The sequence below is a fragment of the Schistocerca cancellata genome, chromosome 4 (assembly GCF_023864275.1).
Source record: "Schistocerca cancellata isolate TAMUIC-IGC-003103 chromosome 4, iqSchCanc2.1, whole genome shotgun sequence".
NCBI classification, from domain to species: domain Eukaryota; kingdom Metazoa; phylum Arthropoda; class Insecta; order Orthoptera; family Acrididae; genus Schistocerca; species Schistocerca cancellata.
Window position 1 is genome coordinate 934,963,064 of NC_064629.1, and position 144,179 is coordinate 935,107,242.

A 144,179-nucleotide genomic window follows, 5' to 3' on the forward strand; every position below is an offset into this window, starting at 1 on the left:
GGTTTTAACACGTTAATGCCAAGGAGGATAATTTGTAAATTGTTCATTGTCTTTTATTCAGCATTGATCTGAAGATTATAATAAAATTATTGTGATTCAGTAGAGCCTTTCCTTTCAGTAGTTGATCTTGAATTCACCCTTTTGCTTTATATTATTTTTGTGTATGTGTTTGATGTCATTGAACACCCTAAGTGTTCGTGGTCGTTCATGTTTGGAAGTAAAAATAGATGTGATTTATCGTCAACACTACCACCGCAGATTAATTAGGGGTGACAGGGCCACATTGCGTACAGTTCCATTCCCATTTTCTCTGTAAGTTGTTTGTCAGGAGCGAACACACCCATAAATTGGACGAGCAACGGGTGGGGTGTTACAACACAAAACGGGTCAGATCGTTGTTGCCGATGCAACGAAAAAAGCATACCAAATTTAAAAGAAGGCAAAATCCCCAAGATTGGCAAAGACTTACAGAAGTTCGAAATATAGTGCGTACTTCAATGCGAGATACTTTTAATAATTTCCACAACGAAATTCTGTCTCGATATCTGGCAGAACCCCCAAAGAAATTCTGGTCACACATAAAGCGCACCAGTGGCAAGACGCAATCAATACCTTCATTGCGCGATAACAACGGCGAAGTCACTGATGTTAGTGCCACTAAAGCAGAGTTATTAAACACAGTTTTCCGAAACTCCTTAACCAAAGAAGACGAAGTAAATAGTATTGAATTCCAATCAAGAACAACTGCCAAGACGAGAAACATAAAAGTAGATATCCCCGGTATAACAAAGCAGCTTAAATGACTTAATAAAGGCAAGGCCTCCGCTCCAGACTGTACACCAGTCAGGTTCCTCTCAGAGTATGCTCATAAAATAGCTCCATATTTAACAATTATATACAACCACTCGCTCACTGAAAGATACGTACCTAAAGACTGGAAAATTGTTCAAGTCACACCAATACCCAAAAAGGGAAGTAGGAGTAATCCGCTGAGTTACAGGCCTATATCACTGACGTCAGTTTGCAGAAGGGTTTTGGAACATATACTGTATTCGAACTTTATGATGTACCTCGAAGAAAACGATTTATTGACACGTAGTCAGCACGGATTCAGAAAATATCGTTCTTGTGATACACAACTAGCTCTTTATACTCATGAAAAATGGTTCAAATGGCTCTGAGCACTATGGGACTTAACAGCTGAGGTCATCAGGCCCCTTGAACTTAGAACTACTTAAATCTAAATAATGCGCCAGGCAGGATTCGAACCTGCGACTGTAGCGGTCGCGCGATTCCAGTCTGAAGCGCCTAGAACGGCTCGGCCACACCGGCCGGCTATACTCATGAAGTAATAAGTGCTATCGACAGGGGATATCAAATTGATTCCATATTTTTAGATTTCCAGTAGGCTTTCCTCATCGTTCCTCACACGCATCTTATAACCAAACTGCGTGCCTATCGAGTATCGCCTCAGTTGTGCGACTGGATTCGTGATTTCCTGTCAGAAAGGTCACAGTTCGTAGTAACTGACCCAAAGTCGTCGAGTAAAACAGAAGTAATATCCAGCGTTCCCCAAGGAAGTGTTATAGGTCCTCTACTGTTTTTGATCTACATTAACGACATAGCAGACAGTCTGAGTAGCCATCTCAGGTTCTTTGCAGCTGATGCCGTCATTTACCGTTTTGTAAAGTCATCAGATGATCAAAACGACTTGCAACATGATTTAGATAAGATATCTGGATGGTACGAAAAGTGGTAGCTGACCCTGCATAAAGAAAAGTGTGAAGTTATTCACATGTGTACTAAAAGAAATCAGCTAAATTTCGATTATGCGATAAGTCACACAAATCTGAAGGCTGTAAATTCAGCTAAATACACTCCTGGAAATGGAAAAAGGAACACATTGACACCGGTGTGTCAGACCCACCATACTTGCTCCGGACACTGCGAGAGGGCTGTACAAGCAATGATCACACGCACGGCACAGCGGACACACCAGGACCCGCGGTGTTGGCCGTCGAATGGCGCTAGCTGCGCAGCATTTGTGCACCGCCGCCGTCAGTGACAGCCAGTTTGCCGTGGCATACGGAGCTCCATCGCAGTCTTTAACACTGGTAGCATGCCGCGACAGCGTGGACGTGAACCGTATGTGCAGTTGACGGACTTTGAGCGAGGGCGTCTAGTGGGCATGCGGAAGGCCGGGTGGACGTACCGCCGAATTGCTCAACACGTGGGGCGTGAGGTCTCCACAGTACATCGATGTTGTCGCCATTGGTCGGCGGAAGGTGCACGTGCCCGTCGACCTGGGACCGGACCGCAGCGACGCACGGATGCACGCCAAGACCGTAGGATCCTACGCAGTGCCGTAGGGGACCGCACCGCCACTTCCCAGCAAATTAGGGACACTGTTGCTCCTGGGGTATCGGCGAGGACCATTCGCAACCGTCTCCATGAAGCTGGGCTACGGTCCCGCACACCGTTAGGCCGTCTTCCGCTCACATCGTGCAGCCCGCCTCCAGTGGTGTCGCGACAGGCGTGAATGGAGGGACGAATGGAGACGTGTCGTCTTCAGCGATGAGAGTCGCTTCTGCCTTGGTGCCAATGATGGTCGTATGCGTGTTTGGCGCCGTGCAGGTGAGCGCCACAATCAGGACTGCATACGACCGAGGCACACAGGGCCAACACCCGGCATCATGGTGTGGGGAGCGATCTCCTACACTGGCCGTACACCACTGGTGATCGTCGAGGGGACACTGAATAGTGCACGGTACATCCAAACCGTCATCGAACCCATCGTTCTACCATTCCTAGACCGGCAAGGGAACTTGCTGTTCCAACAGGACAATGCACGTCCGCATGTATCCCGTGCCACCCAACGTGCTCTAGAAGGTGTAAGTCAACTACCCTGGCAAGCAAGATCTCCGGATCTGTCCCCCATTGAGCATGTTTGGGACTGGATGAAGCGTCGTCTCACGCGGTCTGCACGTCCAGCACGACCGCTGGTCCAACTGAGGCGCCAGGTGGAAATGGCATGGCAAGCCGTTCCACAGGACTACATCCAGCATCTCTACGATCGTCTCCATGGGAGAATAGCAGCCTGCATTGCTGCGAAAGGTGGTTATACACTGTACTAGTGCCGACATTGTGCATGCTCTGTTGCCTGTGTCTATGTGCCTGTGGTTCTGTCAGTGTGATCATGTGATGTATCTGACCCCAGGAATGTGTCAATAAAGTTTCCCCTTCCTGGGACAATGAATTCACGGTGTTCTTGTTTCAATTTCCAGGAGTGTACTTGGGGATTACAATTACAAATAGCCTAAACAGGAACGATCTCAGCCGGCTGTTGTGGCCGAGAAGTTCTAGGTACTTCAGTCCGGAACCGCGTTGCTGCTACAGTCGCTGGTTCGAATCCTGCCTTGGGCATGGATGTACGTGATGTCCTTAGGCTAGGTAGGTTTAAGTAGTTCTAAGTATTGGGAACTGAAGACCTCAGCAGTTAAGTCCCACAGTGCTCAGAGCCATTTGGACCATTTTTGATTACCGGCAGCTAGGATTACGCTTCATTTATTTCAAGAGTTAACTTCACTTTGCAACTTCTCGGGATGTAATTGGCATTTTGCGATGCAACCAACGCCATTATTTTTGTGATTTTTCATGCTATTAGTTGCTTACGACATAACAGGGGGTGTCAATTTAAAAATACTCAAGTTTGTGTTGAAAATAGTATTTGTTTACGTTTTAAAATTTCGCGTAGTATTTGGTTTCCTAAGCCCTTGCCGTACGTTCTTGCTGGTGGAAACCGTTTTTGAATATCTATTGTTATTCCAGTGATATTTAAGTTGGCAGAGTTAGGTGAGACACACTATATACACTCATGATCCTAAATTAACGATAATTGCATAATGTGGTACCACACTACGTGGCACTACATAAAACTGGCGCTAATAGCATAGGCACATAGGGAACACTCACGTTACAGATCTGTAAGTCCACGGTATTGGTGATAAGTTGAGAAAACCGTCCCGAAACACATGTGCTACAAAACGCCACTGTTTCCTGCGCATTGATCCCGTCATTAATATAGGATATGATCACCATTCACGCGTACACAGGCCGCAGAACGGGTTGGCATACTCTGGATCAGGTGGTCGAGCAGCTGCTGGGGTATAGCCTCCGATTCTTGCACCAGTGCCTGTCGGAGCTCCTGAAATATACTAGGGGTTTGAAGACGTGCAGTGATACGTCGACCGAGAACATACCAGACGGGCTCGGTGGGGTTTAGGTCTGGAGAACAAGCAGGCCACTCCATTCGCCTGATATGTTCTGTTTCAAGGTACTCCTCCACGATGGCAGCTCGGTTGGGCCGTGCGTTATCATCCATCAGGAGGAAGGTGGGACCCACTGAACCCCTGGAAAGGCGGAAATACTGGTGCAAAATGACGTCCCGACACACCTTACCTGTTACAGTTCTTCTGTCAAAGACATGCACGGATGTACATGCATCAACCATAATCTCACCCCACACCATCAAACCACGACCTCCATACAGGTCCCTTTCAAGGACATTAAGGGGTTGGTATCTGGTTCCTGGTTCACGCCAGATGAAAACCCGGTGAGAATCACTGTTCAGACTGTACCTGGACTCATCTGTGAACATAACCAGGGACCACTGTTCCAATGACCATGTACTGTGTTCTTGACACCAGGCTTTACGGCCTCTCCTGTGACCAGGGTTCAGTGGAATGCACCTTGCAGGTCTCTGGGTGAATAAATCTGTCTGTTCAGTTATCTGTAGACTGTGTGTCTGGCGACAAGTGTTCCAGTGGCTGCGGTAATGTCCCGAGCAAGGCTACCTGCAGTACTCTGTGGCCGTCTTCAGGCACTGATGGTGAGATACCGGTCTTCTTGTGGTGTTGTACACTGTGGACGTCCCGTACTGTAGCGCCTGGACACGTTTCCTGTCTGCTGCAATCGTTTCCATAATCTTGAGATCACACTTTGTGGCACACGGAGGGCTCGTGCTACGACCTGCTGTGTTTGACCAGCGACCAGTCGCCCTAGTACTATACCCCTCATAACATCCTCAATATATGTTCTTTAAGCCATTTTCAACACACAGTCTCCATTATCACGTCTGAAAACGTTTGCACACTTACTCGCTGCATCGTACTCTGACATGCATCAACACACCTCTGCGTTCGTGGACTACTGCCAGCGCCACCGTGCGACGACCGCAGGTCAAATGCACCGCATGGTCATACCCGAGGTGATTTAAATCCGCAAACCGCCCACCAGAACATTGTTTCACCATGTGTCAGCATTATCCTTACTTTGAGCTCGAATAAACATTAAAACTAGTAAAGAATCTATATACATTATGTTTACGACAGATCATTGCATTTTTACACAATCCCATGTTTTTGCTTTGTAAACGGCTTACACTCTTATATACAATACATATTCCACCTCCGTATGTGAGTGGTCAGCGTAGGTGGCTGCGATGTGAAGCACCCGAGCTCCATTCCTCGTACTGTCAAGAAAGTTTTCCTTGGTTTGAGGACTCGTTCGGGGTGCACTCAGCCTCGTGATGCCAACTTAGGAGCTACTTGTCCAAGTAGTCTGGGAAGTCTGCAAATACGGCTGGGAGAGTGGTGCGTGGACCACATGTCCCTCCATAGCGCATCCGTATGACTCTGCAAGGCAGAGGATGACACTGCGGCCTGTACACTCCTATGGGACTTCACAGCCAATGCAATATGTACAGTACGTGAAAAATGGGCGGACTAGCAGAAGGAGTTGAGGAAAACCTCAAACAAATATTAATATACAGGATATCCCCAAAAAATCGACAAACTTCAAGGGCAGGTTCCTTATACAGAAATAAGTAAAAAAGTCTAGTAATCATTGGATCTAAAATGAATACTTTAAGAGTGCAAGTAGGCTGTTTAGGTTTTTATGTTGGTAAGGCCACGTAGCGCTCTGCATGAAAATCACTGACTGCACTGTGTGAAGTCTGTGGCTGGTTGGCATTGTTGCAATATTCGCTATTGTAGTGTTGGGCAGTTGGATGTGAACACCGCTTTGCGTTGAGCAGTTGGAGATGAGCCGCCAGCAGTGGTGGATGTGGGTAGGGAGATGGCAGAATTTTAAGAGCGAACGATCGGGACGTGTGTCCACCAGAAACAGTAAATTTGTAAGACTGGATGTCATGAACTGATACATATATTATGACTTTTGAACACTATTAAGGTAAATACATTGTTTGTTCTCTATCAAAATCTTTCATTTGCTAACTATGCCTATCAATAGTTAGTGACTGCAGTAGTTAGAATTTTTTACTTAGCTGGCAGTAGTGGCACTCGCTTTATTGCAGTTGTTCGATTAACGAAGATTTTTGTGAGGTATGTGATTCATGAAAGGTATAGGTTATTGTTAGTCAGGGCAATTCTTTTGTAGGGATTTTTGGAAGTCAGATTGCGTTACGCTAAAAATATTGTGTGTCAGTTTAATGTTGATCAGAATAAATAAAGAGAGTAACGTCTGAGTAGGTTCAGTTTTGCTCAGCTGTTTGAAAATCAAATAATGTAAGCGTTTTATCAGCACAGTAATTCATTAATTTTTCTAAGGGGTATGTTTCAAGAGGTAGCAGCACTTGTTCATCTCCGATATTATGAAACAGATCTCTTATACGGCAAGGTCTTTGATTTCCATTTTTTGAGAGAAGAAAGTATTGAATGCACAAGAAAAAGTGTGTTAAACATGGGGTCTAAAACGCATACTTTAAGACTATGTGCGCTTATTCATCTTCGCTGGTGTGAAACCTTCTGAACAAGTGCTCATAGCACCTACGGTATGCACACTGGTCCTTCTTACCTCCTTCCAAGATATGAGAAGCAAAGAGCCTGCAGTAGGAGAAATGTATTTCATAGCATCGAAGATGACTAAGTGCTCATATCTCTTAAACTATGTGCTCGGCAGCCCTTGTCTGCTAGACTTCTTTTCTTGTTCTGATGTAAGCCGCTTGTTCCTAAAGTTTGTGAAATCAGTCATGCTTTCACACACACACACACACACACACACACATACACACACACACACACACCTATGACTAACAGTTCATCGCATACACATATTCCGCATACACATAATAGCAATCCACACACTCAGTGACTGAAGTGGATAATGTGAGAACAGGAGGGTGTCAAAATGGTTCAAATGGCTCTAAGCGCTATGGGACTTAACATCTGTGGTCATCAGTCCCCTACACTTAGAACTACTTAAACCTAACTAACATAAGGTCACCACACACATCCATGCCCAAGGCAGGATTCGAACATGCGACCGTAGCAGCAGCTCGGTTCCGGACTGAAGCGCCTAGAACCGCTCGGCCACAAAGGCCGGCGGAAGGGTGTCAATCCCATCCTCACATATGAACTCTTTTCATACATAACGTGGCAAGTTTTCAGCTAGCGATCGAAAGACAAAATGGCATACACACGTACATACATACATAGATCTGAGTTCTGTATACTCCACAATCTGTAGGTGGTACCCTTAGCCTTAGGGATGGTATACATTTCATTTTGAGGTTTATGTTCGTACTTATAGGAGGCCTCCGATATTTTTTTGATATACAGAGATTGAGAATCTTCTTTGTATTTATGACTATGTGTGGCAGCTACTGTCGTTACATTAATCCACTCAGCACAGTGCAGGTTGGTCTTACATAGGGGTTCTAATGAAGCGCCAAAGGTGACCAGGTGTTTGACGATTTTCATGGTCAATGCATTGGTTTAGTTGGTGAATGCAATTGGGTTTTAAGACAATCTCTTTTATGCTTTATATCGTTAATAAGACTGTAGCTATTTGTCGTACCACACTTAATACGACCTAGGTTACACATATGTAACTTTTGTATTCTGACACGGTTATGTCACATTTTCTTGTATTTTAATTTATTTTATTGTTTATTTATTTTAGTTAATTATTTTAAAAAATCATTCCACTGGACATATGATTGTATGCAGTACATTTGATGATTGTGTTGCATGGCCTATTACAACTGTGTGGTACGGATTTATGAATAATAACGTATACATATGTTCACCTATCGTGTTATATTCGAGTAAAACAGTGAAAGCTATTTACAACAGGATGACATAGGCACAAGCATATTTGCGCTAATGTTAAATGTAGTTTTAATGATAAACAATATGTCTTTTTCAGCCATTTACATAGTTAAGATGAAACCTGTCAATTGTTAATGTATGTTCTATAATTTTTATAATAGTACATTGTTCTACTCATTGTACAGGGGCCTGAAGAGGGCGTAAATGTAATGCCGAAACTGGTAGCACATAAGAAGTTCATAGAATTAATTTCTACAATACATACAGCTGTTGATAAACTATTGCATCAAGAAATACCATTTAGGTTCCATATGGTCAATATTAATTACGATCATTTGAAAAACATTCAGTAAAATTTTTTAAAGCGAGGAACAGACGCTCGTACTCGACTGGGTAGGTCGAAGTGTTACCGGTGCTGGAGACTCTGTATGTCACGAATGGCGTGTCTTGTGATAGGACAAGTGCAAACGAGATACCGACTGTCCCGGCACTGAAACTGACGAACGAGCGGCCGATTCTGATAGCAGCCGCCAGTAAGCTGGACTGTGGTTTCCAGACGTTAACAGTTTCATTCTGTACAATATTTAAACACTGCTGCAAGAAGAAGCAAGCAACTCAAATCAGCTCAAACTCGTCCTTTTCGTAATTAGGAAGTTCAGTCCGCATTAAGAAAAATTTGTAGGTTCGAATCCACACGACCAATATTGTAAGATTTTAGCAGTATTTTCCGTTATACATTTTTTTAAGAAACAAACAAAAATCTCTTTAAAACATCAACGTTTATATGCGAGTTTAGATTATGTTCGCATGTTCTTAATTTCGAAAGTAATACTTACCAATTTCCTGGTTTATGATCATGTAATTGTGTAAGGTGTCAGGCAAATCCAACACCTTCCATGAAAACCCTGACATGATAAGCAAATCCAGTAGTATGTCACATAGCTCCGAATAAATAGTGACATTACACTAACCAAAGTAATACGAGTAACGAGTGAGCAAATGGAATACCACAGACTAACACAAGAATGTCTAAATTCATGTCATACCTTCCCACCGTGAGACAGAGGCAGCTCCGAGGGGAGAAACGAGAACAGAACCCGAGAGCAGAACCGTGTTAAGTTAGAAGGCCCTACGATAAGGGACGGACACCCACGTCGCCAGCTAACCGCTAGGACCACCCCCCAGCCCATGTTAAAAGCTAGAGCCCTCCAGAAGAACAGTATAGATCTTATGATAACACTAAAAGGACCACCCCAGCCGCAAGTTTTAGCGTGAGACTTTTTCGCGTCTCTGTTATGTCAGGACCACCCCCCAGCTCATTTTAAAAGATAGAGCCCTCCAGAAGAACGGTATAGATCTTACGATAACACTAAAAGGACCACACCAGCTGCAAGTTTTAGCGTGAGACTTTTTCGCGTCTCTGTTACGTTGCAAACTTTAAAAACATTGCCCCACCACGAAAAGTATAACGTTTCTCATTGAATAGACAGAATTTTTGTAGGCAGAGCTTAAGGTTAACATTGAGACCCTGATTGGTCAGATGAAAACACAGCCAGATAGTTTTTTTAAACCAACTTCGGTAAATTGTAGTAAGGAGAAGTTAGGAGAGAGTTGCTTCCGAGACGGCGAGGTGAGCAGAGCTTTGCTGACGCCGCCCCCTGACGAACACCGACAAGGTAATGAACACACGCGATGCCGCATAACAGCGCATAAAGCTTCACTCACAACTGCAGAAGTGTCATCTGTTACACACCCTTTTTGCGTAATACTAGTGTCGATCGTCAATTAAACCTCATGGTGTTCACATTTGCCACTTGAAGTAAACATCTGAAACGCGATGATTTTTCTGTTATGTAGTTATTGAGAAGCCACATCAGCCACTGTAATTTACGACAAGTTAGATAAGTAATTAAAGATAATTGAAGGTCACTGTAGACCATTTTGATAGTTTTCCCTTTTGTGAAACTTAATTTAAACCTAGATTATAGATGTGATATGGCATAGGTCATCCTTCGATCCATTGTAGAACTTGGAAACCCATTCAGGGAATATTCGTTCACATTTTTGTTGAACGCAGTTGGTTTTTACCATCCTGTATTATAACATTTCCTTTTATCATCACCGAGCGAGGTGGCGCAGTGGTTAGCACACTGGACTCGCATTCGGGAGGACGACGGTTCAATCCCGTCTCCGGCCATCCTGATTTAGGTTTTCCGTGATTTCCCTAAATCACTTCAGGCACATGCCGGGATGGTTCCTTTGAAAGGGCACGGCCGCTTTCCTTCCCAATCCTTCCCTCACCCGAGCTTGCGCTCCGTCTCTAATGACCTCGTTGTCGACGGGACGTTAAACACTAATCTCCTCCTCCTCCTTTTATCAATAGCGCAATTTATAAACGATGTTTTGTGAGTAGAATAAAATTTCCAATGGTAAACTTAACTGCTTTTTCGACGTTATTTTACCAGCTAACTAAAAATAGGAAAGCCTTGAACCCCTTCCACTAAATTTATTTAGTATTAAGATTCTTTTACAGGGAGTGCAGTGGAGCTGACGCTGAAATCATTAAGTATTTGGTTATATCATCGCTAGTGTCACTGAACTCTTCTGAACTCTACATGTCATGTGTGGTCTGATGTCTCCTTACCATCAACCGGTCCCAGGTTGAAACTAGTCAATTCCCTAAAAAACACGCTCAGAGCGTCATTGCGCGAAAGTGGTAGGGAGACACTATATAGAACAAACAGACACCACGCAGAATGTTAGAGAATGGCGACCCTGCCAGGATGGTAAAATACCATGATTGAAGGTCGACCACATCCACAACTAGGTCAGAAAAATATCCTGTCAAAAATTTTTCCTAATAAAAAAATTTTTTTTGAAAGGCATAAATAGTTGAAAACAGTAGCTGCAACGATAGATAGTGAGACATTCTAGCAGAGACAATAGCATAATTAGGTTATGAATTTTAAAAAATTGTTAGAATTAAGTTTTCTCTCCAATGCAAGCGCACAGGTGGCGGATACATCGTTGACAAGTTGGTTCTGACCCAACAAGTAAGTGAATTAATTGTCAACTCGTGTGTGCAAGAAGTTTATGAAACGCGTGAGATCGTATGAGTGCATGTTGACGCGAAGTAGGGCGCGTGAATTGCTTTTAAAACAGGAAATATGGGATTCGGTAAGATTAGCAATGGCAAATCGAGACATTGACCGAATTGAGGTAGAGACCCAGCATGAAAATGGACAGAGAATAGAGGACAGTACAACAGACGATGCAGTATCGCGAGAAATAGGACATATAACGCACCGTAACGAGGATAATGTACGTCAAGGCATAGAAAACGTAAGTCAGCATACGACAGAGGAGCAGGAAAGTAGAGAGAGAGTCGATGAGGATTCTAACTTGCGTCTTGAATACGTAGAACCCATAGTACAAGTAATCAGAGCTCCCTCACCACAGAGTACAAGGAATGCGACCAGAAACGTGTCACAGCACAGTTCAACGCAATCGGTTGCGAACCAACACATGGGCGAAAACACAGAGCATGGGACGTCGGTAGAAAACGCAATACGACCCACCAATCTGGCAGAATTATGACAACAAATTACGGAAACCATGACAAGGCAAAATAAAGACATAGCGAACCAAATTCAAATTCAAAATGCAGAAACCACGAGACAAATGCGTGAGATTAAAGAACAAAACAAAAAAAAATCAGTTACACCTAAGTCATATTGAAGACGAGGTAAAAGAATCTCGAGAAGTGATAGGAAACTTAATAACAGGTCACAATCAATTGAGAACAGACATTGACAAGGTACAAGTGGACGTACAAACATTACGTAATGACATTCAGGACGAGATGAAAACATAACGTAACAACACCCAGGGAGAAGTCAAGAAACTAGAGAAACAGATAAACGAAATTACTAGACAAGTAGCAGGTACAGCGCGTGAAATTGTTGAAAACAGTGTGTTACACAAACGTATCACAAAAGCAGCGCTGAAAAGATATGATAACCGCATAGTCAAAATAGAAGCGCAAACGAAGCGACAATTTCAGAATTTGCGAACAGAGTTATTGCAAACCATTGAAGAGCGTAGTGAACTAGATCGAACAAGCACTGAGTCTGCAACCACATCCATATCTGTAACAGCACCGGAAAAACAAGCAATTAGCGAAGATATTACGCATTTGCGATTCCAATCACAGGCGGAAAGTAACATACGTGAAATCAGACAGCCTGCACAGCAACAAACACGTTTCGAAATTCTTGATGAACAAACGTCATCACAAACACATGCGGAACCACAAATGTATGTTTCAAGAGAGTTTAGATCGTGCCATGAAGCAGCAATGTTAGACAGACAAGATACCGAACCAGTACCTGACAATGGAAAGCCAGGTAGCGAAGAGTACAGTGCAATGCATTCAGCTACACATTCACAACCGATGGAAGAAAATTATTGCGTACGACTCCAACGATACTACGCAAGGGTAGGCGAAAGTTACAGTGGACAATATCCAATGGATCTACCACAACCGGAAAGAACGACGGGAGAAATGATCAGAAACAAAAGTGGCAAAGAATCGCGAATTTCATATGGAACTATGACGAAGTACGACAACGATCATTTCCTCACAGTCAGAAAATTTCAACACTTTAGAGAAGGAAACTCATTACATCCACGAACTTTTATTGATCAATTCCGAGTAGGTTTACCAGAACACTGGACGCTAGCATGCAGAATGTTGCAGCGACATGCCGATCGTACGAAGATTTAAGAGAGAAGTTTCTCTCACGATACTGGTCCAGCGAAGCACAGAACAGAGTGAAGTACGAATTATTACAAAACCCATATTTTGAAAATTCAGGAGAGAAGATTCCCGCGAAATTTTTCGAATTAATGGCAAAGAAAAATCAATGCTTAGATGTACCATACAGTGACGGAGAGTTGATTAAATTATGCGCGATGAAGCTACCATTGAAATACCAGCAATCATTAGTAGGTCGCGGAGGCAACGACGTCGAAGCATTTAAGGTATTCTCAGGGAACTATAGTTCATATTTTCGGAAGATGACGCAAGAGAAAGACGAAGCGCACGTGAAAACGAAAGCAAAAAGCAGTGGAATCCACAAGACACAGTACGAAGAAACAATAATTACGAACTACGTGGTAACTTCGCACCAAGAAACGACAATAGATTTCAACAAAGAACCGGTTATGGATTTAGAAGAGAATATGGCAATAACTATAATTCACCCAGGAGCGGCAACAACTATTACAGAGGGAATAACGAAAACCGGAATTGGTATTGGAGAACCAATAGACCGATAAATTATCAACAAAGAAACCAATATCAACAAGCTGAACAAGAAAAGAGAATACAGATAGAAGAGGTGGAGGTAAGACCACCAAACCCCGATAAACGTTCTAATTGACAGCTAACTGCCCATGCCAAAGAGAATGACGCACCGACCCAGGATAATTGCAGCACCTTGAACAGAGAAGTAAAAACCTTATCACGAAAATAGAAGAAGGAAGGAACAAATCCGCAGGGACCAGATGAAAACGAAGACAGGAAAATAACAATATCGTGTTGGGACGAAATTAATTGGGCGAATACTGATGAGGAAGATGAATTACCAGAGGCATGCACAACGAATGTAGGAGGAAAGGACGAAGTAATGAGTATTGCAGAAGTATTTGAGATGGAAACCAGGGAAAGTGAATTCAATGAGGATAATGCGCAGTCGACAGAAGTTGAAAATAAGTTACTAGTGGGCACACAACCCAACGTATAAAATGAAAGAACTTATGAAGCGATAATTAGAGCATTTAGATGCGATTATGTGGAAGTAGCGACGGAGAAGGAGAAGATAGACGAGGATGAGGAAAAAGTAGAGGATGTTGAAGAAAGCGTAAATGAAGGAAGAAATAGATAATAGGAAATAAAAGAGAGAGAAGTAGCAGTCGAAGCTTATCCTACACAAAGTTCGAATTCACAAGGGAAATTCCTAAAAAGACTTATGTATGATTCAGTGGAGGATTCGTTGATGCAAGAAGAAGAAGAACAGAACCAACCCTTTCAAATTCAACCAGTTGTGAAGGCCATGGTAAAGCATATCCCAGTCAATATTGTAATTGATAGCGGAAGTGAACTGACTGCGATCTCAGAAAATTTATTCATGCAGTGTAATGCCAATGAGGAATTGCTAGTTCTGAAAACACGTAAGATTAAAGTAAGAGGTCCTATTAACAGCAATGCTGCGGAAGCTACGAGACAAACAAGGTTAACTCTTTCGTGTCAGAGTCAAAAGATCGAAGCCAACTTCGTGATTATACCTAAACTAACTGTAGATTTGGTTATAGGCGCAGATTTTTTAAATGAGGGACGAGCGATAATAGATATGGGGAAAGGTAGCGTAACATTCGGGAATGTCACACTTCTCTTTGAGCAAAAGCTAAAATTAGAAGAAATACCTGTTATAAACAAACAATTAAGAATGACGCGAGATAAAGAGGATGAAGAATTAGAATGGTATGCACAAAAGGGGTATTCGCCTCAACTCATATTAGAAGTTCATAAAGAAATCGACGAAAAACTGCAAGAAGTTCAAGGTATTTCGGAACACACTAAAAGAGAATAAGTGGGTATTTTACGAGATAAAGCAGAGGTATTTTTACCTAAGACTGGCAGTATTAAACACTTTCAGTACAAGTTTGAAGTAAAACAGCACAAACCATTTAGAGTGCCACCCTATACAATCACATTAAGCTACAGGAATAAAGTATTACAGGAGATATCTAAAAGGTTAGATGACGATATTATTGAACCTGCTACCTCCACATATAACAGCCCGCTCCATATTGTACAAAAACGAGATGGGAGCATCAGGTTAGTGCTTGATTCCAGACAGATCAACACAATCATAATCACAGAGACAGATCGCCCAGAAAAAATACACTCCTGGAAATTGAAATAAGAACACCGTGAATTCATTGTCCCAGGAAGGGGAAACTTTATTGACACATTCCTGGGGTCAGATACATCACATGATCACACTGACAGAACCACAGGCACATAGACACAGGCAACAGAGCATGCACAATGTCGGCACTAGTACAGTGTATATCCACCTTTCGCAGCAATGCAGGCTGCTATTCTCCCATGGAGACGATCGTAGAGATGCTGGATGTAGTCCTGTGGAACGGCTTGCCATGCCATTTCCACCTGGCGCCTCAGTTGGACCAGCGTTCGTGCTGGACGTGCAGACCGCGTGAGACGACGCTTCATCCAGTCCCAAACATGCTCAATGGGGGACAGATCCGGAGATCTTGCTGGCCAGGGTAGTTGACTTACACCTTCTAGAGCACGTTGGGTGGCACGGGATACATGCGGACGTGCATTGTCCTGTTGGAACAGAAAGTTCCCTTGCCGGTCTAGGAATGGTAGAACGATGGGTTCGATGACGGTTTGGATGTACCGTGCACTATTCAGTGTCCCCTCGACGATCACCAGTGGTGTACGGCCAGTGTAGGAGATCGCTCCCCACACCATGATGCCGGGTGTTGGCCCTGTGTGCCTCGGTCGTATGCAGTCCTGATTGTGGCGCTCACCTGCACGGCGCCAAACACGCATACGACCATCATTGGCACCAAGGCAGAAGCGACTCTCATCGCTGAAGACGACACGTCTCCATTCGTCCCTCCATTCACGCCTGTCGCGACACCACTGGAGGCGGGCTGCACGATGTGAGCGGAAGACGGCCTAACGGTGTGCGGGACCGTAGCCCAGCTTCATGGAGACGGTTGCGAATGGTCCTCGCCGATACCCCAGGAGCAACAGTGTCCCTAATTTGCTGGGAAGTGGCGGTGCGGTCCCCTACGGCAATGCGTAGGATCCTACGGTCTTGGCGTGCATCCGTGCGTCGCTGCGGTCCGGTCCCAGGTCGACGGGCACGTGCACCTTCCGCCGACCAATGGCGACAACATCGATGTACTGTGGAGACCTCACGCCCCACGTGTTGAGCAATTCGGCGGTACGTCCACCCGGCCTCCCGCATGCCCACTATACGCCCTCGCTCAAAGTCCGTCAACTGCACATACGGTTCACGTCCACGCTGTCGCGGCATGCTACCAGTGTTAAAGACTGCGATGGAGCTCCGTATGCCACGGCAAACTGGCTTACACTGACGGCGGCGGTGCACAAATGCTGCGCAGCTAGCGCCATTCGACGGTCAACACCGCGGTTCCTGGTGTGTCCGCTGTGCCGTGCGTGTGATCATTGCTTGTACAGCCCTCTCGCAGTGTCCGGAGCAAGTATGGTGGGTCTGACACACCGGTGTCAATGTGTTCTTTTTTCCATTTCCAGGAGTGTAGATGAATTGATACAAAACTTCCACAGTGCTAAGATATTTTCATCAACTGATTTACGGAGTAGGTTCTGGCAAATAGAATTGTCCCCAGAATGTAGAAAATTTACAGCATTTATCGTATTCGGTAGATGTTACCAGTTTAAACGATTGCCATTTGGTTTAAACATATCATCAGCAGCGTTTATTAGAGGATTTAATACTATACTCAGTCCTGAAATTTTACAAAAAATTACTTGTTATGTTGATGACGTGATTATAGCAGAACCCTCTTGGGAACATCACAACGCCACATTAAATCAGTTTTTCCAGATCATGAAAGAGCACGGGGTCACAGTAAATATAACAAAATCCAAATTTGGAAGGCGAGAGGTCAAATTTCCAGGACACATAATTTCCGAGAGAGGGGTAATGCACGACCCAGAGAAACTAACGGCAATCAAAGAATTCTGTACTCCATATAATCAGAAAACTCTCAGAGGAGTTCTAGGTCTCACCGGCTTCTATAAAAAATTTATTTGGATCGACTCTCTCGCAACACCACGCCTATGTGCATCGACTGGGAAAAACACGCGATGGGTATGGGATCAACAAGCCAATGAGGAATTTTTAAAAGTGAAAAACGCACTAACAACAGCAACGATTTTAGCACATCCTGATCTAACACAAAATTTTTGTATGGCCACTAATAGCGCGAAAACTGGATTAGGAGTTGTTTTATTCCAAGAATACGAACAGGGCTAAGATCATATAGAACAATTGCATTTGCCAGTCGGGTACTCACAAAAAGCGAAAAAAACTATTCAGTCACGGAGCTGGAAGCATTGGCCATTGTATGGGGCTTCCAGCGTTTTCGATAATTCCTATTCGGAAGAAAAACAAAAGTATACACTGACCACAAGGCATTAGAATTTCTGTTATCCGCCAAACCAACTCATGGGAGGTTAGCCAGATGGATGTTAATACTACAAGAAATTGACTTCACTATTACACACATACCAGAACCAGCGAATGTATTAACATATGCTTTATCACGATGTCCACAGGGTGCATCCAATAACATAGGTTTGGAAGCAGCAGGAGACCAGTTTACAATGTGCTATATGAAACAAGTACCTTTCGAAAACTACATTACGACAGCATTGAAAAACATAGGCAAAGAACAGGACAAGGATCCCGAAATACTAGGAATCAAACACAAGTGGAGAAGTAAGGATTTTCCAGACATTCGACAGCACTATGTCGTAAAAAACAATGTTTTATTTTTTAGACGAAATGTTGCAACGAATGAATGGTTAATTTATACCCCAGATGAACTAATTAATAAGTACATATGGTATACACATTTAAGTAATGGCCACTTTGGACCAAAGAAATGCTTTTTAAAAATAAAACAAACAAGCTATTTTCCTAATATGGGAAGACGAATTAGAACAGTGTTAGTCAAATGCAAAAAATTTGTGAGGGCTAAACATGTCACTTTCCAAACCAAGCCACCTATGTTTCCAATAATCCCTAAAAGATAAAACAAATAGCTGCAACAGATTTGATGGAGGCCCTCCCACGCACAAAAAATGGATATATTTTCATATTTGTCGTTTTGGAAGTTACTTCTAAATATGTTATCTTGACACCATTAAAACGGGCAACAGGCCTTACTACAAGTAAAGCATTTAGACAAGATTTTCTCAGGCAAGTAGGTCGAGTGGAACGAATAATTTCGGATAATGGCCCACAATACAAATCAGTGCAATGGCAGAACACGTTAAAACAACACAAAATAAAACCCATCTACATATCTAAGTACAAATCTAGCGTAAATCCAGCAGAACGATCTATGAAGGACATAGGCACTTTATGCCGATTATATGCAGGCAAAAGACACAACACTTGGGATATATACCTTAAAGATTTTCAAGAAGTAATAAATGAAATGCCACATAGCACTACACTACTACCTGAACTACCTGAACTACCTGAACCCCCAAACATAACCAGAGAAAATGTTAGATTTCCTATTGTACCACGTAGACAGCACAGACAAGTCATAGCAACAGCACTCCCCAACATCAGAAAGGCAGCCATTAAAAGAAAAGAAAGAGGAGATAGAACAGCAATTAAAAGAACATTCTCAGTAGGCCAGAAAGTATTTGTGAAAACACACCATCTCTCCAGCAAACAGAAACACAAAATACATAAGTTTTACGCTGCATACAAAGGACCTGTCATAATTAGTCGAATTGCTCATGATAATGCTGTGGAACTAATAAACCCAAAAACAGGAAAAACCTTAGGACTTCACCATGTGAGCCTTATCAAAAAGTTTGAAGATTAATTTTATTACTGGTAAATAATCATCACAATATTTCCAGATTATGTTGCAGATAAGATCGTCAGAAGAAAGAAGAATGAAGAGAGCGGTAGGTGGGAAAAAGAAAGTAGTTTCAATAAAAGCAAAAACAAAAATAGGACCAATAGTACCATAGATTAAGGTGAAGGGATAAAGTGTAGATAGTCTAACAGCATGAAATACTAAAATACTATACACCACGACACTACAAAAAAATAAAAAACGAATTTGAGGATTTTTGTAGAAGTTAAGACTCAAAATATCTTAGAATTGTAACATGGAAAGGGCGCCGAAATTTGTAAAGCTTTTTAACAAGGCGTAAAACAATGTAGGTACTAGACATATGTTAGATGATTATAAGTAAAACTTTTAGTAAGAATCATTGTAAAAACTCCAACAAAGACCAGATGCAACGACCCACAAGTTGCAACACGAGAAGTATCAAGAAAGAAAAGGACGTAATTAGCAAGACACGATTCCTATAAGGCAGAAGCGTCGAGAGAAGGGAAAGGACAGCAAGACCAACAGAGTGTAGCTGAAGTGGGCAGTAAATCTGCTGAAGCACAGGGTGGCGGAAACCTGCTGGGACAGAACACGGAACCACAGAGTGGCGGAACACGGAAGGGACCGGTGCAGGGACTGATAAGCAAACACCGGACTTCCACCACTCGTAAACCCCAGGACACCCCGACTCAGTGGAGCGAGCAATAAACGACCCAACGAGAAGACGGCTTGGGCAAGCCACCACTGGCAAAAAATATGTGTAAAAGTCACACTACCGCTATTAAACAGCACGCTGATGCATGAAACTGAAGAAAACGTTCATAAAGTAGTAATGAATGCCCAAACCATTTATCAAACTGTTACTAGGAGGAGAACTTCAAAGCGACTAGTTATCAATAAATATCTCTATATCCTGCCCAGAGAAGAACCAAGAAGCAAGTAAGAAGCAGAGAAAAAGCAGGAAGAACAGAAGTTGAAGATTCGCAAGATTGAGACCAAGAAAGAAGATGGGTGAAGAATAGATGACATACCTTCCCAAATCCCTATCCTATTGTAAACTAGTCACTGCGAAGTATTACAACGAAAAAGACCGCTTTCAGCGACACATAACGATGACTTTCACACATACAAAGCCAGTAAACCACGCAATTCTGCACTCACAGCTCCATTCCATTATGGGACCTCCACAACAGCAACACACACCTGCAAAGCCAACAATGAACGACGAATGAAGCGGTACATCAAATACTTGCCCACATCCATCTCGCTCAAGTCCATCACCTTCATGCAAAAAACATTCGCCAACCTCATGCTTAAACATTCATAGGACTGTGTGAATGTGTGAAATCAAATTATGTGATGTAGTAATTGTGCAAAAGAAACGTGTGAAAAACTAAATAAGTTAAGCACACGAGACAGCTAATAAACTACAAAGCAACAGTCATTGACTATGTACTTAAGTAAAAAATTGACTATCGATAAAAATAAGTCTTTAGTTCTGAAATGGGCAGTATATAAAGAACAAAAGTAAGGCATAATAAACACTAATACTATATGCCACTTATTTTCTCCTCATAAAAATAAAAGAATAACATTTTCACAATTAAATAAAGAAAGAAAATAATAAAAAATAATAATTATAACAGAATAAAAATATTCTTCCCTGGTCAATATAAACATATCTTCGATAATAATGTCGAGGAATATAAAAATATAAATTAGTAATACAAACTACCATATAACAGAATAATGTGACTGAACAGTAGGCAACAAAATTTAGATAATGGAATAATTGTTGACTGACTTAGACAACGATTGCCTAACTTCAGTGCAAAAATTAACTTCGAAGGGTGGTGATATGTAAGGTGTCAGGCAAATCCAACACCTTCCATAAAAACCCTGACATGATAAGCAAATCCAGTAGTATGTCACATAGTTCCGAATAAATCGTGACATTAAATTAACCAAAGTAATACGGGTAACGAGTGAGCAAATGGAATACCACAGACTAACACAAGAATGTCTAAATGCATGTCATACCTTCCAACCGTGAGACTGAGGCAGTTCTGAGGGGAGAAACGAGAACAGAAGCCGAGAGCAGAACCGTGTTAAGTTAGAAGGCCCTACGATAAGGGACAGACACCCACGTCGCCAGCTAACTGCTAGGACCACCCCCCAGCCCATGTTAAAAGCTAGAGCCCTCCAGAAGAACAGTATAAATCTTACGATAACACTAAAAGGACCACCCCAGCCGCAAGTTTAAGCGTGAGACTTCTTTGCGTCTCTGTTACGTCAGGACCATCCCCCAGCCCGTGTTAAAAGATAGAACCCTCCAGAAGAACAGTATAGATCTTACGATAACACTAAAAGGACCACACCAGCTGCAAGTTTTAGCGTGAGACTTTTTCGCGTCTCTGTTACGTTGCAAACTTTAAAAACATTGCCCCACCACGAGAAGTATAACGTTTCTCATTGAATATACAGAATTTTTGTAGGCGGAGTTTAAGGTTAACATTGAGACCCTGATTGGTCAGATGAAAACACAGCCAGATAGTTTTTTTAAACCAACTTCGATAAATTGTAGTAAGGAGAAGTTAGGAGAGAGTTGCTTCCAAGACGGCAAGGTGAGCGGAGCTGTGCTGCCCGCTGCCCCCTGACGAACACCGACAAGGTAATGAACGCACGCGATGCCGCATAACAGCGCATAAAGTTTCACTCACAACTGCTGAAGTCTCATCCGTTACACCCCCTTTTTGCGTAATACTAGTGTCGATCGTCAATTAAAGCTCATGGTGTTCACATTTGCCACTTGAAGTAAAAATCTGAAACGCGATGATTTTTCTGTTATATAGTAATTGAGAAGCCACATCAGCCACTGTAATTTACGACAAGTTAGATAAGTAATTAAGATAACTGAGGATCACTGTAGACCATTTTGATAGTTTTCCCTTTTGTGAAACTTAATTTAAACCTATATTATAGATATGATATGGCATAGGTCATCCTTCGATCCATTGTAAAACTTGGAAACCCATTCAGGGAATATTCGTTCACATTTTTGTTGAACGCAGTTGGTTTTTACCATCCTGTATTAAAACATTTCCTTTTGTCAATAGTGCAATTTGTAAACAATGTTTTGTGAGTAGAATAAAATTTCCAATGGTAAACTTAACTGCTTTTTCGACGTTATTTTACCAGCTAACTAAAAATAGGAAAGCCTTGAACCCCTTCCACTAAATTTAGTTAGTATTAAGATTCTTTTACAGGGAGTGCAGTGAAGCTGACGCTGAAATCATTAAGTATTTGGTTACATCATCGCTTGTCTCACTGAACTCTTCTGAACTCTACATGTCATGTGTGGTCTGATGTCTCCTTACCAGCTACAGGTCCCAGGTTGAAACTAGTCAATTCCCTAGAAAAACACGCTCAAAGCGTCGTTGCGCGAAAGTGGTAGGGAGACACTATATAGAACAAACAGACACCACGCAGAATGTTAGAATTGAATCAATAATCAAATGTTTCATATTCATCTTCAGTCTACTGCCTTTTTTTCAGGACACACGACCGCCCGATGGTTGCTGCAAACGCATCTCATACATTTACTGCGTTGTTTACGCGTGCTGCGATCGTGAGGCCTGCTACAAAGAGACCAGCGGCCAACTCCTTCACAATTACGCATAGTAAGTGGTAGGGGTTGTAGGAGAAGCCCAAGAAAAAGTGAGCTTTTTAGTATGATAACTCTGGGCATATTATGCTGCGATATGAGACGCTCAATAGAAGGTCTTGCTAGCGCAAATACGGCTTCTAGCGGATAATGACGGCGGATGATTTTCGTTTTAGGGTTATTCATCTCATATACAGAGTTACAATTATCGAGCTATATTTAAGAAAACGTAAATTAGTTGCAATCTATGACGTGCATACACTTTATTCAACATGCAAAAACCGCTACAGATATCCGCATTTAGGTGATGATATGTTCGATATGCCTGCCTCATTGCCGAAGATATGACGCAGACGAATAGCGAAATTCTGTATGACCCGCTGAACTGTCGGAACATCGATGCTCTCGATGACCTCCTGAATGACTGTTTTCAGCTGAGCAACGCTTTTGGAGTTATTGCTGTACACCTTGTCTTTAATACAGCCCCACTAAAAGGAGTCGAATGCGTTCACATCCGGAGAGTATGGCGGCCAATTGAGGCCCATGCCAGTGACCTCTGGGTACTCCAGAGGCAGAATGTGGTCACCCAAGTGCTCCTCCAGGACATCAAACACTCTTCTGATTCGATGGGCTCAAGCCCCGTCTTGCATGAACTACACCTTATTGAAATCAGGGCTATTTTGGATAAGGGGGATGAAATCGTCTTCCAAAACCTTTACGTACCGTTCGGTAGTCACCGTGCTATCAAGGAATATCGCACATATTATTCCGTCACTGGACACTGCACACCACTCAGTAACCAGATGAGGGTGAAGAGACTTTTAGATCGCGAAATGCGATTCTCAATCCCCCAGATGCGCCAGTTTTGCTTATTGACGAACATATCCAAATGAAAGAGGGCTTGGTAGCTAAACCAGAGCATGCATACGCATACTAATTTCTAACATGCCCCGCGGTCAACCGTGCAGTTTGAACGTCCTAACGCAAGCCGTTCAGAGGCTATGACGATTTTATTTCATATAGTTCAATAGTTGTCACCTTGTATCACACGAACATCTATGCCCGCCATACTGACAAAACTGTAGAGCAGTGTGAGAGACCATCAGCGACTGTTTCGAGTAATGTCGTATTAAAACTCTGTGGGAGTTTAAAAGTGTGTGATGCACCGAGACTCGAGCTCTGGACCTTTACCTTTCGCGGGCAAATGCTCTACCAAATGAGCTACTCAAGAACAACTCACGATTCGTTTGAAAGGTAGGAAGTTTGAAAGGTATTAACTTAGGTAGTGGTGGAAGGAGGGCTGTGATGATGAATTCATGCATGGGTAGCTCAGCTGCTAGGACACTTTGCTATGAAAGGCAATGGTCCTGAGTTTGAGTCTCAGTCTGGAATACAAAATGGCTCTGAGCACTATGCGACTTAACTTATGAGGTCATCAGTCGCCTAGAACTTAGAACTAATTAAACCTAACTAACCTAAGAACATCACACACATCCATGCCCGAGGCAGGATTCGAACCTCCGACCTTAGCGGTCACGCGGTTCCAGACTGAAGCGCTTAGAACCGCACGGCCACACCGGCCGGCTCTGGAATACATCTTTAATTTGCCAGCAAGTTTCAAATCAGTGCACACTCCACTGCAGAGTGAAAACTTCGTTATGTAAATGTCTTATTGAATGCACGTTTTATGCATGATTTCGATGCCATAATTAGTGTGATTATAAAACGTGACGATTTCAGGTTTTAGCCGGCCGAAGTGGCCGTGCGGTTAAAGGCGCTGCAGTCTGGAACCGCAAGACCGCTACGGTCGCAGGTTCGAATCCTGCCTCGGGCATGGATGTTTGTGATGTCCTTAGGTTAGTTAGGTTTAACTAGTTCTAAGTTCTAGGGGACTAATGACCTCAGCAGTTGAGTCCCATAGTGCTCAGAGCCATTTGAACCATTTGATTTCAGGTTTTCCTATACCACCACTTGCTACATCGATTTTAAACGCTGGGCTACACATGTAATCCACACGTTATATCTATTGTTAACTAGGTGAAATACGTGGAAGTACAAATTGTGGTTGTGTACGCAACTGAGTGCCTCTTTCCTGCATTTTGGGAAAAATGTCCCATGGTAAAAGTTCTGAACCACTCCGCATTTGACTCACTCCGTGGTTTCATGGAATTTTTTTAATCCTCTTTTCCTAAGTATGATTGCCTTTTCAGGGGTAACAGACGGTGTGCTTGTGTGTGTGTGTGTGTGTGTGTGTGTGTGTGTGTGTGTGTGTGTGAGTGTGCCGGCCGCTGTGGTCGAGTGGTTCTAGGCGCTTCAGTCCGGAACCGCGCTGCTGCTACGGTCGCAGGTTCGAATCCTGCCTCGGGCATGGATGTGTGTGATGTCATTAGGTTAGTTAGATTTAAGTAGTTCTCAGTGTAGGGGACTGATGACCTTAGATGTTAAGTCCCATAGTGCTTAGAGCCATTTGCACCATTTGAACAGAAGCGCTCTCGTGGTTATCCCACGAACCCTGACTGCAAATTTTGTGTGTCAGTCTGGTGACTCGATTCGTTGTACTACCATTCATGAACAGCATTTCGGGTGGGGGGGAGGGGTCCCAACATGTTGCCTTGGCCTGATAGATCACCAGATCTGTCTCCAATCAAGCAAATATATGACATCATCAGACAACAACTCCATCGTCATCCACAAACAGCATTAAACGGCCCTGTACTGACCGACCAAATGCCACAGATATGGAGCAACATCCCACAAACTGACACATCGTACCTGACAACATGAGGTTTGCACGTTTACATGTTTGCATTCAACATTCTGATGGTTACACCGGTTCATTGCTCGACATTAATAACTTTTTGACTTTGCGATTTTTTCCGTCAGTATGTCTAAAGTAATTACATTACCAGTTTCGGAGTAATTGACACATTGAGATTTGCTGAATCCCCTTTAATGTTTCATACTGATATCGAAGGAAATATAGTTAAGCAGTTTAAACATCACGAAGTTATTTAACATATGTGAATGAATGTACATGTCATCACAATGGTAAAAAGACAGAACTTAAAACATAAATGACTGGGTGTTGTGTGCTGTCCTTAGGTTAGTTAGGTTTAAGTAGTTCTAAGTTCTAGGGGACTGATGACCATAGATGTTAAGTCCCATAGTGCTCAGAGCCATAAAACATAATCATGTGCTCTTATAATATTATACGGATATGGGAGACAGGGTAAAGGAAACTGAGAGAAGGGTAAGAGGGGTGGGAGTGAGAGGGGAGGGAAGAGAAACACAAGCGAAGCGGGCGGAAAACTTCTACTTATTTTTGCTGTGGTCGATTACCAGAAGTTGGTATTTCTGAAAGCAGAGGTAACAGGAAAGATAATTAAAGTTACAGAACTTTAAACGATTTTAAGTAAGATTTAAAAAAATTAAAACTTTTGAAAAGTAATATGAACATATTAAAAGCTTACACCTAAAAAATGTTCAAGTGTGTGAAATCTTATGGAACTTAACTGCTAAGGTCATCAGTCCCTAAGCTTACACACTACTTAACCTAAATTATCCTAAGGACAAACACACACACCCATGCACAAGGGAGGACTCGAACCTCCGCCGGGACCAGCCTTACAGTCCATGACTGCAGCGCCCGAGACCGCTTGGCTAATCCCGCGCGGCGCTTAGGCCTACGTCAGCGATTATCGTATCTCAAAAAAATGTTTAAGTGTATAGACTCTTTGGGCCTATTTTCTCATTCGAAGCATATATTCGAAAAAGTGTATTATTAAAATAAGTACCCACATTAAACCACTTACAAATGATTAATACACTGAAAGTGTGTGTCACACAGCTAAATAGGTAGCTAATTTATCTTAAAATTGTGTATATCTTTTTAAAAAGTTTAAAATCAACCAGGCGATGACACACCGGCGAAACTAGTAGCTTTGTGATTCCTACCATCCAAATGTCTGTTATGAAAGATATGGGGCATCTCATAAGGAAGCTTTGTTATTAATCATTTTGATATGGTACTTCCGCAGCAAACTCCACAAATTTAAAACCTAGTAACAATTGGGCTACATGTAGGCCAAGAGAAACACTAGAATAAAAACACGTCATTTCTACACGACACTAATGCAGCTTTTGTATTTAGTTAGGCCGCACCAACTCCGTCACTTTCATTAAACGCCAAATCCAGCTTGTCAATGTTTCCACGACCTGATGCGATGCCTCCCTCCATGCAGACGATAAGCCATGAACGAGAAAGGCCTCATCATGTTAACACCCGGAAACAAGCTCCCGAAAGCGAATTTTCATGTACTGGCAGGAAAGCTTCATCCATTACTGATCATCACTTACTCCCAAATTCAGAAATATGAAACGCTTTGAAACATGACCTCCACCCTACAAGAACCACAAATTCTCTGTCACTTGCAGATGGTCCATATTACGGCATCTCCCAGTATACATGGTGTAGAGGTAGTAGAGACGAACAGTTTGATATAAGACACTTGTCACTCAAGCGAAGAAAGAACGTGAGCCGGCCGCGGTGGCCGTGCGGTTCTAGGCGCTTCAGTCCAGAACGGCGTGACTGCTACGGTCACAGGTTTGAATCCTGCCTCGGGCATGGATGTGTGTGATGTACTTAGGTTAGTTAGGTTTAAGTAGTTCTAAGTTCTAGGGGACTGATGACCTAAGATGTTAAGTTCCATAGTGCTCAGAGCCATTTTGAAAAAAACGTGAAATTTGTCTGCAAAAGCCACCTAAGTTTCATCGCATGTGCGCCACTCGAATTTTTTTTCTCTGCTGCAATTTGCTTGAAAATGCTGTGGGACGAAGAGGCCATTTGGATGAACATTAATAACTTTTCTGATGTCTTGAGAACACTTTTTATTATTCCCAAAAACATCTTACGCGTTTTGACATTCCACCATTTTCAAAAGCTATGATATACAACACAAAACTGGTATCAGAAGACATTAAAATATGTTACATTACACAATTGTTTAGAGACATAGAAACTGAGTAGAATATGGCTTTCCAGCTTATCAGTGTTATGCCAATCATATAAAATTGGTCATTAGATACGTTATACCTCGTCAACTTTCTCAGCCACGAGCCTAGTGCAAAGTGCTACCAGGGGGACAAATCGGAAACCAAGTGAACCAAACCGCTAGGCGGCGCTGGATACGTGGTATACGCTGCATTTGTTTGTTTATAACTGCAGTTTCATCGTTACATCATATGAAACAGTTTTATTACCAAACAATTGTCTTGCCCACTTACGCCACCGAGCAGTAACAGACTGTAAAATCGACGTTTCTGTAAATTTTGCTCTACAATTTTGTGAACTTTCACACCATTAAATTAACAAATTAAATCGTTTTGTTTCTCTGGCCTTCATACTATGAGACAACTGTGCTTTTAGCGGTTATGATTATATCGAATTGGAAATGTAATTAATTTTTCCATGACTTTCCCCTAATTGCCCTAACAGGAAATGTTAACGAAAGCCAATGGCATAAGAGAGCGATAGGATATTAAAAATCTCGCGTGGTTTGCATATGCGGTAACTTAAGTAGAAAAGGACGATCTGTTCCTGAATCGATTCAGAGAGCCAGTTGCTTCAAAGGAGTGAGTGAGTGGTGACTTAAAGAAAAGGAACTTTAGCTCCTCTGATTCGAAATGTCTGGTGACGTTAGTGAGCAGAACGAAGATTTAGCGAAAAGCTGTTCCAACAGCGTCCCGTGTCACATCCTGAAGGCAGTCTTTCACAAGCTGCAAGAAAATGCGCTAAAGACCACGTCTATGTGTCAATTTGCATATCTTTTTATTATGTGTTGTTTTCTTCAGCCTTGAAAGGAAAATAAAATGAAGAGAGATAAGTTCTTCAGAACACAGCATTAATGCAGAAAACACTTTGCGCCTTATACTGGGTATCAACAATAACTGTTCACAACATACCACAGTGGAAGTCGAGAAGAAACGATATGTTGAGGCACGCATGTGGTTTATAAAGTTGAGAAACGACCTCAAATTCGCCTGAAAAAGTTACTTAAAGTATAGCGCATACGCGTCGTGTGGGAGTTTCAATGTGCATTCGCGCAAAATATTACTTGAAAAGGAAAACTGAATATGACATTTTTGTACGAAATTTATTGCAATTTAGTTTTGTGCTGGGATATGTTTCCGGTAGATGCTGCGTTTCTTCAAGTTATTCCGTAAAGACACACAATGTGACCTTCAAGTGCACCCCCAACTGCACACTCATGTCTCACGAGCCAGTATATCTAGTATGTTGTTGATGGCGCTCCTTCGTACCACAGTGCAAAACTGTGTGACTGTGCGAATTATTCACCATCAGAGGTGGCGCAGTGGTTAGTGGAGGACCGTGTGCCACAAAGGGCGCAGATTCACCAGGAGATGGGGAAATTAACAGGCATCTATCGTCTTTTGAGGCCTAAGCGCTGTAGGTTGCGAGTGAGACAGATGAGAACCAACGTAATAGGGAAACACAGTAAAAGGCTTTTGTGGCCAGGGATACATAGCAGTGTTAAATATGGCATACCTAAGATCGACCATAAAGGGAAACATTTACGGAAACTATTTAATTCTGACGTAATTCAGGGAATGAAGCCACAGTAACTTTAATCTGCCATCCTTCATAAATTTTCATGGTTATTCCAATAAAACTTGAATATTCGTCATATCTATAATAGTTTAGGATATACTGTTAAAGTGAAATTAACAAGTTTTGTAACAAAGACCTGAATGCTAAAATCTCAACGCTTTGGTCGATCTTACCGATCGACATTTCATATAGAAGCGCATCATTAAAATGACAAACGCTGTAAATATCAACTCTGTAACTTTATTTATTTAAAGGATATAGTAAATTTAAATTATCAGTCTTTTCAGTTAAGCATCAGATCATCATTTCCTCCACACAAAACACATTGAACGATGAGAGTATGATACCTTATTGATTAATTAAATAACTGAATATTTTGAAAGGGTCCTGTAGCCACCTTTCATTGCCAACTCTCGTAGTGGTCAAGTCGGCAAAGAGGTTTCCGCTACTTGGGAGAAATCCACCTGCGTTACGTTGATGGCGGAAATGGCATCCTGGGGTTTTCCGGTCCACGCGGAGCGTGGAAGAGGCTGGAGAAGCGGGAGGCAGTCTGCCGCCGGTAGGGGAAGCGTACACAGCTGTGCTCCAGTCGAAGAAGGGTGAGTTGGACTGACCGCGTGGCGCGTTGTCACATAGAGAGGGGAGCTTTTAGCTTTTGGTCTCGAATTTCGTCTTATAAAGATTTACTTGCTGGGTTGCAGCAGGGAATGCAAGGCTTTTGTAGACTTTCAGTTTGATTCCCAATGCAGTCTTGACTTTGATCCGTGAGAGGAACGCGGCACAAAGGAGTTGCATATGTTTAAGTGCCCTCGGTTCAGTGTGAATGTTTATGTGCCTACAACTGTGTGTGTATGCTTCTAATCTTTTCCGGATCTTGGTAATTTTTGTGTATTTGTGAATTTTCTTTGTCTCATGTGATTAAAATTTGGCCACAGTCCATAGAAATTGTCTCCGCGGACCGAGTGGGCACGCGTGTCTGTTATGAAACGTGTAGTATTTCACAAGCAATTGGACATAGTTAGCATGCAACAGCAGTCTATAGATGCACTACATCAATGTTTTAAGGAATAAATAATTTTGCCTTCAATCTTATCTTGTGTACCGATGTTACGTCGCCGTTACCTTATAGTTTTCCTTGTTGGCCCACCTATAGCGTTTCCATGTGCACAGGTGTAGTGATTAGTGTCCCTTTTTTTATCTGAAACAAATGCTCTGGAACAGATCGTGTTTTCACGAATCTTGCTGCAGGCTGCACTTACGCATGGTGTTCTTTACTTTACTCAATATTTGATTCACGGGAAGAATGCCTGGATCATATTAATAACTACATCCCATTCATTATCAATGACTTTACAATGAATGTTCTTTTGTGAGTTTTTCTTATTAATAAATTAAGTAATTTTCCGACTCAGTGCTACCTCTTCTTGTCGTGTGGCTAGAGTCGGTGGCGACCCTATCTTTTATATTGATTTCAGTGTCAAGTAGCACTTTCTTATTCAAAGTGCGCGTGGCTCTTTTAGCTATCAGGATACATTCGAAGGGCGCTTCATGCTTCTTGCACATAGCGTCCTTTTATTCACGCTACTTTTGTTCACGCCACTTACACATGGCTTACCCTGCTCACGGATTTCGGTAAACCAGAGATCTTCTGATGCGCAGTGAGGATTAGTTATTTTCGGTTGGATGTGCTAATTGGTATTTTGTCTTTCTGTGATACAGAATTTACGTGAATTTATGATATAGGTGTGCATTTTCTTACATGTTTTATCTTGTATATGTATTACTGTATAGACATTGTGATTTAGTATTCCATTGTGCTACAAGTGTGGGTTGATTCTTGTCCTGTGTCGTGTATCGCTGTAATATAGTAAATTTTGGCTGCCTTGTGGGGACTGTGAGTCCATTAGGAGACTTTGGTACTATTCTTGTATTTTGGAGCACGGAGTAACTATCCTTATGATGGAGACGCGTAGCTGTTCAGGGAGCCGCGATCGGAAAAACCAGTCAGACAACAACTCTGAACAAGGACGAGATCAGAACGTCGAGTCCGACCAGGAACGAAACGCAGAAAACGCAAGCACAAGTGTTGTCCATCCTGAGCCCGCTGTAGTGTTTTCGAATCAGTCGATAGATGCAAATTCATTACAGACTATGCTACGGCAATTACTAGACAGTAATAAAAGGGATATCGAGGAAGCAAATAAAAGATTGAGTAGTGAAAAAGTACAGGGTGTTGGGGAGAAACTGGCGATCATTTACCAACGCATCTCCGCCTTAGAAGAGGGGCAGCAAGTCATTAGCAAGCGGTTGATGGAGCAAGAAGAAAGGTTCGCTGGGAATATATGTATGGTAGCAGAACAATGCCAGAGTGAACAAGCGGCTCTTGAGTCCCGAGTAGGACAAAATTCCGCCAGGGATCTCCGCGCGTTAGCAGAACAATGCCGGAGTGACCACGCGGCTCTTGTGTCCCGAATAGAGGACACTGCGGCTAAGTGCCCGGTCCACCTTAGCGCGCAGGTAGAAACCCTCAGCCAGGCGATAATAGCTCTCGAGCGAGAGCAAGGGCTTACGCAAACAAAACAAGACACGGCCCACCGAGAGATGCGAGAAGAAATAGCCAGGATCTCAGACGCAGTGGCGCGTAAGTCTGACAATAATAGGGAAACGATTACCTCGTCATCAGCGGATGCAGACGAAATACGGTCGATAACGAAATGTCCGCGTGGACAGTGTGAAATAAAAATACAACAAAGAGGGGTTACCGAGGGAATATGTGAGCGCATTGCCCGTTTAGAACTTCACCCAAAAGGGTTAAAGGCCAATGAAGTTGAAAGAAATGAACTAAAGGGCCATTATTCCGACGATGATTCCGGGAACGATGGCGAATTTGATCATCGTCATGATCACGGATCTCGTACCAGGTGGGAACGGCGCGGATCCCCTCAGGAACGTTCGCCAACGGAAACTCACGAATTTGACTTTAAACATTTTCTGACCGTGAGGAAGTTTGAAGTCTTCCGTAACTCGGCTACGGGGATTCACCCGCGGGCCTGGTTACAGCAGTTCGAGTTCTCCCTCCCTCCTACGTGGCCCAGTGCGCACAAAATAGAGTATATGTGCGGCTACCTCGAAGGTGAGCCAGCGGCGCGGATGAGGTCAATTGCACGCAATTGCTACACTGTTGGGGAGTTTCGACAACACTTCCTGTCGATCTATTGGTCAGTGGCAGCGCAAAGTCGTGTAAAACACGGACTCATTATGCTACCAGAGTTAAACAGGTCAAAATTCTCCAGCCCTGTGCAGATGTTCGAGCACATGCTGCAGGCGAATGAACATCTTGACGATCCTTATGGACCTGCGGAAATTATTTGTATTTGCCTGGGAAAGTTTCCAATGCAGTTGCGGCACGTTATCCTTGCAGGGCGATGTAAGGATGACGTAGAGGGTTTTCGCCATCTTCTTTTAGAGCTTGAGTGCGATGCGAATGGCACCACGCAGAATTACGGTCAGAGCGCCTACGAGCAGCGGCCGCGCAAGCGAAGCCGCAGCCGTAGAGACAGGTGGCAATACGGACGTAATGGGTCGCCTGAGAGTTACAGAATGCGCGAGCGTTGGCAGCGTCGCGACTCCTCATGGAACGCGGGCAGAACGAACTATGCCAATGATCATCATTCGCCTAGAGGAAATCAAAGACACCCGCGGGAGTATAGAAGATATGGTAATGAGCAGAGATTTAGGCGCAATTACAGCGGACCTAGGAACGGTAGTCGTGACCGACCACAGAATAATTATCGAACAAGCAACAACAGGGGTGCCGTAAACAGTACGGGTGGTCCGCCAGTGGGTGTTGAAATTCGTCCCGCAAACCCGCGGCACAATGCAACAAATGCCTCTAATCAAAGGGATCAATGACTGTTGGCTGGCTCGGTTGGCGTCAAACTTAATGAGGACCGGTGCTATTGTTGATACTGATGTGCATTTGAAAAAGGAAGACGTTGTTATGGAAGATTTGTTGAGGGAGGGCCACAGTATTGGTGTGCCTGCGGTAAACCCAGTCTTGTCTGTTTAATACATTTACAGTGTATATTTTCCAATGTTTTGATTCACTCTGGTGTGATTAAAATTAAAGTGTATATTTTCTATTAGTTGTAAAGGGTCCCCAATATGTGTGTAGTTAATTGTTCTTCTCAGCAGAAAGGAGTAGTGTTGTGCAGCTTCAAAACGTCTGAATGTGAATGATTATGAGGCTCAGATGAAGCGTTTCCTATTACAGTAAGATGGCTTTTGTTTTTTGATGACTAAAACGGTATCGGGCGTATTGACGTGGCGAGTCATTGGAAGTAAGGTAAATCTTGATGATTAATTACAGTTGTCATGTTCTTATTCCCCTTAGGTGAACATGATTCAGTGAGATTTTTCAAATGTACTGCGATGTTGATGAAGTGACTTGGTGACTTGTAGGCGAAGGATTTGTATACGAATGGAGGTTAATAGTGTTTGATTTTCAGAGTTGCCATCTTATAAGATATTTGGAAAGTGTAACTTGCCGCCACATACTACTAGGTACGGTTGAGGGCACCAGAATGTGAAACCCCAGAAGACGTATATGGAAACAGCTTATTAACTCAAGCAACTTGATATTTAATAGCTAATCAGTGCGGCTACCTCCAAGCTGAAATAACATGACGGTAGGTGAGGACCCCTGGGGACATGTGGTGAGTAAGTGTGTAATCATTATGAGTATCTTATGATAGCAGTAAGTTGGGTACTCATGGCCCTGGACAATGGATTTCTTTTGACAGTATTTTTTTATGTACTTATAGGACGAAGTGTTTATGTGTTTGCTAATAGGATAGGATGATTTTTATTTTCATTTTAATGCCCACTGACATTTTGCATTAGTCTGATGAATAGACGTTGAAACATTTACCGTTCCAGATGTGACTTGAATGAACCTTCTGTGTCTCATTAATCATAACTTTTATTATGCAATGTCCATAGCAAAGAAGTCTCGGAAATTTTTCACAGATCAGCAACACGTTCTGCAAACCTTGGAGGAGCAGTCAATGAACAACGATATGGGTATTGGTTTTGAAAGGAATATTTTGTTTATATGTGGGAATTGTAGTCGGGCTATATGGTGATGGTGACTAGTACGAGCTGTGTAGATTGTGTGTGAGAGCGTAGTTAGGAGCAGGTAGAGTTTTGTGTCTGTAGCTAGCAGCGGCGCCAAATCCTATCCAAATCCTGACCAAACCTTGTACAAGATCTATCCTGAATGATTGACAGCAGATGTAATGCTGGAACTATATTTTATAAAAAGGATTTTTTGTTTGTTTGAATATTGGTTATTTAATTTTCTTCGTTGTTTTTTTATTAGTAATGTTAAGAAGGCCCTTTTTGTCAAGTTAATTTTGGGCACTATTCCATGTATTGATCAGGAGTGAGAAACTCCGAAGATTTTGTGGTAATCTGTACACATGATATTTTGTAACGATCCCTGTGAGCGCAGTTCTTAAGTGGGTGCAAGGCCGCCTAGGGAGCCTCCGCATCAGAAAGCACAGGGCTTGGTCCACCGGCAGGCGTTGCCGAACCCTGGTATCAACGGCGAAGCAGTGATGCGGCGAGCGGTCACAGCTGTTTCCCCGTCAGAGGGGAGGGGACGCTGGTCTTCCCCCAGGCGCAGGCTCACACCGGAGCCCGCAGGCGTGTCACCACGGCAGCGCCAGCTGATGGCCGGCGTTCCACCCCATGCGCTAGTCATCTGACAAGCGAAAGGGAAAGTATGACGCACACCAGGCGAGGCCGCCGATCCCTGAGCGCCGCTAGTCCAGACGGCTGCTGCGGTGAGGCAACGCCCACTGCCCGGAGGGACGCGGGTCCCACCACTAACGCATCAGCTGAGACGGTGCAAAGAGGTGATAAGCGGGTCTCAAGCCCGACACCCGCACGAGTTTACGTCGACCTCGATGCGACGCAGAAGAGCGCGTGTCTCCCCATTGACACGACAGGAGACGGGGGCGTGTGTCGGTAAAACACATTCCTCCACAACACACGGACGACGACCGCCAAGCCGCCTTCTCGATGATGAGGCAGGGCCCACAAGTGGCAATGTCCTGCAAATCTGCAACGCCGAACCATCCCACAGTATGGACGCAGAGGGTGGAAACGGGCACGAGGCAACGTCGCGGGGTGCTGTCTAGGATGAACAACCTGGGTTACAACGGACGTTACAATCAACGCCGCTGCGAACTCCCCAGTTCAGTGTTGTGGTCCCCTAGTAGCTTATCCTCCAAGTCGCCTTTAGAAGAGACGCCCACCCCAGCACCTAAAGAGAATACCCAGTGAAACAACCATGTGGCGAAACTGAAAAATGACAGCGTGTCAACGAGTTGATTTCTGGATGTGTTTTTGTACTCATGTCTTATTTTCCATAGGTGATTATTTACCAGCTGTCATACCACTGGGTTCATTAATGATTTTTTATCACTGTATTTGATGTGAATATTGTATTTTGCACTTTCACTTGCATGTTTTTATATATGTCAGCACCAGATGATACTGCTTTGGTTCGTGATAATGATTTTGCATCATTGTATTTGTTTATATATTTATATATATTATGTACCTGTTCGTCTATGTCTCTACGTTAACTTTTGATAGTTGGTTAAAGCAATTTTAAAATAATATCTCATGGTTGTGGTCGTAGTAGGTCAGATGACATGATGTTAGCGTAGTATATCACGCTTAATTTAATTTGTTCTGTTTGCTTTGCGGACCGCATGAGGTCACAATTATTGACTAAGGTCAGATAAAGCTCACTTGGATATAAGAGATTAATCAACTCCTTTGTGCTGCTGTTTACTGTTGCAATTGTTACTCGTTAGGGTATGTTTGTTTCGAAGACTGTTGGCGAATCTCCTAGCATGGCGAGAAAATTCGCGGCACAGTCTTCTCCGGGACGTTTGGGGTGATGTAAGGGTCCTGTAGCCACCTTTCATTGCCAACTCTCGTAGTGGTCAAGTCGGCAAAGAGGTTTCCGCTACTTGGGAGAAATCCACCTGCGTTACGTTGGTGGCGGAAATGGCATCCTGGGGTTTTCCGGTCCACGCGGAGCGTGGAAGAGGCTGGAGAAGCGGGAGGCAGTCTGCCGCCGGTAGGGGAAGCGTACACAGCTGTGCTCCAGTCGAAGAAGGGTGAGTTGGACTGACCGCGTGGCGCGTTGTCACATAGAGAGGGGAGCTTTTAGCTTTTGGTCTCGAATTTCGTCTTATAAAGATTTACTTGCTGGGTTGCAGCAGGGAATGCAAGGCTTTTGTAGACTTTCAGTTTGATTCCCAATGCAGTCTTGACTTTGATCCGTGAGAGGAACGCGGCACAAAGGAGTTGCATATGTTTAAGTGCCCTCGGTTCAGTGTGAATGTTTATGTGCCTACAACTGTGTGTGTATGCTTCTAATCTTTTCCGGATCTTGGTAATTTTTGTGTATTTGTGAATTTTCTTTGTCTCATGTGATTAAAATTTGGCCACAGTCCATAGAAATTGTCTCCGCGGACCGAGTGGGCACGCGTGTCTGTTATGAAACGTGTAGTATTTCACAAGCAATTGGACATAGTTAGCATGCAACAGCAGTCTATAGATGCACTACATCAATGTTTTAAGGAATAAATAATTTTGCCTTCAATCTTATCTTGTGTACCGATGTTACGTCGCCGTTACCTTATAGTTTTCCTTGTTGGCCCACCTATAGCGTTTCCATGTGCACAGGTGTAGTGATTAGTGTCCCTTTTTTTATCTGAAACAAATGCTCTGGAACAGATCGTGTTTTCACGAATCTTGCTGCAGGCTGCACTTACGCATGGTGTTCTTTACTTTACTCAATATTTGATTCACGGGAAGAATGCCTGGATCATATTAATAACTACATCCCATTCATTATCAATGACTTTACAATGAATGTTCTTTTGTGAGTTTTTCTTATTAATAAATTAAGTAATTTTCCGACTCAGTGCTACCTCTTCTTGTCGTGTGGCTAGAGTCGGTGGCGACCCTATCTTTTATATTGATTTCAGTGTCAAGTAGCATTTTCTTATTCAAAGTGCGCGTGGCTCTTTTAGCTATCAGGATACATTCGAAGGGCGCTTCATGCTTCTTGCACATAGCGTCCTTTTATTCACGCTACTTTTGTTCACGCCACTTACAATTTGTTGTAAAGTTTAGTGCATAATAGTTAGTTTTGTTCACTATTTATTTATCAGGAATGACATTGGCGCAAGGCTAGTGGCCGTGGCATTCAAAGCTAAGAAGGAAATCGTATTGATTTTATGTAAAAGAATTTAACGTTTATTGTGCAATGGATATTATTGTTACTTTATTTAGAACGTGAAAGTGATCAAGCTTTGATTATTTAAATATGCTAAAATATAAAACAATGTAGAATAAGCTGTATCCAATCAGATGGACGGCTTCAGGAAAGGGAACTGCGCTAGTCAGTTGAGCGAGGACATTCGGCGCGCGGAAACGCGGCCTCGACGGGCAGAGGGCAATGCTGGTGCAGACGTGAAAGCGGACACTTCTGGTCGCGACATCAAAGAGGACAGTTCGGATGGAGACGTGAATACGGACAGTTCGGCTGGAGACACCAAAGGGTACATACAGTTCGGATGCAGACGCGGAAGCGGACGGTCGGTCTGTAGGCAGCTAGAAAGTGAAACGACTTAGAAAATTTCGCGTTGTGTGGTACGGCGAGACTTAGTCTCCGAGCGGCGAGCAGCCGCGAGCTTAGTGTAAACGCTAACTTTTCGCATAGTTAACGAGGTGGAGTATCGAACTTGTAATTCGCAATGAGATTGTGAATGATCGAACTGTATCAAATGCATATGGGCTCGAGCGTAACAGTGATTCTAAATACGACCAATTTCGCTGTTGGTTTTCTTACTGAATAAACATTATTTTAACCAAATCGGAACTGTGTGGCCTACATCATTTATGGGTCATTAATTTAGTTCCTGATAGTTTTATTACTGTTATTATATGTTATATTAACTTTGTATTTCACAAACCTACCATCAGGTAGACAATTTAACCAAAGGGTCACAAGTGTCTAATTTAGGGCGTGTAATGCGACACGTGCGGTTCAACCCCTAGACGAGTTTGAGCCAAAACATTTCGACGAAGAGGAACCGCATGTGAGCCCGAACATCTATGGGCTGTTAGATCGCGCAGTTTACTTGTATACTTTCAAATAATAACGTGGATTTTTGCGCAAACTTTACCTCGCCTTTTTTGGGATTTTTGGCAGTATAAAATTAATAATTAAATCGTTTTGTTTGTCTGTCATCCTTACTGCAAGACTACTGTGCTTGCAACGGTTAAGTTTTTATTGAACTGTAAACGTAATTAATTTATGTATAATGTCGTCGACAAACGTCCTTTATCTTTCATTACTCTCACTGGAAATTTCAAATTAATGTTAATGCACATGACTTAATAGTCCAGCCAGTAAAGACCATAGATTTTCCAATAGTGAAATAATTCGTGTACTCACACATTTTTGTACAGTGGTAGGTGAGAGTACCATGAACTACATACTAGAAATCCTGACTGGTGGAAGACGAGTGTGGGATGGGTTTGAAGTAACTTTTCTCAACTTTTCCTAAACAATTCGAAAAACACGATATCTAGCAAAGACCTGTCCCAGCACAAAATTAAACAACATCAAATTTCCTGTGAAAAAAGTATTTTAATTTTTTCTCTATTACTAGGACTAGGAAATCTTGTGTACGCACCTTAGGTTAGGTAGTTTCTTGGTCAGTTTGTTGTAGATTGCCAACTTGATCGACCCCATGTCTGCTACATCAAATTGTCCATTTTGATTTCCTCCACACTACTGTGATATGTAGAAAACAGTTATCGTTTATATCCTGTATTTCCGCTCTTGTTTTAAAAGCTAGAAGTCCTATAAACGTTTTCATACTATTGAATGAGTTGTAACTTCTTTTGCTTTGATGTCGCATCGAAGTTGGAATATTTTGTCGGTCGTAATGTAAGTCATGCGAGCAGCTGTCTTGAGCCACCACTCAAATCACGTGGATAGCAAAGCGACCTCTCCCCGTGGTTCGCGGCTGACCCCAATCGCCATCTGAACCCACTCACCAGACCATGCTAATCGCCGGCTGATCGCAGTCGCGTGCCGCACAGCTGAAGCCTATCGCTAGCGGATGCTGATTGCCAGCTGACCCTGATCGACGGCCAATCTCGATCTTTGGCCGATCCTGATTGCTGGACAATCCTGATCTCTGGCTTGTCCCCGAGCACGGGGTCCCGGGTTCGATTCCCGGCGGGGTCAGGGATTTTCACCTGCCTCGAGATGACTGGGTGTTTGTGTTGTCCTCATCATTTCATCATCATCCAGGAAAGTGGCGAAATTGGACTGAGCAAAGGTTGGGAAATTGTACGGGCGCTGATAACCACGCAGTTGAGCGCCCCACAAACCAAACATCATCATCTGGCTTGTCACATACACAGCATTACAATACAATGCCCTTAACACTTTTGGCTCACCAACTGACTTAGCTTGCAGCTCGTTTCTTTGGCTCAATGCCTCTCCATCTGAGTTGGGATTTACTGGATATTGTTCTTTATCGTAATTACAGTATGTATTTACATAATTATTTTTACATAAATGATAGTACATGTGTATTTTGTTTTTATTTTTATTTTATCTAATCGTATTAATGTCTTCAGGACATCAGTGTCATGAATGAGATAATAGTTCCTAAAACAGTGAATGAGTTCACTCTTTCTATTTTCTGGTTATTTAATATTAATTCACTGGGAATTGACTCCTAGTACTGAAAACTGTAACTTCCATTTCTTTTGGAGATTTAAACAGACCATATCCATTATCGGTTATGGAAAAAAAATTTAGCAGCAGCCTGAAATGTGTTCTCAGGTCATGACCTGGGATGTGTGACGATTGTCGAATAAGACCAATATTTATCTGAGGCATATTTGCCTAGAAACAGCGATCCCTTAAACTAGTGGGAAGCCGGAAAATAGTTGTACCCAAATCTGTACAAACTGATGCTGAAAATTTTATGTATCTCAGCAACGTCAATGCCCTGTGAGTATCTTGTCAAAAGCGGACTGCAGTACTATTTTACTGCCGCCAACTTACATTTGGCGGAAAGACCACAAAGATAAGATAAAAGAGATTAGGGCTCGTATAGAGGCATATAGGCAGTCATTTTTCCCTCGTTCTGTTTGGGAGTGGTACAGGGAGAGAAGATGCTAGTTGTGGTACGAGGTAACCTCTGCCACGCACCGTATGGTGGATTGCGGAGTATGTATGTAGATGTAGATTTAAAAGCAGACCAAATATGCGCTAAGAAAAGAAACTGACTCACTTCGAGAAAAGTAGATCAGATTTTTATTATAAATCTTAACTTAATTTTTCCTTCTTGGGTACGTTTATTGTCATCCCAATTGTAAATGATGTCTGTATACACTTAAATTAGTTACAGTTAGGCTATATTTCTTATATTGTATTTTGTTTATAATTAAGTGTGAAAACATCATAAGATTGATCCTTAATTTTAAAATGCTCCAATTTGGAAAAAAATTTTCAGGATTATGTAGTAATATTTTTAATTTTTTCAGCAGATGAAATGTAGAACATTTCAATCTCAAAACTACAGGGACGTAATATAAACTTTTTATTTTAGCTTTCTATGATCTTTCAAAATAGAACTAAATCAAATGAAAATTCAAGTGTGATGACCTGAATTAAAATTTATTTTTGTGAGTGAATGAGAACTAGCGAGTCACGAAAAAGAGGTGGTTCATTCCAGGGAGTGAGCAGCTGTAATCCGATCTCTGAAAAACAAACTGTTTTGCCCACCTCTAAACTTAAGAGTCTCTTGTTGGCCAATATGCCGTGGCTTCTCTGCTCTATAGACAAAAAAAATCTCACATCATATGGTTCATCTCGACTTTCCAACACCACTGTTGTACTTCGCAAACATTTATCGTTTACATCCTGTATCTTTAAACACTCAGGCCTTTCAGGCAATCAGCCTCATGTGCTGAAAATGCTGCCTGTTGCCAAGATTATGCACAATATTATTGACAGTTCTGGCAGAATTTCTTAAGCCAAAGGAAATTCACAGACTATATTCCAACTTGTAGATGAATCTAGTACGCTCTGGCCACAATTTCAGCATGTACTGTGTAACTTCTGTAGCGCATTTTACACAGACAGGAATAACCGACACATCAGCTACAGGTCTCCAAGAAAGGACCTCTAGAGGACAAGGCTCCAGATAACTCCGTCGGATGCCCACTCATCGCTAACTAGAAGGATCATGTTCTCGAGGCATACCATGCCAAACAGAAGAACATGATTGCTACCCCTCACCCATAGTACAGCTCTGCAATCAATCATCTCTCGTTTCCACATATGCGGCAGTAACGAGCGCAACGTTCTACCATACCAACACCCATCAGTCACACTAAAATCACACTCCTTCATATACCAATCTGTACGTACTTCATTACACAAACTATCGCCATACAAACTATATACTTCTGCTCTCTCTAAATTTTCTCTTAGTTCTTCCACACCTCTCGCCGATTCACTACTCACAATATGCATAACTTTACTGTTTTTCCCCTCCAAAGTATCGACACTTGCAGCTTCAACAAAATTACACATCAGTTCACTGTCAAATACTATATCTTCCTGAAATAATACATCGATGCCTAAGCCATCATTACCAATAAATATTCATCTCAGAGACGTTATCTGCTTATACACGATTTAAATTACTACATAAATTCACATCAGACACCTTACTTTCCTCCGTCGACAAATTAACTTTACGTCAATCGCACACAACTTTATCCTCCGCCGCTACATTACACAAATTTCTTCTAACTTGTCGTACAGTTTTGGGACTTCCAGACTTCCTACATTCCGCCGTGATCGGACAAAAATCAGCACACACTGCCATTTCTACACACTATTCATCCAGATTAACCCCCGATCCTACTTTACATACAATCTCACATTCACACTCTGACAAACGTTTTAGATCCACACATTCGTCAGTTAGTTTCGTTTTGCTTCATTTGTGACTAGAAACGCGTAAATTCCTTCGTCCGATGGATCAATACCAGTAGCGTTTACATCATTACATAAATTACCACTACTCTGTTCCTTTAAACAGAAATCATCTACCTCCTCCCATACATTTTTAACTTCAACTGCGAGACCAACGCTAAGCCTCCCTTAGTAACATCGACGCTTTCCGCCCTCACTTGGAGCAGGCGAGACCAAATATACGCCGCCTTCACTAACATCGACGGTTTTCGCCGATTCACAAATACTTGCTACTACGACACCTTCCATACTGCAGTTGCTACTGTTTGCTAATACCTCTTCAGAACTCTCCACACAATTTGCTTTCACAAAATTCATCTCCCCCTTTAACTTCTTTTTGCATCACTGAATCTTCCCATTCGTCACCATTCACACACTCATTCACTACACATTCATAACTTACATCATTCCCCGCAAATTTATTCTTTACTTAAATCTCTCACAAATCTATGCTTCCACCATTCGGGCCTACTTTTATTTAAAGAGCCACCTATGTAGCCTTCCTGTTTAACATGCTCCATATTAAATATTTGTTGCCTTTCTCCAAACCTATCAACTTTTCTACCATTACCATTATCTCCAGTCCTTTTTATCGCCTGTTTGGATCGCCACCCCCGGACCTGAGATGTGGCGAACATCAGTTTCCCGATCGGTTGTTACGCGCTTGCACTTTGCGCGAGTTTCTCTCGTGAAATCTGCGTTCTTTACTCGGATCCCGTTCACGGAAGTGATCACTCATGTTCGTTCTTCGACCATTCTGCTCATTCTAGCTACTATCTCCCTGAGAATTCCTTTGATTTCCCTCATGACTTTGGTGGTGATTATTTGGATTCCCATTTTGATAACTACCACCCGGTTTGCTCTGAGGTTTGAACTTCAAAGCCCTCTCTAATTTTTCCACAAACTCTAGAAATTCGCCCACGGAATCACATGGATTACGGACAAGATACCACTGCAAATCTTCTAATAATCGCCTTTTCAACGTGGTGATTTCCGTTAAAACCCCCAACGGATTTTTCACATGTTTAAGTTTACCAAGTTCGCGCTTGTAAAAATCTCTCATAGTCCCATTACCGTACCTGTAACTCGACCCGTTTAAAAATTCATTTTGGATCCGCGTCTGCTTTGCCTCGCTCCAGAATTTATTCAAAGAACACTTCGAGCTCTTCGTACGATTCGCATGAACTACATTTAACATTTGCCCAAGATTGTGGGTCTCCCTCCAAATGCCGTTTAACGTATTTTATTTTCGCTTCGTCCGACATGCGGTGAACAAAAGCGTCCCTACACGCGGCCAAGAAATTTCCTGGGTGATATCTTCCATCATCTGTGTAACATTTCACAGATCCGGTATTTTCCCAAGGGATATTTATATCCGCTGTGGCCTGTTGGGAGGCTATCAAATTTAAATCACTTTTTATCTGTTGCATTTCTTTTTTAAATTCATTTTCACTAGTGATACTGGACTCTATTTTATCTTTAATTTTGCCCACTTCTTTCTCCCCCTCACCTACACGACTGGCAATGTCACTAATTGCTAAATTTACATCGCTTTTATGAGCATCTTGTGCTTTTATACAATCGCTTACCTTGTCCCCAAGTTCCGTCTGTATCTTATCCATTTTTTCTCCAACATCTATTTCCACTGATTCGATTTTAGATTTTTCTATTACAGCTTCGTCTGTAATTCTCCCCATATCCTCTCGGACACATTTTAATTTATCATCAATTGCTTTTTCAAGGTTATCCATAATTTTTTCAACTTTCTCTTTCACAGCGGATCCTATTTCAGTTCGCATTGTACCCATATCAGTTCGATTTGTATCTGTAACTGTTTGCAATGTGCCAATACCTGTTTGCAATGTACCCATATCGGTTCGAACTGCACTGATATTATTTGCCAGTCCCTGGATCATTTGCATTTGCTGAGACATCACATTTCCCCCACAATCATTCCCCTTGCCTGAATTCCTACTAGTTACACTTTCGCGCTCTTATTTCGGACTAACCGGCTCACTTCCATTTTCAGAATTACACATACTAGGCGACTGTTTTATGTTCGCGAGATATATAAGTGGAACTCGAATTTCAGAAACAGACAGTATCTCTCTGTTTGCGCAGGCACTTACCTGATCTGAGATGGTTGCGTCGGTTGTAGTGGGAGTCGACACTGAAGACTGCCCTGGAGTACTCGAAGACGCTGCCGTGGTACTGCTGTTGAACTTCGTCCGCCACTGGAGAAGACGCCTGCAGTAATTGTAGCTCCCGCCAGTTACCGGTGTGTTCCAACCGTCTGCGATTCCACTGTCCATTAGATGCGCTAACCGTTACTGTTCACTGCACTCAACTTATTTAGACTCTGAGCTCCCACGCAAATTGCCTTTAACATGATAGATTAGGACCTCCACTAATAGCATGTGTCAGTTGTGAAATTTACTGCGTAATTTCACTACTTCCAGAAACCTCCTTGCGAAAAGAAGCCGAACTCACACTATTTTGTGAGAGGTTCACTCTACACAAATCTCTACTGGTTTTGCAAAGGTTCTTACACTTCGCATAGTACGCTGACTAACAGAGAGCAAAGGAATTACCACTTTGCAGGGCACAAATCCCGGACGCGCCCCCAATTACAGGCTTTCAAATACATAAAAATGAAATGAGTGGCCCTCAACTATGCACCCTCCGGCTCAGAGTTGCAATATTAAAAGTTTTGGCTGGTTTCGTTGTCTAGTGGCTGGGATGCGTAGTTGCGGCATCACAGGCCAAATACTGCTGAGTCTGCAGTATACGATAAGAATACACACACGAATCGAATGGTCGAAGGTTCCTATCACTCGGCAATTACGAATTACGAATGTAACATATAAATTTACAAATGAAAGATCGCAATTAAGTAAAATCTGCAGGTATTACCTTAACGACTTTAAATATGAGTACGATAGTAGAAGTACTTTTGAGAATGCGGTATATTTCTGCAAAACACTTATTGGTGTCGAGGGTCCCGCAATTAAATAAAATATAGTTTGAATAACAGGGAAACAATACATACCTACAGCACATAATTAGTTATGAACAACAACACAGCTCGCAAGAAATTCACTTCTGAACGATCACTAGGTCTTCAGTGTAGAAGCCACGGAAATCTCACAACGACACAAGTCGGCACTCCGAAGTATTTCCACGTGCCACGACCACGCGCAAACTGCTCCACGCACTCCGAGTCTCTCTCGCGACCGTGCGTCCGGCGCGCCCTCCCGTCCTGTGCCGTACTGGCCCTCGCGCCGAACTGCCCGTGTCCTGTGTCGTACTCCAGAACTGCCGCCCTGCCCACAACTACCTCGTGTCCTGCTCCCATCCAGTCTCCTCATTCACGAGCGCTGTGATCGGTTAGAGCGCTCGCGCCATGTTTTCAAACCAACGCACCCACACACATATTTAAGCATATACGAAATACTGGATTTACAATTAAATACTTGAAATTAAATAAATATTCCTACGGCTGGACCATAAACACATTATTAGATACATAAACAAATAAAACAAACATATATCAAAGGAATAGAACAAAGGTAGGCCAGTAGCCTAATGTCTCTGTGCTTTCTAAACACAGTAAATATTTAACCAATTTCTTTACGAATAGTATATATCAGATATAAACAAATACATAGATGAATAAATATATTTATAAGCATTCTGCTTCCGTTTTTTCGTGTAACTGTGGAGTACTTATGGCCTGACGCGATCTATAGTAATCGGCCACTTTGACCTCCAATAACTCATGTACTATTCAAGTTACATGCCTGTATTTCATACCAATTTAGGTTTATACTAATGGCTTCCTAAAGACACGTCGATCGACAAAATCGGATGAGGCATTTAAATTTTTCAAATACGTTGCTTGGTGCTACTTGTATAATTTACCGTCAGATACTAAACCTTTAACTAATAAAGATATTGAAAATATGATTACACCATCGGAATCGTCGTGCAAATAATACTAATGTACATGTTTCTTTTTGAGGTATCGTGATTCATCTGGCTACTATTAATTTCTATACGAACTGTGAAATGTCTGCCATGATGGTTTCACAAAGTCAGCCATCTTTGGCACTCTCGGCATACAAGTCTCTTTCATTGACACAGCGTCACCAAGGGATTCCCAGGCACGCGGCTGGACCGTGCGCTGGGGCTCCCCCTCTCGTACGGCTCACGTTCGCCACCACGTTTTTGCTGCCGGGCCCCGGCTGGCCGAACAACCCGTGCAGCCACGCCAACTTAAAATATTTCCAGGGCGCCACAATTCACCCGTTACCTCACACTATATACCCTTGGTAATGTGTTTTCTCTTTTCATTTTTATGCCACTGAGACAAATTCAAAGAATTGTTGTACCTGTCCTGTAACAACGTTGAATCTTGTAAGTAATTTAGCTCTAATTTTATTACAGGTGGCACTTCATCAGGTACAACTGAAAAGGGAATCGTGAAAATATTATTTCCTTCTCTAAAAGTTCAGTTCTTTGAATAGCGAATCTAAACCTTTATATTTACTATCTGATTAATTATACGTTGCTGGGTAACAGAGATGTCCGCAGGTAAATTTAGAGAACCAGGGCGAGTGAAGAACGTCCGATTTCCGCTCCCCATTTATCTCTCAAATAAATGGAGCTCATGTCTGAACGCTCTGAGTAAGTCACGCATACAGATAGTCGTTTTTACCCCACCGTGTTTGGAGTGGAACGGGAAAAGAAATGACTGGTAGTGGTAAAACGTGCCGTCCGCCACGCACTATACACTGGCTTGTGGACTAGGTATGTAAATGTAGCTGTAATGTACCCTCAACAGATTTCCCCACCCTGCAGTGACAAATTCAGTGTATTTAGATGCGGCATTGTATCAGCCGAACAAGCAGAGACAACGGATTTCTTCCCCTTTCATGTTTAGAAGCAAAGAAATTTCCTCACAAAAGTATATCTCCATACTCAGCTTCAATACCTCGAAAAAACCCTTTCGATCAACGATGGATGACAACGTGCCTCGTACAAAATTCACATACTTCACCGCTGTGTCCATTACATGACGAAACTCCACTACTTCAGCACACAGTGCTCCTGATGAATGAAACAGTGTGTGTCGCAGATGTCCTTTCGAAACTCACTAGTAACCTTCCTACCACAAGGCGGTGTCCGATCCTACAAGTCTTGTTTGTTCCCGTTTTGACAGGAAGCAGCAGTAGTGTGCGCTAACATGTGGGATGTATGTCAACCAAATGAATCTGATTTATAACGGGGAAAACAATTGCTTAGCTAAGTGTCGTATACGACACGGGGTTGTGACATATGTCCTGACGTTCTACCTTGTAGCAGAAAGGTTAAGTTTATTTTGTAAACGAGAGGCAAAACCTTGTTGACGCCCAACCACTTGTGGCATACCGCTTGTGACCACGGAATGAAGGTTTCCCCACGACAAACTCATGTTGTCCACAATCTCACATACGTGTCCAAAAATATCCAGCTCTGTTGTGTAATCAAGTGGTACCATATCTAGCAGCTCCTTCGTAATTGGCAGTTACATGTCCACACCTCGTACAAAACCAATAAGTTGGGCAAAATCTGATAAATATGTGCTTCTATCAAGAACGAGAGAAAAAGCTGTGAAATCCTGGACTTTCTTCCTGAGTTTTGCCATCGAATCAGCCCCTATGTCGAGGCTTTAACGGGCCACTGTTTGCTTTGAGGGCGAGACACCTTCAGAAGGTGCGAATTCCCTTGGAGTCTGCTACTGCTAACAAACATCATTTAACGGGAGGTTTCCCAGTTAGTGCTGCACTATGTGATCAAAAGGATTCGGACACTTGGCTGAAAATGGCTTACAACTACGTGGCGCCCTCCATCGGTAATTCTGGAATTCAGTATGTTGTTGGCCCACCCTTAGCCATGATGACAGCTTCCACTCTCACAGGCATATGTTCAGTCAGGTGCTGGAAGGTTTCTTGGGGAATGGCAGCCCATTCTTCACGGAGTGCTACACTGAGGGGAGGTATCGATGTCGGTCGGTGAGGCCAGGAACGAAGTCGGCGTTCCCAAACATCCCAATGGTGTTCTATAGGATTCAGGTCAGGACGCTGTGCAAACCAGTCCATTACAGGGATGTTATTGTCGTATAACCACTCCGCCACAGACCGTGCATTATGAACAGGTGTTCGATCGTGTTGAAAGATGCAATCGCCATATCCGAATTGCTCTTCAACAGTGTGAACAAGAAGCTGCTTAAATCAACAGTGTAAGCCTGTGCTGTGATAGTGCCACGCAAAACAACAACAGGTGCAAGCCCTCTCCATGAAAAACATGACCACGCCATAACACCACCGCCTCTGAATTTTACTGTTGGCACTACACACGTTGGCAGATGACGTTCACCGGGTATTCGTCATACCCACACCCTGCTGTCGGATCGTCACATTGTGTACCGTGATTCGTTACACCACACAACGTTTTTCCATTGTTAAATCATCCAATGTTTACGCTCCGGGCACCAAGCTAGGCGTCGTTTGGCATTTACCGGCGTGATGTGTGTATGAGCAGCCGCTCGATCATGAAATCCAAGTTTTCTCACCTCCCGCGTAACTGACATAGTACTTGAAGTGGATCCTGATGCAATTCGGAGTTCCTGTGTGATGGTCTGGATAGATGATGTCTGCTTATTACACATTACTACCCTCTTCAACAGTCGGCAGTCTCTGTCAGACAGCAGACGAGGGAGGCCTGTACACTTTAGTGCTGTACGTGTCCTTTCACGTGTCCACTTCAGTATCACATCGGAAACAATGGACCTAGGGATGTTTAGGAGTGTGGAAAACTTACGTACAGTCGTATGACACAAGTGACACCCAGTCACCTGACCACGTTCGAAGTCCGTGAGTTCCGCGGAGCGCCCCATTCTGCTCTCTCACGATGTCTAATGACTACTGAGGTCGCTCATTTGGAGTACCTGGCAGTAGGTGGCAGTACGATGCACCTAATGTGAAAAACGTATGTTTTTCGGATTGACGGATACTTTTGATCACATAGTGGATGATGTGAATTACTTTGTGCCTTGCATGTATTACAGCTTGATTTAGGCTTCCTTGAGCAGCATCCGGCTGAAGTCAGTATAAATATTGTAGTAGTGAAAGAACTTTTTTATAGTTCTGGGTATTCCTCAGTCTAAATATTTTTTTACGTTACATCTTCCTGTACGTTTCCCTTCAAACCTGTAACCAGTACTTGCAAGCATCCTCTTCTGTTTGACTGTAATCTACTGCGTGAATGTGACCACAATGACGCTGTAAAATCGTATTTGCGATCTGAAGTTTTCCCGGCGTATTTCCTATTTGAACAGTTCTCGGGTATCCGACTGGGTAGCGTCGTAATTTCTCCACAATATTTCGGCAGACGTATACACTGACATCTTCAGGTGGTTCCTGACGAATGTTGTGCTGTTCCCCTCGGCGCCCTATGTATACTAGCCGTTACCCCCTCCACCGTTCCTCTCCTGATGCATTTGGTGCGGCCGGCGCGGCGGCTACAGGAGGTGGTGGGGGAAGCGGCGCCTGGGTCTGAACTGGGGTCTGCAGTCTCCAGGAATCGTTAGCGCTAGGATTTCACCCGGAACAAGTCCCGCCCACTAACCCCCTCTGGAACAAGTCCTGACCATTCACCCCCGGTTTTTCCGGTCTTTGTTCGTCGCTTGGGCATCGTTTCAGTTGACCCACGTGGTTTCCGCGTTCGGCTGCACGTTGCGGTTTAGCATTGTCTTTTTACCCGTACGATTTAATACATTTCAGTACCATTTGTGCGTGAACTATTTGCGTGTGAAAAGTGTTTTGTTGTGTACAATTTGTGCGTGGAACTATTCACGTGTGAAAAGGCTTCGTATGTTTTAATAGTGTTTTATAATGAGTTCTTTTAAATGTGAAGTTTGCGGAAACGAATCCAATTACCGCAAGACTCTGAAGAGGCATATGTCCACAGCCCATCCATGGAAGCTGAGCGAAATGATGCTTCCTGTTACACGTAAGGATCGTTCGTGTACATACCAATGCTACTTATGCGACAAGGATTTTACTTGTAAAGGTAGTTTATAACGCCACCAACAAAATATTCATGGTGAACTACAACAGAAAAGGCTTAAGTGTACGGTGTGTGCATTTGAAACCGATTCTAAAAAGTGATGGATGGATCATTTCGAGTCTGCACATGCATTATGTGTGAAACCAAAAGCCCTGGAAATCTCCAGTGAAGAGAATTTCTAAAATGGAAAAAAGAAATGGAATGTGCTACACATTCCAAATTCATTAAAAGCTGTGGCACTAAATGCCCCCACATGTTATTACGTTTGCCATCACTCAGGTTAGTTTACCTCCAAAGGTAATGGGAGACGATATCTAAAACTGACAGGAAGCAACAAAATGAATGGAAAGTGCCCTGCAAAGATTAAAGTCCAATACAAAGAAGGAAAATGCCACGTTACTTTTGTGTCCACTCACGTTGGTCACGGTCTGGACCTACGTCATCTCAACCTGACGGAAAAAGAACGGATGAAGATAGCTAAAGACATTGATGCAGGCATCCCATTTCCTACTGTGTTCCAAAAAATTCAAGAAACAGTGCAGAGTTCTAATTTGGAGAGAGTGTATCGTACAACGATGCAGAATTTGCATAATACGTATTTCAGTTGCGTATAACCTGTCTTCAAAGTCAGTTAGACATCCAAATGATGCGATCAGCGTTGAAGCTTGGGTGCAAGAGGTGCAGCAATGTGACGATCCATGTGTATTGTTCCATACGCCTCAAGACACAATTAATGATCTGCGCCCCGAACTGAGAAGTGAAGACTTTGTATTAATTATAATGAACAACGCACAATGCGAAATATTAACTAAATATGGACGTGATTGTATTTGTGACGATGGAACTCATGGCCTAAATGGCTATGATTTTGAAGTTACAACATGACTTGTACTGGATGATATAAGGCAAGGATTTCCATGTGCTTTCCTCATATCTAACAGGAATGACTATTGTATAATATCATTTGTCTTATATCGACTGTATATTGTATAAAATCACCATACATTTAATAAATAAATAAACAAGAATGGCTCAGATGTTCTGAGTATATTTTTCAATTGTGTTAAGTCTCAGGTTGGACAGATTTCCCCAAAAGTATTCATGACAGATCTGGCAGAATCGTATAGTATCGCTTGGAACAAAACAATGGGACCTCCTGAAATGAGACTTTTCTGTACCTGGCATGTCGATAGAGCCTGGAGGGCCAATATTAAGAGCAAAATTAGAAATTTGGACAAGAGAAACGAGGCGTACAAACTTGTTAAGTCGGTAATGGAGGTAAGAGACGTTGCAGTGTTTCAAGAATCGTTGGTAAAACTCAACAGCTATTCAGAGACTTCAGAATTTGGTCACTATTTCAAGACGTATTATGAAAAAAATGTGAAGTGTTGGGCATATTGTCATAGGATGCGATCTAGACTCAATACAAACATGCACCCGGAAAGCATGTACGAGGCATTGAAACATATAAATCTAATATCCGCTTTGATGTCGCTTGTAACAGCAAAACGGTTTTACAAGCTCATTGTCAAAGTGTGATGGAAGCTAAAAAGTAAAATGAAAGCCGGCCGGAGTGGTCGTGCGGTTCTAGGCCCTACATTCTGGAACCGAGCGACCGCTACGGTCGCAGGTTCGAATCCTGTCTCAGGCATGGATGTGTGTGATGTCCTTAGGTTAGTTAGGTTTAATTAGTTCTACGTTCTAGGCGACTGATGACCTAAGAAGTTACGTCGCATAGCGCTCAGAGCCGTAAAACGAAAAAAATTCGCCGTAAGCACAAATCCAGTATTCTGATGAATAAGTCGCATAGTGCTCAGAGCCGTAAAATGAAAAACATTCGCCGTAAGCACAAATCCAGTATTCTGATGAATAAGGACTCAGTTAGGAAGGTAGGCAGAGGTTGGGAAGTACCAGCCACAAAATCAAATGAAGTTTACCTTATACAAGAAATAATATCTTCTGTAACTGTAAATTAGTGTGCACTGACTGTAAAGCGTGCATTCATAGGTATTCCTGCACGTGTATTGATTACAGTATTAAGTTAACTATGTGCAAGCATATACATAATGTTAGCCAACTAGAGAATTCAGAACAAAATCCTTTTGAAACTTATGAATTACAAGAAGCAGTAGCTACAAATGTTGGAGATATGTCTTTCATTAATGAGAGAGTAGTGATTCTGAAGCAAGTAAGTGGAAATGCTAATTCCTTCACCCCCAGAAGCATTGGCTGGAGAGAAGAGAAAAATTATTTCTAGGTTTTCAGAAATTGTTTCTGGTATGTCAGCTACTGAAGTTCAGGTGGTTAACAAATTGGTGACTCCATTGAAGGTTAATGTAGGTGTTGTTCGCACCAGTAGTGGTATCTCTTACATTAGCCCACAAAGAAGTCTCAAGAGGAAACTTTCGCCCCAGAGGAGGCTGTTTTCAACAAAGAAGACAAGTTCCTCACACCGCATATCCATGGCAGTTCCTGATGCCGAAGATTAGATTAGATTAGATTCAATTTTCGTTCCACAGACCCAAATAATGAGATGATTCTCGTGGGTGTGGAATATGTCAGAGATTATGACATAAAAACATAAAACGTTTGAATATAATACTTACTATCCTGATCATTTGTCAGGAGATAGTCGATAATAAGCTAATACAATGCAGTAAACTGGGACAGCTAATATTTACAGAATTAACACACTGTCGGAATGAAACACTGTTATCCACTATTAATAAATTTATCATACGCAAAATACCTAATCTTGACTGTTACGACGAAGTATCATCAAAACTGAAATCTAACAGATATTTTTACTTAAGTTGACTTAACAGTCTCTGTTAAGGTATTCATCTATGGAGTAGAAGGAGTTGCCTATCAAAAAGTCTTTGAAACTCTGCTTAAACTGTGCTTTATATGAAACCAAGTTTTTAATGATTTTTTGTCCCACATGATATCTTTATCCCTTGTGTAATCCACAGTTTATTTTTTGACTTGTGTGTGAGGTAAGTTACCTTTAGGGGAAAAAAATTCTCAAAAGTTGGCGGCCACTTTATTAATGAATGCTTTGTATTTTCCATTTGAGTCAGATGTATTGTAAACAACTATCCAGTCCATTTCTTTGAACAATTTCCTGAATTTCTCGATTTTTGACTTATTTAGTACCCTCCTGTACTCAGATTTAATAGCCTTTTTATCCTGACAAATTTCAACATTTAACACAAGATGCTGCATATGATGATCAGGTAGCTCATTTACTATTGGTTTTGTGATATGACTTTTTTCCCTAGATTTGTCTACAAAGATATTGTCAATAGCAGTCTCAGAGCATTTACATATCGTAGTAGCAACGTTCACAGTAGGAACTAAATTGAATGATAGTGTTATTGACTGCAATAATTGTTCACCGACAGAGCTTTTCAATAAATCCACATTAAAATCTCCGGCAATCATTATTTTCTTGTTTTTTGCTATGAGGTGCTTCTGTTGCACAAGCTTCTAAGTGCTGCTCTGAGCAAAATTTATTAATATCAATATTCTTGAAATCAAAACAGTTTCTGACAAATATTGCAACTCCTCCCTTATCCATATTTGCTCTACAGAAATAAGAAGCTAACTTGAATCCTGTAACATTTAACAAATTTCTCACGTCCCAGCGAACCTACCATTGGTTACAGACCAGCTCAAATCTGCGACTCACATGTAACATTACTTGTCTGCTGCCTCGACGAAACTTGCTTTCGTTTCTACGAAAGATAACAGCGTTTCTACTTGTTATATTCACCAAAAACAATTCTGGTTCCGAAGATATATGGTAGCACAGAAATTAGTCGCTATGTAAGGTACTTGCTTGCGCTCTAGCAATTGGTTTGGTCACAGTGCGACATTAACCAGAACACAGTTATGTTTGCCAACACAAGGATAAATAAGTAAAGAACATTTGATAAAATACACTGCTTTCCGAAGTCTAAGCACAAAAATCACCTCCGTACGATGTGGTGCTGCCAAGCAATTTAGCTCGATGAAACATAGACCATACATAAACAAAACTGGCACAGCGAAGTACAAAAAGCAACTGAAACAAGGAATGAGACGAACAGAAATGATGCCTTTATTCAAAGACAACTATCACAGTTAAGTCACCGCGATTCATGAAGGTCGCCTGGATATCGCAAAAGGTAGGACTTCGTCCCTAACAGGATGCGCGATCAGCACTGACGCCAATGCCTGCCCTGCTACACGCACCCATAGCGGCTGGCAAGGACCTCCCGTGGCAGAGCGCTCCACTCCTCCACTGGCGCGGTTGACAATTGCTGGATGGTCATTGGTGAATACGGACGTATTGCAATACGTCACCTCGATGCATCCCACACGCGTTCGATGTGATCCAAGTCGGGGCAACGGGCAGGTCAGTCCATTCGCCGAACATCCTCTCGGTTTAAGAGGTTCACCACCTTCACCCTCCGATGCGATTGCGTATTCTCATTCACAAAAGTGAAATCAGGGCCTACTGTGCCCTTGCGAAGACGTACGTGTAGAAGTTCGGTTTCACTATAATGTTCGCCAGCTAGTGTACTGTTCTAAAAGATTCGGAGGTCAGTACACCTATGTGACGTTATGCCTCCCCATACCACAACGACCGAATCACTAAAGCGATCATGTTCGACAGTGTTCCTGGGCGTGTTACGTTTTGTCACCTCTGCCCATTCCAAGGCACATCCTGAGAACACTTCTGGATGAAGGTCTGTACCATTAATTTGCAACTATTTGCTGTTAATATTAAAATATTCTATATGTTCATGTACTCAAATCTGTTGTGATTAGTTCTACACTGTAATGTAGAATGAACATTCTGACATGAAAATCACTTCACGTTTTTATCATTACATAACATGCCTCATACAACTGAAGATAGTGTCATAAATGCCCTGTCAATTCCATCATTTTATACAAACTGATAACCATAATCTAGGTTATAATATATATGTAGTTATTTCTTCGGGTAGACAATATTTCACATCGTTATCACTGAAGACAATAATCTATTGTGGTCGTGCATATGGTGTTACTTCTTTAGACAGATAGGGCTACTACTTGACATTATTATCATTCGGTACATTTTCTATAGTATGGTACAGTATCAATAACATTCAGATAACTTCCCATGTGTGCTTCAGTATTATTATTATTATTATTATTATTATTATTATTTTGTCATACTTTCCCTTTCTGATTTTATTTATAAATTTCATGTTCATGTGATGTGGAGTTTTTTCATGTAGTTTTAGTCTGCGACTAAATCACTCTCCCTGAAAAACCTGTGGGTATCGTTTTAGCTCCCACTATAGTTCGGATAGTATTTTTTTGTAGTCTAAAAGCCTTGAGGAAGTTAGTTTTCTGAGAACCCCAAGAAATAATACATTAGCTAATGACTGAAGTAAAATATGCACAAGATGAATTTTTTTAAACTTTAATCAATGATATTATTAATGGTGTTCATGACTTTGTTTTGTTACTTAGTATCATGCACACATGATAACTTACAATATCTTTTTAATTATTGGTACACATATCTTTTTGACACAATTTTTTTGGCTCAAATAGTGTATTTCACATATACATTCCACAGACTGTTTTGTGGTGAAGTGAACAATTCCTGGTTTTGCATAGTTTAATTAATTTTTACTTGCTGTGGTGTGCCACTGTATTTCCACTCAGTCAGTATTGCTGGAACCTGCAAATAAGTTTGAACTTAGAGTACACAATGATATGTCATGCTTGGTTCAGTCTGATATCATCCCCTACACAGATGACACACAAGTAATAGGCTGCTGTAACAGTGATGAAGATTAAATATGCCGTATTGAGTAAATGCTTTCTCTGTATGGCAGATTAAGTATACCATTAGAATTACTGAGTGAAGACACAGTGCACATACAACAGTGAGACATGCAACATGCATCATCTGGTATGTGATAGTAATTCCATGAAGTGGACCACACTGCATGGGATTTATCTTCTATTTCACACATATGCAGCACCATTTTTCTGTTCTATGTGTGGAACATGATTTAAAATCCTGTACCTGTTGGTACATATGTGCAACAAACTGAGTCAACCAATGCAGCAACATCTCCAAAATAAGCCGGCCGAAGTGGCCGTGCGGTTAAAGGCGCTGCAGTCTGGAACCGCAAGACCGCTACGGTCGCAGGTTCGAATCCTGCCTCGGGCATGGATATTTGTGATGTCCTTAGGTTAGTTAGGTTTAACTAGTTCTAAGTTCTAGGGGATTAATGACCTCAGCAGTTGAGTCCCATAGCGCTCAGAGCCATTTGAACCATCTCCAAAATAACACACCAGGTATGAGATTAATTCTGTGTTATGCACAATACTGAAATGACTTATGAGTCATCCCTATATTCATATATGCCCAATGTTACTTCCCTGTTCCAATATACAATGCCTGCATTCTGATTTAATGTTTAATTGTTTACTTACAGGGCCTGACACTGAGTGTGAGCAGCAAGCTTTTGGCATGCCATGGCAGCAAGAGCTTCCTCACACCGCACCAGGTATGAGATTAATTCTATGTTATGCACAGTACTGAAATGCCTCATGGGTCATCCTGATATTCATGCATGTCCAATTATTCTTTCCTGTTCCAATACTCAATGCCTGCATTCTGATTTAATGTTTACTGAAAGGACCTATCAGTGAAAGAGAGTAGGAAGGTGCTTTTGATATACCATGACAGGAAGAGCTTCCACACAGCACAGCAGGTATGAGATTAATTCAGTGTTATGCACTATACAGAAACGCCCTGTGAGTCATCCCTATATTCATGTCTGCACTCTGATTTAATATTTACTTTCAGGGCACATTGGTTTGTCTGTGTGACACAGAAAGTGTCACTGAAATATGGCAGCAACACATCCAACATGCCACCTTAGTTAGCTATGTCTGTCCCTGTAGCTGTATGGTTAGAGAGACCGATAGCTATGCAGGGTCCCAGGTGCAATTTCTGGCCAAGTAGCAGAGTCTATCCTCTCGGGGGCTGGGTTATGTGTTGCCCTTATCACCGTTTTACCTTTTTTTGAAATGCAAGTTACCAAAGTGGTATTATTTGGTGAAGACTTGCAGTAGGCAGCCGAATGGTCCTGCATAGGATCTCCCTGCCAGAAATGCCATACGGTCATTTCGTTTCACTCTAGGTATCAGACTGATTCTATGTTGTGCACATTATTGAAATGAGTTGTGAGTTATCTCAGAATTCGTATATGCTCAGTCAATTTAATATTTATTTGCAGGGCTCTAGAGTTAGTAGTGAGTAGCTGTGTACGCTATGATGTATTGTCGTGACTGACACCCAGCATGGCAATACAGCATGCCACTGTAACGGTTTCAACAGTGCTGGGTAGTTTGTCTGCTCCACTGGATGGTGGTGCATGAGAAATAGACTTGCCAGGAAGGCCAATCTGACCTCTGTACCCCAGGTTTGCATTTTGGCCAGTGGATATTTGGAGCAAATCCAGTAATACTAAGGTACGAAAAAGTTTATTTATTTATCTTTAACATCACAGGATCATGTTTCTATATCTGCATCCATCCCTCCATCCACCATCCCTATTCCCCAGGGAGAGGGGTCATAACTATTTTGTGAGTTTGTGCATGGAGCACATGAGGCTCCTAGTAATTGAATCCTTTGAACTTTTCCAGGCTGCATTAACTCTCCCGTGCTCGTCCATCCCTGTCCTCACTCCGTCCCCTCTTCCCTTCTTTACATCTCTGTTTCCTTGCTTACACTGGCTTCGCTATTCTGGTTTTTTGCTATACCTTACAGTTTTGGTCTTCTTGCTTTTCACTTTCCTATTTGGAGTTTTTGGTTCCTCTTTGGAGTTTGAACTCCTCTAAATTTGGTCTCCACGGTGTGAGCCAAATAGGGAACACCACCATACATAAAGTCTTTTGCATGTGGCCTTACCAGCTCTTCCACTTTTTACCTGAAGCCATTGTCCTTTTCGTGCTCTACACCTAGCACAGTACCCATTTCATGTGCTTGGGATGTTATGTACTCTTTTGCTTGAGTCCTTTGACAACACAGGGATCACAGTTCTGATACTTGAGCTGCTACCTCCCGTGTATGCCTACGAGTAGTGGCTTGTCATTCTGGAGCATTGGAACTCCCAGCAACAGCCCCTATTCCAGGTCGCTCTTGGTGTGGCTAAGTAGTGTACAAGGGGAAAGCCCCTGATTGGTTTCGGTGATATCAGGGTGAACACTTTGCGTATCAAACATTTCAAACTTTAAAAAACCGGCCGTTCGATGGCTATCCTTTAGTCGGGAATGATTCTTTTTACGGTACCTCTTTTGACCCTATAACTTTCCCCTCCCTGGATATCCATTGATGGGAGGAGGGTCAAACTCACTGGTTTGGGATGAGATCTTTTCCCTTTACCTGGTCAGCATCATGACTGACAAGGACACCTTCCCACTTCCAGCCCAATATTTTTGGTGGAAACTGTCGAGGACAAGTTAGGCTACTCTATTGATCATATTTTCTGCTGATGAACAGTCTGTGGCCCTTTATGCCTGTGATCATATTCGCAACATTCTGATGACCGCTTTATTCTGGTCTTTGAAGGGGATACCCTCCCAGAAAATGTCAAGGTTATGGTTTACCAGTGTGATGTGAAACCGTATGTCCTGCCACTGCTGAAGTGCTTTTGGTGTTAATGATTTGTACACATGTATTCATGCTGTACAGCAGGCCCTGGATGCAATGAATGGGAGTGCCTTTGTTCCACTTCCCGTGTGCATTCATTGTCATGACTATTACTCTTCATATTCACTAGACTCTCTGGATTATAAGAAGGAAAGGAGATACTGGGATATAACTCCATTGCCTGTTTATCATACACTGAGGCTCATCAGAAATATGATCAACTTTGCCTTGTGTCTATGAGATCTACCATTGACTCTTTTACATCCTTTCCACCTCCTCCTCCTTATCCCAGTGATGCCTCTCTCTTCTCTTCCTTTCCCCTGAAGTTAAAACTACCTCCTCTCTGATTGTTGCTCCCTTCATCTGGCCAGAGAAGTGCCCCTTCTCTGGTGTCTGCTAGTGATAGGGCCCCTTCTTAGTCCACGAGTCTGCTGGTACACATTGGTCGTGGAATTGTCAGCTCTGGGGGCCAAAGGTCACCCAGTGTATCTGAGATCTAGAGCTCACAGAAGCATTCTCTCTCTCTCTCTCTCTCTCTCTCTCTCTCTCCCCTCTCCCTGCCTCTCTGGGCTCTGTTCTCCTCTACCTAGGAAAAAGAAGAAGGAACATAAGTCCTTGGAAGAGGCCCCTCCATTGACCAGGAGAATGGTGTTCCACATGGTTCAGTGTTAAGTATCCTTGTCGTCATCACTATTAAAGGACTTGTGACCTCTGTCAAACTGTTGGTCACCCCTGCTCTGCATAAGGATGATTTCTGTGTCTCAGTTAGTTCCCACTTGGTGGCCTCTGTGGAGAGACAGCTCCAGGGTGACATGTAGCATGCTTCTGCATGGACCTCCTCAAACAGTTTTCAGTTCTCTCCCCTTAAATTGTGGGTAGTGCATTTCTGTCACCATATTGTGTTCGATACCTACTGGAGCTCTCTGTCTCGAGACACAATCTCTGACCATCGTCCCTCAGTTCCATTTCTTGGGTCTTCTTTTTGACACCAAGTTTACTAGGTCTCCCCATATTCGCCTTCTGGAGATTGGCTATCTCCATAAGCTCAATGCATTCCACTTACTTGCCCATGCCTCTGGGGGTGCAGATAGTTTGACTCCTCTCCATCTTTGTTGGGCCTTAGTTTTGTACCCTCTGGTCCATGTGTAACCTCTCCCTCACTTATCGACCTTAATGACCGTGAAAAATGAAACCGCGTGTACCTAATGGGAATTTTGGAAAAGCAATCGTCACCGAAGTTAATCTGTCGGTAAAGAGGGAGGAAAGGGTTACATCTAAATGAAAGGAAAAATGCTAATGAAACTGGTGGAAATTAATTTTGAAAAAGGGTAAAGTTAATAAAGAAAGTAAATGTGCGGCCGTTACGTTAACAATTAACTAGCGGTAATTAGATATTTGAGATTTGGGGGAAATTACGGTCGCCAGTCCTAAGGACAATTACTATAGTAACTGAAAAAGAAAGATTATTACACATATAATTAGCACTAGAACCTTGGCAACTGAAGGTTGACAAGTGTAGTGTGAAAACTGAAAGTTTGTCAGAAGTAATAAATTTCGCTACACTCTGACTTAATTTAGCAAAAGAATTAATAAAACCGGAAAATCGAAAGTTAATTTAGTGACTGAAGTTAATAGTGAACTTTCTTTCTGAAGCACATTGAAATTCAGTAAAATACGGTTAGTCTTGGACTACCTCAACAATCATTTCAAAAGCTACTTGAATCTACGCAATTTAGAAAGAAGAGATTTAACTTTGAACTTGAATTAAATGATTCTGAACAATTAACAGCAGTAAAATTTAGTACGTACCAAGCTGAGCTGCAGTCACAGGTAAGCTAAAATATGGTAACAAAACTAGAACTCTTAATTTGTGCTTGTGTAATCTGAATATTGTAGCCAGCTATGAATACTTTAACTGAGCTTTGAAATTAAAGCAGTGAAATAGAATTAGCTATATTACTTTAATGCTGGCGTTTGAATTTCAACGACACTCGGGTTCATTTCGGAAAAGGAAGGGACCCTGCTTGGTAATGCAACTGGGGCAATGAGCAACAAAGGTTCATGCTACGTTGCTGTAATTTCGTGATTTGAACAGTTTTAAAAGCTGAGGTCTGCCATACAGTTCTAAAACTTTACGTGCGTTCAGTCTTCCTTGTCGGTTGATTGAAGGTTTGAAGCCGTCGGTCGAGGAGGTGGCGACAGTCACTCATTGTCGGCCGTCGCTGTTGCAGAAGCTGGATGTTGGCGCGCCTTCTTCTCGACACGGTCACCAGACGAAACGGGCTCTTGATGTGCGCTATTTAATGTTTCCCGTCAGCGACACCATGTCAGAAACTATCATCGCAAGTCGATCGCAATTACATGCTGCCAAACCCCGAAAGCGCGGCAACTCGCGGGAGCGTCACACAACACACTCGCTCCAGTCGCTACTCCAGCCAGACTCCCTCTTTGCTCAGCCCGCGCTCCATGCGGCAGAGTTAACACTACCAAAGATCCTACACACTTTGATTCTTCACACGACCTATCGACGTAATCGTTCGATAGCAGTCTTCCCTAGGCAAGACCCAGCGTAAAAATACAAATAATATTTACGAAACAAACCAATTATACATCGATATAAATGTATAAATATATATATACAAACAGTAAAACAATTACAATATACAACGAGGCAGAAATGTCATATCTTGAGGTAACAAAGCAAGGAAAAAAAATAACAGTACAATAGATGGAAATAGGAGGATATGCATTTCCGGCGTTACACGTGCCCCACATTGTCTGAGGATGTTCGTGTAACGTAAACAGACTCAGAAAATGTCCCAAAAAAGAAACAGCGGAAATGCATATGCTTAAAACATCAAAAAAATTTAGCATTCGTCTAATTAACCATAAACCAATTTTTAGACAATAATAATTGAGTGGAGACACTCCTAATCTTATTCTACTCTGTCTTCTTGCACAAAATAAAACAGGTTGACAACATATCAAAATTCATAGAAAACATAGAAAATGGTTTAGCTATTCCAAAATCATTAAAATTCGTAACACTATAAGAAATGGAATACTATTTGCAAAATTAATCAGAGTACATGGTCATAAGAAAACAGGTATATCAAAATACGGAAACTAATGATTAATTACACAGAATACACATTTTTATATAACCTTTTCATGATTAATTTTCTCGTCATGTCCAATTAACGCTAAACAAGAAAATAATATACAGCAGATCGACAAAAACATAAATATTAACAACAGAATTCTTTCACATCAGCTGTCCGGGAAGAAAAACAACTCCGCCTTCCGTACTCGCAAGTACAAAGAATGCCGACAGCGGCACATTGTTGCACGCGCCTGTGCGGCACGCTTGATCTCTCTCGCCCTTGTAACGGCATTTCCAGAACGTCCGTTTCACTGAATTCTTTCGGTAAAACTCACACCCGAGTAATCTCAAGGAGTCCATAAACACTATCACAGTGGATAACTCAACACTGTCCATCATCACACGCATGTACTAGCCGGAAACTTAAAACAGCGTCTAAGTACATCGGCAATGACTAATAAAAACAGACATTCATGAAATATTACAGCAAGTTACAAAATCATATTTACATTCCTTAATCTACTGTGACTCAGCTGAAAACTTGAACTAGCAGCTTGGATTTTTCAGTTGATTACTAATCAGTTACTCTTAAATCATTTAGTCAAAATTAATTACTTATTAATTACAACTTCTTTAATGACCTCTAGGTCAGGCAAAAGCATCGTAACATGGCACATCCTTAACTCTTACACTCTATATTTACATACTGTACAAATTACCCATTGTGTGGTATTAATCAATCCTAGGTTGATACAATTTCAAGTCTACAATATTCCGTATACCTAATCGTTTTCCAGAGCTTGGATACTCTAAGCAATAAGCATTTGTGTGAGGTATACCAATGACTTTATATGATCCATTATAAACAAACTTAAATTTAGAGATTTCATTGTCTATCTCGCTCGATTTCTCATGAGCTTTTACAAGTACTAAGTCTCCGATTGCAAACTTAGCAAAACGCGCTTTAGCGTCATGACGAAGTATGCGAGCATCGGCTTTTAGCTTCATTACTTCTCGCAAACGATCTTTTTTCACACCAATACTAATGTCAATCCGTGGAGGGAATTTCATTATCTCTTCCACTAAACTTTTACTTCTGTCATCCAACAGGATTTCCTCCGGAGAAAATCCCGTCGATTCATGTCTCAAGGTGTTCATAATTCTCTCAAATACTGCTACATATTTGCCCCATGCCCTATGATTGTGATGGCAATAGGTACGGCAAAGTCGGCCTAGCTCGCGCATATACCTCTCAGCGGAATTCCCAGCCGGACAGTAAGCTGAAATATGGATCACCTCGACCCCATTACTTTCCATGCCTTCATTCCACAACTTAGAAGTAAATTGTGCCCCATTATCTGATAGAATCGCCTTGGGCTTGCCAATATGAACAAAATAATCGTTCACAATCTTGCTATAGACCGCTTTGGCTGTAGCTTTCCTAATCGGGTATAGTTTGATGAACTTGGAAAAAGCTTCTAGGACTAGGAAAAAGCTTCTAGGACTACTAAAATGTAGGCAAAGTTTCGTGATGACTTGGGCAAAGGTCCGTACAAGTCCACGCACAGTAATTCAAAGGTGTCGTTAGGCCTTATACTTTGCATAGGACCACGACTCGTACAGTTGATAACCTTCATCTTCTGACATAAATCGCAAGTTTTCACTCTGTCAGTAACGCGTTTCACCATGTTGTTAAAATGCACTACTTCACTCAGCTTTTCCGTACATTTCTTAGGCCCACAGTGACCATACGCCAAATGGTAGTAGTCTATTATTTCCGTGACGTATTTGGTGGGCCAGCATACCCGCCAAATATTACTATCTTCACCCTTACGTATGTACAAGATATGATCGTATATCTTGTAATACTTTCTTAATTTCTCTCCTTCTGGACTCCTTTCGTCATATCGGGTTTTCACCATATTTAAACAACCGTCCTCGTTCTGATGACGACGTAGATTCTTACAGATGTTCACTACTAATTTACGTCCCTCAACTTCTTTAAAATAGTATAATTTGACCACTCCATCTGACTCATCTTTCAATACATCTTGATTAGACTCGGGCAACCGCGACAGCGCATCCGCTACGCAATTGTCGGTCCCTTTTACGTAACAGATGTCATAGTTAAATTGCTGTAAATACAGCGACCACCTAGTCAGTCTTTCGTGAAGTAGTTTACAATCCTTCAGATAAGTGAGCGCCTTATGGTCCGTATGAATAATCACCTTACGGTCCCATAGGTAACCCTTGAACTTCTTGAATCCCCACTCGATAGCGAGACACTCTTTCTCAGAAAGCGTGTAGTTTCGCTCACTTTTTGATAAAGTTCGACTCGCGAACGCTATCGTCCGGTGTTCCTTATCCTCTCCTTTACCAACTTCTTGGAACAGTTCTACCCCCACCCCGTAATTCGACGAATCCGATCCCAGATGGAAGGGTAGCGATAAATCAGGATGAAATAGTATGTTAGATCTTAACAACTCGTCTTTTAATCTCTCGAAAGCGGCCTGACACCCGTCAGTCCACACAAACGGAACGTTTTTGCGTAAGAGGCTATTCAAATTTTCATCGTTAAACACTTGTCCTTTTACAAATTTGCGGTAAAATCCTGTTAACCCTAGAAAACTTTTTAACTGTTTCCTAGACTTGGGTGGAGGACAATTCCTTATTGCCTCTAGTTTCTCTGGGTCCTTCGCAATACCAGCAGTGGTAATTACATGCCCTAAAAATTTCAGTTCCTGCTTCACAAATTCGCATTTCTTTAGCTTTAGAGTCATTCCGCCACGGCGCAATGCTCTAAAAACTTTATCTAACAGGTCACAATGGTCATGCCAAGTGGCATTGGCCAACAATAGGTCGTCAACATATACAGTTAATCTTGAACTCAAAGCCGGTCCTAGCACTTTATCTAGGGCCCTGATGAATACGGACACAGATATATTAAGTCCAAACGGCAGTACTCTATACTGATAACACCTGCCCGCAAACAAGAAGGCGGTGTATGACCTAGATTCTTCTTCGAGTTCTATTTGCCAGTAACTAGCCGTCAGATCGAGGCTAGTCATGAACTTAACGTCATGAAAACGTTGCAAAATCTCCTCCATACTCTCTGGTCTGTCTGTTTCGCGTTGAACGACCCTATTCAACGTGCGTGCGTCAATCGCAATACGCACACTACCATCCCGTTTTGCTACAATGAGCAAACCGTTATTGTATGGACTCGTACTTCTTTCAATCACTCCCCATTCGATCATCTTATCTATCTCCCGTTGCACGGTTTCCTTTTTGGACAGCGGTATAGCATACGGTCTCACGAAGAATGGTTCGTGCGGAATTACATGCAACTTGCATTTATATCCTTCCACAAGTCCCGGTTTGTCTGAAAACACACTCTTATTCCTCATTATTACTTCATACAGGCCACGTCTTTGTTCGTGTGTTACGTTTGACACACCGTCTACAATACTTTCCAATTCACTTTCTACACTATTGTCAATTCCGAGATTCCTCACATTACAGTAGTTCAAATTCATACCTACGTCAATAGCATCCGGCCAGTTAACAATGTGTATAGGCTGGTATTGCCTATGCACACCGTCTCCTGCCTCGTCAAAACTAACTACTATTGTTTTATCTTGTGACGTACATGTCAAAGTTTTACTTTCGCAATTAATCACTGCACCGTACTTTAATAGCCAATCTAACCCGATAATTACTTCCGTAGTCAAGTCTGGCACGACGACAAACTCTTGTTGAAATCGTGCCCCACATATCTCGAAGTTGACAAAAATCTGTTTTGTGACGGGTTTACTGGCCTTCCCAGTAGCACCGATAATTTTCACTCCTGTTACTGGCATAACTACGATGCCAGGTCTGTCTTTCAGTAACTGAAATATTTTCCCAGGTACAGCACTCAATTCTGCACCGGTGTCAATCAACACGTTTAGTTGTAGGTCATGCATATTAACAGACACTACTATCTGTCTACACTTGTCCTCGACTGTTTCTTTATTTTCCCACAGTAAATCCTCGTCTATATCCAGGTCATTCCAGAAAAAACCATCCGGCTTTGATCCTAAATCCGGCTTATCTGGCTGCTTTTTCAGCCTCTGTTCACATACAGTGTTAATTTCAACACGTTTGTCCTGTGGCTTAGTCTGTAGCTTCGCCTACAATACCGAAACCTTTTCCTTTAACTCGTCACCTAGTGAGTGTTGCCCTGCTATCATTTCACTAATTGTCACCTTCGTTGATTCCTCTTTGGCCAGATTGATCTCATCCGCCAATCTACCTGGAGGAATGTGCCCAGTAGTTTCTGCAATTACTAACGCTAGATCTGCGCAACCCACACTGCTATCGTCTGACCGTATAATGTCAGCTCTAACCTCATACACGCTGTAATCTATCTGCTTTTATACCAATCGTGTCCGGCTATCACTAAAATTTTCGCAATCTTTCTCCTTAATACTCTCGCAATGTTTAAACTGGAGGTTTGCGTCGGATGGGTCGGTTACTTCTACCACTACAACTTTCGGTAAGGTCTGCCGGTTAGGGCCAGAACTTTCCGTTACTACTTCAACATCTAACTCCTGCGGGACGAAACGCGACGAATCTTGCTCGTGCTCCCCATTAACATCAACTATTTCTAGGAAAGTCTGCCGGTTAGGGCCAGAACTTTCTATCATTTCACAAACATTATCTTCCTGCGGGACGAGACGCGGAAAATCCTGCACGCGCTCTCCATAAACACTTCTCCCATACAGGCCCCTATAATCTCTTAGTTCGTCGTATAAGCGACCGAACTGCCTTAACCAGACCTCATCCCTCTCTGCATCCCCTCGCTCGATGACGGACGTTTTATACGACATCTGATCTTCTCTCAACACTTGTGAATCATTATTAAACTCAATCTCCAGTTCCGCTGTGGGTATTACAGCTGCCACTTTATGATCGATTTCCGGAACACTACTTAAATTGTTCTCACTGACAGTGAATGTATTTTCTACTGCCGTGTATACAGCTGATCTACTACTTGTGGGCGCACTCCTTTCTCTTAACACTGGCACACTCTCCCGCCGTTGATTATTCCATACGGAATTTTCATAACGGCGACACCTGGGTTTTCTCTTGTTATTGGGCCTGCAAAATTTCTCCACGCCCGGTCGGCCCCTCACCGGCGCGGCTAATGGTTTCCCTTGTCTCGTCCCAGCAGATATGCTCCATTGATGCTGCTGAGGCGGCTGATCACACCCTCTGGCGTTATTACTATTCTGCGAAGCCCGTATCACGCTAGTGTGATACTGGTTTCCGTCATTCCTGTTATTATTTGCATTGTACCGATTGTCATTACGTCCCCAACCACTATTGTTATTGCTGCCAAGATTGCGGTATGCATTATTCCCAGAGTTATCATTGTTGTGGTTGCTGTGGTACTCGTTGTTGTTACCACGGCCTCTACCACTGTCGCGAATATTGCGCCAATTGTCCTCGTCCTCAACTCTTTCCAGGAAATCATTGACTGTCCTATAATTGCTTCCTACGTAGCGTTTTGTATCATCTGGAAGCTTCTTGTAGAGTTCCCAGACTATTTCAGATTCCGTGCGGCGATCACGCAAATATTCCAACTTGCGGATCCAGCCCTCACAAAACTCCTTCACCGAGCCGCGCGAACTCGCATCGAAAGGCCTCGATACGACAAATTCGCGCCAGACACTTTGCTGTTTTTGCTCTGACCAGTATTCAGCCAGAAACGAATTTTTAAACTCGTCAAAAGTCAGGTTCGTAATGTTGAGGTTTAAGCCCCAACGCTTGGCATCACCAGCCAGCACATCAATAACCGCATTAATTTTTCTCTCATTAGTCCATGATCTGGGTAAAACTCTTTCACAATTCTTAATGTAATCCGTCGCGTGTATACCGCCTTTTTTCAAGGGGTCGAACCGCTCCTCTTTCGTCAACAATTCCGAACTATGTGCACAGATTGGCACATAGCTCTGTTTTTCGTCAAGTTTCTTTTCTAATTCCGACACTCTCGTAATTACTTGGCAAGTGGTTGTCGCAAGCGTTTCTACTTCCCTTTTTTTTTCTTCGCAGGTATTAGCCTGCTTCGTCACTTTGGCATCTACTTCGGATACTAAAGCCTTTAAAGTTTCCACCTTCTTTTGATCCTCTTTTTTCACTAATTCTCGATGATCGGAGCAACTGCTTCTCCTACACTTTTCTCGATTCTGCTAATTTCGGAATAAAAACGAGTATTTATGCTCGCAGTTTCCGCCTGAACGTCTATCATTTCCTGTTTAAGATTACCGATTTCGGTATTAATTACAACAATATCTTCTTTGATTTTATCAACTTTTGTGTTAACAACTCCAACATTGTTGTTAACAACGTTAATAGCTTTGTTCTGATTGTCTAGCATCCGTTCAATTTTTTCAGCCTGAGCTTCTTGCTTGGCAGCCTGAGCTTCTTGCTTGGCGGCCGGCCGCGGTGGTCTAGCGGTTCTGGCGCTGCAGTCCGGAACCGCGGGACTGCTGCGGTCGCAGGTTCGAATCCTGCCTCGGGCATGGGTGTGTGTGTTGTCCTTAGGTTAGTTAGGTTTAAGTAGTTCTACGTTCTAGATGACTTATGACCTAAGATGTTGAGTCCCATAGTGCTCAGAACCATTTGACCCATTTTTTTCTTGCTTGGCAGCCTGATCTTCTTGCTTGGCAGACAGAGCTTTAATTTCCGCCGTTTGACTCTTGATTTCGTTAATCAAAACATTCAATAAATCAGTTAAATTCCCGGAAACTACCGGTTTTACTTCCGTAGCGGCTTCCTCTTTAATTGTTCCCCCATATTCGTCATCAAGGGATTCAGATTTGATTTTCACTTTCGATTCCGAAACATTTTCTAAAGTTTGGAATTCCATTTCTGCTCTCTGTTGCGTTTCGGCGGTCGCGTCTTTCATGCTAGCCGCCTGCCCCTGAACAATGGGTACCGCGGTGCGCGTTTCCCACTGTTCGACCTATTGTTCCTTATCCAAGTCTACCAAATTTTGGCAATTGTTGCCTTCACTCATTTTAATAATTTTCAGTATAAATGCCATACCTCAAATATAATTAGAATTACTCCCACTACTTATTCTCGCTGACGTAACGGCCTGTACGTAACCAGTACTTTGTTACGAGATTTGCACAATGCAAAATTCGTGTCCAGAACAACCTCAAATTCGAAGATTGTCCTGTCACCAGGTCGCCACGTGTAACCTACCCCTCACTTATCGACCTTAATGACCGTGAAAAATGAAACCGCGTGTACCTAATGGGAATTTTGGAAAAGCAATCGTCACCGAAGTTAATCTGTCGGTAAAGAGGGAGGAAAGGGTTACATCTAAATGAAAGGAAAAATGCTAATGAAACTGGTGGAAATTAATTTTGAAAAAGGGTAAAGTTAATAAAGAAAGTAAATGTGCGGCCGTTACGTTAACAATTAACTAGCGGTAATTAGATATTTGAGATTTGGGGGAAATTACGGTCGCCAGTCCTAAGGACAATTACTATAGTAACTGAAAAAGAAAGATTATTACACATATAATTAGCACTAGAACCTTGGCAACTGAAGGTTGACAAGTGTAGTGTGAAAACTGAAAGTTTGTCAGAAGTAATAAATTTTGCTACACTCTGACTTAATTTAGCAAAAGAATTAATAAAACCGGAAAATCGAAAGTTAATTTAGTGACTGAAGTTAATAGTGAACTTTCTTTCTGAAGCACATTGAAATTCAGTAAAATACGGTTAGTCTTGGACTACCTCAACAATCATTTCAAAAGCTACTTGAATCTACGCAATTTAGAAAGAAGAGATTTAACTTTGAACTTGAATTAAATGATTCTGAACAATTAACAACAGTAAAATTTAGTACGTACCAAGCTGAGCTGCAGTCACAGGTAAGCTAAAATATGGTAACAAAACTCGCACTCTTAATTTGTGCTTGTGTAATCTGAATATTGTAGCCAGCTATGAATACTTTAACTGAGCTTTGACATTAAAGCAGTGAAATAGAATTAGCTATATTCTACATCTACATCTATACTCCGCGAGCCACCTTACGGTGTGTGGCGGAGGGTACTTATTGTACCACTATCTGATCCCCCCTTCCCTGTTCCATTCACGAATTGTGCGTGGGAAGAACGACTGCTTGTAAGTCTCCGTATTTGCTCTAATTTCTCGGATCTTTTCGTTGTGATCATTACGCGAGATATATGTGGGCGGTAGTAATATGTTGCCCATCTCTTCCCGGAATGTGCTCTCTCGTAATTTCGATAATAAACCTCTCCGTATTGCGTAACGCCTTTCTTGAAGTGTCCGCCACTGGAGCTTGTTCAGCATCTCCGTAACGCTCTCGCGCTGACTAAATGTCCCCATGACGAATCGCGCTGCTTTTCGCTGGATCATGTCTATCTCTTCTATTAATCCAACCTGGTAAGGGTCCCATACTGATGAGCAATACTCAAGAATCGGACGAACAAGCGTTTTGTAAGCTACTTCTTTCGTCGATGAGTCACATTTTCTTAGAATTCTTCCTATGAATCTCAACCTGGCGCCTGCTTTTCCCACTATTTGTTTTATGTGATCATTCCACTTCAGATCGCTCCGGATAGTAACTCCTAAGTATTTTACGGTCGTTACCGCTTCCAATGATTTACCACCTATGGCATAATCGTACTGGAATGGATTTCTGCCCCTATGTATGCGCATTATATTACATTTATCTACGTTTAGGGAAAGCTGCCAGCTGTCGCACCATGCATTAATCCTCTGCAGGTCTTCCTGGAGTACGTACGAGTCTTCTGATGTTGCTACTTTCTTGTAGACAACCGTGTCATCTGCAAATAGCCTCACGGAGCTACCGATGTTGTCAACTAAGTCATTTATGTATATTGTAAACAATAAAGGTCCTATCACGCTTCCTTGCGGTACTCCCGAAATTACCTCTACATCTGCAGATTTTGAACCGTTAAGAATGACATGTTGTGTTCTTTCTTCTAGGAAATCCTGAATCCAATCACAAACCTGGTCCGATATTCCGTAAGCTCGTATTTTTTTCATTAAACGTAAGTGCGGAACCGTATCAAATGCCTTCCTGAAGTCCAGGAATACGGCATCAATCTGCTCGCCAGTGTCTACGGCACTGTGAATTTCTTGGGCAAATAGGGCGAGCTGAGTTTCACATGATCTCTGTTTGCGGAATCCATGTTGGTTATGATGAAGGAGATTTGTATTATCTAAGAACGTCATAATACGAGAACACAAAACATGTTCCATTATTCTACAACAGATTGACGTAAGCGAAATAGGCCTATAATTATTCGCATCTGATTTATGACCCTTCTTGAAAATGGGAACGACCTGCGCTTTCTTCCAGTCGCTAGGTACTTTACGTTCTTCCAGCGATCTACGATAAATTGCTGATAGAAAGGGGGCAAGTTCTTTAGCATAATCACTGTAGAATCTTAAGGGTATCTCGTCTGGTCCGGATGCTTTTCCGCTACTAAGTGATAGCAGTTGTTTTTCAATTCCGATATCGTTTATTTCAATATTTTCCATTTTGGCGTCCGTGCGACGGCTGAAGTCAGGGACCGTGTTACGATTTTCCGCAGTGAAACAGTTTCGGAACACTGAATTCAGTATTTCTGCCTTTCTTCGGTCGTCCTCTGTTTCGGTGCCATCGTGGTCAACGAGTGACTGAATAGGGGATTTAGATCCGCTTACCGATTTTACATATGACCAAAACTTTTTAGGGTTCTTGTTTAGATTGTTTGCCAATGTTTTATGTTCGAATTCGTTGAATGCTTCTCTCATTGCTCTCTTTACGCTCTTTTTCGCTTCGTTCAGCTTTTCCTTATCAGCTATGATTCGACTACTCTTAAACCTATGATGAAGCTTTCTTTGTTTCCGTAGTACCTTTCGTACATGATTGTTATACCACGGTGGATCTTTCCCCTCGCTTTGGACCTTAGTCGGTACGAACTTATCTAAGGCGTACTGGACGATGTTTCTGAATTTTTTCCATTTTTGTTCCACATCCTCTTCCTCAGAAATGAACGTTTGATGGTGGTCACTCAGATATTCTGCGATTTGTGCCCTATCACTCTTGTTAAGCAAATATATTTTCCTTCCTTTCTTGGCATTTCTTATTACACTTGTAGTCATTGATGCAACCACTGACTTATGATCACTGATACCCTCTTCTACATTCACGGAGTCGAAAAGTTCCGGTCTATTTGTTGCTATGAGGTCTAAAACGTTAGCTTCACGAGTTGGTTCTCTAACTATCTGCTCGAAGTAATTCTCGGACAAGGCAGTCAGGATAATGTCACAAGAGTCTCTGTCCCTGGCTCCAGTTCTGATTGTGTGACTATCCCATTCTATACCTGGTAGATTGAAGTCTCCCCCTATTACAATAGTATGATCACGAAACTTCTTCACGACGTTCTGCAGGTTCTCTCTGAGGCGCTCAACTACTACGGTTGCTGATGCAGGTGGTCTATAGAAGCATCCGACTATCATATCTGACCCACCTTTGATACTTAGCTTAACCCAGATTATTTCACATTCGCATTCGCTAATAACTTCACTGGATATTATTGGATTCTTTACTGCTATAAATACTCCTCCACCATTGGCGTTTATCCTATCCTTGCGGTATATATTCCATTCTGTGTCTAGGATTTCGTTACTGTTCACTTCCGGTTTTAACCAACTTTCCGTTCCTAATACTATATGCGCACTATTTCCTTCAATAAGAGATACTAATTCAGGAACCTTGCCCTGGATACTCCTGCAGTTTACCAATATTACGTTAACTTTTCCTGTTTTTGGTCTCTGAGGACGGACGTTCTTTATCAACGATGATAATGTCCTCTCTGGTAAGCCGTCAGGTATTTTATCGTTTCGCCCAAGGGGGGGTCCCTCTAACCTAAAAAACCCCCGTGTGCACGCCACACGTACTCTGCTACCCTAGTAGCTGCTTCCGGTGTGTAGTGCACGCCTGACCTGTCTAGGGGGGCCCTACAGTTCTCCACCCAATAACGGAGGTCGATGAATTTGCAACCATTATAGTCGCAGAGTCGTCTGAGCCTCTGGTTTAGACCCTCCACACGGCTCCAAACCAGAGGACCGCGATCGACTCTGGGCACTATGCTGCAGATATTAAGCTCAGCTTGCACTCCGCGTGCGATGCTGGTTGTCTTCACCAAATCAGCCAGCCGCCGGAAGGAACCAAGCATGGCCTCAGAACCCAAGCGGCAGGCGTCATTCGTTCCGACATGTGCTACTATCTGCAGCCGGTCACACCCAGTGCGTTCAATAGCTGCCGGAAGGGCCTCCTCCACATTACGGACGAGACCCCCCGGCAAGCACACCGAGTGCACACTGGCATTCTTCCCCGACCTACCCGCTATTTTCCTGAGGGGCTCCATAACCCGCCTAACGTTGGAGCTCCCTATAACTAATAGGCCCGCCCTCTGTGACTGTCGGGACCTTGCCGGAGAATCGGCCACTGGCCCAACAGGCGAGGCATCCTGTGGTGGCTCGGAAACGATGTCATCACCACTAGGAAGCACCCCGTACCTGTTGGAAAGGGGTAAGGCAGCTGGCACGCGGCCAGATCCCACCTTCGCCTTTCGGCCAGGCACGCGAGAGCCCACCACTGTCCGCCATTCACCCTGGAGTGATGGCTGACCGGTAAGATGCTCACTGCCGGAAGACGCAGCGACATCAGGGGTTCCATGTGATTCCAAGGCCACCGAAGTAGGCATAGGTCTCACCACAGTTGCCCCAACGCCACTACGAGCCGACGCCTGCGCCTCGAGCTCGATGAGCCTAACAGACAAAGCCTCCACCTGCCCCCGAAGAGTGGCCAATTCTCCTTGCGTCCGCTCACAACAACCACAGTCCCTACACATGACTATGTTTACCCTACCCTATACGGTGACAAATTCCCAAGATAATCTTCTGATGAGCTACTCTGATAATCAAGAAACACTCACTGAAATACGAGACGCGAAAACTACGCTAGGTTTTCCCAGAAAAACTATTTAAAAGCTAAGCGCAGCAAATAAGTACAAAAACGCTTTATACAAACAGTACTTGCTGCTGCTGGTGCTCTCGCTCTCGCTGTCACAAGACAACTGCTGATTCAAGTGACTAGTGGCTAACGGCCGCGAAACAAACAAATGACGGTTTTAGGGCGCTTTCTGTTCTAAACGATCAAGAAAACACTAAGAAATCTAACACGAAAACTACGTAAAGTTTTATCAAGAACTGTTAGTTACTATGCAGAGCAGATAAACACAAATAGAATCCCTTCCTTAGTGGAAGGTCGTAAACAAAATGCAAAATAAACGCTTTATACAAACAGTACTGTGCTGCTGCTGGTGCTCTCGCTCTCGCTGTCACAAGACAACTGCTGATTCAAGTGACTAGTGGCTAACGGCCGCGAAACAAACAAATGACGGTTTTAGGGCGCTTTCTGTTCTAAACGATCAAGAAAACACTAAGAAATCTAACACGAAAACTACGTAAAGTTTTATCAAGAACTGTTAGTTACTATGCAGAGCAGATAAACACAAATAGAATCCCTTCCTTAGTGGAAGGTCGTAAACAAAATGCAAAATAAACGCTTTATACAAACAGTACTGAGCTGCTGCTGGTGCTCTCGCTCTCGCTGTCACAAGACAACTGCTGATTCAAGTGACTAGTGGCTAACGGCCGCGAAACAAACAAATGACGGTTTTAGGGCGCTTTCTGTTCTAAACGATCAAGAAAACACTAAGAAATCTAACACGAAAACTACGTAAAGTTTTATCAAGAACTTTATTTTACTTTAATGCTGGCGTTTGAATTTCAACGACACTCGGGTTCATTTCGGAAAAGGAAGGGACCCTGCTTGGTAATGCAACTAGGGCAATGAGCAACAAAGGTTCATGCTACGTTGCTGTAATTTCGTGATTTGAACAATTTTAGAAGCTGAGGTCTGCCATACAGTTCTAAAACTTTACGTGCGTCCAATCTTCCTTGTCGGTTGATTGAAGGTTTGAAGCCGTCGGTCGAGGAGGTGGCGACAGTCACTCATTGTCGGCCGTCGCTGTTGCAGAAGCTGGATGTTGGCGCGCCTTCTTCTCGACACGGTCACCAGACGAAACGGGCTCTTGATGTGCGCTATTTAATGTTTCCCGTCCGCGACACCATGTCAGAAACTATCATCGCAAGTCGATCGCAATTACATGCTGCCAAACCCCGAAAGCGCGGAAACTCGCGGGAGAGTCACACGACACACCTGCTCCACTCGCTACTCCAGCCAGACTCCCTCTTTGCTCAGCCCGCGCTCCACGCGGCAGAGTTAACACTACCAAAGATCCTACACACTTTGATTCTTCACACGACCTATCGACGTAATCGTTCGATAGCAGTCTTCCCTAGGCAAGACCCAGCGTAGAATTACAAATAATATTTACGAAACAAACCAATTATACATCGACATGAATGTATAAATATATATGTACAAACAGTAAAACAATTACAGTATACAACGAGGCAGAAATGCCATATTTTGAGGTAACAAAGCAAGGAAAAAAAATAATAGTACAATAGATGGAAATAGGAGGATATGCATTTCCGGCGTTACACATGGTTGTAAAGTTTATGGCTCAGCTGCTGCTTCTACACTGATCCTCTTAGAGGAGGTCCACCATTGTGTATCTGTCTAGCCATCAGCGCCTTTTGCACTAGCCCTGTTGTTTCCTGGTTGAAGCTGGGGTTCTAACCCCCTTTTGGTTCGTCTAAACATCTTGTTTCCTATGCCATCACCATCTTCTCTTTCACCACACAACCCTCCTATTTTATATTTTAGCAGCTCTGGGGTGTTGTCCACCCTCTGCCCACCCTTCAGGTGAGTTTACCGGTTGTGTTCTGCCTTGCTGCTCTTTGCCATGATTTTTATGTTCCCTCTTTGTCCTGTTCCCCACAGTCTCTCCAAACACCTCCTCCCCCCCCCCCCCCCGGGGTAGTTCCTTGACCTCGGATTCAGATGGATCTGTCCTGGGGCTCTAAGTTTCAATGTTTATGGGAGATGCAGATTGATGTTGTGTTTTACTGCAGTGGCTCTAGGCTGTAAATCTGCTGATCACAAGGGATGTGCCTTCATGTCTTCTTCTGGCAAGGAACACCATCTCTTACCTGCCACATGTTGTGTGTGTCCTGCATAACTAATGGCCGTTTACCAGGCTCTTTAGTTTATTAAACAGTCCTCTCTCACCCATGTTGTGTTATGTGCAGACACGATGAGTGCCCTTGAGGCTATCAGACACTGATTTTCCCTTTAACTCTTGGTCTCTGTCATCTACAGTCTCCTCATTGATCTTGATCGTGCTGGTTGTTCAGTTGACTTTCTTTGGGTTCCCACTCATGTAGTATTCCAGGTAATTAAGCTGCTGATTGTGTGGCTTGGGGGTGTAGCCCTTTTTTGTGACCTCTCTGGTGCTAGATTTGCAGCTTCACGTCAAATTCCTTTTTGCTCAGTCTCAGGCTGACTCTTGGAGTCCACCCCCCTGCCCAATAAACTTATTGCAATAAGGGGACTCTCGCCGCATGGCCCACAGCGGATCGACCATCCTCTGCTATCTTCATATTGGTCATACCAGGTTGACCCAAGCCTCTTACTCCATAATGATCTGCCCCACCCCCTTCCTGTCATCCATATTTTACTAGCCATCTTTCGGCGTTTCGCATTAAATATGCTCTTCCACTCTCCATTGTTACAAATGTTAGCAGACGACCTTGCGTAGTTACATCTGTCTTCCGTTATCATCATAAAAGTGTTTTTTTCCCTATATTTAAGTAACTGAATTTTCTTCCATAATTGGAGGCCTTCATCATTGCCTTCATGCCGGCCAGGTTTCCCTCCCCTTTTCTCTCCATTTTGTTTGGTATTTTGTGCTGTTTCCTCCCCACCCCCCTCTTCTTGTGTCATTTTCCCCTGGTGTTGTCCCTATCATGGAATGATGTGGGGACCGGGGTGGGTTTGCAGTGATCAGTGATTCCAGCACACTGTTGCACATAGCATAATTGAGGCACATTATGATCTCCTCCCTCTCCTGTTCTTTACTCTTCCTGCCACCCCAGTGTTCCTTCTGCATCTTTGTTTGCCTGTTTTCTTTCGCCATCGACTAGACTGTGCTGTTGGTTTGTTGCTCCCACAAACTCTGCTGTTTCGGATCTTGGGACTGATGACGTCACCATTTGGTCCCTCTCAACATTCAAACAATCAATCAATATCTGCATCCAGCAGGCAAGCAGTGAGACTTAGTATCTGCTCTGTTAGCATCTGTGTCAGGATGCTACTTGGATTAATGACAAGTTTGAAATTATTACTTGTTTCCAAATACAAAAGGCATTTTTGTTCCTTGATAAATTAGGGATACAGAACTATGTGCCTGTATTATGCAAATGACAACCAGTTAAAAACAAAACATTCTGGAATATGAGAAATTTGGTTACAGATGACTTTTGAAATAGGGGCATTTAAAAAAAGTAAAATATATACTGCGAAGTGGAACCAAAAGGACTTTCAGCTTAGTTATGTTGCTACATTCAGAATTACTTATCCATTCATTCCGCATTCCACCTCCATGTGTTTATACTGATCCTGAAATAATATTTATTTATGAAATTTACTTTTAGGTAAATGAGTTACATTATCAGGAAAATTGATTGTGAACAATCAGATGTAGATATATTCCCAGCTAGAACAAGAAAATATTTAAACCGTTTAGCAGTTGTATGTGTGTTATTGATCTAGCTGGATCAAAAATAAATGTATATTACAAGTTGATGATTGCAACTAACTCTGTTTTAATTTAGGGATGGGTGACAAATGCATGGTCATCACCAGCATTGCACTGAGCCTCAATCTACATCTACATTTACATCTACATTTACATTTATACTCCGCAAGCCACCCAACGGTGTGTGGCGGAGGGCACTTTACGTGCCACTGTCATTATCTCCCTTTCCTGTTCCAGTCGCGTATGGTTCGCGGGAAGAACGACTGTCTGAAAGCCTCTGTGCGCGCTCTAATCTCTCTAATTTTACATTCGTGATCTCCTCGGGAGGTATAAGTAGGGGGAAGCAATATATTCGATACCTCATCCAGAAACGCACCCTCTCGAAACCTGGCGAGCAAGCTACACCGCGATGCAGAGCGCCTCTCTTGCAGAGTCTGCCACTTGAGTTTGTTAAACATCTCCGTAACGCTATCACGGTTACCAAATAACCCTGTGACGAAACGCGCCGCTCTTCTTTGGATCTTCTCTATCTCCTCCGTCAACCCGATCTGGTACGGATCCCACACTGATGAGCAATACTCAAGTATAGGTCGAACGAGTGTTTTGTAAGCCACCTCCTTTGTTGATGGACTACATTTTCTAAGGACTCTCCCAATGAATCTCAACCTGGTACCCGCCTTACCAACAATTAATTTTATATGATCATTCCACTTCAAATCGTTCCGCACGCATACTCCCAGATATTTTACAGAAGTAACTGCTACCAGTGTTTGTTCCGCTATCATATAATCATACAATAAAGGATCCTTCTTTCTATGTATTCGCAATACATTACATTTGTCTATGTTAAGGGTCAGTTGCCACTCCCTGCACCAAGTGCCTATCCGCTGCAGATCTTCCTGCATTTCGCTACAATTTTCTAATGCTGCAACTTCTCTGTATACTACAGCATCATCCGCGAAAAGCCGCATGGAACTTCCGACACTATCTACTAGGTCATTTATATATATTGTGAAAAGCAATGGTCCCATAACACTCCCCTGTGGCACGCCAGAGGTTACTTTAACGTCTGTAGATGTCTCTCCATTGAGAACAACATGCTGTGTTCTGTTTGCTAAAAACTCTTCAATCCAGCCACACAGCTGGTCTGATATTCCGTAGGCTCTTACTTTGTTTATCAGACGACAGTGCGGAACTGTATCGAACGCCTTCCGGAAGTCAAGGAAAATGGCATCTACCTGGGAGCCTGTATCTAATATTTTCTGGGTTTCATGAACAAATAATGCGAGTTGGGTTTCACACGATCGCTGTTTCCGGAATCCATGTTGATTCCTACATAGTAGATTCTGAGTTTCCAAAAACGACATGATACTCGAGCAAAAGACATGTTCTAAAATTCTACAACAGATCGACGTCAGAGAGATAGGTCTATAGTTTTGCGCATCTACTCGACGACCCTTCTTGAAGACTGGGACTACCTGTGCTCTTTTCCAATCATTTGGAACCTTCTGTTCCTCTAGAGACTTGCGGTACACGGCTGTTAGAAGGGGGGCAAGTTCTTTCGCGTACTCTGTGTAGAATCGAATTGGTATCCCGTCAGGTCCAGTGGACTTTCCTCTGTTGAGTGATTCCAGTTGCTTTTCTATTCCTTGGACACTTATTTCAATGTCAGCCATTTTTTCGTTGGTGCGAGGATTTAGAGAAGGAACTGCAGTGCGGTCTTCCTCTGTGAAACAGCTTTGGAAAAAGGTGTTTAGTATTTCAGCTTTACGCTTGTCATCCTCTGTTTCAATGCCATCATCATCCCAGAGTGTCTGGACATGATGTTTCGAGCCACTTACTGATTTAACGTAAGACCAGAACTTCCTAGGATTTTCTGTCAAGTCGGTACCTAGTATTTTACTTTCGAATTCACTGAACGCTTCACGCATAGCCCTCCTTACGCTAACTTTGACATCGTTTAGCTTCTGTTTGTCTGAGAGGTTTTGGCTGCGTTTAAACTTGGAGTGAAGCTCTCTTTGCTTTCGCAGTAGTTTCCTAACTTTGTTGTTGTACCACGGTGGGTTTTTCCCGTCCCTCACAGTTTTGCTCGGCACGTACCTGTCTAAAACGCATTTAACGATTGCCTTGAACTTTTTCCATAAACACTCAACATTGTCAGTGTCGGAACAGAAATTTTCGTCTTGATCTGTTAGGTAGTCTGAAATCTGCCTTCTATTACTCTTGCTAAACAGATAAACCTTCCTCCCTTTTTTTATATTCCTATTAACTTCCATATTCAGGGATGCTGCAACGGCCTTATGATCACTGATTCCCAGTTCTGCACTTACAGAGTCGAAAAGTTCGGGTCTGTTTGTTATCAGTAGGTCCAAGATGTTATCTCCACGAGTCGGTTCTCTGTTTAATTGCTCGAGGTAATTTTCGGATAGTGCACTCAGTATAATGTCACTCGATGCTCTGTCCCTACCACCCGTCCTAAACATCTGAGTGTCCCAGTCTATATCTGGTAAATTGAAATCTCCACCTAAGACCATAACATGCTGAGAAAATTTATGTGAAATGTATTCCAAATTTTCTCTCAGTTGTTCTGCCACTAATGCTGCTGAGTCGGGGGGTCGGTAAAAGGAGCCAATTATTAACCTTGCTCGGTTGTTGAGTGTAACCTCCACCCATAATAATTCACAGGAACTATCCACTTCTACTTCACTACAGGATAAACTACTACTAACAGCGACGAACACTCCGCCACCGGTTGCATGCAATCTATCCTTTCTAAACACCGTCTGTGCCTTTGTAAAAATTTCGGCAGAATTTATCTCTGGCTTCAGCCAGCTTTCTGTACCTATAACGATTTCAGCTTCGGTGCTTTCTATCAGCGCTTGAAGTTCCGGTACTTTACCAACGCAGCTTCGACAGTTTACAATTACAATACCGATTGCTGCTTGGTCCCCGCATGTCCTGACTTTGCCCCGCACCCGTTGAGGCTGTTGCCCTTTCTGCACTTGCCCGAGGCCATCTAACCTAAAAAACCGCCCAGCCCACGCCACACAACCCCTGCTACCCGTGTAGCCGCTTGTTGCGTGTAGTGGACTCCTGACCTATCCAGCGGAACCCGAAACCCCACCACCCTATGGCGCAAGTCGAGGAATCTGCAGCCCACATCGTCGCAGAACCGTCTCAACCTCTGATTCAGACCCTCCACTCGGCTCTGTACCAAAGGTCCGCAGTCAGTCCTGTCGACGATGCTGCAGATGGTGAGCTCTGCTTTCATCCCGCTAGCGAGACTGGCAGTCTTCACCAAATCAGATAGCCGCCGGAAGCCAGAGAGGATTTCCTCCGATCCATAGCGACACACATCATTGGTGCCGACATGAGCGACCACCTGCAGATGGGTGCACCCTGTACCCTTCATGGCATCCGGAAGGACCCTTTCCACATCTGGAATGACTCCCCCCGGTATGCACACGGAGTGCACATTGGTTTTCTTCCCCTCCCTTGCTGCCATATCCCTAAGGGGCCCCATTACACGCCTGACGTTGGAGCTCCCAACTACCAGTAAGCCCACCCTCTGCGACTGCCCGGATCTTGCAGACTGAGGGGCAACCTCTGGAACAGGACAAGCAGCCATGTCAGGCTGAAGATCAGTATCAGCCTGAGACAGAGCCTGAAACCGGTTCGTCAGACAAACCGGAGAGGCCTTCCGTTCAGCCCTCCGGAATGTCTTTCGCCCCCTGCCACACCTTGAGACGACCTCCCACTCTACCACAGGTGAGGGATCAGCCTCAATGCGGGCAGTATCCCGGGCAACCACAGTCGTAGTCCGATCGGGGGATGCGTGGGACGAGCTGGCCGTCCCCGACAAACCCCCATCCGGACCCCCACAGTGATGCCCATTGGCAACAGCCTCAAGCTGTGTGACCGAAGCCAACACTGCCTGAAGCTGGGAGCGAAGGGATGCCAACTCAGCCTGCATCCGAACACAGCAGTTGCAGTCCCTATCCATGCTAAAAACTGTGCAAAGAACGTCTGAACTAATCTACAGAGAGCGCAAACAAAACGACACAAAATTGAAACGGTTATTAAAATACAAGATTGCCTAGTAAATGCAGTAATGCTGCCACTTGTGCACTGCTGACACACTGCTCGGCGGCGGAAGGAGACTACGCGATTTAACACTATTCGAGTACTAAAACGTGATGCTACAACTCTCAAATACTATAATACGCCCGAAATTTATGAATTAAACAATGCAAGTACCAAAAACACGCAAAGAAATTAAGAATTAAACTATGTAACAAATGAGTGAGCTAGGAGTATACGACTTGCTGCTGCAGCTGCTTATCCAACGGCGGCAGGGAGCACACTGACTGTGACCAACCGACACTGGCCGTTCAAAACAAAAACAGTTGACAGACGACTACGCGAATTTACACTATTCAGGTACTAAAACGCGATGCTACAACTCTCAAATACTATAATACGCCCGAAATTTATGAATTAAACAATGCAAGTTCCAAAAACACGCAAAGAAGTCATCACTGCCCAGCTCGGCTTGGGAGCAGATTGACCTAGCAATGCTAGTATTCTAGGCTGGAGGCAAAAGCAGCGTCAGTTGCTGGCAATGCATAATATCGCACATGTCAGCAGAACTGCCATACCAGAGGCTGGTGAAGAAGGAAGGAAGATGGACGTTTGAGATCCTGTCAACAGTGAAGACATCAGAGACAGAACAAAGGTCTGGTACTTTCAAGGACAGAGAAGAAAATCTGCCTTGGCCTTTCAAAGGAACCATTCAAGCAAACCAAGCGCTGTATCACATGTGAGATACAGAGGCGAGGGAGTGCGCCGGGACTTACCTCAGTTCACTGCTAGTAGCGCCACGTCACCTTAACGCGTCTGCATGTAGCGCACAAGTATTATACCACATTATAGTATGAAATTAAAAATCAAAATTTATGTTTAAAACTTTGTTAAATTATGGTTTAGTGTAATAATGTTCCAAATACAAAGTCTTGATATTCTAAACTTAATAGTTTACGGAAAAATGCAGTCTTAAGAGAAAAATCAAAGTCGCTAAATAATGACGCTAGGAAGCCAGAATTTGGTCAGAAGGTGCAGTTAGAAGTTATAAATAAGTGATGCGGGTTTCCAAATCCATAAAACAAAAATTAACGACAGAATCCACGTTTTTCGGAAAAATCAGAAGCGCTAAATAATGGACTGAGAAACTTGAAAATTTGTTTTATGCTTCAGTACATCCCAAAAATAATAACAGAGAGTCCACGTTGATCTACCTCTTATAGTTTTTGAGTAATTAAATAAAACCTAATTTTGTAACTAAAATGTACCTAAGTGTTGTACATTAAGTACTTGAAATTTTAATGATAGAAGATTCTGGTTAAACCAGATGATCAAATGTATCAAATAATAGAGCTGTACCAAGTTTAAGACTTGTAACATAAATAGCAACTGATATAAGTCTTAGCAAAGCTATTAAGCAAACTTTCCATTCTACCGAGATCAAACATTCTACGTGCTTTCAAACTGCTTATCTGAATACCAGCAAAAATTAAGAAGTTTCTGAAGTAACTGGTAACTATATTGTTAAAGAGTATGTGCCCGAGATAGCGGTCGTTTATAGACTGCCACCGTACGCAAATAGACAGAGACAACAGATGTTTTCTCGGCAGTCCACACCGGCACCTTATAAATACAGCCCCTGAAGCAGTAGGAAGGTTCACTTCGCTCTCAGACACTGTGAGGTCCACGCCAGTTAAACGACTGAACGCGCTCTGCCTCGGATGACGTCAGAGCCGAGCTGTGACAAGCGCGTATTTGGCAGTGAAAACGGATAGTGAATTCGCGAGGACTGTACACCGTCCTGTATCGTTTAGAATTCGGTAATATAACTGTTTGTGTGCCGTCCGTGTGAAATTCAATTCCGCGTGGAAAGTGGTGAATTTATTTCCCCTTTTATGGGGAGCATTAATTTTTGAACATTTATTGAGCGCTTTCAATTGAGTGATGCTAGTCAGGGCGAAAAACTATCTGGTGGGAAGTTACCGTAGAGGTCGCCTCTGAAGTGCTAAAGGTTCTGTTAGATTAGAAAGATTTGTTTTCAATTGAACATAACGCAATTTTAAGTGTTGTTTGTGAGAAACTTTAATTAAATTAAATTTTGATTGGAACTTTCAACTTCTACGGAAGTCATAGCCCTGATCCCGCAAAGAAATGGGAAATAGACACTTTTCTTTCCGTGGGCTGGACCGGGATGTGGCCGTGCAGACTGGAAACGAAGGTCGCTTTCTGGCTGACCACCAAATTAGTTACCAGGCTGACGTGATTAAAGACGGCATCAAAACTTTAAACCAGTGAAGTAACTTACTCGCCGCCACACACCATCCCAGCATTTGCCTTGAGTGATTTAGTGAAATAATGAAAAACCTAAATCTTGATGGCAGGACACAGTAGAGAACCAACATGTTCCTGAATACGAGACCAACGTGCTAGCTAATGTGCTATAAACCTTCATCCAGAAGTGTTCTCTGTAACTTGTTGGTTGTTTCTGTACCAGGAACTGCCATGGGTATGCGACTTGATGAATTTGTTTTATTCAATGAAAACAGTCTCGTCTGCAGTGCAAGTTTTCTCTTGTGACTCCTTTGTGGACTTATGAAAGAGATACCACTACTGGTGTGAACAGCACCTACATTAGCCTCAATGAAGTCATCATTTTGTTAGCTAGCCGAACTTCAGTAGCTGACATATCAGAAACAATAGAAATAATTTTTCTCTTCTCTTCTGCCAATGCTTCTGAGGCATAGGAACTGACATGATTCGGAATCACTTCTCTCTCATTAATGAAAGAGACATATCGCCAATATTTGTAGCTAGTGCATCTTGTAATTCAGAAATTTCAACAAGATTTTCTTTTGTACTCTCTAGTTGGCAGACATCATATATCGGTTTCCACGTACATGGTGGCGCACGAAATGTGTTACCATTCTGTTTTTGAATATAAACTTTATTGTCAATACAATCTGAAAGGAACATATACTACAATTAAAAGCCGTCCATGGAGATTCGTTCCAACTCAGCACATGCTCAATATGTCCACCATTTCGTTTCCTAACTACCTTCAAACGAACACCGAGATTAGTGATGACCCTACGGCACATGTCTTCCATAATTTCTCTGCAAGCTTGAAGAATAAGCCTTCTGAGCTCGTTTAAATTCCACAGCTCCTTGCTACTGCCTTGCCCTTCAACATGCAGTGCTTCATGCAAGATGGGGCAAGGCTACATACTGCAAACACTGTGTTGGAGTTTTTACACGAGCGTTTCGACATGCGGATCATTTCACTCTGGTTTCCAGGTCGCTTCAATGACGGAGAAAATTGCCCCCCCCCCCCCCCCCCGCCCCCCAATAGTCCAGACCTCAATCCATGTGACTTTTTTCTTTGAGGCTACCTAAAGGAAAAAAATTTCCCGAAACGTCCACGTGATTTAATGGAGCTCACAAGACTTATTCTTCAAGCTTGCAGTGAAATTACATGTGCCCTAGGGTAATCACTAACTTCACTGTTCGTTTAAAGGAAGTTAGGAAACGAAATGGTGGATATATTGAGCATGTGCTGAGTTAGAACAAATCTCCATGGACGGCTCTTCATTGTAGTATATGTTCCTTTCAGATTGTATTGACAATAAAGTTTATATTCAAAAACAAAATGGTAACACATTTCGTGCGCCACCCTGTATTTAACTTAATGCTATAATCAATAACTATGAATGCACACTTTACAGTCAGTGCACACTGATTTACAGTTACAGTTACAGTGGATAATATTTTCTTCTACAAGATAAACTTCATGTGACTTTGTGGCTGGTACTTTCCAACCTCTGCCTACATTCCTACTTAAGTCCTTATTCATAAAAAAATACTGCATTTGTGCTTACAGTGAATGCTTATCATTTTACTTGTTAGTTTTCATTTCACATCGACAATGAGCCCGTCAAACAGCTTTGCTGTTACAAGCAACATCAATGCAGATAGACTTTTATCCAAATGTTTCACCTGCTTTGCACTACCATGTATGTATTTCAGTGTCTTATGTGTACTCTCCTGCTGAATGTTTGTGTTGAGTCCGGCTCACATCCTATGGCACTATCCCAACACTTCACTTTTTTTCATAATATTTCTTGAAATAGTGACCAAATTCTGAATTCTCTGAATCACTGTTGAGGTTTTGCAGTGCTTTTATCAACGATTCCTGAAATATAGCAACGTTTCTTACCAGCTGATCGCATCATTTGGATGTCTGACTGACTTTGAAGACAGGTTTTATGCAGATACAATGTTATGCAAATCCTGCATCATTGTAAGGTGCACTCTCTCGAAATTTGAATTCTGCACTGTTTCTTGAATTTTATGGAAGACTGTAGGAAATTGGATTCCTGCAGCAATGTCTTTAGCTATCTTCATCCGTTCTTTTTCCGTCAGGTTGAGATGGCTTAGGTTCAGATCGTAACCAACGTGAGTGGACACAAAAGTAACATGGCATTTTCCTTCTTTGTATTGGAGTTTAATCTCTGCAGGGCACTTCCCATTCATTTTGTTGCTTCCTGTCAGTTTTAGATATCGTCTGCCATTACCTTTGGAGGTAAACTAACCTGAGTGAGGCAAACGTAATAACATGTGGGGCCATCATCGTAAAATTTAGTGCCACAGCTTTTAATGAATATGGAATTTGTAGCACATTCCATTTCTTCTTTCCATTTTAAAAATTCTTTATCACTGGAAAATTCCAGGGCTTTTGGTTTCACACAAATTCATGTGCAGACTGGAGATGATGCATCCGGCACTTTTTAGAGTCGGTTTCAAATGCACACATCGTACACTTAAACCTTTTCTGTTATGGTTCGCCATGAATATTTTGTTGATGGCATTTTAAACTACCTTTACAAGTTAAATCCTTATCGCATAAATAGCAGTGGTAGCTACACGAACATTCGTTATTTGTAACAGGAGGCATCATTTCACTCAGTTTCTGTAGGTGGACGGTGGATGTATGCTTCTTCGGAGTCTTGCGGTAACCGTACTCGTTTCCGCAAACTTCACATTTAAAAGCTGTCATTTTAAAACACTATTACAAAATACAGCTACAAGTGGTAAAAACAGCCACAATGTACAGTATCTCTCTAAATCAACAGCTTAGTTCATGGTTCAATACTAGAAATAAGACTGATCTACAATAAAGTTGTAAATGTAGTTACTTTGGTGTAGAAGGTGTTCATTGTTCAAGAACACACCAGAACTTGTCTCTTCAAAATGTGTAACTAGTAATACATTCAATTTAAGAGAAGTTTAAATGGCTAACTGGTGGTCAACTTCCTAGAGGAAGACCATCAGACAGATGGGACAAAGACATCAAGAAGATCGCTGGTAACACCTGGCAGAGAACTGCCCAAGACCGTCCCACTTGGAGAAGACTTCTGAAAGCCTACCTGAATCCACGACTCGAAGAGGCCACATCATCTAATGATTGAATTGGCTGATGATGATGATGATGATATTGTATTTAAAGTTTATTATTACTTTTTAAATGAAGATATGTTTAAGACTTCTTTACTTACTTCACATCCATGAAAACCGCTTCACATAGAATCTGTGGATGACGTGTTAGCATATTTATTCTTTTGTAAATAGATGTATCATGTATGATCTCACTGTGAGCTTATATGTATGTATGTTTCTGTGTAAATGAAAACATATTATGACATGTCTCAGTTCTCACATTTTGATCAGTGTAATTTGCAAATCTCATTTTAGATTTGCTATGTTATTGGTGCCCAGCATTTTTGTTTGATTGTTATGTACATATAAGGACCAATCGTAATTTACTACATTTTGGCGCACTGTAGGGTATAATTTAATGTATACACTAATTTATTTTTATTTGTGTCTGTTACTTTTTTTAAATGACCTTTGGGAGTTATTTGTCCTTTTATAAAATTCTACTCCACTATGTTTAAGACTTGTCTTCATTCCTTAAGTCTCAGAATATTTTTGGGAAATGGGAAGTGAGCCAGTAATGATTTTTGGGTCCCTCAGTCAACAATAATTATAACTTAATTGGAATTCTGAGTTATTTCAAAACACTCAAGAAAGATTATTATTTTGGCTGAAGCTGGGACACATGCTTCTGTCCCTTTGCAGATGTTCAGAGTTGTTTCATTGTAGTAAGCACTGAAAATCTTTAAATAATTTATAATAGAATTAACACACCAAAATTATTTCTGACTGTTGAACTTCACCATTGCTGTTGTGCATATCACACTACCAAAGCCAACTGATTATTTGACCTATCAGATTTCCACTTTTATTTCACTTACAATTTGTTCCCACATTTGTTTGATTCTGATGTGTTTAGTTGTTATAAAAATTTTACTGAGTCAATACATGTATGTCATTTTAGAACTTGTGTTTTTTTTTTCTTGTTCATTTCACATACTTCCAAGCTTGTAATTGTGTGGGAAATGTGAAATAGTGCTGCTGAAACTTCACAGTAATGTAACTGCTGTTTGATTTTGTTCTGTATAAAAGACACTAGTAGTTGCAGACTCTTTCATTTGAATCAGTATTGTTATTTTGGATGACAAGTAATTTCATAACCATTTCTTACTAGTGGACATTTTCACACGATGTTTGTAACAAGTTTGCTCTTGTGCAACTGAAGTATAGCAAGTAGTCTCATTAGCTACAGATAAATGAAAGTGCGACACAAGAGCCTGTTTATACGGTCTAGGTGGGACTGGATGTAATCTGGAATAACAAAAATTTTCATATTCTCAAAATATTTTACTAGCTGAAAATACTTTAATATGTACTACGATATCCAAACCTTTTACTTTGGCACGAACAAGAAACAATTTTTTGGCACTTGGAGCATTATGCAGAAGGCCTTTGAAGAGAAGTGGCAATACCTGTGATGTTTGTCTCTGTTAGTTACAATTAATTTCAGATAAATCATGAAATATATAATCATTACAAGTTACAATATGCAATACACATAGACTTCCCGCCCATATTCAGATTCTAGGGAAGTGCTTTTGTTGTGTCACAATAAACTTTCAAGACACGTGAAAGTTAGGGTTTTGAACCAACATAAATTTAGAACTGAGCTAACTGCATAACTCGGTAACCACCATTTAAAGTTATCGATCTATGGAAGACTATGTTAATCCTGAGTTACTATGTACATATCAGAGGAAGAGTAAATTTCTTTTGAATGTACCTACTTGTGCATTTTCTGGTATATATATATATATATACATTACCCTAGAGCATCTTCCAATAATTCATTAATACCTTGACTGCAGTTATTCCAATAGTGGCAGCTTCTATGAGAGCAAATATTGACAACATATTTCACTTCCAGAGGATCATTTTATATCAGATGGGTTGGAACAGTGTATTTGGTCAATTGCCTGACAAATGTAATGAACACATTCATTAATGTTTTACACAATGAAAACAACACAAAAGGTAAACATGTTCAACTAAAATATGTGATTTCTTTCACACTTACAGCATTCAATGATCATGGTTAGTGATGAAAAACTAACAATCTGTAGATGTATATGGCAACTCTGTGGAAAGTTAAAAGTTTGGAAACAAAGTAACACATCTCAAGATAAATGGCTATAATTATTATTCTAACCATGTGCAGCAATGGAACTTCTATTACTGAAAAATAAATTTGCAGGGTTCTATACATGGATTCACTTACTCCAGTTACCCTTCACTGTGTCGCTCCTCAGTGAACCATTGCTCGCTAAGTCGGCTGTACAACTGGGGCGAGTGCTAGGACGTCTCTTTAGACCTGCCGTGTGGCGGCGCTCGGTCTGCAATCACTGACAGTGGCGACACGCGGGTCCGACGTATACTAGCTGACCGCTGCCGATTTAAAGGCTACCACCTAGCAAGTGTGGTGTCTGGCTGTGACACCACAAAAGACCTACCCCCAAAGAACAATTTGCTTGGAGAAAGTGGAACCACAGTATACTTGACACTTCAGTTTCAGAACTCAGACAATATATGTGAATCAAGCACCAATGTTCACTATACTTCCAAAGGGTATCAACATTACTTTGTTCTTGCCAGATCGATCCAAGCTGTTTTTGCGTGTTACTCACTGAATAGTTTTGCTGAAAAGTTTTAGGGGTGAAAGAAAAGCTAACACAGCGTGAAGGACGTTTTACAGCCGTGAAACACTGCAGCATTTATTTCCTCCATAACTGCTCTGTGACAAACATACACATCGTCATTATTATTTTGAAAAATGGTTTGAATGACATTTACGAAATTAATAAATTTATTGGTTAAAAACAGACAGGGCAGAGAATAACGACAGATTATTTTCCTGAAACGTTTGCAACAGCATATAGAACACTAATCACTCAGAAACAGCTACAATTCTTTGTAACGTCGTTTATAATGCGCAGGGACGGCAATGAAAGAATTTACAAGTCAACATTCACCCATTACGCATGCAAATACTAACGAAATATGTCATCTAAGCAAATATCATACTGCTTTCCTTAGACTTATCTACTTTACGGCATTCTTATATTCTTTAATTTTCGTCAGGTACTATGAGAGCCTACATAAACAAAACGACTTTGACTTCTTTCTGCATAACGTTATTTTAGACAGTAGAGTTATTCGACTGCTTCCGTGGCTTTACTACCGACATAACAGATTCAAGACCATTGTTTTCGCATTGTATGTTTGCTCTGCTGTATCCCTCAAATGAACAGTGAATAAGTGAATTAGATAATGAAAATTTGTCGTTATTACCCTTAAATAATATCACGTTATTTTTTTGTTTTCTCTTGCTGGCGATGCTTTCAATTCTCTATAAATATTTTCATTTCTTTAATAATACACATTCATATTATATTACTATCCAGAAAAAGTTAAATTTCTGATCATTACTGAATTTCATCGCAGTCTAACATGTGTTGGACTGTCACGATAGCAACTTTGATGTAGCTTCCAGTTCACGGAACCGGCGGCTGTTTAGGGGAGGGCCTTACAATACGGATAGGCATGGAGGGGGGTGAATGGGCGGGACTTGTTCCGGGTGAAATCCTAGCGCTAAGGGCACGTGCAGTCTCCCTGCTGCCGCCGCCGGGGGCGGTCCTCGATCTCTGGGGCCGCATCTTTCTCTCCAGGCTGAGTGCAGGGTTCCAAGCCTGACAAAGTTGAAGGCCGCTGTCTTTGAAAAAACAAAAATACTCTGTCAATCCTCCTACTTCTGGGACTGCGTTATTAAAGAGGCCATCGAAATCGGACTACAGGACGATGTAATTAACAAAGACAGCGGCTTTCAACTTAGTCAGGCTTGGAACCCTGCACTCAGCCTGGAGAGAAAGATGCGGTCCCAGAGATCGAGGACGGCCCCCGACGGCGGCAACAGGGAGACTGCAGACCCCAGTTCAGACCCAGGCGCCACTTCCCCCACCACCTCCAGTAGCAGCTGCGTCGGCAGCACCGAAGACACCAGGAGAGGAACGGTGGAGGGGGTAACGGCTAGTATATATAGGGCGTCGAGAGGAAAAGCACAGCCCACCCTGCCTGGATCTCCACCCCTCCTACCTTATACAAATCCCTTCAGATCCTCGAACGCCATGCTCTTTGCCTCGCCTATCATATCCGTCTCCCCTCTGCCACACGGATCCTGTACGACCTTATCCCGTTCCCCCACCTCCTCCTTTTCCTCGAACGGATACACATCCTCTACACCTCCCGTACACTAGATCCCCTGACCCACTCGTCTCTCACATCCTCTCCCACCCTTGTACGCTGTCGTGCCTGCATTTCCACGTCCCACCTGCTCTCTATGTCTCCACTCTCTTTACCCTCTCCCATGGTGGCTTCCGCCAGCTCACCCCCCCCCCCCTGCCCTCCTCCCCTCCATTTACCCCTCCTATCAACTTTGATGCTCCCCCCCCCCCACTTGCTGTGCTTTTTCCTATGAGCACCCTCTCTCCCTTCTCTCGCCCTTTCCTCCCTCCTCCTTCCAGCCCCCTCCTCCCCCGGGCTTCCCCTATCCCCATAACTTCATTCCTGCCACCGTCTCCTCTGCCATTGGCATCTGCATCTACATCTACATCCATACTCCGCAAGCCACCTGACGGTGTGTGGCGGAGGGTACCTTGAGTACCTCTATCGGTTCTCCCTTCTATTCCAGTCTCGTATTGTTCGTGGAAAGAAGGATTGTCGGTATGCCTCTGTGTGGGCTCTAATCTCTCTGATTTTATCCTCATGGTCTCTTCGCGAGATATACGTAGGAGGGAGCAATATACTGCTTGACTCTTCGGTGAAGGTATGGTCTCGAAACTTTGACAAAAGCCCGTAACGAGCTACTGAGCGTCTCTCCTGCAGAGTCTTCCACTGGAGTTTATCTATCATCTCCGTAACGCTTTCGCGATTACTAAATGATCCTGTAACGAAGCGCGCTGCTCTCCGTTGGACCTTCTCTATATCTTCTATCAACCCTATCTGGTACGGATTCCACACTGCTGAGCAGTTTTCAAGCAGTGGGCGAACAAGCGTACTGTAACCTACTTCCTTTGTTTTCGGATTGCATTTCCTTAGGATTCTTCCAATGAATCTCAGTCTGGCATCTGCTTTACCGACGATCAACGTTATATGATCATTCCATTTTAAATCACTCCTAATGCGTACTCCCAGATAATTTATGGTATTAACTGCTTCCAGTTGCTGACCTGCTATTTTGTAGCTAAATGATAAAGGATCTATCTTTCTGTGTATTCGCAGCACATTACACTTGTCTACATTGAGATTCAATTGCCATTCCCTGCACCATGCGTCAATTCGCTGCAGATTCTCCTGCATTTCAGTACAATTGTCCATTGTTACCACCTCTCGATACACCACAGCATCATCTGCAAAAAGCCTCAGTGAACTTCCGATGTCATCCACCAGGTCATTTATGTATATTGTGAATAGCAACGGTCCTATGACACTCCCCTGCGGCACACCTGAAATCACTCTTACTTCGGAAGACTTCTCTCCATTGAGAATAACATGCTGCGTCCTGTTATCTAGGAACTCCTCAATCCAATCACACAATTGGTCTGATAGTCCATATACTCTTACTTTGTTCATTAAACGACTGTGGGGAACCGTATCGAACGCCTTGCGGAAGTCAAGAAACACGGCATCCACCTGTGAACCCGTGTCTATGGCCCTTTGAGTCTCGTGGACGAACAGCGCGAGCTGGGTTTCACATGGCCGTCTTTTTCGAAACCCATGCTGATTCCTACAGAGTAGATTTCTAGTCTCCAGAAAAGTCATTATACTCGAACACAATACGTGTTCCAAAATTCTACAACTGATCGACGTTAGAGATATAGGTCTATAGTTCTGCACATCTGTTCGACGTCCCTTCTTGAAAACGGGGATGACCTGTGCCCTTTTCCAATCCTTTGGAACGCTACGCTCTTCTAGAGACCTACGGTACACCGCTGCAAGAAGGGGGGCAAGTTCCTTCGCGTACGCTGTGTAAAATTGAACTGGTATCCCATCAGGTCCAGCGGCCTTTCCTCTTTTAAGCGATTTTAATTGTTTCTCTATCCCTCTGTCGTGTATTTCGATATCTACCATTTTGTCATCTGTGCGACAATCTAGAGAAGGAACTACAGTGCAATCTTCCTCTGTGAAACAACTTAGGAAAAAGACATTTAGTATTTCGGTCTTTAGTCTGTCATCCTCTGTTTCAGTACCATTTTGGTCACAGAGTGTCTGGACATTTTGTTTTGATCCACCTACCGCTTTGACATAAGACCAAAATTTCTTAGGATTTTCTGCCAAGTCAGTACATAGAACTTTACTTTCGAATTCATTGAACGCCTCTCGCATAGCCCTCCTCACACTACATTTCGCTTCGCGTAATTTTTGTTTGTCTGCAAGGCTTTGGCTATGTTTATGTTTGCTGTGAAGTTCCCTTTGCTTCCGCAGCATCATCCGCAGCATCCGCAGCATCATCTGACGCAATACAAGAGGTGTTTGGGGTCCAACAGTTTGATCTGTGGATAAGAGAAAGAACAGTCATCTACTGGATGAAAAAATGTACGTCACAGAAAATATGAAAGGCTTGAAATTGGTGAAGATCTCCATCTATCTACATCTACGTCCATACTCTGTGAATCACATTTAAGTGCTTCGCAGAGGGTCATCGAACCACCTTCACGATTCTCTATTATTTCAATCTCGTATAGCAAGCGGAAGGAAGGAACACATATCTTTCCGTAACAGTTCTGATTTCCCTTATTTTATCGTGGTGGTCGTTTCTTCCTACGTAGGTCGGCCTCAACAGATTATTTTCGCAGTCAGAGGAGAAAGTTGGTGATTGGAATTTCGTGAGAAGGTTCCTCCGCAACGAAAAACGCGTTTCTTTTAATGATGTCCACCCCAAATCCCGAATCATTTCAGTGGCACTCTCTCCCCAACTTCGCGATAATACAAAACGTGTGAGCTGCCCATCTTTGAACTTTTTAGATGAATTCTGTCAATCCTATCTGGTAAATCTCCCACACTACGGAGCAGTATTCTAAAAGAGGACGGAAAAGCATAGTGTATGCAGTCTTTAGTTAGCCTTCCCCACAACATTTTCTATGTGTTCTTTCCAATTTAAGTTGTTCGTAATTGTAATTCCTAGGTATTTGGTTGAACTTGCGGCCTTTAGATTCGAATGATTTGTCGTGTAACCGAAGCTTAACGCATTTCTATTACTACTCGTGTGGATGACCTCACACTTTTCGTTATTTAGGTTCAACTGCCAATTTTCGCATCATGCAGGTATATTTTCTACGTCGTTTTGCAATTTGTTTAGATTTTCTAATGACGTTACTAGTCGATAAATGACAGCGTCATCTACAAACAACCTAAGACGGCTGCTCAGTTTGTCCACCAAGTCGTTTATATAGATAAGGAACAGCAAACGGCCTATAACACTACCTTGGGGAACGCCAGAAATCACTTCTGTTTTACTCGATGACTTCCCGTCAGTACTACGAACTGTGACCTCTCTGACAGGAAATCACGAATCCAGTCACGTAATTGACACGATATTCCGTAAGCACGCAATTTCACTACAAGCCGCTTGTGTGTTACAGTGTCAAAAGCATTCCAGAAATCCAGGAATACGGTATGGATTTGAAGTCCCTTGTCAATAGCATTCACCGCTTCGTGCGAGTAAAGAGCTAGTTGTGTTTCGCAAGGATGATGTGTTCTAAATCCGTGTTGCCTGTATGTCAATAGACCGATTTCTTCGAGGTAATTCGTAATGTCCGAACACAATATATGTACCAAAATCCTTCTACATATCGACGTTAATGATATTGGCCTGTTCAAAAATGTTCAGATGCGTGCGAAATAAGGACAAACACAGACACCCATGCCCGAGGGAGGACTCGAACCTCCGCCGCGATCAGCCGCACAGTCCATGACTGCAGTGCCCAAGACCGCTCGGCTAATTCCGCGCGGCTATTGGCTTGTAATTTAGTGGATTACTCCTATGTTTCTTGAATATTGGTGTGGTCTATGTAACCTTCCATTCTTTGGGTACGGATCTTTCGTCGGGCGAACTATTTTATATGATTGTTAAGTTTGGAGCTATTGCATCAGCATATTACGAAAGGAACTTAAATTGGTACACAGTCTGGACGAGAAGACTTGCTTTCATTAAGTGATTTAAGTTGCTTCACTACTCCGAGGATATGTACTTCTACGTTACTCATGTTGACAGCTGTTCTTGATTCGAATTCTGGAATATTTACTTCGCCTTCTTTTGTGAAGACATATCGGAAGGCTTTGTTTAGTAACTCTGCTTCGTCAGCACTGTCTTCGGTAGTATCTCCATTGCTATCGCGCAGAGATGGCATTGTGTCTTGCCGCTAGCATACTTCACATACGACCAGAATCTCTTTGGATTTTCTCCCAGGTTTCGAGACAAAATTTCGTTGTAGAAACTATCATAAGCATATCTCATTGAAGTCTACGCTAAATTTCGAGCTTCTGTAAAAGATTGCCAATTTTGGAGATTTTGAGTCTGCTTAAATTTGGCATTTTTTTTCATTGTTTCTGTAGCAGTGTCCTGACCCGTTTTGTGTACCAAGGAGGATCAGCTTCATCGTTTGTTAATTTATTTGGCATAAATCTCCCAATTGCTGCCTATACTGTTTCTTTGAATTCAAGCCACATCTGATCTACACTTACATTGTTAATTTGAAAGAGGTGGAGATTGTCTCTTAGGAAGGCGTGAAGTGAATTTTTATTTGGGTTTTTGAATAGGTATATTTTTCGTTTATTTTTGGAGGATTTCGGTGTTAAAATGTTCAGTCTCACTACGAAAACCCTGTGTTCACTGATCCCTGTTTCCGTTTTGATGCTCGTTATTAACACAGGATTATTTGTTACTAGTAGGTCAAGTGTGTTTTGACAGCTGTTTACTAATCACGTGGGCTCATGAACTAACTGCTCGAAATAATTTTCAGAGAATGCTTTAGCAAACTTTCCGATGATGTTTTATGTGTACCTCCGGAATTAAACATGTATTTTTGCCAACATATCGACTATAAATTAAAGTCACGACCAACTATAATTGTATGAGTCGGATACGTGTTCGAAATCAAACTCAAGTTTTCTTTGAACCTTTCAGCAACTGTAACATCTGAATTGGGAGGTCGGTAAAAGGATCCAATTGTTATTTTGTTGCGGTTGCCAAGGTAGCTGCACCTGCATCAGACAGGGTTAAACAGAGGGGAATCCCCGGCCACTCGGCGGCAGACACATTGCTTTTTACCAAATATCAGGAAGACACCCCAAATGTTTCAAGCTAAACCAACCGTAGAACTGACAGTAGATGGTCCATACCCGGATTATCTTTATAGAGAAAATAGCAGACCACGTTTGGTTGAGTACACTGAGCACGTCCTGCTGAAATAATCAGCTAATGATTCGTCCTTGGCAGAAGCGAGAGAGCGGCGTTAGAGCACTCCTCTCTACGACGCAGTGGGGGATATGGAAAAACCTCAAGGAGGGGGCGCTAAAGGTACCTTGAGCTACCTTTACTTTTACCGTAATAAACAATAATCAAGTCACATTCAAAGCTTAAGAAAGTTTTATTTAAACTGATTATACACATACACAAGACAATCCCATGATATAAAAAAGTTACAGTTGTGGTTCCCTTCCTTAAATGATGAATTCTCTGGGCATATTCTTCTTGGCAGTTTGGTTAATTACATCGTCAATAGGACAGTCAATGACAAGGTTAGTGTTCAGCAGAGCTAAGCCATTAAGTCGATCCTCCTCCATTGTCGACCTCAGTCTTCTAAGATTTTGCTGACTGGATATGTTATGCTCATATGTCACTCAGTGTAAACAGAATGATAATAAACTCGCAATTAGAGAGAGCTCGAAGGAGAATATTGGCTTTGGCAGCCCTTGTCCTATCCCTCCAACACTGTATTTCTTTAAGAACTTTTCAAACTGTTCCGAGATCAGCTGCGAATTGAATAACAGCATCATGTCGCTCAACCCATCTCGTTTGACAACGTGTCTGCAGCGAGTGTTTTAGGTCACTCTTCAATGTTGCGAACCGCTTGCTAGACGCTGTAAAGAACGATACTACTTCTTCAATAGTACCAAGTGAGTTCTCACACTTATAACTTTGCTCCTGCGAGACAACCGAGGTTGAGCTGAAGACTTCGACACTGTGCTACTTGCGCATTGATAGCCTTCTTTCTTACTTAGCCACAGCTCCTTTAAATTCTGCTATATTAAATGAGCAACCATCACAGCCTATACGCATACAGTTTTCCAGTGACAGAGAAAGGCTTTTCATTCTCCTTAGAATTGTAGTAACTAATACTTCACCAGTAGCGCTGTGCTCGTCATCTTGACTCTCTTGAGGTTCTTCGTCTCATTGTCTTTACGGATGTCAACGAAACACAAAAATGTTTCGTGTAATTTGCCGTCACCATGTAACACCACAGCTCTTATGCTGTATGGATTTATTTTGTTTTTGTTTTTTTTGCTTTATTTAATGTTACATTGTTGATCGTCTATAAATGTGTTTGAATCGATAACACAAAATTGTATACTACTTTCTTTATATAAACTTTGATGTCATGTTTTGGTTCAATGCAAAGTAGTGTATCTGCAATTTATATTCTTTGTCCCATTTGGAGGGAACAAAACTTACTGTATATGATTGTAATTTTGTGTGAATAAGTTTTTGTAGAGATGTCAATATGTGTAAATGTTTTGTTTTATTTAATGTATTTGGTTGCTGTTATGTAAATTGCTGATCCTCACTTAGGGCTCTTAGTTATTCTGTATGTAAAAGGTGTAGTGGTTCCCCTCGGGAACGGAACGGTGTAGCGCGCGCAAATTGTGGTTGGCTACGTAGAAAAGGTGGAACTGATAGTCAGTCGGGGACGAGTCAGCAGTCGGAGACGAGCTACAAGTCCGTGCACTGCTATTATAAAGGTGTATATTGTGCTGATTCAGAGAGAGGCTTTTCCTGCTTCTTTCCAAGGCCTCGGATGGATGGATAAATAGCTGGAACTATATGAATCATCGCCACGAAGATATGATAGAGTCCGGCAATTCTACCTGCAATTCCACCTAACAACATGCAGTTGCCACCACATTGCGCAATCATTACATCGAAATACTATAATGATGTACAGTGAAGGATCAGCTTAATGGATGTGCTAATGTGCTGAAATATAAGGTAATTCATATCTGAATTTATGTACCTACCTTGATTTTACTCCTCATCATAACACCTCTCAGGGTCCTCTCCGTTCGAAGTGAAGTGATTACCAAGTGTCCTTACTGAAAGTACATTGATACCCAGTTTTCTAATTGATGCCCTTTGAACATAGTAAAGAGAAAGTTAAAGTTAATGATGCTTGCTGAATTAATTTTCCTAGTAAAACTGCTTATTAAAGTGTTATTGCCAACTTCAAATTAAAATTTCTCAAGACAGTGGCTTATAGAGTTTTGCTTAGTAAATAATGACACTACTGCCTGTTGTTTATATCAGAAAGTGGGTCAGTATCTTACATTAATGTTAATTTTATGTTTCACGGTAGTAAAAGTAGAAAACTGCATAGTAGGAAATTATATGGTCATGATCACTAAGTGTTTATCTCTCTTGTGTGTATATTATCAGTATAAAGACCACTCAGTTTGTGTAAACCCTGAAAGTGATAGTGTTTTTTTTCTGTACGTGTTATAATTTTGCAAATAGTTTTTGTGCTGCTCCAGTTGTTTGCTTCAACCTTAAAACATATGTGTGTCGGCGTTCATTGCACTCGAGTGTGGCCATGTCTAGGTTGTGTTTTGTCCGTTATAGTTACTTATACCTATTTTCTTGAACGAGAATGTTAATCATTCTCTTGCCTAGTTAGGCTGGCGACCGTCTTCTTTATCAATTAAACAGTGCAGATAAACAAAATTTCGTTTGTTACTGTTCAAATATTAACGTAATTCTGACTTTCATTTCCGATAAGCCACCTCCGTTAGGAACAACACGGTCAACATAACAAAATTCCTCTCAGAGGGTAACACTGCTGTGTTGCTTTGTGCCATAGTTGATTTTACAAAATAGTTTTATGTCACAACCTGTTTCTAGCTTGGGGTTATGGTACAGTAGTAGCAGGAAGCAGTGTTATACGTGGCGCCGCGTGACAGGACGTTGTTCAATTTGCACCTACAGACGGTAAAAATTATAAGTAGTTAGCATTTTACAAACATAGAGTGAACATAAAACGTCCAGCGGCACGAACCTGTGCATCTTTTGACCGACCGGATAGTGAAAGCTCAGTTTAAATTGAAAATGAAAGGTATCAGTACTTAATAATAGCTAAAATGGACAGGAAACTAGAAATAAACCCAGACGAGCAGGAACAGATTGTAGCCGGTAGCAAATTGGACTGCTTAACAATAGATGGCACTACACGCGACGTGCGAGTACAGGCGGACGTAAACAAACCGATCCAAGCTACGAACATTGTACACACTAAACAAGATGAAACAGACGATGTTGCTAAAGACAATGGCTATGCTAACGAATCGAGGGATATGTTCGAATCACCGGAAACAGCAAGGGTAGTAGTACGTGAACACGAAAATCCAGTAAAAACCAAAAGTGAAAAGACACCAGATATGACTGATTTGATTAGGATGCTGTCTGCGCAATTTGCAGCGCAAAATGACTATATATCTACACAATTGGCAGCGCGCTATGACGATATTTCTACACAATTGGCAGCGTGTTTTGATGATATGTCTGCACAAATGGCAGCACAAAGTAAACAAATCGAAATGCAATGCAACAGAATTACCGAAAAAATTGATATGTCATTCAATGATGATCTTTCAAGGTTAGAATCGTGTGAAAAGGTATTATTAAAAAATGAAATTGAGCCAGAAAAAGCGAGTGAAAAGGGGAATATTTGTACTGTTAATGATGTGTATGAGGTCGAAGACGTAGATGTGGGGGAGGTTATGATGAAATATGCCACGCAAAAGACGTGTGCACAACTAATAATAGGTGAAAGTGATTTAAAGAAGGACGTTAGTAAACATGACACTATAAACAGTGCAGGTGAAATTATTGTTGTTAGAAAGGTATTTTGTGGCTCTGATGCAGAAGGGTCTGGTAGGGATTTCGCACGATTATCTGAAACTGATAGTAATGGGATCAGTGAAACAAAGTTTATCAATGTATGTGACGAGTATATTATGTACGAAACTAACTCAGAAATCGTCCAAAGTGCTATTACTGAAGTGCCTACGTGTCCAAATGATGTGCACTGTGTATAAAATGAGTCGAAAAATGAAGTGACTGAAACATCTAGAGATAATCTGATCCACTGTGTAAAAGTTGCTTTCCTGCTCGAATCTGATGACGAAAATGAAATCAGTGATGGTTCAGATGATGAGGGGTATATGAATACAGATAAGAATGAATATACTAACTTTCCCTATTGTTCAAAAGTCACGTACTTAAGTGAATCTGAAGGTGAGGAAGAGAGTAGTGATGACTCTAGTGAAGATGAATTTTCAGGTGTAAACGAAAGTGAATACAGTTTTACTGACAGAGGGTATAAGATAGTTAGTGACATTTTTCCAAAGCAAGATACAGAAAGTAGAAATGGGCCAAAACCGAATGAATTATTCAGTAATGTAACACAGGGGCATAATTTGCAGGAACCTCCTGATGATATTATACTGGGGCAAGCCTTAACAAATGTTTTGAAGGAGTGTGAATTACAGGAACAAAAAGAACCACCCGATAAAATAATAGCAGAACAGGAAATGTTGTACCTTGCTAAAGACTTTGAAATTTCAAAACCTAAAAAGCCACCTGATGAAACAAAACGTTGGCAAGATCTGAATGGCATAGTGAAAGATGTAGAAGATAGGAGGCCTAAAAAGCCACCAGATTTAAGTGACTGTTTTATGAACCATAAAAGACTGCCTTGTTAATAAAGAGACTAGGGGCAGGCTGCTGTATGTATATATACTGTTAATATAATGCATGACTTTATTATTATTATATCTGAGTGTTACCTGAAAGTGAATTATTGTTCTGTTGATCTTGAGGCCTGTGGGAGGTTGTTGCTTATTTACCGTAGTGTACTGTTTGACTTTGCTTAGGAAATGTTTATTTTCAATTGAATACTTACTGTTGCCAGTCTAATTATAAAGGTAGGGCCATGTAGTGTGAGAAACCTGAGAACTTTATGACTAATGATGCTTATAGTAACTTAACGAGAGTGCAGAGAACTCCAAAAGATAATAATTTATTTCTCATATAGTTAAAAATCAGAAAGGGCTTCTGTTTGCAGTATGTGGTTTACTTAAAGGTACATGTCCTCAGATGAGGGTTGTTAACCCTCAGGGGACATGCACTCTTTGCATTATCAGGTGCCTGACGAGCACCAGGGACCTGAGCCGTTGTCAGCACTACGTCCATTTCTTTTCGTGCTGCCAACCTTCCTCTTCATCATTCAGAACTTTTACTATTTTCTTTCCTTCTTCTCTATTAGAGTAAACTGAAAAGTGTAGAAATAATGTAAGATACTGTGTATGGTGTGTGGACAAGTAATTGAATAATTAAATTGGGTACATTAGAAAATGACCAAGAATAATGAAAGTGTGGTGGGTATTGTTAAAGAGAAAATGTAATGGAAAAGTAAAGGGAAAAATATGGATGAGAAAAGAATAGCTTACTGAAAAGAAAAGGTAAATGAATGCCATAATATGACTGAATGTAAATGTTTTTTACTGAAAATAGGGATAATTATGATATAGAAAAACTGTATATGTGTTTAAAACTGAGGAGATGAACCTGACTAATGTATGTGAAATAGGTGTGTGAGGTATGTGTCTAGTGCCAGCAAAAGGGTTGGCAGAAGTCACTTGCAATAGGATATGAAATTATTGTCCTGATCTTGATGTATGTAATGACCTAACTGTGTGTGGAAAAGCAATGGTAAAGCAGTAGTAAGAAATTCTTAATCCTGACTTGATCCCAAGTATGACATTTAATTTTTTTTCTTGATTAATGTATATGTTACCCAGTGTTGTCATTTGAAAAATAATGATTTTGTTACCAGTGTCTAATTGCTGTTTCAAAGTTGCAGGTTTTATGTTTTATACCATTAAGGCAATTTGTACCAAAAGTGTGACAGAATGATGAAAAACCTGGAAATGATGACAATAAACTGCTCAAAAATGTGTTGATGGGCAGTAAAACAAGACAAAATAATAAAAATGCTGTGGTCCTGAAGTTGAGGACTACCATATATGCTATGTGAGCAGTAGCCAAAGGACTTGTCATTGTGGGGCAAGGAGCTGATAAGTGGTCATGAACTGCCAAACCTAGAGGATGGGGCAGTGAATTAATTTAAAAATGTGTTTTTTGTGTGTTCTTAATATAAATTGTGTTTTGTGTCTAAATGTTTATATATAAAGGCTGCCAAACCAATAATGGGCAGTATGAGTAATATGGACTGCTTATGCTGAGGCAAGCAGTGAAGTAAGTTAGGTTTTTGATCAATGTGTTATGGACTGACTTATTGTTGGAGTCAGTGAAAAGTTATTATAAAATGAATAAGGAATCTTATTCAAATGGATGTAGATGTTTATTTTCGACTGCCTTGTTTTAAAAATACAGCAGTGATGATTAAAAATAGGCTCTGAATATGTTAGTGTGTTTATGTGCAACAAGTATTTTGGACTGCTATTAATGAAGAGCAGCTTTAAAGTTAATTATTTTGAAAAAACCTTGCAAAGCTACTTTGGTATTTAAGGAGTCAGTTGGAAAAGGTTTCCATAGCTGTTTGTGTAAATATTTGTACATATGTGGATGCAAACTGATATTTTCAATATTTCATTAATTGTTGAACCTTGTAAAATGTACTGTGATCATTAATATGCTTGTGTGTCTGCGAAATTTTACATTCTTTTAAAATTATTGAGAGACAAACTTCTGTTTTGTTAAGTTAAAATGTTCTGTGTTGTTGTATATGTGTATTTTCTTTATTTTATTTGTAGGCTATACCATATTCTACTAATATGCAGATTTATTTTGCGTATTGTTTGTCTATTATTTGAACTGTGTGTGTATGAAATGAACATGCTTAAAAATATCTTGTGTAATGATGAAAATTACTTTCCTTAAACCAGTGTGAATATGAAAATTTCTGTAAATGTCTTATTTTAAAATTCTTTTGGAAGAAATGTATGCAATTTCTTAGTGTATATACTGTATGTTTGTAATGTGTGTTTCTTTTTCCAACTGAAGTTGGATGGAATAAATTTTTTTTTGCAGCCAACACCACTTAGGTGTTATAGATGTTTCCTTGAAGTATCCCTTACAGGAAACTTCAACGAAACATGGGGCATGTGTAACACCACAGCTCTTATGCTGTATGGATTTATTTATTTTTTTTGCTTTATTTAATGTTACATTGTTGATCGTCTATAAATGTGTTTGAATCGATAACACAAAATTGTATACTGCTTTCTTTATATAAACTTTGATGTCATGTTTTGGTTCAATGCAAGGTAGTGTATCTGCAATTTATATTCTTTGAACCCATTTGGAGGGAACAAAACATACTGTATATGATTGTAATTTTGTGTGAATAATTTTTTGTAGAGATGTCAATATGTGTAAATGTTTTGTTTTATTTAATGTATTTGGTTGCTGTTATGTAAATTGCTGATCCTCACTTAGGGCTCTTAGTTATTCTGTATGTAAAAGGTGTAGTGGTTCCCCTCGGGAACGGAACTGTGTAGCGCGCGCAAATTGTGGTTGGCTACGTAGAAAAGGTGGAACTGATAGTCAGTCGGGGCGAGCCAGCAGTCGGAGACGAGCTACGAGTCCGTGCACTGCTATTATAAAGGTGCATATTGTGCTGATTCAGAGAGAGGCTTTTCCTGCTTCTTTCCAAGGCCTCGGATGGATGGATAAATAGCTGGAACTATATGAATCATCGCCACGAAGATATGATAGAGTCCGGCAATTCTACCTGCAATTCCACCTAACAACATGCAGTTGCCACCACATTGCGCAATCATTACATCGGAATACTATAATGATGTACAGTGAAGGATCAGCTTAATGGATGTGCTAATGTGCTGAAATATAAGGTAATTCATATCTGAATTTATGTACCTACCTTGATTTTACTCCTCATCATAACACCTCCCAGGGTCCTCTCCGTTTGAAGTGAAGTGATTACCGAGTGTCCTTACTGAAAGCACATTGAAACCTAGTTTTCTAATTGATGCCCTTTGAACATAGTAAAGAGAAAGTTAAAGTTAATGATGCTTGCTGAATTAATTTTCCTAGTAAAACTGCTTATTAAAGTGTTATTGCCAACTTCAAATTAAAATTTCTCAAGACAGTGGCTTATAGAGTTTTGCTTAGTAAATAATGACACTACTGCCTGTTGTTAATTTCAGAAAGTGGGTCAGTATCTTACATTAATGTTAATTTTATGTTTCACGGTAGTAAAAGTAGAAAACTGCATAGTAGGAAATTAGATGGTCATGATCACTAAGTGTTTGTCTCTCTTGTGTGCATATTATCAGTATAAAGACCACTCAGTTTGTGTAAACCCTGAAAGTGATAGTGTTTTTTTTTCTGTACATGTTATAATTTTGCAAATAGTTTTTGTGCTGCTCCAGTTGTTAGCTTCAACCTTAAAACATGTGTGTGTCGGCGTTCATTGCACTCGAGTGTGGCCAAGTCTAGGTTGTGTTTTGTCCGTTATAGTTACTTATACCTATTTTCTTGAACGAGAATGTTAATCATTCTCTTGCCTAGTTAGGCTGGCGACCGTCTTCTTTATCAATTAAACAGTGCAGATAAACAAAATTTCGTTTGTTACTGTTCAAATATTAACGTAATTCTGACTTTCATTTCCGAAAAGCCACCTCCGTTAGGAACAACACGGTCAACATAACAAAATTCCTCTCAGAGGGTAACACTGCTGTGTTGCTTTGTGCCATAGTTGATTTTACAAAATAGTTTTATGTCACAACCTGTTTCTAGCATTGAGGTTATGGTACAGTAGTAGCAGGAAGGAGTGTTATAACCATCAACATATCTTGCAGCTAAACTCAGTTGGGCGATGTGTGCTATGTCCGTAGTCCCATCTAACATTATACTGTAATAATGAGAATCTTTGAATTCCTCCAGTATTCTCGATAGCATCACTGTTTCACAGCATGAAATATGTTCGTTACACGTTGTTTTACTTATGTAAGTAGCGCTCGCTTTAGTGGTCTCAAGGTGATGTTTTAGTTGCAAGTCTCCAGCGTCAATTCTAAATCTTAGAAGAGGTCTAAAGTTTCCCTCGTTACTCACTATACTTCCACGATCATTTTCGTTTACTAATAGACTCCCATCATCTCTATGCCCCCGCAGAGGAATGTTTTAATTTCCATGAAATATGATTGTTTTTATCGTAGGCACAAGACGGTCTCTGTTTTCCCTCATGCTTTCCATTCTCTGTCTTGGCACTTGATTTATGACCTCAAGTTCGCCGTTGTCTCGTGTCGCCAAAAATAATTTTGCATCTATAGACCCTTCAACGTGGTATCTGAGCTGATAGTGGGTCCCAAGGTCACCATCTTTACCAATAAGTTTGGCAAACTTTGTTAGTGGTTCAGTCACAAGTTTCTTGGCCATAATGGATTTCTTTCCACCAACCATTTTATTATTTTCAAAAATTGAACAGTTAATCCAAAGAAGTCCCTTTTTAGCTTATGAGAACACCAGACACGGATACTGTTCAAAGGGCTTATCGTGCACTTGTCTGTGCTCAACCAGTCCCCTCTTGTTGTGCTCGTAAGTAGGAAAGATATAGCCTTTTTCAGGTTTCCTTGGAGCTGTGAGAAGCTTGTGTTTTATATCATCACCAATATTTCCTGACGCTAATACATCCAAATAATTGCCAATACCCGTGGGATTAAAGGAGATGAACTTTGTTGTGAAAGTTTGGACGAAGTGTTGGGCTCTGCTTCTACATGTGGTGGTGTTTCTGCGGCTGAATGGTGACCGGAGTTTTCAGATGTTTCTACTTTTCTTTTTCTTATTACATAATTATCCATTTTATTATATTGTTACGACTTAAGTACATTAGATGCCAATTATCCTCGAACAAACACTTTATTCGCACTGAAAAATGCAACACTATTTCACTTAGCATTAAAACACATACGGTCACACTCCGCGTATTTCTAATATCAGTAAGCACAACACTGACTGAAGTCCGTGGTAACAGCTAATAATCGCAGTTGTTCACTTTTTACCACTCCCAAGTTATCCCGACGATTGTAGCTTTTAAACTGACTACCTGGCAGCGACTATGCTTTCCTTATATATATGGCTCGGTTGTTACGAAAACATAGGCTGCCGCAATGTTCACTTCCATACTTTTATGGAGTGTGAACAAATACCTACTGTGAAACCGATAAGCCAATATGTACCTTTCGACGTATAATATGAGGTCAGTTTCCCATGATGACGTCATTCGGTAATTTATATGTGTGGAATTTTCATCGTCGATTCCGTTCCTTTCTGGTGCATTTGGTACAGGGCCTATATAGTAACAATTGGTTTTTAGGAATCTTCTCGAAAATCATTATTACTACACATATACGCATCAGTAGTTTCCCATACCTAACTCGAATTACGAGTTAGGTATGGGAAACTATAAATTACTATAATTTCTATTATTAATACTTCACAATCAACTGATCACTCTCACTCTTGACTAATCTTCACCTTGCCCTTGCTGCAGCTAGGACTTTTTAGCTATTCATTCTTCAGTCTTCATATTTCTGCTTCTCAATGTCAACTAGATTCCTACACTGCGAATAGTCCGTATTTATAACGCTACGTACCGAAGTTTCTCTGTACAAGAAAATTGTAGAATATTGGAGACTTTTCTCGAACAACTGCCAGACAAGATAACGTATCGAGATCACAATATCATGGCCGCGACTTTTCTCGTAGGTAAGTGTTAGCTATGTATGTGCCAGACAGAAACACATAAAATACGATGACGCGGATGCGCGTGCTAAATAGGAAAGTACAACTACTCGATGATTCGCTATGTATCCGCCACTGATACGAGGCAGTGCGTAATGAGCCGAAGCTTGGCCTCTTGAATGAAATAGTTTCAGTTTTCTCACATACACCCAAAGGACAGCATGCTGAATAACTGATACATGCCCAGACTAGAACGATATGACGTTCCGTGGAGAAAGATGACGGTTCGATACCAGGAATGGAATGAAGGGAAATAGACCAGTAACTGTCAGGGTGTTTTCGATTTCACAGTCGAGTTGTGTTTGGGTCCAAAATAAAGTTTGAAAGGACGAATGGATTTTTAGTACCTAACTTACCATCCCGCACGCAGTAGATCCACGAGGTTCGTAGCGCTAGTGCGCAAAGGAAACATAACAACGTAATGAACCCAAGGCACTGTGATTACATTAGGTCACTAAAAAGCGATTATGTTGCTTGTCGCTGCCTCAGCATGTCGACAAATTTCTTTCTTACTGCTTGGCTTTTCCTCTTCAGTCTTATTTCCATTTTTCATCTCTCTCATTTTTAATGACATCAGTACTATCATCATCACTGTTATCATCATCATCGTCGTGTTCATCATCAGTATCATTGGTACTAACAGTATTACTAGTACTATGATTTTTGTGATATTACATGGGGTGATTTTAGTGGGAAGTGTTATTAAATATATTAATAATAGTTGTCTTGTATCTAACTTTTAGAAGAAAAGGCACATTACCAGAACGGTCGTGCAGCGGCAGTGAATGAGGTTACAAGTATATATAAGATCCTACAAAAAGAAGTAAAAATATATATTTGGTTCAGCTTGTTTAAAAAGTGTAATATAAAACGCGGTCCTTTTGGGTATCTAGGTGATGGGCCAACAATAAAGACAAATAATGTACAAAAGTAATCCATAATCCGATTACCATGAGGTTTTCATCCTCCTCGTTTAAGTTGTTACCGTGCTTGTACAGTTCAACTTCTGATACGATTAAATGGGTTTGGTAATTGCTTTTCACCGATACAGCTACAGCTTTGGTGAATTTTATGCTAGTATCCGAATCTCTCCTGCTTCTTCGCGATCGATTTATCCTTCTGTCCCAGCCTTCGATTAGCTTATGTTCTTCTATCCTGGTATTAACGGATCGTCCCGTCTGTCCGATATAACCTTTTTCGAATGTGCATGGTATTCGCGAATCCACTGAGGTTGTGAGTTTTGTCTTTGGCTGATCTGGGGCACCCACTGATTTCCTTCGGCGATGTGTATACTGCCTACAGACCGTGTTTACGGAATGTATGGTGGGATCTTTCCATCACCATGGAACTGCATTGCAGAAACGACGGCATAGTAGCAACTAAACACGGCAGAGGAAACCGCCAGGAAAGCGGAAGTTGCGCACCTGCCTATAAGATATCGACGATAACACGTAGCAAGTGCGAATACACGACGGCAATGATCTCGCAAAGGGCCTCTGGCCGATCTTGAGAATGTCGGAATGTGAAACACCAAAAACCTCGAAACAGATTCCTGCAGGCCGTATGTCAAGAAGTGATTGTGGAAGATGTACTGCTGATAGGCTACACGTGTTCTTCGTGTTTAATTCCCTTTACATTCTGCCATTGAGGGAAATGGAAAAATCTCAGAATCATACTAAATTTGAAAGTGGAAACATCTGAAGTGCTACAGGTAGCTTGGCCGATGTCGCTACATAATCCGTCGTTAATCAGATAAGTGGATTTTTTACATCGAAAATCAGTACGATATTCGAAAACACTGCTGCTCTTCGTCGAATGACGTATGGTTTATTTACCTCTGACAGTGCCAGTAACAAGCGTAAACTAAGAATTATATTTGAAAGCCAAAAATTTTCGACAGAACGACTGCATTTCGACGTTTTTCATCGAGTTATCTTTGAAATGAAATCTAGAAAGTAACAAAGTTTCTTCTTCCTGTAGCGCTGCTCAATTCCGTAGCTGTCGCTTCTTCTCGAAAGTCCTGATGAACTGCAGACGTACACGACAGTTGCGTGTCCTTCTAGTATATATCTACTCTAGAGACACGGTGCTAAATCCCTTGACACGAGCGAAACAAGCTGAATACATCTTGCTGGATCTTATTCTTTGTTGTATAATATGTTTCGTACAGTTTTTTTTCCCTGCGACGGTTCCCAATTACCACTACAATTCCAACTATAAATGTGATCAGCAAAGTATTTTGTAAAGGCTATTTGAAACTCTGTCGTATGCGAATTTTTGTCTTATCTTCTAAGCACCCTTCCAAGATCTGTAACACGTATTTTGTTTCCTATTGCTTATGCATAATAGATACCCGAAAAATAGTTGTATAATAATAACAATAACAATAATAATAATAAGTATAATAGTATTATCATTATTATTACTGCTAAGACAAAAAAAGGTCTTCTGGTGCTCAAGTTATTCAGCGTTTTAACGAAGTTGTGATCCTTGTCTTCACATCTCTCCATAGATGGAACTGTATTTAGCTACACTGAACGGTATGAATTGTCCTACTATGGAGTTTGTGTGCACATTTCCTTATATTCATTTCAGATTTTGATTAGCGTTGTTTCCCAATCATACGTTTATTGTCAGCAGTATTACTAATTCCTACGATGTCTTCCAGTCGTCCTCTGTACAGTAATGGCTATGTTGCAGTGGTTGGAAAACTCAAGAGTACTACGAGTAAAATTTATTTTCAAAGCCATTTTTCTTAAATTTAAACTATATAGGTAGGTACATTGTTTTTAACTTAATTAGGGTACTCGTAAGCTAGTCTTCGCTGGAAACGTCCTCAGTCTCACTGAGAAACATTCGCCGAGATCAGGCCCTTCCAACTCTTCCTTCCACACGTCCACACTCCTCTTGTACACTTGATTCGTTTATCTCCTCTCGTTCATCCTCTATATATGTCCAAATTACTGCAACAAATCTTCCTCAGCACTCGACATTACGTCATCTTTCACCACCCAACGCTCCCTAAGATTTACTTAATCAACTATAAGTGAAGTATAAGTCTCAACCAAATTATGGATATGTTGAATAAAATTTAATTCTATATTTATTGATAAATGTAATATTTACTGATAAAATTAGATTATAAAGTATTCTAAAAAAATCGTTGGTGCCTGGAAAGGCATCTGGCTAACCCTTCAATGAACAATTCCAAACCCGAAAATAGCCATGTCGACGCTACACAAGTGTGGGACAAAGGTACAAGAACAAGCAAATAAGGTATTCATCAATATAAATCATTATGATGGTTGACGACAAATGTTAAGGTAAAAGACGGCCTAGCCTCTCCTTAGAAGGTGTAATTCAAATTTGTATGCTATTGATATTAATTTTAGACGCAATTACAGGTTCTCCCCTCTCACGGGACACTGCCTTATCGCAGACACTTTCAGAGCCTTGCGAGAGGGTTTGCACGAGTCAGCGATGCTACGGTCTCTGCCAGAAGTAGCAGACCTACAGGCAGGACCACCCAATTCGGACGGGCCTCAGCGGAGAGTCCTGACGAAGTGTGTCCCACAACATAGGGGACGGAGGGGCTGAGTACCTGGGACCGGGCCAGTGCCGCTGCTATAAACTTTGGGTGTACTCGCACTTCGGGAACAATAGCTAGATACAGTGGTGAAACGTGTGTTTCGGAGAACTGGGGCCTTGGCTTCGCTACGTGGACCGTGAAGAAGGTACAAACCTCAATTTAAAAGAAGCTCATCCTCGAGGTGTGCTGTGGTACGTGCTGATCGGATGAATGGCTGAGTTGAAACATTATTTAGTGGGAATTCTCCCTGCAGTGCCCCCTCTTCTCCGTCGTATAATGCTTTTTCAGGCATCTGGGGTACTGTTTGGGTTACTGCCTTCTTCCCTACTGGCTTCTCAGATACCCATGGCGCACGTATACCCCTGATGGGACGGATGTACCGTCAGGAAAGAGATCTCCCTTGACCAGTCCGTCCGAGAATAACTCTCAGAATCGTAGTAACGAGGCAGCAGCCATTCACCCAACCAGCAAGTAGCACCTCTTGAGGTTGAGGCTTTCTTTATCGGAGACTTGCATTTTCCTCGCAGTCGAGGTAATAAAGCCAAGGATCCAGTTCTCCGAAACACCCAGCGTTTCACCACTGATGTACTCTTTCTACGGGGTCAATCAATAAACTGTTCTCCTAACCAATTTCAGTAACAAGCGACAAACAATCAGCTATCTTTAATGGTAATGATAAGGGAAAAGATTAATTCGCCCCAACGCTTGACTTTAGATTTTGAATTTATTGTCACACCCTTCAGTGTAAACTACAGAACAAGCAAGTGTAACAATGAGAGAATATTTGCACTCGTAATATTTGCTATATAACTGAAGAATTACTTAATAAACAATAGGAATCTAAAATTATTCCTTTTTAAGAAACATATTTTTAAAATCGTAAACAATAAAGATCAACGGTTAATAAAGTCCCATAAACTTGAGCAAGGATCACCTTTTCAGTCTGTGAATGAAGTCAGTAGGTGACATAGGGGACAATCAGACGTACATTAAATGTTACACCATTAAAGACGATCACTCATGAAGAATTATAACCACAAATTGAATAAGATTCATTTAAAGCAATTAACATCAATAGAAATAATTAAGTCACTTCTCAGCAAATGTATCAAAACCAAATCTTTTAGTTCTATAACTATGTTGGATCGTGGAATACGCCGGATTACCGTCACAGAAGGCTAAAATTTACCACACATCAATTTCTCCAAACTTAGAACTATCTTAATTGTGTACAATAATTAGGTTTTCCAGAACTACTCTAATTCGTCTTTCTTGGGCATAGCGGTGGAGTAGATAATTAACCTCTTATTTCATTTTCCTGGAACTTGAGCAGCAATAGACACTCGGGAAACTCTTTCCCTAGCGTGGCTCGGGAAAGATGATGGCTCTGGAAACAATTACCCGAACTGGAATGGGAACTCGTCTAACACGAGCCACTACGTTGGACGGACACCAGTTGGCGATTTTTAATCATAAACCAAAGCTTGCTGGCCAGCGGACGAAAATTACGGAGGCAAAGGTAGCTTAATTTGTACTCACACGAATTGATAACTTCTGCAAATGAGATTGCGGCAGAACTACCGCCGTAGTATCAATACGGGACTTCGGAGCTGAAGACAGCAAGTCAACAACGGTCTCTACCCAACAGGCCCAACATTTCAGACACACCGAGCAACCGACATCAGTCGTGGCTAGGCGGATTACCAGATAGAAACTCTAGCACTAGCTTAAATATAAATATATGGAGCACTTAAATGCCACAGGGACTAAATTCCTTAACACAAGAATATATCCGCAATAACAACAACGAAAGTTAAATATGCCTACGTACTAAAACACAACATATATTGGCGAACATTAATATAACCTCGCATTTCAGACATCCATAAAATTAATTGGCTGTATCTCTCCGCCAGGCAGTACAAGGTTATCTAACATTTTACAACGTGCTTATCCAAACAGGGCCCTACGCCGTCCATGGGAAAACAACGGCTTGCAGAAGGTCCACAGCCAAAAACCTTTTTTCGTTTTTTGTTTCTTTACGACGCGCGCCTTAAGTCGGCATGGCGTTAAAATGGATGATCATGCAAGGGAGCAGTAACACACACGCAAGGCTATTTCCGATCACAAATTCAAAGGAGAGAAACGTTGCCACACAGTTATTGGTTCAAATGGCTCTGAGCACTATGCGACTTAACTTCTGAGGTCATCAGTCGACTAGGACTTAGAACTAATTAAACCTAACTAACCTAAGGACATCACACACATCCATGCCCGATGCAGAATTCGAACCTGCGACCGTTGCGGTCACGCGGTTCCAGACTGAAGCGCCTAGAACCGCACGGCCACACCGGCTGGCACACAATTATTAATAGCTCCCACAACACCGGGAGATTTGCTCCACCAGACGACGACCGTTGCACTAACTAGATGAAAAGTCTTACTTTCAGCGACGACACCACCTTCTGGAGGTTATTGGCAGCCGCAGACGGATTTGATAGCTTCCGCAGCCCACGAACGGAAAGCAAACGTTGTCCACAGATTTACGGCCTCTTGTGTCCTCACGCCCCGGATTTTTGGTCCCATCCAGACTGAGCATAGAGGGACCGAGAGTCCCGCTGCAGAACAGTCGCCTCAAGTGCCTCGAGCGCCCTCGCACGGCACGCCGCGCCTCCTCCCGGCGGGCGCGCTAGCAGCGCTCGCGGAGGCTCACAACGCCCTCTAGGAAAGCGCGGAAACTTCAAACCGAGGGAAAAACAGGAACCGTGGCAAACGACACGGTTCAACCATCAACAAAGGAGGTGGCTTACAAAACACTCGTTCGACCTATACTTGAGTATTGCTCATCAGTGTGGGATCCGTACCAGATCGGGTTGACGGAGGAGATAGAGAAGATCCAAAGAAGAGCGGCGCGTTTCGTCACAGGGTTATTTGGTAACCGTGATAGCGTTACGGAGATGTTTAACAAACTCAAGTGGCAGACCCTGCAAGAGAGGCGCTCTGCATCGCGGTGTAGCTTGCTCGCCAGGTTTCGAGAGGGTGCGTTTCTGGATGAGGTATCGAATATATTGCTTCCCCCTACTTATACCTCCCGAGGAGATCACGAATGTAAAATTAGAGAGATTAGAGCGCGCACAGAGGCTTTCAGACAGTCGTTCTTCCCGCGAACCATACGCGACTGGAACAGGAAAGGGAGATAATGACAGTGGCACGTAAAGTGCCCTCCGCCACACACCGTTGGGTGGCTTGCGGAGTATAAATGTAGATGTAAATGTAGATGTATATAGCGACGGCCCCTGAAGTACGAGTACTCCCTGAGGTTATGGCAAAAGAAGTCTGACGGACCTGGCCAGGCGCCAGGTCGGGAAGCTGAGGGTCGCCGTGGCCATACTTAACAGCTGCTGACGGAGCGCCCTCCCTCCCTCCCCTATGTTGCGAGACACTTTGGAGTTTGCTGACCATTGCACTAACTGTAGGTGGCTAAAGTCTAGAAACTGATATACTTGCGGCATCGAAACTATTTCATTGCTCATGTGGTAATAAGTATAGAAAGATGCAAACCATGTATAAAAAGCAATTTAATGTTCCTCAAAAATAAAAGAAATGAGATGTTCATGACAAAGAAATGACATTTTTTGTGTAGATTTTTATTCAACATATCTATACCTTGTACACTAAGAAAATATACATTATCTAGTTACGGCATTAGGAACGACAGAAGATGAATTAAATACAGGGTGAGTCACCTAACGCTACCGCTGGATATATTTCGTAAACCACATCAAATACTGACGAACCGATTCCACAGACCGAACGTGAGGAGAGGGGCTAGTGTAATTGTTTAATACAAACCATACAAAAATGCACGGAAGTATGTTTTTTAACACAAACCTAGGTTTTTTTAAAATGGAACCACGTTAGTTTTGTTAGCACATCTGAACATATAAACAAATACGTAACCAGTGCCGTTCGCTGCATTGTAAAATGTTAATTACATCCGGAGATATTGTAACCTAAAGTTGACGCTTGAAACATTGTCCTCACTTCATTGCAGGGGCCCAAACAGCTGTAACATACATCGCGTTTCTACAGAATGATCTGCCAACGTTGCTCGAAAATGTCCCACTGAAGACGCGTCGTCGTATGTGGTATCAGCATGATGGTGCACCTGCACATTCAGCAATTAACACTAGGCTGACCCTTGACAGGATATTCGACGGGCGTTTCATAGGACGCGGAGGATTTGGCCAGCCCGTTCTCCTGATCTTACACATCTGGATTTCTTTCTATGGGGTACGTTAAAGGAGAATGTGTACCGTGATGTGCCTACAACCCCAGAGGATGTGAAACAACGTATTGTGGCAGCCTGCGGAGACATTACACCAGATGTACTGCGGCGTGTAAGACATTCATTACGCCAGAGATTGCAGTTGTGTGCAGCAAATGATGGCCACCACATTGAACATCTATTGGCCTGATATGTCGGGACACACTCTATTCCACTCCGTAATTGAAAACGGAAACCACGTGTGTACGTGTACCTCAGCCCTCACGGTAATGTACATGTGCGTCAGTGAAAAAGACCAATAAAAAGGTGTTAGCATGTGGACGTAATGTGCTGTTCCAGTCTCTTCTGTACCTAAGGTCCATCACCGTTCCCTTTGGATCCCTACGTAATTCGGTGCTCTCCGATACACACGATCGAACAGCGGAGGAGTGGTACTCAATCGTCAACTTTAGGTTACAATATCTCCGGATGTATTTAACATTTTACAATGCAACAAACGGCACTGATTACGTATTTGTTTATATGTTCAGAGGAGCTAACAAAACTAACGGGGTACCATTTAAAAAAACGTAGGTTTGTGATAAAAAACATACTTCCGTGCATTTTTTTAAGGTTTGTATTAAACAATTACACTAGCCCCTCTCCTCACGTTCGGTCTGTGGAATCGATTCGTCAGTATTTGATGTGGTTTACGAAATATATCCAGCGGTAATGTTAGGTGACTCACCCTGTATATACTCTTTTTAAAAATTTCAATTCATGGGCGTTAGAGGCATCTTAGAATCACGAAATTGATTCTAATCAACATTACTTTTAATTTAAGTCTTCCGAAATTTACTTTCTTCATAAAGGCAACAGTATCGACGATAGATGTGACGTTGCTAGGGAGATTTGCGTATTGATTTAACTTCACTGATCGTCGTTTGCATGTCTGTTATGCATGCAGTGATGAACGACGTCAAAGTTAGAGAACCCTGCATGATACTCCACGGAATCTTCAAGTCGAGTAAACATTTCCCGTATGCAATGATACAGTGCGCTCTGTCAGGAAAGAAACTCTCCACTCAATCATATATTCGGTTAAACGATACGACTGTAGCATACTTAAGCCCACCGAACAGAATAGCCTTAGGCGTGTTTCACAATGCAGTTCAATGGATACCTGTGTACTGCATATGAAAAACCATGATTGCTGAGTACTTTCCTATCTTAATTGTGCTTATGTCTCATGAAAAAGCTGTGCATATTTTTACGGGCTAATTAGTATATGGAATCAATAAGGAATTAGTTGTAGGCTAATACTGATCACACTATCGCAGATGTGTTTCATCAGTCTGCAGAATCGTCGATGGACGTATGCCAACACAATAGGACAAAAATTCAGCATCGAACGACCTATCAAAATGTAAAAATATGTGTCGAAAAAAAATATTTATTCACTACTTGTTTCGCAACTATTAAGAAACTTATTAAGATAATAAAGATAGACTGCTTTAGACAGGGAGACAAGGCTGATATCATTTATTATAGGGATTAACGCGAAACGAGAGCATTCGACGTTGAATTCATTGTACTTGTAATTACTGACATATTGTTACTTCAGTAATTACTCGACATTTCCACCCTTGGAATTCAAACTCTAAATGAATCTAAGATGGGATTCTCAGAGTTGCACAAAGATCCCTGTCGCTGACTGACAATTTCGAAAGAAACTGAAATATGAGCGACTAGATCTTCCACATGTTATGAATACGTCTCATTATTGTGTTGGCCCTACAGAGTGCAGGCGACGAGTGTTAAATATGTTGATTAGCCGGCCGAAGTGGCCGTGCGGTTAAAGGCGCTGCAGTCTGGAACCGCAAGACCGCTACGGTCGCAGGTTCGAATCCTGCCTCGGGCATGGATGTTTGTGATGTCCTTAGGTTAGTTAGGTTTAACTAGTTCTAAGTTCTAGGGGACTAATGACCTCAGCAATTGAGTCCCATAGTGCTCAGAGCCATTTGAACCAAATATGTTGATTTCGGCCTCTACTAAGTTTCAAGAACTACGGCTTCTAGTGAAATGAATCATTTCTAATCTCCACTTTCTCATTTAAATAATTTTTCTTACATTGTATTGTAGCATACGTTGAAGATTGCAAAGGATCCTTGTAAGAAGGAAGTAATGAAGTCAACTTAAAATGGAAGCATGCACCTTTGGGTCAGTTTGTTCATCATGCGCACGACTGTGGTAGTTACGTGCTAGAAATGCTGCACTAGTACGATGTGTTGCTAAGGGTTTCAGAGAAATGGAGCATTCAAAATTTTACGAGCGCGTTGAATATCATCGTAGAGCCCCAGCTTCCGAGATCTGGCGTTAGCGCAACCGGCTAAGTTGGCAGTCTAGAAGTTCACATGTACTGCGTTCGGGTCAAGTAATTTTTTTCTCCAATCTTCCACCAAACAGTTGTATAGCTATAGCAAATCATGTTCCTTCACAAAGGAATTATTATTATTATTACTATTATTATTATTATTATTACTGTTATTTCGTTCCGATGTGACATGATTCGTTGTTGTGATGCAAATTTTTAGTGGAAGATTAGAAGAAAAAATCAGTAGACTCGAAAGTGGTGCAAGTAGGTTTCTAAATTACCTTCTCCGACTGCGCTGACAGCGCTGCTTGACAGGTGGCGCCCCTGTATACTATAATGACGTCATCAAACTTTGCACCTCGATTTCACGAAAACGCTGCACAAGCGCGTCGTACTAGAGCAGCAGAGATTAAACCTTAGCATGTACTACAATCATCGGGAAGATGAGCAAAATCCGTGACTGGTGGGTGTATGCTTCCTTGTTAGACAGGCAGTGGCGCGCAGTAAGCGAAACAGTGGCCATACTGCAGAATGGAGCGTGGCCCTAGTGTCTCCCCCCGATCACCAACCATGGTATTTTGTGGCACCTTTACAAATACGTCGGAGCTTCCCTACCACCACACGCACTCTAACATTACTTCTTCTCCCAGACAATGTAAACCGCTCCAATATTTATCCATCCTAGGAGCCATAGCTTTCACCACCTATTTCCACTCCACAGTAGGGCTCCCTCTCCCTCCACTATCTCCATTTCACCCCATCCCTTCCTCTCTTGGATATCTCGGCCCTGCTCATGCACCAAACTTGTTCTTTTTTTACATCTACCCAATATCCACGCTACCACCTACTCTCTTTCCATATATACCACCGAACAGCTAACAGATTTACGCACACAATCATCCTCTCTACAGAACACACAACATTTAATCTCCTGACAACTTTTTTCCAAGCTCAGGTCCTTCACGTCTTAAGCGAAAGTGCTGCGCTTCTTTTTAATGAACTTCGCCACCTTTTTAATCTTTTTAAATGTCTCTCTTGTCTTTTTATCTTTCAAATTTTTTATTTCATTTTTTAAATTTTATACGAAACAACAACGCTTTATGTTTGTAATCATCTCTTCATCACATTTTAAAAACAATATTATTAAAAGAATAGACTGATACCTGATGTAGGAGGTGTTGAGTCACAGACAGACACAACGAAAATACTGCTATACACATAAGCTTTCGACTGAAAAGTCTACTTCCGAAGTAGAAAACACACACACGCTCCCACAAGCACAACTCACGCACGCAAGGCACATATCTCTCGCCGCCGTGCCTCTCTACGACTCAGTGTCCCTTCTGTATGGTCGTCCGTCAATCCTGGAATTCCATTGTTAGATTTTAAAAACATTTTTAAATTTTTCATCCATAAATATTATTTGTAATATATAAATTCATATTTTGTAGAGGCTCTAGGCTAAAAGAATGGGTTATGTACAGTCGTGCTCCAAAGTATCCGAACGACCTGAAATGCATTTCGCCTGATTCGCATACAACCCTCATAATGCAGCTGTCTAGCAGGTCCTCTAATCGCTCCTCGGTACAGTCGTTTGACTATTGAAAATGGTTCCAACAAATCACCACTAGATAACACTGCTCTGTATCGCAATCACTCAAGATGTAAAGTAATACCACGATACTACAAATATCAGGGAACACCTTATCACAGATAAGACTGTCCTTAAGGCTTGTACGCTCACATTTATTACAATAAATGACATACCTGAAATGTCACCACTCTCATTATTACGTCAGATTGGTAATACACTTAGTAAGTTCGTCGTATTCATGAGTTCCTCTTCAAAGTAACATACCGTACTTATTATTTAACACAAAATGACATTAAAAATTTAATTTATTCAGGAGCTGCTAGTTGAGAATATGTATGAACTTCAAATGTCACGACGAACCATCTCGTTCGGCATATGGATTCAAACCCAGGTCAGGCAGACTAAGCAACGATTTCGTCACTGACGGAAACTAACAGTCATTCCTGACTAGGCATACAGAGAATGATATACCTCGATTTTAGACGGTATCAGTTAGGAAATATCAACATTAAATTATACAACGTAAACATTTTTAACGGACGAATATTCCTACCTAGCATCTATTGTCCCTCTTAGCGAACGACAAGAGATGTTAAATATTGCTTCTTCACAAGTACCTTACTTGAAATGCCGTGAGGTAAAGCTTTGTGTTAGACAGTGATTCGAATCCAGAATCTAATCGGATTGTTATCGAAAAACAATCAACTGTAACAGATCGGATTTTCTCGGCAGTAGCAAGATGTTTTAACTTAAATGATGAGACGAAAGATTAATTTTTTTCCTTCCCAGGACTCCAACGCGGCACCTATCGGTGTTATATTCTAGAGAAAATGAACGTTAAATATGGGTTTGTTACACCAGCACCGAATTGTGAGCATGTTTGGACTAGAAATCATATGACGAAGAGTCCAGTGCTGACTGGTAATCGAACCTCACACATATTGTTGTTGACTAAACACAAAGAGACGTCAGCTACCAAATTTTTCTCCAACAGCACCTCGGAATAACATCCTTGAACTTTCAGTGATCTCACAAATAGTTCTGTGTCTCACTGGATGTCAAAAATGTCAGATATCGTTAGTGTCGACAACGAATGAAAATACATTAAAAATCAAAATTATTATCCACCAGCACATAGGTGTTCTCATGTCAGAGCTTGATAATACATAATGAAAACTTTAGTGGCAGGCAAGGATTCGAACCCATTCACGCGCGATGTGTGAAGATGTTGAGGAATCTCCAGTTTTGAACAAACAACAAATTGTAGTCAAGCTGTATTGTCACGAAGGGATCAATTTCCGCGTTAAGGGCGCTCTGAGTTGCATTCCCAGTTCAGAACCATTTTTATCGACATACAGAAACTCAAATAAAAGATGGAATAAGTGTCATGTGACCCGACATATCGTTTCTTTCGTCACTAGAAATAAATAACTAGTATAAGACAGGTTACTGGTGATAGAGTTACTACCTGTCGCCACTCCTGACTTTATTGTGGTTCAACCTAATGTCTACTTGGCAGAGAAGGAATATCATGTTTAATGTGAATTTCAGACCACAATGCTATTATACCTTCTTCACTTGGCGTAACCAGAAGAGAATAGAAACTGTCTCTCCCTATCAAAAGTCATCGGTACAAGTCGGAATCGAACAAAGACCATGGGTATATGAATCTATCAGCAATCCAACAGTCCACCAAATCCTCTTCTCTGGGGGCACATTTTTCTGTTGTAACACTGTTGCGCCACACTGGAGGAGAATTGTGACACAAGGGCTCCCTGTAGTGGTTTGCAGCACGTTCAGTACGTTCATTTACTTGGTTGACCGAATCACCATGAAGTATCTGCCTCGGATACCCATTGCCAACAGTCGACTCTATTTTGTAATCACCGAAATAAAATCATGTAACTGCTACCTCCACAGAACTGCCAACAGTGTAGGATGCAGAAAGTTAAGTAGGAAGTGTTCCTGTCCACTTGAGCTACTCTACTGCGTTATCTACACTCCTGGAAATTGAAATAAGAACACTGTGAATTCATTGTCCCAGGAAGGGGAAACTTTATTGACACATTCCTGGGGTCAGATACATCACATGATCACACTGACAGAACCACAGGCACATAGACACAGGAAACAGAGCATGCACAATGTCGGCACTAGTACAGTGTATATCCACCTTTCGCAGTAATGCAGGCTGCTATTCTCCCATGGAGACGATCGTAGTGATGCTGGATGTAGTCCTGTGGAACGGCTTGCCATGCCATTTCCACCTGGCGCCTCAGTTGGACCAGCGTTCGTGCTGGACGTGCAGACCACGTGAGACGACGCTTCATCCAGTCCCAAACAAGCTCAATGGGGGACAGATCCGGAGATCTTGCTGGCCAGGGTAGTTGACTTACACCTTCTAGAGCACGTTGGGTGGCACGGGATACATGCGGACGTGCATTGTCCTGTTGGAACAGCAAGTTCCCTTGCCGGTCTAGGAATAGTAGAACGATGGGTTCGATGACGGTTTGGATGTACCGCGCACTATTCAGTGTCCCCTCGACGATCACCAGTGGTGTACGGCCAGTGTAGGAGATCGCTCCCCACACCATGATGCCGGGTGTTGGCCCTGTGTGCCTCGGTCGTATGCAGTCCTGATTGTGGCGCTCACCTGCACGGCGCCAAACACGCATACGACCATCAATGGCACCAAGGCAGAAGCGACTCTCATCGCTGAAGACGACACGTCTCCATTCGTCCCTCCATTCACGCCTGTCGCGACACCACTGGAGGCGGGCTGCACGATGTTGGGGCGTGAGCGGAAGACGGCCTAACGGTGTGCGGGACCGTAGCCCAGCTTCATGGAGACGGTTGCGAATGGTCCTCGCCGATACCCCAGGAGCAACAGTGTCCCTAATTTGCTGGGAAGTGGCGGTGCGGTCCCCTACGGCACTGCGTAGGATCCTACGGTCTTGGCGTGCATCCGTGCGTCGCTGTGGTCCGGTCCCAGGTCGACGGGCACGTGCACCTTCCGCCGACCACTGGCGACAACATCGATGTACTGTGGAGACCTCACACCCCACGTGTTGAGCAATTCGGCGGTACGTCCACCCGGCCTCCCGCATGCCCACTATACGCCCTCGCTCAAAGTCCGTCAACTGCACATACGGTTCACGTCCACGCTGTCGCGGCATGCTACCAGTGTTAAAGACTGCGATGGAGCTCCGTATGCCACGGCAAACTGGCTGACACTGACGGCGGCGGTGTACAAATGCTGCGCAGCTAGCGCCATTCGACGGCCGAACACCGCGGTTCCTGGTGTGTCCGCTGTGCCGTGCGTGTGATCATTGCTTGTACAGCCCTCTCACAGTGTCCGGAGCAAGTATGGTGGGTCTGACACACCGGTGTCAATGTGTTCTTTTTCCATTTCCAGGAGTGTATTAGTTGAAAACGTCGTGCAATGCAAAAGGAAAGTTGTAACTGTTGGTCTCTCAGAAGTCTACATCCGGCCATATGCATTATCTCACAACACTGTGGAATGGGGAATTTCTGGAGGAACTGTTGTTGACTTCTGGAGCTGCAGTAGCTACGGTTCAGCTAGTAGTGTAACGATAAGTGTAGTGCGCCGAAGACAAAACGTTGCGAGTTCAAATACATTCAGTGCTACATTTTTTAAAACGCCATTCTGCTGACTGCTGAAGTTATCAATCTTATGGAACTTTGGACATAATTCCATTCACATCTCAACCAAAAATAGTTGCATGTGGAAGAAGGACCAACTACTGCGACATTTTGTTGTTTTCAGGTTTAATAGACAGCCAGGCAGCAGATGCATCTCGAAACTTTTGTATTATGTATGGGAAGAGCGCATCGTGCCAAAATACGTAAGAGAAGTATTTTCTACATTAGCTGTCATGTGGTAGTGGCATTTTATTCTTCTTCAAACCTTGTTTGACTGCTTTAACTCAGAAGAAGTTTTCTACATGTAATCAATAAACCGCATGTGCATTCCAGAATGAGATTTTCACTCTGCAGCGGAGTGTGCGCTGATATGAAACTTTCTGTGCTGGACCGAGACTCGAAATCGGGACCTGTGCCTTTCGTGGGCAAGTGCTCTACCATCTTTTTTTTCTTTTTTTAGTACGGCCTCCCTTCTCCCATCGCAGCCCTTCCAAACGCTCATCTTCTTTTGCCTTCTTCGGCTAGTTTCTAGGTTTTTGTCGTTGTTATGTTATTATTATTATTATTATTATTATTATTAAGAGTCCATACTGCTACCACCTTTATTTACTTTTTTATTTTATGTACTTCTTTTATGTTTTTGAAGCCAAATCTAAATTTTTCTTGCTTTTTTGCAAATGCTCGGGCACATTTTTTTTCGGTTTCCTATTTTTTTCTGTAAGCTGGATGCCTAAATTACTTTTGCTGCCATAAACGAGAATAAATATCTCTTCTTAATATTAATTAAAGGAAAAGAATCTTCCTCTTGATAATGGAAAGACAAGTATATTAAAATATACTGGATGTGAAGTCTCTCATCTTCATAAGGAAGACATGGAAAACTTGCATCCTCTTGAAAAAATTTTTTTAGAACTTAAAACTTCTCTGCTTGTGGCATAAGACGATAAAAAGAAATACATAAAATTTGATGTACTTTTTTATGTTTTTGATGCTAAATCGTCATTTTTCTTACTTTTTTGCGAGTGCTCGGCCACTTTTTTTTGTCGGCTACCTGTTTTTTTCTGTAAGCCGGATGCCTAAATTGCCTGTGCTAACATAAAAGAGAAGAAATATTTTTTCTTAATATTAATTAAAGGAAATGAATCTTTCTCTTGATAATGGAAAGACAAGTAAGTATTTTAAAATAAAATTAAATGTAAAGTCTCTCATCTTCATAAGGAAAACATAAAATTCTGTATCCCGTTAAAAACGCTTTTTAGAACTTAATACTTCTCTGCTTATGGCATAAGATGATTAAAAAGAATAAAATACATAAAATTTGATGTCTAGTTTCTTCATGAGGATGTAGTCCGGTGCGTCTTGCCACGGACTTGATTTCTTTTCTGTAGAGTCTCGTGAAAGGATCGAAGACGTTCTGGTAGCAGTTATCTGTAATCGTGCAAGGCTGACATCTCTGAATTCCGTACCAATCTTAATCTATTATTGTTCTCTGTATAATTTTATTCCATGATCCTATTTAGGAAGCATGCGTAATTTTTTTGAAGTCTTTTGTCCGCATGAGGTGATGGTGATGAGTCGTTGGATACACCCAGTAATCTTCTTTGCTTTTATTTTCTGCCTTCAAGATATAGTGCAGCGTGTGCCGTTTTAGCTAGTCAACAGCATTTCTTTTCATATTAGGATATGGCACTGCGTCTGGAGTCAGAAAATCTGCGGCGGTGAAAACGGTTGGAGATGTTCTGTTAACGGTCGCTAATTTCTGCCATATGTCTCTTACTCTTTCACACACAAATCGGTGTTCTTCAGTGTCAAGGAGGTTGCATGACGCACACAAGGGCAAATTTGTGAGATGTATAGCATGCAATTTGGAATTAGTTAATATTTACCTGTTGACTGAATTCTACCAATTTGCTTTCACCTTAGAGGGTAAGTTCCGATCGTGGATATGTTTCCAAATTGCAGACCAGTCGTTGTTGGGGTAATTTCTTTGAATAATATTTCCTTCCTTAGCTTTCATCAAATATGTATAGATGTCCTTTACTTTCGTCACCTGTTATTCTGAGAGCCTCAATGAGATACAACTGTACTCAATGAGAAAAGTTTTTAGGTGACAAAGACCAGCTGGTATATGCCACACATCTATTGGCGGCTGCGTGCTTGCAGGAGCAATTTCATTCAGCAAGTGGGCCGTTAAGCTGTCCGGCACCTGTTTCCATTGCTTGTACATTCGATATACATATAACGCTCGTGACCTGTAACTGACATCAATGAGGTTTAAACCTCCTTTCCTTGTTGGGAGTGTTAGTGTATTGAACTTCACTTTGAAAATGTTGCCTTGGATTACAAAGCTTCCTATCACGGACAAAATTCTGAGAGGTGGCATGCCTTTAGATGCAAACAGTGACTTTCCCCCTCTCATATCTTACTCTGAGTAATTCGATTTCGGGAAGTATGGCCGAGTATTGTCATTACAAGGCTAGTATTGAGAACTCAGAAGATATGAATATTTTCCACTATAATTGCATGTGGTGAAAAGTTGCTATTGCTTCACACGTGGACTTCCCACGCAGTGCCTCTCGTCACCCTGGTGGTCCGGTGACAGGCGGGTTATGCTGATCTTGAAAGGGTTATGCCGACGGGGGTGAGGGAGTCGACTGGATGCTGTCCAGACGCCGACATTGTCACAAGAGCGGGGCCGACATGCCCACAGGGGCCTGAAGGAGCGGCTGGGCTAGAGATTCCGTTACTTCGCAGAAACTTAGTGAAAACGCTTTCTGACAGGCTACCAGCGAGGCGTTGGAATGACATGTGTTCCCAGGCAGTCTTGGCGGGAAAATTCCCGCGTTCTCTGCAAAATCATGACTGCGATTGGCTTGCTCAGGGGATAGCTCCGTGACATAGCAAAATCGGCGCAGAAATTGGCGCCATGTATTTCCATTGGTGGAATAGTAGTGCTTCCGCAATAGAGTGGAATTTTCCGCCGGTTTTCGAGTTGCTGATTGGCACATTTTAACTACGGTCACTGTCGTGGGGGCGGGAATGTTCTGTGTTCAGCTTGTACGGGTGCTCTTGAGAAAGTCGCTCTCGCCTTTTGGTCGGGGTAGGTTACAAGACCGCTCACGCTGCTCTGGAAAGCCTGCCTTCCGTTGGCTGTCAAATATACTTTCATTTAATTGCAACTGTTTGACGAAGTTGCTGAAGTTTCTGCTTCAACGTAACTTTCCGAGTACAGTTGGCAATTGAGCGTTCTGCATACAAGCGGACTATGTTGTCCGTCTTGAGCAGTTTTGGCTTAAGTTGACTGTATTGGAGTTACTATGTGACTTCACTTGTTAAAATTAATCACTGTACCATCAGTGATTGTGAAGCGAGCCTTCTTCATCTGCCTCAGAGGCGCATTTGTGTTGCTAGGAAATCTACGGTCTGGAACAACCAGACCAGGATAATTTGTTTTGGGCTATACTAGCGACATTATCATCATCACGACGGGACGTCGAAGCAACTAGCCGTCGCCTTCGGTATGCCAGCCAGATCGTGTTATTGCAGTTGTAAGTAGGCTTTTAGGTTTTCTTATTGGTAACGCCACATAGCGCTCTGTAGTTTGCATTGTTGTCTGTCATTGTAGTGTTGGGTAGCTGGATGTGAACAGCGCGTAGCGTTGCGCAGTTGGAGGTGAGCCGCCAGCAGTGGTGGATGTGTGGAGAGAAATGGCGGAGTTTTGAAATTTGTAAGACTGCATGTCATGAACTGCTATGTATATTCTGATTTTTCAACACTATTAAGGTAAATACATTGTTTGTTCTCTATCAAAATCTTTCATTTGCTAACTATGCCTATCAGTAGTTAGTGCCTTCCGTAGTTTGAATCTTTTATTTAGCTGGTAGTAATGGCGCTCGCTGTATTGCAGTAGTTCGAGTAACCAAGATTTTTGTGAGGTAAGTGATCTGTGAAAGGTATTTGTTAATGTTTGTCAGGGCCATTCTTTGTATCGATTATTGAAAGTCAGATTGCGTTGCGCTAAAAATATTGTGTGCCAATTTAAGGACAGTCATGTATAATTATTGTAAAGGGACGTTTCATATGTCGACCCTTAGCCGAGGATACCTCACTGGAATCTTCTGATTTGTTCTTGTAGTTTGTGTAATTAGTGTAGCTTTTGTTTATTGCTAGCGCGTAATTGTAGAGAGAATCTCCTTTGTAGTTGCAGTCTTTCACTGTTGTACAGTAAAACAGTTGTGGCATGCATGTAGATTTGCACCAAGTATTTCGCAGCTTCGCTTGCAATTAACTAGATATTATTTTCAGCGCTATGTTAATGTGTTCTCTTATTTTTGCTCTTCAAATTGTGCTTTTCTGTGTTATCGTGTGAAATATTGTGACAATAATGACGTGTGAAAAACGTAACACTAGGCTCCAAAGTAAACTGGGAAATAATAGTGACGTCGAGCGTAGCTTACCAACACCACTGTGTAATGAATTAACAGACATTCAAAGTAGTAATTTGGTAACTGTGCATAGGGAAATGTAGCGGGCGTCAAATAGTGGTGTAAACAGTGAAACAGGTAGTGAACAGGGAAGCATTATCGATCGATCGGTCGGCAACAGCTCGCCTCAGGAATCGGGAATGACAGAACACAATATTGCAAATACTGTAGACTCAGGTTTTGGGTTCTCACCGTTTTCTCAAATGAGTCAAGACACATTTTCCGCTTGTCAAAATGTGAATGTTGCCGGTGCAAATTCACTGCCGAAAAGCACTCAGCAACATGTTTCAGACACCAGTGGATTGTTATTACAATTAATGCAACAAATGGGACAAAAGCTTCAAAAGTTGGACACAATGGAACAAAATCAGAGACAAACACAGCAAAAGCTTCAAAAGTTAGACACAATGGAACAAAATCAGAGACAAACACAGCAAAAGCTTCAAAAGTTAGACACAATGGAACAAAATCTTCAAAAGTTAGACACAATGGAACAAAATCTTCGGAAGGAGGACACCACGCTTGAACAAACACGTGAAGATTTAACTACTGAGTTACATAACATTGAATCGAAATGTCAAAAAGTCTGTAATGACGTAAAAACACAAATTTGTGAGCATTTTCAACACATTTTTTCACGTCATGAAAATCCATTACAGAATCACGAAGCAGCCATAAAAGAACTACAAACTATTGTTCATGAAAATCATGAGACCTTGCAAGCTAAAATTGACTCAGTTGCATCTACCGATTCGGTTACGCAACTTGCAAAAACTCATGAAAACTTAAAGGACACAGTAGATACTCTGAAAATTGGTTCAGAAAGACACATGGAGGTAATTAGTTCATTATCAGAGAAAGTAGTCGAACTTTCGGATCAGCTAAATAATTTATCTACAAAGGTAGATGATGAGCTGAATGACAAGACCTGTAGCCTTCACTGATTCTGAAGAGTTGAACAAATTAGAAAATTCAAACAAAATCAAAATCAAATCAATACATAGTACAAAAGAGAGATCCGGGAAGTACAAGATCAGTTGGCACAAGTAATACAAGAATTACATATTTCAGAGGACACTCGCGCTGCAACACGGGAAGAGGAACTTAGAAATACGGAACTGCCACAAATTAATAACACAGCGCATTTCGGAAATTATGAAAGAAATTGGCAAGGTGCCCCGAATTTTGAAATGGAACCCGCAAAACGACGTAACAATGACCGATATGCGACTCGCTGACACGATGATTTTGACTATAAGCTGTTCATTACTACACGTAAATTTAAAACATTTAAGAATTCTGGCAACGACATTCATCCACAAGCGTGGCTTCATCAATTCTTTCATTGTTTTCCTCCCAACTGGTCATTGGAGCACAGGTTAGAATTTATGTGTGGCTATTTAGAGAATGAACCAGCTGTAAGAATGCGATCGGTCATTCACGATTGCCACAGTGAAGGAGAATTTTACCATGCCTTCCTCTCAGCATATTGCTCTCAAGCTACACAAGACCGAGTAAAACATAGCATCATAATGATGAAACATTTCGAACAATCTGAATTTTCCAGTCTTGTGAAATATTTTGAAGACATGTTGCACAAGAATCAGTACCTGTCGAACCCATACAGCCCCTCAGAACTCATCCGCATTTGCTTAATCAAACTACCTGAACATTTAAGAAATAATATTTTGGCAGGACGTTGCAAAGACGACATTGAAGCTTTTCAGGGACTGTTACAAGAATTAGAAATTGACACTGACAATCGCGGGACGCAAAAAAACGAGCACAACAATTACAGGTCACATCAGTCACAATTCCGCGATGAAAGAAATAATAACTGGACACGACAAGGCTATTCTCACAACACAAATCGTGACCATAACAGACAACCCCCGTATGACAACAGTTGGCAGAGTAATAATAGTTACAGAGAAAGATCGCATTTCCGTAGTAATGAATATGACAGAGACAACCATAGAAACAGACAATATGGCAACCAGAACTATTATTATCACGGGAGACAGAATAACTTCGGTCGCAACGGTCCACCGTGCAGTGATAATTCAGGGAGAAATTATCCACCACTTAACCGACAAGAAAGAAACTACAAGAACTACCGACATGATGACAGACGATATACTCATAACGGCAGACCTGAATTCCATCAGAACTGGCGGAATTTAAACAGAGCAGGGCCCTCTCGACAAGGTGAATTTGTAGAAGTTAGACCTCCAAATCCCAATAACGACGCGTGCCAACAAAGAAACAGACAATGACTCGCACCGCAGGCAGCCACGTGCGCCGGCTGGCTCAGGGAAAAATTACATAGACACTAACCTTGAGAAAAATTCCAGTATTCTTTACCGACGTATACCACATGATAATTGCGTCGAAGTTGAAACACTGCGTACTAGGAAGAGTAAGCGTTTACACCACATTTCACATGTAAAACCATTTATTGAGAGATAATCTGCTTTTTAACTTAGTCTTTGCCATAAAATTTTTCACTTCACGTTACTAGTACTCTTTTTCAATCTTAGAAACTGTTAACATGCAACTATGTTTTAAAGTTAAATATCCAGTCAAGAACCAAGAGAACTTATTTAAACAGAAACTACGAATGCATTGTTACAGTGAATAGATGTCACAGTGTTATTGTGTGTGTACATTCTTGCTTGTTAGTTGCACGATTACATAACGACTATGAGGCTTACATACTTAGAACATATACTGGTACTGCTAATGAGATTTTAATGCAACATTTTGGTTTACTTGAAAATACATTCTGGATTTAAAGTACTTTCTGTGAGATACCAGATGACACAGTGGTTAGTTTATGTGACAGCTACGCGATTTTATCACGATGCTATTAATGAGTGACAATTTACAATGTTGCTTTTGCAGCGTTTCTGTTTTATATCTGCACAGTTTTTCTGTATTATTCTGGAAAGTAAAACATGTTTTAGTAGTAACTTTTGTGGTATAGCTGCAATGAGACAGCCTTTTCAGTAGCACAACAATACGTTACAGCACAGTACTTTCTTCATCACGGCAATAAGCGTAATAACTAAGATATCTATACGCAAAGCATTTCACTTTTGTTTATCATGAGCCGGCCGGTGTGGCCGTGCGGTTAAAGGCGCTTCAGTCTGGAACCGCGTGACCGCTACGGTCGCAGGTTCGAATCCTACCTCAGGTATGGATGTGTGTGATGTCCTTAGGTTAGTTATGTTTAATTAGTTCTAAGTTCTAGGCGACTGATGACCTCAGAAGTTAAGTCGCATAGTGCTCAGAGCCATTTGAACCGTTTTGTTTATCATGAGGTAAGTACATTGACTTTTGCGGAACTTAGCTTTCGGAGGACGATAACTACGACACTTCCATAGAGATTATCTTACAACAAGACGCACAGTTTAGCGCTACAGTACACGTATTTGAGTGATTCATTTTGTACTTAAAACATTTATTTTTGAAGATATTTGAAGTACAATGATACAAAAGTTTTCCGTGAAAAATTTCATTCCATTGTTGTAATCTGTAACACCTGAGGGTATTATTCATTAATCCTCAGGGGGGTACACGCTTACTTTGTGTACCATGTGTTTGGCAAGCACAAGGAGTCCTAGCTGATATGGTATTTGCTTATACAATTTTACACATTGGTACCATATTTCTCTAACATAAATTACACAGCTATCATTTAACTGAGAGATAAACATTTTTTTTACTACATCAGTGACACATGTTTACGTAATTACACAGTTGGGTAACTTCACACTTATGAAATTGTATTTTGTCTGTACTTTGTGAACTGTTCATATTTTTCCGGAACCATTGTGATACTATGAGAGCTTTGAATGATATATTTGATATGGGATCATAATTTTTATAGTACGTTTGAGGTAGATGACACTATTTAAATGAGCAGAGAATTTTTTTAGGGTTTTGAAATTATTGCAGAAAGCTACAACGTTTTTGAGATTTGACTGAGGTGTTATGATGTTATTTTTATGACGACAATGTGTATTATGCTGTTGAGGTATGTTTATGATCAATAAGATGATGCTGCTGTATATGAGGAATTTGATTATGCTATGTATTTATTATGATGAAATATTCAAAAAGTGTCGACGAATACATATATGAATAATGAGTAGTGTTTAGAGACTCTGATTTGTGGAAAAGGATGTTGGAAACCAAGAATCGTACTTTAAGAGTTAGGAAATGTGTGTAAATGCGTGAATGTATCACAATGCCGACGAAAACTTTTTGAAAACTGTTATATTCATAGGATTTTGTTTCTACACATTTGCAACGCAAATTCTCGACCTGTGAAATTTTTTATATGAGACTGTCACTGTAGTGCAAACTGGTGTCGTAAATATTTCAGTAAGAAAGTTAAGTGACCACCTTCACGTAATGAGTCATGGGCACCCAGCTGCGTGACAGTCGCCTGGAAAAAAGCCATTAGTGTGTGCCTTTCAGAGGCACAGGTGGAGGGAAAAAAAAAAGAGGCCATTATCCTCGCTATTGACATTCCTTTGGGGAAAGCATCACAAATACGACACCTCAAACTTGAAAATATATGATTACACTGTGGAGCTCTTAATTTATGATATTTACTAAAATGCCTAATGAAATGATGAGAAACATTTTACATCTATTGTCTTTCTAGTTGCGAGATTGCTCATTTTGTTTGATATCTAGTTTCTAGCTGCACTGCAGCATTGGTTAAAATAAAATTTACTAGATGTACTAATATAAATATTTTATGCCTACAGATCCAGTAAAAACTAATTTTATGATGGATGTACTCCAAAAAAATGACGGAGCACAATAAGACATTTCCACTTCACAGGAATTGCATACATAATTTTTGTCAGTGACTTGGTAACTTGTCTGCTAGAGCAAGTTACAGTGATGCATCACTCTAGTGTTAAGATGAGACATAAGTATTAAACATGGCCATTTTTACTGTAATATTTTTTTCTGCTAGATCTTTGTCATGTTTAGATATAAGTTATTGCATTTGCTGCTGCTGTTTGCCAGGCATAACGTTACTGAATTTGACTTTGTATTACGCTGTTAAGCCAGTTTTACTACGGATTTATTTTTCTTGTTTGCTGCACAGTGCCTTATATTAGTTGTAATATTGCAATTGCTTTGCCACTTTCCATTTTTTTGTCATTGCTGTTTGTATTAATTGTTTTGCGCTGCTGCATTCCCTCGTCCCTTAGTTTAGCACCTGAGCTCAGTAGATTTAAGTTAGCTTAAGAGGGGGTAGACTATATAAGAAACTGACTATGGACAATAGGGAAAGAATGCATTGAGAAGTTATATGAAAAAGATTTCGGCCACAATGAGTATTGTACACTAAGAAATAATTATTTTGAAAGAAATAGGAATAGAATACAGAAAGTAGGTATGAATAGGACTTTTAGGGAATAATGATGAATGAAGGGAGATCTCCAAGAAGTAAAGAAAGTTTTGTTTGCAAAATACTGTAGTACAACAAACCCTGTCCTTTCCTTTTGTATTATTCTGCTATAAGTTTGTGTACCCTTGTGTATTTGTGTTCATCCTGTCTTTATGTGTTTATCTGATACGATTTATGTTGTAGAATTTTTCTAATACTCAGATACATTCACTGTGATGAGTAATACTGTTACCCTCAAATATAATTTGCATTAATATTATGTTATTTACTTTGTAAAGATGTTTAGAGATTATTTATCTGTTCTGTTTTGTTGCTCATGTGTGAAGTTGATGTTTTGAAAGTTATTCTGATCTTTTACGTATGTACTCATGTCATAATTTCTGTAACGCTGATGTATATGTTATTTCGATTCTTTTGTAAAGCCTGTACCACAAATGTTATCTGTATTGTTATGTTCTTTAATGATGTATTTTGTACCTTTGTAATTGTATTCTTATGTTATAAAATTTTAATTGACACCAGTTCATCATATTATTAACTTGTAAGTTGCATTTCACTGCACACGTTTCTGTTGGTCATAGTATATGGACAATATGTGAGAAGTTAGTGTTAGTGTTTGCACGTGTGTTAATAATTCAGCAAAGAACTGGATAACAGCATTGCTGGTTCTAAGGACAATTCCAAAAACTTTGTGAGTGCACAAGTGGTGGTTATGGACGTGCTATATTATCCGCAAGACTCTTCAATGGTGATTGTGCACCTGCACAGTCATAACAGATGGCTGCTGGTCATCTCTCTTGTGTATATCAATGATCTTTCATCAGTAACATTACCAGATGCCAAGTTTGTTTTGTTTGCCGATGATACAAACATTGCAATAAATAGCAAATCAAGTGTAGTCTTAGAAAGATCAGCCAATAAAATATTTGTGGACATTAATCACTGGTTCCTAGCCAATTCTTTGTCACTAAACTTTGAAAAAACACACTACATGCAGTTCAGAACTTGTAAGGGGTGTCCCAAGAGTATATGTCTAACATACGATGACAAGAAGATAGAAGAAGTGGACAGTGTTAAATTCTTGGGATTACAGCTTGATAATAAATTCAACTGGGAGGAGCACACCACAGAACTGCTGAAGCATCTTAACAAATCTCTGTTTGCAATGCGAATTTTGTCAGACATAGGGGATATAAAAATGAAAAAGCTGGCATACTATGCTTACTTTCATTCCATAATGTCATATGGGATTATTTTTTGGGGTAATTCATCAAGCCAAGCTACAGTTTTCCGGACACAAAAACGTGCAGTAAGAGTTATATGTGGTGTGAACTCAAGAACATCCTGCAGAAGCCTGTTTAGGGAACTAGGGATACTAACTACTGCTTCCCAATATATTTATTCCTTAATGAAATTTGTCATTAAAATATATCACTTTTTCAAACCAACAGCTCAATTCATGGGATCAATACTAGAAATAAGAATAATCTTCACAAGGATTTAAAGTCACTTAGTCTTGTACAAAAAGGTGTGCATTATTCAGGAACACACATTTTCAATAACTTGCCAGCAGCCATAAAAAGCTTAACAACCAATGAAATTCAGTTTAAGAGAAGCCTAAAGGATTTATTGATTGCCAACTCCTTCTACTCCATTGATGAATTTCTTAGTAAAACCAACTGATTTGTATATAAGTACAACATAACTTCTACACAATTTCAGCGCAGTAATGTGTTCATTAAAAATTTGTGTGTGTGTGTGTGTGTGTGTGTGTGTGTGTGTGTGTGTGTGTGTGTGTAAGTATAATCTAACTTTTGCACCATTTCAGTGCAGTAATGTGTTCATTGTAAATAAGTATTACAGTAGTTGTATTACATGTTTATTACCTTATAAATAAATAAACAACTTTTTTATTTTAAGTTCAGTGCATTAGTATTTGTAAAATGACTCTTAGTGTTCATTAAAAAATGATGATCATTCCACTTGGGACCTGTGGAATGGTACATTAGCTTATTTGTTTTAGTTGTAAATATTTGTCATGTATTGTTGTTTTTCTGACATGTTCCACATCCTGGAGGACCTCCTCACTACGAATCAATTGGAATGAAACTAAATCTAATCTAATCTAATCTACTACAGTGGGTCTGCATCTTTGATGACCCACCAATACCATTATTTCTGCAAGGACTACAGTGGGTCTGCATCTTTGATGACCCACCAATACTATTATTTCTACAAGGACTACAGTGGGTCTACACCTTTGCTGACTCATCAATACCACAATCTCTACCATGACTACAGTGGATCTGCATCTTTGATGGCCCACCAATACCGCAATATCTACCAGGACTACAGTGGGTCTGCTCTTTGATGACCTACCTACCAACATTCTTCAACACCTAGACTGACTCTGCGATGGGTTTGCTCTGTTGTGGCCCATTACCTGCCTGCATGTCGAGAGTGAGCACTGTCTTTCCGTTGGAAGGACAACACTACTTCTTCAAGACTGCATGGAAATCCACTACTTCCATGTGCATTCTCTTTTACTGCTCAGACTTTGAGAAAAACACTGCAATTTTACTGTGATGAATGATCAGGACTGTCTTTATGGACTGTGAGAAAATTTTAGCTTTTGACCAACATTGTATCAATAAGTGTGTGCATTTGATATATTTGTTATTGTAATTATGAAAAATTTTATCAAATCATTATTGGCCATTGCCCAAAACAATTTGTAAAATTTTTTTGTGAGGAGCATGGGGGCTATGTAAGGAGGCTTTTAGGTTTTCTTATTGGTAACGCCACGTAGCGCTCTGTATGAAAAATCACTGGCTGTGCTGTGCGCAGTCTGTGGGTAGTTTGCATTGTTGTCTGCCATTGTAGTGTTGGGCAGTTGGATGTGGACAGTGCGCAGCGTTGCGCAGTTGGAGGTGAGCCGCCATGCGCAGTTGGAGGTGAGCCGCCAGCAGTGGTAGATGTGGGGAGAGAAATGGTGGAGCTTTGAAATTTGTAAGACTGGATGTCATGAACTGCTATGTATATTCTGATTTTTCAACACTATTAAGGTAAATACATTGTTTGTTCTCTATCAAAATCTTTCATTTGCTAACTATGCCTATCAGTAGTTAGTGCCTTCCGTAGTTTGAATCTTTTATTTAGCTGGCAGTAGTGGCGCTCGCTGTATTGCAGTAGTTCGAGTAACCAAGATTTTTGTGAGGTAAGTGATTTGTGAAAGGTATTCGTTAATGTTTGTCAGGGCCATTCTTTGTATCGATTATTGAAAGTCAGATTGCGTTGCGCTAAAAATATTGTGTGTCAGTTTAAGGACAGTCATGTATAATTATTGTAAGGGGACGTTTCACAGTTAAGAAGACAGTTTGGTAATGTATGTCCACAGCACCGGCAGATTAGGGAATTCTGCTACGTGACAATCAGAGCTCAGCAGAGCGCGCCTGTTCCTGTCTTTTCTAACGTGGTTCTGTCTTGGGTGTTCATTGTCTGAGTTCTCACTACTGTACCAGCAATTAATGTTGGGTTGGCTGGGTGTTTCTTTTAAGCTTTGAGTTGCAAGGAATTGCCTCCACATGTTACTGGGTCATAAATCTCACAATCTAGTTTATGGACAGCTTCACCTTCACAGCATTTATTTGAGTATCCAATTCGACGCATTGTAAATGTTTCATGTGTTTTGTTTTTTGAGTTTAGTCATAATAAATCAACTTGTTATTTTTGACAGAACTTTGACTCTGTTGATCGGCAGAGCAACCCCTTCATTTCTCATTACGTTAATGAAACTTTCCTTTACCAAATTAATTTCTATCAAATTAAAGAATTGCAGGTGCCAAACTCTTTTCTACCCCACTTGTAGGGTCGTTTACAGTCAGTTGGCGTTTCTTCTTGGTCCAGGTGCAACAGCAAAAGTCGGAGTTAGGAAAGGGAGGTCTTAGACCATCATTTCCATATGAAGATTCTAGAAGAATTTAGTGTTAAATACACTGCTAGGCCTGGTACCTCGCAATTCTTCTGGCTGTTTCTAATGGCATCGGGAAAGCTTGCACAACATAGTTAAGTTTGGATGCTATTTACACATTTACTAGAGTGGTTTTCTGTATCTCGTCCAGTTGCCTCATACTGTTTCCTTATACAGATGCTCGTATGCTTGCAAGTAGTTTTTTTATAATTGACGGCAATGGTGTGTTGGATGTTGCTCCTAAATTCAATACCCAAACATTTCAATGTGGATACTTCCGTCAGTTGTTCCCGATTTTGCATGTTCATGACGCCTGACTTCCGTTTATTTAGTTTGGCGCCTGAAGCAAGTTCATACAATCTGAAGATCTTTCGTCATTTCATCTTCATGTATAACCAGGACGCCCACATTATCTGCTTAGGCGTTGCACACAATTTTCTTGCCGTTTATACGCAGTCCTTGCAGGTGATGCGTGAGTGTCGCGAGGAGAGGTTCTATTGCTATAGCGAAAAGGGCCATTGACATTGGGTTACCTTGTCGTACGGATCCTGTCAACTCAATCTCTTTACTTAGTTGGCCGTTTATAATTGTTCGTGCTACACTATTTTTCAAAATTTGTTGAATAATCCTTAAGGATCGTGGTGGGAATCCCATTACTTCCATGATTCCGAGGAGATACCTATGATCTACTCTGTCAAACGCATTCTCGAAGTCTAATGACACTAACGCACATTTTATGCGGCATACATTTGCGGTTGATATTAGATCCCTATATTCGCATATATTCTGATAGATGTTTCTATCTTTGCCTTCACATCTTTGGTACGGGCCAGTTACAGAGTTAATAATCATTTTTATTCTTCTTGCTAATACGCGGGCCACAATTTTGTAATCATATTGAGTAATGTTACTGGGCGAAGGTTTTCAATTGCTTTGTTAAGTGAGTTTTTAGGAATTAGAACTATGATTCCTTCTGGAAACTCTTTGGGAACGCCAACATTTCCATTCATGAGTTCGTTGTACATGCGTAGCAACCTGCTTTTCATTTGTGGCCAGTACACTTGGTAGAATTCCACGGGAATACCATCAGGTCCTGGAGACTTATTTTTTAAACTCTGTGCTACTGCGTCTTTCATTTCGTCCTCTTCTGTTCCAGCGGTGAGATTTTCTACTTGCTCTGTACTAATTCTTCCTGATACGTTTCTAACAAGATCTCGCCGGGTCTCGTCGACAGTAGGTTTGTTGGACATCGTATCTGAGATGTATTTATGAACAGCGTTTTGAATTTCATTCTACACTCCTGGAAATTGAAATAAGAACACCGTGAATTCATTGTCCCAGGAAGGGGAAACTTTATTGACACATTCCTGGGGTCAGATACATCACATGATCACACTGACAGAACCACAGGCACATAGACACAGGAAACAGAGCATGCACAATGTCGGCACTAGTACAGTGTATATCCACCTTTCGCAGCAATGCAGGCTGCTATTCTCCCATGGAGACGATCGTAGAGATGCTGGATGTAGTCCTGTGGAACAGCTTGCCATGCCATTTCCACCTGGCGCCTCAGTTGGACCAGCGTTCGTGCTGGACGTGCAGACCACGTGAGACGACGCTTCATCCAGTCCCAAACAAGCTCAATGGGGGACAGATCCGGAGATCTTGCTGGCCAGGGTAGTTGACTTACACCTTCTAGAGCACGTTGGGTGGCACGGGATACATGCGGACGTGCATTGTCCTGTTGGAACAGCAAGTTCCCTTGCCGGTCTAGGAATGGTAGAACGATGGGTTCGATGACGGTTTGGATGTACCGTGCACTATTCAGTGTCCCCTCGACGATCACCAGTGGTGTACGGCCAGTGTAGGAGATCGCTCCCCACACCATGATGCCGGGTGTTGGCCCTGTGTGCCTCGGTCGTATGCAGTCCTGATTGTGGCGCTCACCTGCACGGCGCCAAACACGCATACGACCATCATTGGCACCAAGGCAGAAGCGACTCTCATCGCTGAAGACGACACGTCTCCATTCGTCCCTCCATTCACGCCTGTCGCGACACCACTGGAGGCGGGCTGCACGATGTTGGGGCGTGAGCGGAAGACGGCCTAACGGTGTGCGGGACCGTAGCCCAGCTTCATGGAGACGGTTGCGAATGGTCCTCACCGATACCCCAGGAGCAACAGTGTCCCTAATTTGCTGGGAAGTGGCGGTGCGGTCCCCTACGGCACTGCGTGGGATCCTACGGTCTTGGCGTGCATCCGTGCGTCGCTGCGGTCCGGTCCCAGGTCGACGGGCACGTGCACCTTCCGCCGACCACTGGCGACAACATCGATTTACTGTGGAGACCTCACGCCCCACGTGTTGAGCAATTCGACGGTACGTCCACCCGGCCTCCCGCATGCCCACTATATGCCCTCGCTCAAAGTCCGTCAACTGCACATACGGTTCACGTCCACGCTGTCGCGGCATGCTACCAGTGTTAAAGACTGCGATGGAGCTCCGTATGCCACGGCAAACTGGCTGACACTGACGGCGGCGGTGCACAAATGCTGCGCAGCTAGCGCCATTCGACGGCCAACACCGCGGTTCCTGGTGTGTCCGCTGTGCCGTGCGTGTGATCATTGCTTGTACAGCCCTCTCGCAGTGTCGGGAGCAAGTATGGTGGGTCTGACACACCGGTGTCAATGTGTTCTTTTTTCCATTTCCAGGAGTGTATTTTGTGTGACTGGTCGCATCAGGTAACTTAACTTCTGTCAGTATTTATCTGTTTCCTCTCTTATTCTCACGCATTACATGGTACATAGCTGTTTCTTCCCCTTCTACAGTGTTTTGTATTCTCGCTCTGACTTTAAAACCTTCTGACTGTCGCTGCTTCAGTGCTAAAAGTTTTGCTTTAATTTTCTGAATCCTGCTAAAGTTCTACATTAATCGTGTGTCCAGGGTGTACAGGTCTCTAAGGCAGAAGCTTTTCTGTCGTGAGTAATCGATCAGAATTCTTCTTATTTCAGGCTTAACACATTGTAACCACAAATCTATGGCAGAATTGTATAGCGGGAATCGTTTCTCGCATTCTTTCCAGACATTAGTAAATGCCACGCGACATTCCTCATCTTGTAAATGTGTAATGTTGAGTTTCCATATGCCCCTCACTCGGTAAGTCTCTTGTTTTTCCAAATTTACTGTGGCGATGTACGCGGCGTGGTCAGAAAAAATATTGGGCCAGACCTCAGATTGGAGTACATGGTTCTTAAGGTTGGACGAGACGTAAATTCTGTCTAGCATGTTTGCTGAATGGCTGGTAAAATATGTGTAACCGGGCTGTGCGCCGTGGGTATGTTACCAGGTTTCGGTTAACTGCAGTTGGTGGACTATTCTCTCCAGTTCTAAGGACTTTTTGAAATTCGGTGTCTGGTCTTTCGGGCTAAGTACAGAAATAAAATCGCCGGCTAGGAATATATAATCTTGATGTGTACCGAATAGATGAACGATTCCACTTTTTAAAAATATCCGCTCTAGCACGCCTGTTATTGTTGCCTGACGGTGCATAAACGTTGACGATGCGGGCGTTATTAACAGTCACTGCAGTTCCTATACTGTTTTCAAGTTTTGCTATTTGTGTGACACGGATGCCTTCTTTCGTGAGAATGGCGGTTCCCAGCTCTACACCGATACCGGGGTTTATTATGGCGTTGTAGCCACGTATCATTTCTAACTGAATATCTGTTACTTCCTGTAACAGTAGTACATCAACGTCAGCTGCATATAGAAAGTCTTGCAGATACTGTAAATGCAGGGAGGAGCGTATCTTATTAATGTTCAACGTGGCGATTTTGTAGGCACGTGCTGCGTCCATATTGTCCTATTCATTACTGAAGTCAATATTCGTCATACGAAGTGCTGTCGGACGTGCTGCGTCCATATTGTCCTATTCATTACTGAAGTCCATATTCGTCATACGAAGTGCTGTCGGACGAAAATCCTTTCTCACATGTATGTTCCGGCAATGATGTATCCATCGTGTTCAGTTGATCTCGTGAGGCAGGAGTCTGTCCCGTTCCTCCAGTTTCATTCAATTCTTCATCTTGGTTCTTTTCGTCCGATTCATCAGCACAGTTTTTGTGTTGATTAGCTTTCTATGTCTCATTTTTTGCATTTCTGGTCTGAGGGAAAACCTTGTCTGTATCGTAATTTGTAGCAGCTTCAATCTTTCGTGTGACGAATCGTCCGTTGACGTGGGGCATGGTGTATTTAATTTGGCTTGCAAGGGGTCAGGTGCCTGCATACTCAGAACCGGATTACTATGTTGTTCTTCATGCAGTTTGTTGCTAATCTGCTTTGCTTTTCCTCGCAAAGGCGGTGCCACTTGTTCAGCTCTCTTGTGAGCTAGTCTCCTCTTTATATTGTAGGGAAGCAGCCTACTCACGCTGTAGTAAATTCACATCAGTTTCCATTGTGTGCCAGCCAGTCTGCTGTAACTAGCTCTGACGTCATAAATGTTGCGCAATACCTTAAAATTCAAGCAAATGATCTGAAACTTTTCCAGCATGTAAGGAATAATACTAAATTAATGTGTATTAAATATCAGTTCGATAACTTTAGCCATTTTTGTAATTTGGACGTTTTTCTAAAAAAATAATTGGCGCAACAGAAAGGAGCTAGAGACTTCAAAATTTATATTTAGACTCATCTTTCATAATGATTTAATAAAAACAATACTTTGGATTTCACAGGTTAAGACTTTAGTGGAAATTCATGATTTTCTGGTTTTCATCTCAAAACTGAAGGAAGCAAGATAGATTAAGTAGGCTAATGAATAAGACTAGGATGTTTAGATTTAAATAGGTTGGAGGTCCGCTATGACTATGAAGATGTGAAAAGTTTCTTTCGAATACCTATAAAATTATAGCGATAGCGGATCTCAAAAGGACCAGTTCAGAGCTCATTTGCTGCGTGCAGCGTAACTTAATTATTTCTCTCGCCCAAGATATTTAACTTAGCCACGTCATAATTTTAGTATAAATACTTACCTGCATGCTAAATGCACGATTAAATTAACAGCTTCATAAGCCATCAGCAAGAGAAGCTGTAAATTATTATGTAACTTGAAGTGGTGCGTTACTAGCCCAGCGGCCAGTCGTGAGAGCCAAGTTAGAGCCGGCGTCTCTTAGCCGTCCGCACCGAGGCTATATATATAAGAGCACTGCGCGAGTAAGGAAGGCCCCAGTTCTCTCCAGACGCTGAATAGCACGTCAGCTGTGTCGGGAGTCGCTTCGCTACGGTAGCGCTGCTACAAACTGCCTCGGGTGCCGTATTGAGTTACGATGTATACGCGTAACTGTGAAAACATTTCAAATGAAGGATTATTTTTGGAATGATTTTCATTATCTAGCTTCAGTTTGCGTGTTGTTGTATTTTCACGTGCCGTCGCGGGACAGACATTCTACCAATCAATTTTAGCGTGGCGTTTGATGAGATTTTCTCATCAAATTTTGGCGAGCATTCTTTTGACATTCAATTCGGACATTTATAGCTGCATCAGCGAATTAGACTCTGAACTGCTCTGTTTGTTAGGCTGTTGGGATAATTGTGATGTTATCAGTGAATTTCAGAATATACTCAACTATTTTGGAAAATTGTTTTTGATTAGAAATCCCGAACAATCTCCTACTTCTTCAGAGCTATAAGCTGCAGCTATAATAATATTCTCAGGTTAAGTGGGCACTAGGAACTCTCATTACAGGCTCCACGTTTCGTTAAATCACTTTCTGGGTGCCAAAAAGCAAAGAGAGAGCCTGTGTTGAGAACGGCGAAAGACAGCATTATACAACATTCCAAAAGCCGGGAAGTGCAGTGTTTTTCCCACGTTTAAATAACAAACTTTATTTCACAAGCAATTTGCAGTACTCACTCGCCGCCCCACATATGGTGCATCGGCCGGGAAATCAACTAAGTGAAAGTGATTTTTAACTATTCGGATTCGCGAGTGGAATGCGACACGCAGCTGAGTAATAGAACAGTGAAAGTGTTACGTGGGCATGTGGACGACGCAATTGAATTAACAACGCATCTGGATTGACGGAGCTGGCACTGAGTCTAGCGGTGCTGCCGGCATCGCGAGAAGCCAGTTTCGCCGTACCGCAGTCGTCCGCCACAGCAGCCGGGGCCGCGCCTGCAGTTGCGGGCCACGCGAATACACAACAGCCGTCGGAGAGCCGTCTGTAGTTCAACGTGCCACGTCGCATCAGGAATCCTGGTACGCTGCGCCGGCAACGACAACGTCTTGCAGAAGGAACTAAGTTAAGTGAAAAACTGTTTAAAATTTTACTAACCTGCACTAAAAGACTGTCGGCGATGGAACCGCCAAAAGAAAATGAGGTCAAACTTAAATCAGAACCTATGTCTGAGGAGGGAACTGTAAATCCAGACAACGGTTCAAGAGTAAACATGCAGGAAAGTAGTAATGTGAAAGTGAAATATGAAATATTGTCTCCTGACAGTAGTGTGGGAAGGGGTAATGATTCAATAATAGAGACCCCTGTAGTAAAGCAGAAAGTAGAAATTGTAAATTTATTGGATGATAGTTTCTCTGATGAATTAAAAATGAAACAGTCATCAGAGATGGTAGAGTTTAAGAAGGAGCAGTTAGATATGACTGATCAATCAAAAGTTTCATTTCGTTTTGATGATTCTGGTGTTGGAGCTAGTTTTTCGTCACCTGAGTGTGATAAAAAGCCAGCTCGTGAGCAACCCAAAGATACTGGGGCTGTTGATTTAAATGTTATATTACAAGCAATAGCTGCCAGTCAAACAAATTTTAATATGCGGTTTGAGGCAATGGACAATAAATTAGAATCCAATAATGCTGAATTAAAGTCTGAAATAACTGAGGTCAAAAATAGTAATGCTGAATTAAAGTATGAGATTATGGCCAGTCAAACAAATTTTAATAAAAGATTGGAGGTAATGGACGATACCTTCAAGGCTGGTTGCAATAAGTTGAAAGAGGATCTAGACAGTTTGAATTGTAAAATTGATTGCAATCATGAGGA